General features: G+C 42.3%; 5 protein-coding genes and 1 non-coding gene across 10 annotated transcripts; 2 read left to right on the forward strand and 4 right to left on the reverse strand.

Moving 5' to 3' along the window:
• Positions 1-6,288: 6,288 nt before the first annotated feature.
• PHB2 (prohibitin 2) lies at positions 6,289-12,281 on the reverse strand. Its single transcript, XM_043965779.1, has 10 exons — positions 12,012-12,281; positions 11,563-11,647; positions 11,094-11,173; positions 8,700-8,884; positions 8,179-8,308; positions 7,984-8,087; positions 7,486-7,563; positions 7,321-7,397; positions 6,874-6,879; positions 6,289-6,645 (listed from the first exon to the last, which is right to left on the reverse strand). Exons 1-10 carry the CDS (start codon positions 12,136-12,138, stop codon positions 6,618-6,620), a joined length of 900 nt encoding a protein of 299 aa, XP_043821714.1. The 5' UTR covers positions 12,139-12,281; the 3' UTR covers positions 6,289-6,617.
• On the reverse strand, positions 7,650-7,938 carry LOC122730279. Its single transcript, XR_006353467.1, has one exon. It is a non-coding gene; the product is annotated as a small nucleolar RNA U89 (small nucleolar RNA).
• Positions 12,282-12,423: 142 nt separating the features above from the next.
• On the forward strand, positions 12,424-18,641 carry EMG1 (EMG1 N1-specific pseudouridine methyltransferase). Its single transcript, XM_043965780.1, has 6 exons — positions 12,424-12,749; positions 17,015-17,116; positions 17,222-17,363; positions 17,761-17,819; positions 17,925-18,074; positions 18,381-18,641. Exons 1-6 carry the CDS (start codon positions 12,567-12,569, stop codon positions 18,492-18,494), a joined length of 750 nt encoding a protein of 249 aa, XP_043821715.1. The 5' UTR covers positions 12,424-12,566; the 3' UTR covers positions 18,495-18,641.
• Positions 18,642-18,861: 220 nt separating this feature from the next.
• LPCAT3 (lysophosphatidylcholine acyltransferase 3) lies at positions 18,862-51,664 on the reverse strand. The gene is made up of 13 exons (XM_043965778.1): positions 51,399-51,664; positions 24,922-25,029; positions 24,024-24,130; positions 23,485-23,578; positions 23,246-23,283; positions 22,640-22,818; positions 21,651-21,759; positions 20,707-20,793; positions 20,441-20,607; positions 19,826-19,973; positions 19,585-19,743; positions 19,343-19,471; positions 18,862-19,235 (listed from the first exon to the last, which is right to left on the reverse strand). Exons 1-12 carry the CDS (start codon positions 51,550-51,552, stop codon positions 19,355-19,357), a joined length of 1,467 nt encoding a protein of 488 aa, XP_043821713.1. The 5' UTR covers positions 51,553-51,664; the 3' UTR covers positions 18,862-19,235; positions 19,343-19,354.
• Positions 51,665-68,684: 17,020 nt separating this feature from the next.
• Positions 68,685-86,198, forward strand: C1S (complement C1s). 5 transcript variants are annotated; one of them, XM_043965774.1, is made up of 12 exons: positions 68,685-68,977; positions 70,093-70,216; positions 72,610-72,814; positions 73,011-73,188; positions 73,847-73,972; positions 75,030-75,226; positions 76,512-76,665; positions 78,233-78,348; positions 78,936-79,014; positions 79,461-79,589; positions 81,467-81,541; positions 84,927-86,198. In XM_043965774.1, exons 2-12 carry the CDS (start codon positions 70,176-70,178, stop codon positions 85,724-85,726), a joined length of 2,100 nt encoding a protein of 699 aa, XP_043821709.1. In that variant the 5' UTR covers positions 68,685-68,977; positions 70,093-70,175; the 3' UTR covers positions 85,727-86,198. The 5 variants fall into 5 exon arrangements, with proteins under 5 accessions (XP_043821709.1, XP_043821708.1, XP_043821710.1 ...); XM_043965773.1 differs by having other exon boundaries at positions 70,096-70,216; XM_043965775.1 differs by lacking the exon at positions 68,685-68,977 and having other exon boundaries at positions 70,096-70,216; positions 72,630-72,814.
• A 35,256-nt stretch (positions 86,199-121,454) lies between these two features.
• On the reverse strand, positions 121,455-136,600 carry C1R (complement C1r). The gene is made up of 11 exons (XM_043967855.1): positions 136,465-136,600; positions 135,567-135,795; positions 133,014-133,206; positions 132,513-132,659; positions 132,206-132,402; positions 131,752-131,899; positions 131,543-131,664; positions 125,971-126,049; positions 124,970-125,110; positions 122,653-122,727; positions 121,455-122,334 (listed from the first exon to the last, which is right to left on the reverse strand). Coding segments are annotated over exons 1-11 (2,103 nt in total). The 5' UTR covers positions 136,467-136,600; the 3' UTR covers positions 121,455-121,564.
• Positions 136,601-143,266: the final 6,666 nt, after the last annotated feature.

The following is a 143,266-nucleotide window of genomic DNA, read 5'->3' on the forward strand; positions in this document are numbered from 1 at the left end:
ACTATCCACTATACTTCTTTTGTTTTTTGTTTTTTGTTTTTGTTTTGTTTTGTTTTGTTTTTTGTTGTGGCAATCGGGGTTAAGTAACTTGCCCAGGGTCACACAGCTAGTAAGTATCAAGTGTCTGAGGCTGGGTTTGAACTCAGGTCCTCCTGACTCCAGGGCCAGTGCTCTATCTGCTGTGCCACCTAGCTGCCCCCACTATACGTCTTAATGAAAAGTTCCCATACTTGCCCATCTTAAATATGTAATATTCTACCAGTATTAGAATTCTTCTTTTGGGTTAAGGTAATAATACCAGTAAAAATACAAATACTTCATGAAGGGTGGCATATTCTGCCGTTTTTAATGATTAATACCTTAGTGTTAAGGAATTAGTTTTTTTTGATAGGGGTGGTATAAGGAGCCGTGTTAGGCCCAGGCAATTTTTAGAGTGGGGAAGTCATCATATTACCACTGTTAAAACAGTTGGTGGGGGGGCAGCTAGGTGGCACAGTAGATAGAGCACTGGCCCTGGATTCAGGAGGACCTGAGTTCAAATCCCGATCTCAGACATTTGACACTTACTAGCTGTGTGACCCTGGGCAAGTCACTTAACCCCAACTGCCTCACCTCCCCCCCCCCCCCCCCCCCCCCCCCCGCAAAATCAAAAAAACCAAACTAGTTGGTGGGAAGGCCGTGGAGACCTGATGGTCTTTTTCCTTGTAATCTTTCCTTGTTGGCAGTGAGGAATTCTCTATCTTCTCTTTAACCCATAAACACTCTTTCCCACTTTCCCCACAATATCCCCTGGGGTTGGGATAGACTTTAACTACAACCTCAATTTCCTCCCCCAGGTTACACTGCTCACCCTCCACGTTAGAGCTTTTCTCCTCTTTCCCTAAATGACGATTATCTATAGATAATAGCATGTCACTGTACTATAATTATCCAGCAAGGGGTTAGAATAACTAAGTTGTTCTTCAAGACGTAGTCTACTTCTCCCCATCTGCCCAGGCCCCTCATCAGTTTCTCTTGGGCTTCTTGTGGTATCCTTTCTAAAAGATTGCAGAATCTCCATTGTCCAACTGCAGTAACTCAGTCTGCAGAAGCCCAGACTTCTACTTCCATTGCCAATTGTGCGACTGCTGTTTGGTTCACCCTTTTCTGACTGGTCTTGGAACAAATTTACAGAATAAAATAGAATTGACTCAAAATGTTAACATATATATGATCTATAGTGAGTTAATGAACTCCTACACATTTGGGATTCCTTTTCTCAATTCATGACCATTATCCGCATCCACAGATTAAAATACAATATACTGTGATGAAAAATATTCATAGCTAGTAATTAGTTTATTGTACACAGTGTAACCCAGTTTTGGGTTCTGCCCACAGAATTTTAGCCATAGAGCAGTGGGGAGACAGAGACTTGATATTCTAGATAGGTTGGTCTTAACCAGTGTCCTAAATTCTGTGGTCAGCTCCTGACCCTAATCTTGAGATCAAGGGGGCTGATTGGAATAAGAAAAATAAGCTAATGCAAGTGGGGGAAGCAGAACACCATCACAAGCAAGCAGATAAGAGAAAAAGTCATGGAGAAACAGCAGGGGTTGGGTCACTACAAGTGGCTGTGGTGACCATTCCTTATCTGGGGCAGAGAGAACTATCTAAATGTGAACTTCACCCAAAGCAAAATCTGCATTGTTGATGGAATGTGGCCAAAGAGAGATGATGGTACACTTCCTTTCCCTTCACTCACACCCTCCACATCTTTTCCCTTTCCCTAGTGAGAGAGCTGAAGCAAGAGAGCTGAATGTGTTGTGGATTTATCCACTCTAGACTTGCTTCCCTTTGGGATAAAAGGCCTTTGATCTAAAAGTGTACAAGCATTTCTGAGCTTTTAAATGTGACAAAACTGCTGATCAATATACACTCAACTACTGTATTATTATTTAAGGCTCATATATACAGACGAAGAATCTTATCCCTTGGTTTTTAGAGACAAGATTTGGCTTCAGGCATAATGGAGCTGAACTTTGGGGTTCAACAAAAACAAGCATATCAGGTGGTTCTCATGAATGCCACGAAAGAGAGAGTTATCCCTGCTCCCATCCCTAGGAAAACGCTTCTGGTAAATGTAAGCCTTATAGATTCGGGAGCAAGTGAGTTAAGGTGGCAGCCTCCTTTGTCTCCTTGCAATGGAAGCAAGAGCAGTCAGAGTTTGAAAAGAAAACCACACCCCAGAAGAGCAAGGGAAGTTCTACCCATACCAGGGAGTAGGAAATTACTTCAACTGATAGTTTTCCTGGTTCATTCTTTGTTCTCCAGCCTCACTTGGCTAAAATAGTATAATGTGAAAGGAAATCCATCAAGAATTCCTATATGGAAGGGGGCAGCTAGGTGGCGCAGTGGATAAAGCACTGGCCTTGGATTCAGGAGGACCTGAGTTCAAATCTTACCTGAGACACTTGACACTTACTAGCTGTGTGACCCTGGGCAAGTCACTTAACCCCCATTGCCCCCCCCCCAAAAAAAACAAAAAACCAAAAACAAAAAGAGGGGAGGGCATGATCAAGAAAAGATTGTTCTGACAATGGCTATAGTATGGATTAGAGGAGGAGACATTGGAGGCAGGAAGACCAGTTAGGAGGTTGTTTGAATAGGCTGGGTCAGACTAAAGTTGGTGCTGTTAACAGAAATGGGGAAGAGAAGGGGCGAATTGGTCACTCAGCAAGCATTTACTATAGGCCAAGCACTGACCTAAGCATTGGGGGCACAAAGAAAGACAACAGACAGCCCTTATTCACAGGTCTAATGGTTGGTGGGGGTTGGGTTGAGCTATGAGGTGATGATGAATTCAGTTTTGGACATGTTGAGTTCAAGGTGCTGGAGGTATATCCAGGTTATGTCCAGAAAGCAGTTTGAAGTTCAGGGAGAGACATCAGAGATGTGGACTTGGGTATCATCTGCTTAGAGGGAATAATTGAGTTTTCAGGCTCTCCTGGGGGTCCTCAGGTCAAGGAAAGCCCTGGAGAGAGTCAGGAAGAAGTAGAGGGGAAGGGTAAGAAGAGTGGGGTCATCAGGAAAAGGGCAGATGAGGCAGGAACAGAACAGCAAACTCTTCCACTGGTCACTCAGGGCCAAATATATCGACTTAGTCCTGGTCCTGGCTGCAAGAGTAGGGAATAAAGGAAAACCAGACGCTTGTCCTTTTAAAGTCTTTGGGAAGTGAGCTGGGGGTGGGGCTGGGGGTGGGGGGGCGGGGACAGAGGAAGGGAAGTGGGGGGGGAGGAGAATGAAAGAAAGAAGGGGAGGGAAAGATGGAAACTGGGAAGGGAAAGGGTTAAGGGAGTGGAATTGGGGTGGGGAGAGCCAGCCTATGGCAGGAGGACACACCTGTGTGGCAACCCTTTGCAGGCGTGGCCCAGGTGAGCTAGGCAGCCGGAGGAAGGAGGCAAGGTAGAGGCCCTGTGAACGTAGGGGCACAAATTCTCCTCCGCCATCCCATCCTGACCCCTGATGGGAGGGCAGTCAGGGGTCCCGAGGCAGGTAGGTAAAGGTGGGGCAGGGCAGATGCTGTTAGGCCTGACTGGCTGAAGAGGAAGGGCAAGCTGCCGGCGATTCCAAATGGTGGGTGAGGGGAATGGAGCTTACTGCGGGAATAGGCCTCAGGCCTTGGGGAAGAAGTAGAAACGAGGGAGAAAAGAGATTGTGGGACAGCACTGAGGTTTGTGGATGGTGACTTGGGCCTTTAGCAGTTCAGCATTTTCGGACATCTTGGAGGGTGCTGAGCGGAGTTGGGGGAAGATCCTACTAGAAACTAAACTAGCCCAATGGGGACCTCCAGTACCCCCAATATGTGTTAATTGTGGGGGAAGGCACTTCCTTGGCCTCTTTCCAGCAGGGGTATTTGGAAGGGCTACTTCGTGCCAGCACAGCACTGGGTCAAGGGCCTGCCTCTGTCTCGCTGTCCAGACTTAACCCCTTCTCTTACCCAGGACCGGGGGCCCTTCCTTCATAGTAACCATCCCTTTTCTTGGGCAGGCTGGGACTGGTCCCCCATCTTACCCAGTAGTGTTTGGGTGCTGGTTGGGAGTCTCTAATACTGCCGGGTAATGATGGAGGTCCTTTCCTAATGACGTCCCCAACACCCACTGCCACAGGCCCTAAGCCTCGGACATCAACACCCTCTTTTCCCCAGTCCCATCATGGGCACAGGCTTTTCCTTTTGGTTTCTGATTTGAAGGGAAGACTGGCTGATTATGGAGGGGACACAGTGGGATAGCAGCTCTCCCACCGCCCTCTTGTGATTGGTCAGCTTCCCCTCTGGGGTCTGTGATTGGTTGACCTGTGAATCTGCAACCCACAAATGACCACAACTGTCCAGGCTTCCTGGAGACCCCCAACTAGCCACAGAAAGACTAGAGATCCCTGTTGTGATTGGTCAGCTCTGGCCCTGGATGTGCCCAGCTGGCCAGCTCTGGGGCCATCTTCCAGTGCAGTGTTGGATTGTGTAATCATGTAGCTTCTAACACTGTCTGGTAAAGATGCCCTCCGGGTTGGTTCTCCCTTCGATGACTTTTGACCCTGGTGATCTTCAGGGAGATCTGGGATCCACTGAGAGGTCCCTATTCATGATTTCTGACCTCCCACCATTTAGTAGAGTAATGGGAGATAGAAAGGGGTTGGGGTACTGCTCAAGATCTCAGCTGTGGGGCTGCTTGGACCATCTTTGGAAGAGAGACAAGATGGCTGCCCAGAGGGTAGGGCCGAACTTTGCCTCCATCTTCATTTGGAATTTATGCTGCCCTCCCCTGTATGTACTCTTTGTTGTGGTAAAGAATTAAATGAAAAAAAAAATTAAAAAGACAAGAGGGACCTAGTGGGATTTCGGAGGCAATTGTCAAAGGTTGTGGTCCTCTATGGTATTTAGAAGTTAACTTTGCTATTTCTGGTTTCTCTAGGAATGTCTAGCTTCATTTTTGCAAGCATTTTCTCTCAAGAAATACAGGTACCTGGTCTTTGAAGTGGAGAAGCAACCAGATTCACTGGACATCAACACTGGGGTTGTAGGAGAGGACGTTCCCCAGAAAGCCACAAGAATCTATTTGGCAGGGACCAGGTTGCGTTAACTAAACGAATTGAGACACTGGTATATAAGCAATATAAGACTGTTGGCAAGTTATTAGACTCCCTGGAGGCTTGGACTGGGTATGGGAAGGACCAGGCCAATGAATGCCAATACTATGCTAATGGTAAACATTAATTGAGGACATATCTGTTTGACATGAGGAGGGATGGAGGAATGATCTATCTCTTGGGAATGTGAAATCTTTTGTTCCTGTAGAAAACCCCCATGCTGCAACCAGCTGCAAACCATTCCCTAAGAGCCTTTGAGCTGAGGCAAGTCCTCAACAAAAAGTCCATGGACAATAAAGGCCTGGGCCCAAAGATTCCTTTGTGCACTTTAAGGAGAGGAAGCACACCAACCACTTGGTATAGTGGAGCCCCAAGCTTAGGCAGATGAGCTGGTCTCAACTATTAAATGCCCCATTTTCAATCAAGTTGAGCCCTCTCAAAATCATGTATTGAGTATGTCCTGTGCGACACCGAACCCATTTCTTAGGTGCAGAATGGAGAGGATACTTCTACTGTATAGATACTCTGGGGCTAGTATGAGGGAAATGTTTGCAAATCTTTGATTTGTCCTAAGGAAGGTGGGTACTGCGATCATCCTAGCAGAGGTGCCATCTTCTGTAGTCTAAATTTTTGTGGACTACACATATATTCCACTTAATCCATATAATTCTAACAAAGCCATAAACTTTATCTCCAAATTTCAGATCAGGAAACAGGCTCAGAGAAACTGAGGGGACTGAAATCCCCTTTTGATTCAGTCCGAGAGTCTTTGATAACCAATGGCCTGGCTTTCTCCCCAGTGAACCGTATAGGTTTTAGGTAAGAAGTATGTATTTGACTTCATTGTCCTCATGCCCACAGAAGTAAAACAATATGGGGCAGCCCTCTGTTGGCTGGGCTCAGCAAATCTGCAGCTGCTCCTTAAGAAAGGAGTGGAGTGGCTGTTGGTGGCAATAGCTTCCAAACCAGGATCTCAGGCCTCCCCCCCACGCCCAGCCCCCTTTTACTCTTGGTGCTGCCTTCTGGGGCCCCACCTCACACCACTGAGCCTGAGCTGAACGCTTTGCACCCCCTGCTGGCAAACCAGAAGATGTGCATCTACTTAGGCCTGCTCCCAGAATTCCTGGGTGGTAGGAAGCCAAGAAGATGCAGAATTGCACTGGATTCCACTTAAGTAATAAAAATTTATTGAGAATTCCCGGGATAGCTGCTATCTCCTCCGGGCCTTGGAGGGAAACCAGCTAGAGAGGAAATCACTGAGAAATCACACAGTCCTTATACCCCAGGCCCCCAGCAAAATATGGGGAGGGGGATTAGGGGAAGGAACATCTGTCAGTCTTCATTTATCCAACGAGTTGGGGAGGGGGTGGTGGATGGTGATGGTGGAGGAAAGTCACATGATGGTGGGGTGAGGGAGGTGGACCCATCTGCCGGCTCATCCAAGACTAACCAGGGGGGGTTAGATCAGCTTTCTCGAGGTCAGGAGGAGCTCTCTACTTCTTGCCCTTGATGAGGCTGTCACTGTGAAGAAGGGAGAGTGGTCAGGCCCAGAGGTAACAGTGTATGAGGCAACCCAGTCAGACACCTCACCTGGTGAAAGGCTAAGCTCAGCGTGACTCCCAAACTGGGATGTGGGAGTCTCATGAGAGCCCCGCCATGCACAAGCTTTAGCTGTAGGGCAGTTCTCACTGTATCCCCACCTCCCAGAAGGGCCTTCACCCACAATACCCATTCACAGCCACAACTTACCTTCCCCTGGAGGTAGTATGTAGAGAGGAGGCAGACATACAAGGAGAAAAACATAATTTAACATCCTTTAGGCTCCAATAGTACTATCTTCCACCCCACACCCAGCAGCTCTCCCCTAACAAAACCAAGGACAGCTGATAAGACCTAGGGCTTGACCCTGAAACCAAAGCCCCTGAGTTCTGGGGTCCAACCTCTAAACCTGTCCCGTCCTGCCGTCCCCTTGCCTGGGGGAGTGATGATCTATTATCACTATCTCCTGCCCCCTATACTTTGAAACCCATGATCCTCTCCTTCCAGCCTAAAGCTAAGGCTGCTAGCACAGATCTTCCCCACTGATTGAGACACCAAGGTTGTGGCTCTGCTCAAGGTCATAGAGCTCGCTACGGACTAGACTGGACGGGCTCCCGGGTGGATGGTGCGTGCACACGTATTTCTCGCATTTCTCACCGCGTGAAGCTTTCATCCTGTAAGTTCAGCACGAGGTTGTCAGCAGTGAGATAGATTCGGTTCTGAGATGTGGCGATCTGAAGCCAAGGCAGAGGCATGAGTCGCTTGCCGGGCTCTGGCCTTCGCTGCCCTCCCCTCTTGCCCCTCCCTGCCCCCGACACTTACAGTTTTGGAGATGTTCTGGGCAGCTCGGATCTTCCGAAGCTTGATGTAGCCAGGGTTCTTGCTCAGAGCTTCCCCGAGGTAAATAGGCAGTTAAGGAGCCACAAAGACAGAGAAGCCCGACACCAGTGTCCTTGTACTGCCTCCCATTCCTTCCTCTCTGGGGCTGTCAGATCTAGGGGTTTGCGCTCAGACGCAGCCAGTGCCTCTGCTTTTGCCCTGACCCCACCTGTGGGCCCCTGCTCGGTATAGCTGCCAGGGCTGGAGGCAGCCACTGGGAGCCAAGGGGCCTGAGCAATTCTGTTGGTCTGGTTTTACAGCAGGGGCCCAGGCCTCCGGCACCCCCACCAAGACTCCAGACCCCCATTCCTGCAATCCCTCTGGCCTCCCCCCACCCTCCTGGGAGCCAGGAGCAGTAGGCACGGAGGTCGCATTCGCCTTGGAGTCATCACCCAGCCAGCCAGGGAGGAGGCTGCCACTATCTACCACATGCAGGGATATCATCTTGGCGGCCTCGGCTTCACCCTCTGCTTGGACGATCTTCTGCCGTTGTTCCTGTTTTGCCTTTTCCACCAGAAACTGAGCTCTCTGGGCCTCCTGCTGGGCTGCAGTGACACAGACAAGGGGCATCGTTGGCCCTTTCTCTCCACCCCTGGGCAACACCTCCCCTCTTAGCATCTCTTACCCATTACTCACCCACTTGTTTGGCCTCCACAGCGGCCGTGTACTCTCTGCTGAAGCTCAGCTCTGTGATGGCTACATCGTCCAGGATGAGGCTGAAGTCCTTGGCCCGCTCTGTCAGCTCCCGCCGGATCAACAAGGACACCTGGGGGTAGGGAGGCCAGGGAGCAGGGAAGTAGGGAGAAGAATGAGAATTACTGTTGTAACAACTAAAACCCACCAATTGCTACTCTGCACATCTTGATCAGGGTTTCTGCCTTGGTTCAGACGGATCTTAGGCTCCCCTAGCAGCTGCTAAGTCAGAACAAGCTTGGATCTGGGGCCCCTAATCTTCGGCTGTCTCTCCTGTCATCTCTGGAGTACTACTGCCCCCCAGTCCCAAGGTCTAGTCACTGCTCTCCTGCTCCTTCCCAAGCTGCCTGTGTAAAAATTAAGAACCTGGCTACAACTCTTCCCTAGCAGGAGAGCCCAGGGTAGGGGCTTCATATTCATTAATGCTGGAGATCTCAGGCAAGCAGAAGTGGAAGGGGTCAGACCTGGGCCCGCTGTGTGATGAGCTGTGAGGCGTTAAACTTGGCCACAACACTCTTGAGCACCTCATTCACAATAGAGGGCAACACCCGCTCCTCATAGTCCAACCCCAGACGCTGGTACATGCTGGGCAACTCCAGGGCGTTGGGGCGGGAAAGCACTCGCAGGGAAATGTTCACCATCTGAAGGTCTTGGCAGGAGAACAAGAGAAAGTATTAGGACTCGGGGATTCCTCTCTCATTCAAAGTCTCTGCTCATACCCTCCTCAGTGCCTGACAATGGCGGGGACACGAGGCAGGGAAGTCTATTAGCACTTAGCTTGGTACTTGCCACCAGGTACTTCATAACCACTTACTAGATCAAACTTAGTAGATACTTCATTAAGAGAGGAGCCAGAATCCTTCCTTCCCCTAGATAGGAGACCTGAGAGCTGCAGTAAAGAATGTGCAGACAAGCTCAGCTCTAGCGGCCAATTCCCTAACTAAGGAGGCAGTGTAACCCTTAGTGCCATGAATTCTAAGGCAAGTCTGGAAGGAGGGCCAGGTGATATTTATTCCAGACACTTACTTAGCACCTGAAGCAAGGGGGGGGGGGCAGAAAATAAGATGTGTAAGCAAATGCAAGCAATGCTGTGTAGCACGATGAAGGATCTTAGCAGGCAGAAATGAGGGAGGCCACTCCAAGCCCATGTCGACCTCATAGAAGGTGCATGTTGGCTCGATTAAATGAAATCAATGGAGGGAATGGCTTAAGCAGCTCAAACCAGTAAGCAGGAAGCACCCATTACGAGCAGAGCACTGAGGTAGTTTCAAAATTGAGAAAGAACAGCAAGAGTGAAAGGTTGCATGGAAGAGTAGACAGACCTAGACTCAAGAACTGGTCCCAAATCTCACTTTAGATACTACCTGTAGGACTTTTGTTAAATCTCTCACTTCCTTGTACATGAAATAGGGATAATTTCTTTTGTAAGAAAGCGCTTTGCAAACTTTAAAGCGCTGTACAATGTGAGGGATGATGACTCCCTGAAGGAACTAGTCTTCGAATGATGAGTAGAACTTCAATGAAAAAGGGAAAGGAGGAAACACGGCTGATTTGGAGTCCAGTATAGGTAAAACTACGAAAGTGAGAAATGCCAAAGTATGTTCAGAACACATGGGTCTGGAAAAGGGCTGGACAGATTTAGTGTTACCAGACTCTGAAAGGCACTCAGTGGAATTTATTATTATTTGGCAACAAAAGCTCACGTTTCTATTGTCTTTAAGGTTTGCAAAGCACTTTAGATGTTTTACCCTCAAAACAACCTTGTGAAGCATGGGCCAGTATTACCTTCATTTTATGGATGAGGGAACTGATTGAGGTACACAGGGGTGACTAACTGGCCTAAGGTGACTTAGCTAGTTATTTATCTGAGAAAGCCGTTTAGGGCCAGTACTGTTTCCACAATGCCATGCTACCTTCTCAGAAGGCAGCTGTGATCTTTGAGGAAAAGAACGACATGGCTAGATCTACAAAGGATGGTTATGCTAATAGCAGCTGATTTCCTTCTTTGAAAAGAAAAGCAAAGGCAGGGAGGCTTGTTTGAAAGCCATCAGTCCAGGCAGGCCTAGACTAAAAGACCTCAAGATACTATGAAATGAGAACCTAAGTGAGAAAGAGAGCTTAATTTAATAATTACCTTGATGTGAGGAGTCCTGTAGGTGGTCTGAACTCTGTCTAGAGGTCAGAGAAAAGTGGGCACGTGAAGGGAAGCAGTATAAGATATAGTAGAGTACTGGCCTGGGAATCAGAAGACTCCAAACGTCCTAACATTCGTCTCACTCAGTTTCTTCAAGATGATGGGTTGTACTGGATAATCTCTAAGAGCCTTTATAGTTTTGCTAGTCCGTGTCTCACAATAGGAAGGCAGAGGGGGTATGCCCACCACCCCCCCCTTAGACTTGGGAGTATAAAGTTTATTCTGTGGACAACTAGGAGTCAATGAAAATTTCTGAAAAGTAATGTGATCAGTGCCCTTCAAGGGGGGGAGGGGGGAAGGGAAGAGACAGTGGAAACAGGGAAAGTTAAGCAGTCTACCTCTAAATTTGTGTTATGAAAATAACAATTCAGGGGAAAGATCTATGTCCTAGAAGAACAGAAATACCTCGAGGCATGTTAGTGATTGGCAACAAGTGTGGCTAGAGCAGAGATGAGGCATCAGAGATAACAGCTGAAAGTTGGGTAACTGATGGAGGAGCCTTTGAGTAAGTGCTACATTGTTGACATGTTTTTCCAGAGGCTTCATACCTTCATATGCAAAATGTAGAAATCATCTGTGCTGCTATCTCCTATCCGAGTTATACACTTTACCCTCTTTTGGACCCACCTCCTTCCCCTCCCTGCCTCCGGGTGCTTAGACCCACCTTTGGAGCCTGTGGGAGAAGAGATCTTGCGGGGCCGGGCACGAATGTCATAGATGATGGGGTACTGGAACCAGGGGATCCTGGGGGTGAGGAGGGACGGGAAGAAGCTAGGTCATGGGGCGCTCATGGAGGGTCCTGTCATCCCTCACCCACTGTAGCCACTGGAATCCCATTCATCTTTCCCCTTCAAACTACAGGAAGGAGGTTAAGGAGATGAACACCTCTCCTCTCCAAATCTCTCAGGCCTTTTCAATAACGTCTAATGGTACAATCTTGGAGGACCCCTTGGCAATACCCATAACATAGTGCAGATGCTACAGTAACTGGTGTTCTGTGTGAGGCTTTTCAGGGATGGGGTAGAGGAAGAAGGGGGAGAGAAAACGTGGAATGCTGGGGGTTCTGCCTAGGGCTAGGAATAAAATCCAGGCACCCCACATTTTGTATTTGTATTCCTTTGCCCACAATTTACCTGAAGTGCAGTCCTTCTGCGAGGATAGTGTCCTGCTGCACACCCCCAATTCGGTTAAAGAAGATGGCTCTTTGGCCACCTTCCACTACAAGGGGAAGGAGAAGGTTAAAATACGTCAACGAGAAAAAGCCAAGGAGGGGGGGAGATCGGTGGTGGGGACGGAAGGGAAGAGAAAGCGGGTGTGTGTGGACAGGAGCTGGTGACAGGGGGATCCTGGCCTGGAGAAGAGGAAGACAATGCACGTCCAGGAGGATGGGTCCGGACAAGGATCCGGAGGGAGGCCTGGGGAACAGTAAATATGGGGGTGGGCCATCGAGGAGGTGGGCCCGGCTCGCGGGGCGCCGGGGACTCAAGGACAGGTCAAAGTTCTGGGCCCGCGGGGTCAGGGACGCGGAGGGGGGCGGGGTGAAGCTAGCATCCACGTGGGGGCACCTTCCCGCCGCTCTCACCAGTGAACACGGACTCTCGGACTCCGTAGGCCACGGCCCCGGCCCCGAGCAGCAGCTTCAGCGCCGTGCCCATGCCTCGGGGCCCGGCGGGCAGGCGCCCCGCGAAGTCCTTCAGGTTCTGGGCCATGTCTGCTCCCTGGCGCCGCGGCGGGGAACTAGGCCGGGGATGCCGACCGGTTCTCCCCTTGCCCTTCCGCAGTCCCCGGCCCTGGCCGGCCCTGCCTCTCTCCGGATCTCACACGAGGCTCCGCTACCTGCTCGGCTCCTCCCAGGAGAAAGGGCACCGGAAGAGCGCTCGCTCCTAAACTCTCCCCCTATTTCCGGAGAGGACGTGAACTCCGAGCACCGCCTCCACGTGATCGGAAGTTGCCCCTCCCCCTTCCCGTGGCTCAGTTTTCCGGGGAGGGCGTCTCAGCCGTGGCATCGTTCTCTCGGTTCACGTTCCCTCTTCAAAGATGGTAACCGGAAGTCACAGAGTCCGGGCGGAAGTCGTTGCATCCCGGCGCCCGTTTCTAGAGAAGCATCCTGGGTAAAGTTTGCGCCATTTCCAACCCTATGCCCGGTTGTAAGATGGCGGCGCCCAGTGATGGTTTCCAGACACGTGAACGGCGCAATCGGGAGCCGGAGCGAGAATGGGATGCGGTGGAACCGAAACGGCCCCGCCTCGGAGCGGGGAGCAAAATCGGGGGTCGGAGGCTCGTGGTGGTGCTGGAAGGGGCCAGCCTGGAGACTGTCAAGGTAGCGCGGGAGAGGGGAGCGGACCGGGGCAGAGGTAGAACCTGGGAACCCACTCTCAGAGCGGGGACACTCTGTTCTTTGTGGCGGGAGCGACGGAAAAGGCTGTGATGGGGTGGGGGGGCTCCACCTGCTTGTCTGGCCCACTCCTCCTCAGTTAGGAGGAGTCATGGAGGCCCGCTTCCCTGTCCCTCCCCTCCCCGCCAAGGCCAGTGACTTGGTCACGCTATCTTGGAATTTTTCCGTGGCTCTTCTTTGAGATTTAAGCCATTAGGATAACTCCTGCCGCCCCCGCCCAGCCCCTAGACGCTTTAAAGTTACAGCTTTGCAGTTTTAGGAAGATCTGGCTGGGGGTGGAGGGCGCGATTTGTATTGGCCGAAGGAGTTTCTGTCAATGAAATCACAAGGCCTGCCCCCTCCACCTCCCAAAGTTACAGTGACGGAGAGGGATGACCCTTCCGCTGATCCTTCAGAAAAAGATTTATATTCCTAAAACTGTTCACTCCTCTCTACACTAACACTCAGTTTTCTTCAGCCATCCTTCAGCTCTGACGTCTGTGCTGACTGGTGGTGGAGGGTTCTATCTCCTTTGTACTCTGTAAACGAGGTTTATTTTCTCCATAGACGTCTGACCTCTTGCTGCCTTCTGGTAGCTTCTGATTCTAAACACCACTCTCCTTCCATTTGAAAGTTAATTTGAATCCCTATGCATCCCCTTCCCACTAACCACTGGCCTCTCTTCATAAAATCTGAATAGAGCTTTGGACCAGGTAGTTCCACTACCTAACATGCATACAGTGGGAAAAGTGGATTTGAAGGAACAGGGCTCAATTTCTGGCCCCACCATTTACTATCTATGTGACATTGGGCATGTCGTTCAATTTCTTTTGGGGAATCATTCTCCATCAGTGTTACTACTGAGGTTCTTTCCAACTCAAATTTATGATCTTGGGCAAATTATACCTCATTTTCTTTTATTTTTAAAAATAGAAATTTTGAGAGATTAAATGAGATAATGCATATTAAGGTTTTGAACATTGAAAAAAAGCAATACTATAACTGTTTCTTATTTACCCACCATTTGTACCACTTTCATAAGATTCTTAAAACATGAGCTATCCACTCCTGGCAGAATTCTCTACAAAATTTAGTGAGTTTCACTTTCACCCAAATCACCAAATCTGATGTTTTTTTCTCACTTTTCTTCCTTCTTGACCTATCTGCTTCATTCAATACTATTGAGGAACACTTCTGAGCCTCCCTCTTTGGGTTTTTGGGACACTGCCGTGCTTCTTAGTGTCCTTGGCTAGTTTATTATTCCATGTCACACCCACCTGGCTGTGGGTTTCCTACAGTTATGTGTTCCCTTCTGTTGTCTCTAACTTTCTTTCTTCATCTCAACCACCTCCTATGAATTTAATTATCCTCTTTATTTGCATAACTGATCACAGCTATGGTCTTCAGGCATCAGAAATGAAATCATTTGCCTGGTCATACTCAGAGACTCTGATCTGACATAACAATCTATTAGAATAGCCTTAGAAAACCCACTGTTCTGTCTTTGCCACAATGAAACAGCAGAAGAGAATAGCAAAGGATTCTTTAAAAAAAAGCTATGTTGGAACCAAAAAGATCAAAGAAAGGACCATGATTTGTGGGTAGGTTGGACATAGAAAAGGCAGAACTATTTATTCTACTATGATTCACATACATACTGCCCTTCAACCTTTACTGAACCATTGAACATGACCAATTTAAATTGGATGCCTTAAAGACACCTGAAATTCAGTATCTCTAAAACTGAATTCAGTTTTCTCATCCAAACCTACTTCTCTTCAAAATGTGCCTATTTCTGTTGAAGGCATAATCTTGGTTGTTATACATATCTGGTGCCAAAATCCTTGCCCTTTCTACTTCTACAACATTTCTCCTATCTCATCCCTTCTCACTACTCTCATGGCTATGACCTTAATGCAGGTCTTCATTACCTCTTGCTATAGGTTTCTTTTCTGTCCTGTACATGATTATTTCAATGCAAGTAAAGGAGTTTACACTTATCCCTATTAAATTTAAATTTTTAATAAAAAAAAAAAATTGGGGGGGGCAGGGCAATGGGGGTTAAGTGACTTGCCCAGGGTCACACAGCTAGTAAGTATCAAGTGTCTGAGGCAGAATTTGAACTCAGGTCCTCCTGAATCCAGGGCGGTGCTTTATCCACTGTGCCACCCCATCCCTATTAAATTTTTTTTATTATTAAATTTTGTGGCTCTTGTATGTCATCTGACATATATATTACTCCTAGGATTTTTCTGTCTGCAGATGATTAGTGTGATGCCACCCAAGCCTTAATCCAAGTCATTGATAAGTGTCGAATCTATCTGATCCACCCACAAATCTTGATTTTTCTGGTTCTTTTAAAAAAGGTCCTTTGCTCTTCCATTCTGATGTTTCATTGTGGTGTGGGACAGTGGGCTTCCTAAGGATATTCTAGCAAATTGTAAGTTATATCTATGTTCAGGTTTTTCTGTTGCCTAAAGAGCAGGATAGCTGCATCCAGATGAATCAGCCATAGTTGTGATTAGTATTGGTGGATGGGGCACCCACAGTGATGAAAATACTTGATCTTTTTTCACTTATTGCAAACTTGTCTGTGCAAAGATTTAAGCCTTTTTGGGGTGGGGGGGTATTCTCACCTACCTTTGTCTTTTTTTTTTAAACGTAGGGGCAGCTAGGTGGTGCAGTGGATAAAGCACTGGCCCTGGATTCAGGAGGACCTGAGTTGAACTCAGACACTTGATGCTTATTAGCTGTGTGACCCTGGCTCAACGCTCATTGCCCCCCTCCCCATGTAAATTCAGTATTTCCAGTTTTCTTTATATAGCTCTGCTGTGTGCATTTTTTGTCAAAGTTCCTATTAAAATGTGTTTAGAACTCTCATATTCCAGAGGTATTTCCTTTTTTTGCTTTTTGTTTTTTAGTGAGGCAATTGGGGTTAAGTGACTTGCCCAGAGTCACACAGCTAGTAAGTGTTGTGTCTGAGGCCACATTTGAACTCAGGTCCTCCTGACTCCAGGGCCGGTGCTCTATCCACTGTGCCACCTAGCTGCCCCATCTCTTTTCTTTACAATTTCAGGAAGTTTTTCTTTTTATGTTTTCATCCAGTATTTATACACAAGTGACTCCCTTATGTCTAGCTCATAATCTTTGTACAACATTCTTGACTATTAAAACATTCAAGTGAATATGCCAAAAATCATTTTATCCCTTCCAGCTCTAACACTCTTTTGAGAGACTGCCTAGTTTGTGCCCTCCTTTTATAGATGAGGAAGCCTCAAGGCTGGGATGCACTCTCCATCTTCTGAATCCCAGCTCAGTTCCCTTTTTACTCCACAGTCCAAGTCTGTTACCTCTTCCACATTTCCCATTATCAGCATTCTCTGGGTAATCCAAGTTGGCAACCTTTGATCCTCTGCTTCTCATACTTGTTACTGTGTTGTTTTATTGAATTTTTTTTGTTGCTGGCTCATAACCTTTAGTTTCCCCAACTCCCTTGATGATGTCCCTGTCATAGGATGTGGGAGGGTCCTTAGTGCAAACCCTTTATTGACCGATGAGGAAACTGAGGCCTAAAATGGCAGGCCTAAGGTCATATGTGTACTGGCAGAACCGGGATTTTCCATTGTATCACTTGGCCTCCCTAGAGAAGTCATACATCTGTCACAACATTTAGCCTGCTCCTCTCCAACTGGCCTTTCTGTTCTTTTATCAGCATTTTATGACAAAGCCCTTCAGTGACTTTCATTCCCACTTTTTCCACTCCATCTCCATTTCTCATTACTTGTTACCCTCATGTCCCATCCCATTAACCTTAACCTACTCAACACTTTTAAAAATTTGTGTTAATCTTCACCCCTTTGTTGCAATTATATACATATTATATAATATGTATACAGATAATCATGTCTATTTCAAAACTATTGTCAAGGGGAAAAACAGCAATTGTGCTTTCTACTGGGGGGGGGGGTGTTCCAGTTGTCTCATGGGATGTTTCACTTGACAGGTGCAGTTACTTGATGTCAGATTTCTTGAAGCGCTATTTATTTAGTTTTTCAGTTGTAGGTGTGAGACTACCCCAGTGTACATAGGGCTAAATTTAAATAATTAGATTGAGAACTATCTTTGTACACACACAGTTAAGTGCCTCATCCTTTTTGAAAAATTAAATGAAGACTTTACTGCCTGCCTTTATCATCCTTTTCTTTTTCCAGGTAGGGAAAACCTATGAGCTGCTCAACTGTGACAAACACAAATCTATACTTTTGAAAAATGGACGGGACCCTGGAGAAGTCAGACCTGACATAGCCCACCAGGTAGCTTCGGAGATTGGCCTATACACACTATTCAAGACTTTACATGGAGAATGAATCTGACTGCTTTTCTGTATCCTCACCGCTCTTCATCCCTCTTTTCCCCAGAGCTTGTTGATGCTGATGGACAGCCCCCTGAACCGTGCTGGCTTGCTCCAGGTTTATATCCATACTCAAAAAAATGTTCTGATTGAGGTGAACCCCCAGACTCGGATTCCTCGGACCTTTGACCGCTTCTGTGGCCTCATGGGTGAGAGTTAGCTTATTTGTCCTTCTTGAGAGAATTCAAGAAAAACTGAGCAGGGGTAAAAGAAGAGATAATTTGGGATCTGGTGAAGCTTATAGTGATGGCTAATAGTGGGTATAGTAATCACCACACCTTTCCATGTGAGCAGAAACAAAGTACTTTCTCTTCTAGGCTCTATTTATTCAGTTACAGACTCAGTTGAATGACAGTCGAGAACGGGGCCTTTAAGAGTCTGACTAACACTTGCTGAAAAGAAAGGTGCAGTGGTCTGGCACACATGCTTACACAGGGGGCTCATCTAATTTCCTAGGAACCATTCCTGCTTGGGGGTGGGGTTGGAACTACTAGGATGAGGAAGCAACTCCCTGTTCTGGCTTTGAACTCTCCTTTCTTTCAATAGTTCAGCTCCTGCACAAACTCAGTGTTCGAGCAGCTGATGGCCCCCAGAAGCTGTTGAAGGTAGGGACTTGGTCATTAGTGGTTTAAGGGGAGAAGAGAAGGAAGGGAAGCCTGGGGGGCTGTAGAATTGGTTCTTAGACTGAACTTATTGTCTCTTCTCCTTAGGTGATTAAGAATCCAGTGTCAGACCATTTTCCTGCAGGCTGTATGAAGATTGGCACTTCCTTTTCTGTCCCTGTTGTCAGTGATGTTAAAGAGCTGGCTCCCAGCAGTGACCCTATTGTCTTTGTCGTTGGGGCCTTTGCCCATGGCTCGGTAAGAGATGCTTCTGGGATTGGAGCACAGTATCTGCTCCTCTTGATGTGAAATGTGAAAGAATTGATGCTGTGCTTTTTTTTTGCAATTATAGAATTGGGAACCAAGCTTGGATGCTGCTTTTTAACCCAAGATATTTTGAGCAGTGTTAGAATTGGTTGTCTTTTCTTAGTCAGTAACAGGAGCTAGGGTGCTGTTTTATATTTCTCCTGAAATATTAACTGACTTTGGTTACTCCCTGTGAAGACAGTTTTCTTTTCTGTATAGCAATTCCTCTTCATTGTTCTTTTTTTCCTCTCTCTCTAGATCAATGTGGATTACACAGAGAAGATGGTATCCATCAGCAACTATCCCCTTTCTGCTGCTCTTACCTGTGCCAAACTTACCACAGCCTTTGAGGAAGCATGGGGTATCATTTAACAATGGAAGACATTGCTCCCATACATTAAGACTGTTTATCACATCGTGAAAGCCATGGAACTGACTGCTGGACAGTCCTGCTTACAGGATCTTATTGTACCAAAGGACTTTTAGACTGTTCTTTTCGTATTGGCTTCTCCATATAAATTGTTGTTTTGGTTTTTTTTTTAACCAATCAGGATCATTCAAGGAGAATTCCTACACCTACTTGGCAGTCCCACTCTTTGTCCCCCTAGGATGAATCCATGGGATACTTAGTTCTAGCACCCTAAAGACAACATAGTAGATGGGAGAGGGAAAGGACGTAGAAGAATGTTCTTAGGGGAAAGCTCTTGACTGGGGAAAAAAGGCAGCCAGGAGCACAAGATGAAAAACTGAACAAACAGAAGTGGTTTTATCTGGTACAATTCCAAGGTAGAAAAATGAAGCAGGTAGAACCTGTGTCCCTTCCATTCCACGGGAAAGGTGGTTGTGGTATCGGCACATGTATAATCATAGTAAATCAGCAGAAAAGAAAACACAGATTCCCAGCTGGAAGGGGAGAGATAAGGCAATGTGTGTGGGGGATCCCAAGAGTGAGATGAGTCCCTCCACACTCCCCTAGGGTTCTGTTCCCCTTGGCTGGCAGAGGAGCTGCCATGCCTTCCTAGTCCCTGGTTCTATCTTCTGCATGTTCTCAGGGCAAAGAAGTCCTATGAAAAGGGAGGCAATAGCTCCTGTGCCAGTCCCATTTTAGGCCACCTACAAGAGAAGAGAGAAGGCAGCTTACTAGAATCGTCCCAACAGTCCCCACCACCCAAGCTCCCATCTAGTAATCCATGCCAACATGTAGTCTCTGGGTTACTTACCAGGGAGGCAGATTACTCTGCTTTCTTTAATTTTTCTTTCCTTGGCACCATTATTTTGTGAACATAAGGCAATATGAAGAGGAGGCTCAGGAAGAAGACATGGCCAAGAAAATAGATAGACTTGTATACCTGTGGGGAGATACAGATCACAGAGGTGAAGGGTGTGATACAATCCTTGATGTTTCACATCCTGGTTTTTAGTTATTCTCTCAATCCCAACAGGTATCTGCCTCACAACTTACTTTGATCCATTTGTCCCATGTAAAAAGGCAGAAGGCAGTCATAGAATAACCCATGAAGAGCCAGTGAATGGTCTGCTGCACTAGGTAGAAGACAGGCTTCAGGATAGTGATGGATGCCAGCTTGTTCAAGACGGGGCTTTCTGTGATTAAGCAGGCAGCCTGGAAGGGACAGAAAAGGATGCATGGTCAGCACTTAGCCCTCCCTGCTACTTGCTCTTCAAGTCTAGTTTGTGTGCCCCACCTGTCTCTCCACAATAACGATGAGGAACTCCATCTGGAAGCAGATCAGGTAGCCCGAGTGCAGCCCATGCCACAGGGCCAAGAAAAACAGGGACAGGCCCTGGGATAACACTTTGTTCCCGAGGAACTTCAGCCTCTTGAAGACGTAGCTGGAGACGAAAGGAAATGGATGAGTCTAAAGGCAAAGCAGGACTTTTCTCCCTGTGTACCTTCTGCTCTGTTCTCTCTCACTCCCCAAGAAAAACTGGGCTGGTTCCCAGCTCCTTTGTGCTCCCCATCAATGCTGCTAAGGGAGGTGGTAGCAGCAGAAGGAACTGGGGCGGGGAAAGGGAAGCATGCTGCAGGGGGTAAAATGTGGCCATGTGGCTAGTTCGTGCCTGAGCTGAGGATGAAGCCAGCTCCAACTCCTAGACTAGTAGCCATTTCAGGAAGTCATACTGCCTCTGATCTTACCCTCTAGGGTCATACGTGAGATGTAGCTCAGTTTTCAGGGAAAGCCTAGTAAGGGTCTGAGTTTGCCCAAAAGGAGATGATGGCTGGTGACATGATACACCCCTGCCTCCAAATCTAGGATAACAGAAAAGGAGCTCATGTGCCGATACTTCTAGCTGCTTACCGGGCTACCCAGGCGTTGGTGTTGATGTTGAAGGAGGCGATGGTGCCAGTGAATCGGGGAGTGGTCTCAAACAGCCATACTTTCATGTTGGCACAAGCATCCCATAGTCTATGTCCCTTCTCATCCAATCCATTGAAGCCTAACCCCGTCAGGATGCATACTCCTTCCTGATGGAAGGAAGAATTGAGTCAGGGTACAACTTACAGGTACAGATAGCTTCTAACTTACTCCCAGCTCTGGTCTCCCCTTGCCTGTCCTTTACTCACCGTGACCAGCCAGCAGGTGACGTATTTGTAGAGCACAAACTTGCCCCAAACTAGCATGTATAGGCAGCGGAACCAGAAGGGGCTGTTCTTTGAGGAGAGAGAAGAAAATAAGGACACCTGATTCAGGCAACCCGCCAGGTTAACCCCTAAAGCTTGTCTTCTTGACTGACCTGCTCATCCGCCCCACACTTGGGGATTTTCTCTCTCTTTTTTTTTTTGCTAGTTTCTCAGTTGACATTTCAATATAGTTTTATTCCCTCGTTTCTATCTTCCACTTCTTCCTTAGAAACCCTGGGCATTGGCCTCTAACCAATCTCAGCAATCAGTTGTCAAATAATTATTAGTTCCCTGTGTGTTTCTGAGCACTGATCAGTAAGAAGGAAAAAAGGAGCACACTCAAGTTTTCTAGCTGGTTAGATGGAAGCCAGAAACTGGAACATTTCCTCTGTGCTCTCTGACCTTCACAGAAGCCCTGCATTACACACTGTCAAGGCATAGAAAGATGTTGAGAAGACTTCCCTGTAGCTGAGGGGTTTTGTTTTGTTTTTTTGTGCAGGGTTAAGTGACTTGCCCAGGGTCACACAGCTACTAAGTCTCAAGTGTCTGAGACTGGATTTGAACTCAGGTCCTCCTGAGCCACGTAGCTGTCCCTGGGAAGTAGCTGAGTTTTGAACCATGACCCGGATGTGCACAGAAAGTTCTAAGGCCAACTTAGCCCTGATACAAGCTACTAACTGTCCCAGAATGAGGGAAGGTGCATCAAGCAGGCAGTATAGCGCCCATGAAGGTACCCTGTATCTGCTGGGTCTTCGCTGTTGGTTCAGAAGCAGAATGAAGGCTGGCTAGCTAGTCAGACACCAGGGACACTTAAAGTTTCCCTGTCACATAACAATGACAATGACAAGCAGTGTTAACAGGAGGTGTTACTCAGGGTAACTACTCACTTCATATTCCTGGGAAAGGAGATATTCTTCTGTGATGTAGGGACTGAGCAGGGTATAGGCCACCAGGTAGAAGAGGCCCAAACTCAGACGTTTGAGAGCAGGTAGAATACTGCAGGGGAGAAATAAAGTCAGAGTATCTTTAGCTTTCTAATTTAAAATGTAGAGAGGGGTTATCTAGAGCCTTAACTACCCACTTGGAATGGATAAGATGCTTCCAAAGTGCTCAGTTGGGAGAAAAGATGTTTTCCACACAAGATTTTAGATGGGCATAAGAGGTGAGGAACCTACAGGCATTAGAGGGAGCAGAGCCTTTGAGGTGTGAAAGACCTAGCAGAGTGCTTGGCTGATATATGAGGCATAAAAGATACATCTTCCCAAATGGTTTCTCTTCAGGGACACTACTGATAGCTAAAAGACCCACAGGAGAGGATATAGCTTTAAGGATCACTGAAGACACTCAAATATTAACTAATCAGCCTTAGCAATCCTCACACAAGTGAAAAGATGCAAACACTGGCTTAACTGGTCAAGTTGTCAACAACAAGACTTTTTTTTTTGGGGGGGTAATGAGGGTTAAGTGACTTGTCCAGGGTCACACAGCTAGTAACGGTCAAATCCCCCCCCCCCCCCCGGACATTTCTAATTACACTCAATCCGCTTGTCCAAGGAATGCTTGTTTAAAGAAAAACTATGGGGCATGAGGCATGGACCTTTGTAAGAAGGACAAAATTTAGTTCGTACAAGATCCTGTAGGAAAAAACATTTGCGTTTGATTCAGTAGATCATCACAAGCTGCACAAGCCAAGTGGAACACCTTGGCCCATTTTTGCTGGTGACCTATTTTAACAGTCTAAGGGTTGGGTGATACAGAGCTGTGTTTTCCAGTGCTCTCCAGGCTAGTCATTAGGAAGGTCCCTGTAGCAGAAGTGGCTGCAATCCTAGAAGGGTAAGGTAGACTTCCTGGCCAAGATCTCTGGGGATAGGATTACCTGTTGGGTTTCTTCCCTGGTACATCAGTCATCTGCCCCTGCACCAGCTTCATGTAGTTGTTCATGGAGAACTGGGGCCCCACCAAAAAGCCCCCATAGAAGTAGGAGAAGCCAGCAATTTCCATCAGGGAAGGAACTCTCAAAATGGCATACTTTTGCTGTTCAACAGACAAGGAATTCTGTGCCAAAGGAAAGAATGAGTGTTTCAGGAATAGCTTTGTGACTCTCCCCACAGAACAGTCTGACTGATCTCCATGCTGAGCCCCATTTCTCTAGGATTCCAAAACATTCACTTTAGCAGGGAGAGATGCCAGTGCAAGTCACTTTGTATGTGTGTAAGCATGTGGAGGGGGGGGTGGAGCTTAGCAATAGCTAGCTTTCTTTTCTCTCCCAGATGCCCTGTTGTCAGTGATCTCTGGACTTCTGTCAAGAGTGCAAACAAGATCTGCTGATCCTGGTTCAGGTGCTATCCGGAGTAGGGCAATAACCCAGGCTGTGGAGGATATCCTGCTCCTGGGATTTGGGGTACACGTCTTGGTGATATTAGCCTTTTCCCCTCCCACTGATTGTTTCTTCAGTCTCCCTGTGGAATGTGTATTTACTTACCCAATCTCTCCCTCCATCATAGTAGTCAACAGCCAGACCTGGGCGGAGAGAGAAGGTGGGGTAAAGCGGAGGGGGAGGGGGAAGCACTGAGTGTATAGCTCTGGGACTGAATGTGGGTGGGAACGGCACAATCCTAAGAAGGTAGGGGAGAAAATAGGAGAATCTCGTGGGTTGATAGGGGAGGAGCCTAAAACAGGTATAGGAGATGGACAAAAAGAACGGAAACCACCATCACTTACCAATCAGTTTCAAGGTCAGGACGCAGTGGGGCATCGTCCACTTGATGTCATAAGTGTCGGTGGCTGTGTAAAAGTACCCAGCAAGAAGGTAGGCCTGCCGGAGAGAAGAGTATTCCATTGTCACGACCGCCTTGAATTGATCTGTTCTTTAATAAATAGGAAAAGTGAAGCCCAGAGAAAGGAAGGGGTTTGCTCCAGGTCACCCAGTAAGCCGATGCCTCGTTTTAATCAGAGCCTCAGATCTTTAGCTTCCGCTGTCCACCTTTCCTACTCTCAAAGCAAGAGCAAGAACGTGCGTCTCTCCCAGGGCTTATCTAGCTGATCCAGTTACAGAATTCTAGAATGGGCAGGAAACATAAGGCCTAGCTCCCTGCCTTCAGGGAAATGCAATCCTGGCATCCCCTTTTACATGTGAATACCCACAGGGGTGAAGTGACTTATGCAGGCAGAAAGGAATCCTGGTGTCTCCTTCCTAGTACAATGTGCCACCACACCCTCCTTCCCACAAGACCATCAAGCAAAAAGGGAAGGTTACTCACCATCTGGAAGAGGAAGGTGGTCAAGATGGCAGTAACGGTGCGGCCCATCAGCCGAAGAATGAGGAACTGTAGCACCACACATAGCAGTGAGTGGTAGAGCTGGCTTCCTAAATGGAGGGGAGAGAACATGAATCCTGGCATGATCCTGCAAGTCTCACAGCCCTCCTGAAGATCAGAATCTGAGCAGCTCATTGAGAACACAATCATTGTGATGCTGGAGCCATTACTGCAGTAATGCAGAACGTTATCTTTGATGTCCCTTTGGCCTCGTCGCAAACATTGAGGCTGGACAGAACATTATTTCTGTATGTATTTCTGTATGTAAAGCGCAGCGGCTCAGTGAGGCCATTAGTTACTGAGAATGGAGCACAGCTGGGGATCTATCCTATAGATGAGCAAACTGAGGCATGATGGAAGGTCACATGACCAAACTTGAGTTGCTTCTTTCTGACATTAGCTGTACTGCTCCAGTCGCCAATTTTGCCAATTGGAAAAAAAGGTTTGGGATCAGAGGAACCGGTTTAAGTCCCTGCTGACACAGATGGAATGATCTTTGGTCTCACGTGGTCTCCGAGTGAGAGATTCAGAACTGGCTCAGGTTGAATCTCAGTCACAGGTTTCTTTAGGACCAAAGGGGGATCAAACTTCCATTTCTGTTGATGGGGTAAAGCTGAAGGAAACCACTCAGCATTCTTTTTGGGGAAACATTGGAGGGAAAAAATATGGGGCGGTTAGCCATTTTGAGATAAAAGGAGGAATTCCCTTCTACACAAACCCTCTGCTTCTCCAAATCCACCACAGCCTCCCTAAAATGACTGTTTATACCCCTCTTTCATTCCCTAAAGTCCTGTTACAAGGGAGTATTTTACAAACGTAGCAGTTCTCTCAGGTCACTTACCAAAGTTAAAATAGGCAATTGAGAGGCCTGTAACGATGTGGAAGAGATGGATGAGGTAGCAATCCTTGTAGAAAAGGATATGTCGATAAAACAAGGCAAAGGGGTATCCTGGAAAGAAGAGATGAAAAGATTACCAACCCAGCTACCCAGGGACCATCCCAGACTTTTGCTAGGTAAGCTTCTCTGGCATGTTTTTAGCATAGAAGAAATACATATAAAAATGACATATAATATAATTATAATCATATATGGCATATAAAATATAAATTTATAATTATCATATATAAATAAAATAGAATGATGAGGCCAGAAACAGGACACCAGAAATAAATTCTTTTCTATAAAAAGTTTTAGCAGAGAAGAGTTAATTTAATTTTTAAAAATGAAAAACTGCCCAAATTTTCTTTGCTTCCTTGTTGGTTTTCTTTTGTTCTGTGCTGTGTACTTTTTACTTAATTTTCCCCCCTAAAGAAGACAATAATTGTGGATAAATATATATAGATATATAGATACCTATAAACATACACATATACGTAAGACCTACTATGCTTATTTCTACCTGTCATCTGCTTATCTGAAGGTGGACAGCATCTTCCTTCATAAATCCAAGTCTTTCCAGGTTTTTTTAGATCAACCAGTTCATCATTTCCTACACCACAGCAATATTCCTACCCAATGACATTCTATCTAAGAGATTGTTTATGAACGTTTTCCCCCTAATTTTCTGCATTCCTTCTATTCTTGGTAACTTAGGTTTTATTTATACAAGAAAATTTTTATTTCAAATAATCAAAATTATCCATTTTAGATTTTAATAATGCTCTCACCTTATACTTAAAGGTCTGATAATGCAAGAAGAGCTCATTTCAGAGTGTTATCAATTTGGGCCTTGAGAAAGGTTTCATGTATATTCACTTGAGTATATAAAGGTTGCTTCTTTAACTAATTTTTCCCCCTAAATGGTATAATCCCCAAATACGTACTATATGCTTTATCCTACATTATTACATCCTACCTTCAGCAGCGTTTCATGTATCACAGTACTATAAGTCATACTAATTATATGTGAAAAACCCCATATCCTGGCACTGATGATTATACATATAATAGAAACAAAAATTTTTTTGTTTTTCTTCTTTTTTTTCCCCATAAAAGTATTTTATTATTTTCCAGTTACATGTAGATTTGGTTTGCAACATTTGCTTTTATAAGATTTCTAGTTTCAATTTTTTCTTCCTCCCCCCTTCCCAAGACAACAAGCAATCCGATATAGGCTATATACGTACAATCACACCATATATGGCAAACCAGAAGAGACTAGATAAATATAAAATAGTGGCAGGGCAGTGAAGAGAAAACAGCATGCCAACCCTATAAAATAGACATCATCAGGCCATCCATGCCAAGCTGAGCCTAAGCAGCAGTGCACATCAGCTTAGGCACACTGACTGGAAGTATGTTTATCCCATAGGTACAGCACAGGGTGTAGTAACATAAGATAAACTGACCTATGTAAATTATATATACATGTAAATATGTGTCTATAGACACATGTGTATATATATAGACATATCAATAAATTTAAAAATTAAAAATTAAATGTGTGATCCATGTTGGAAGCTTTAACTCATTCTGCCCTGTGAGAGAAAAACTTAGTAAAGACGTAACCTTAAGATATCCAAGCGGAGATACATGAAGTTAGATCTATCTGGGTCAAATCACAGGCACACTGGGGAGGTAAGCAATGGGAAGATTATAGGCACTGAGGTTTATATCAAGATACCACATCATTAAAAGGTGGCACAGGACTCTATGATGGTCTTTAGAATGCTGCTTTCAGCAGCTATTTCACAGGCTCCTTAAGGACTTCGAGCTTTCTACAAAGTCCTACTTATGTGATGACTCACTGCGGCACAAGAGTGCCCTAGCTTCTCAAAGGTTATGCAAACAGACTGCATGCTCTGGCATGTTCTACCCAGGCTGGAAAGGTTTCAAATAGGATTTCAGTAACAGGCTGTGTCTACCTTCTAAGGGCCAGCCTGGCTGGGGATGAAGTAGCTTATTATCAGGTTGGTGTATCATTAGGTGATAAATTCCCCTTTAGTATGACAACCAATGAAACAAAAACAAGAGATGACTGTGGTCCTGGACAGTCATCTGAGAGTGCTAAGAACTGCCTAGTTTTTGGACTGTCTACAAATGTTACCTTAGATGTCTTTTTTTTGGGGTGGGGTGGGGTGGTAGCAACGAAGGTTAAGTGACTTGCCAAGGGTCACACAGCTAGTAAGTGTCAAGTGTCTGAGGCTGGATTTGAACTCAGGTCCTTCTGAGTGTTTTATCCACTGCACCACCTAGTTGCCCTCCTTAGATGTCTTTAAAAGTGAGGTTCTACTCCAGTGATCACATGGTGGATATACTTCTAAACTGATTCACATCTACAAAATGGACCGGTGTCCCGCTGATCTTCCTCATGGTCAGTCAGCTGTATTAATGCATACAAAGGTAATCAGAAACACCATTTCATTGGAGACTTGGTCGTCATCCTGTAATGCAGTTAGTCATAAGAAGCATTTGTAAAGAGACCACGAGAAAAATAACTGAGGCTTATGTACAGTTGCAGAGGATGAGGAGGTAGAGAAATTCCATGAAGAACCAAGATCTTCCAAGTTAAATTAACATATACTTAAGTTTTTTATAGTGGTCACTTCCTAATATAAACCATCTTCCCAATTTTGAATCTCTCGTTACAAAAAGTGACAATTAAGAAAAACTACTCAGCAAAGCAACTGTATCTGTGTCGACAACATTCCACACCCCTAATTCTTCACTTCCCTATTGAAAGGGAAGTAAACATACTTGAATACTCAGTGACTTCAATGCACATACGGGCATGTGGACAGAGGCTTATAGATAAGAAAGAATTCTTACACCTAGATAGCAAACACTTTTTTGTTCAGAAAAGAGTGGGAAGGTAATCAGTACAGAATCATAAGAAATACTGAGTAATATCACACACACAAACCCCAACAACAACCTGATTATTTCTTGACAGACAGGAAATAACTAGTTATTGATAGAGGAGTAAAGAAAAAAGTTGACTAAAACAAAAGACAGACATCAAGACACTAATTGTAGGTGACTGTAAAGTTCCCTGTCAACTTGACAAACTCAATAGTCCCTTAATATCCTAATGGGTTGTGTCACATGGTTGGTTAACATCTAGCTGGCCCTAACGTACTTCTTTTTTCTACCCTGGCCATTTTCCTGCCATCTGGCCTACCTGCTGCTGTAACACTCTGGACCACTAGACCACACCATCTTCCCTACCTGCTGTACCATCTTGTCTAAATCTGTACTATAATAAACTCAATACCTTTACTGGAGTGGAATTTCAATCAGCTCCCACACAGATCTACTCATCACTGTTTTGGGTTTTTTTTTGGGGGGGGGCGGGGAGGGGAAATGAGGGTTAAGTGACTTGCCTAGGGTCACATAGCTACTAAGTGTCAAGTGTCTGAGGCTGGATTTGAACTCAGATCCTCCTGAATCCAGGGCCAGTGCTCTATCCACTGCGCCACCTAGCTGCCCCTCATCACTGCTTTAACTTCCCAAACCAAAATACCCTAGCAACTACTGCCTTGTGTATGTTGTCTACACTATTAGAATATAAACTTGAGCACAGGAATCTTTTTTAGTATTTGCATCCTTAGTATTTACCACAGTGTGTAAGTGATTAATAGTGCTCATTCATTCATTTATCCACTTGAAAGATAAACAAAAGGTGAACAAATTATTGGGAAAAATTGGATTTGATAAACCTATTAAGACTGCTGAATGAGATTCTTTTTTTTTTTTTAAAGTGAGGCAATTGGGGTTAAGTGACTTGCCCAGGGTCACACAGCTAGTAAGTGTTAAGTGTCTGAGGCCGGATTTGAACTCAGGTCCTCCTGAATCCAGGGCCGGTGCTCTATCCACTGCGCCACCTAGCTGCCCCCTGAATGAGATTCTTAAAGAAAATACCATTTTCAGGCTTTGATGGGATTTATAAAAAATTGATCACGTGGGGCAGCTAGGTGGCGCAGTGGATAGAGCACCGGCCCTGGAGTCAGGAGGACCTGAGTTCAAATTTGACCTCAGACACTTGACACTTACTAGCTGTGTGACCATGGGCAAGTCACTTAACCCCAATTGCCTCACCAAAAAAACCCCAAAAAACAAAAACAAAAATTGATCACGTACTAAAGACAAAAGCAAACAAATCCAGAAAGACAGAATCATAAACAGACCACAATACATTAAAAATTGTAATCAGTAAAGGAAATATGAACAAAAGATGAAATCCTAAAAAAAACCGCACCCTAAATAAAGATTAAGTCAAAGGCTGAATCAAATAATAAAAACAGATTTTTAAAAATGGAAAACAGACTGATAATTCCCAAATAAGTTCAACTGAAGAGATTTGGTGTGGACAACTGATTGGCATAGCCACTAAGCTGAAGAGATTTGCCAACCGTAGTCTCTCCCCTACTTTAAAGATTAGAAAGTTCTTTGTTGTTCATGGACAGGCTGCTCTTATGACACAATTCATTTGGAAGCAAAAGTTGAAAAACTTCATGGGAAACAAAGAAAAAGATAGCACTGAAAGAGATGTAGCATTATTAGATCTCAAGCTATATTATAACACAGCAATCAAAACTATTTGGTACTGGTTAAAAAACAGAAAAGCTGATAGTTCAGTAAGACTAGGTTAGTCATCTACAAGAAACTGAACACAGTGGTCATGTTTCTTTTTCTTTTTGCAGGGCAATGAGGGTTAAGTGACTTGCCCAGGGTCACACAGCTAGTAAGTGTCAAGTGTCTGAGGCTGGATTTGAACTCAGGTCCTTCTGAATTCAGGGCCGGTGCTTTCTTTATCCACTGTGCCACCTAACTGCCCCGCAGTGGTCATGTTTCATAATCCCAAAGACACCAAGTTCTGAGCTAAGGACTTCCTAATGACAAAAATTTACCAGAACAAGAAAGTAGTTGAGCAGAAATTAGAATTAGATCAACATTTTATGCTATATACCAACAATAAGCCCCAAATAGATAATATATGGCCTAAATCTGAAAGGTCATGGAAATAATTTTTTTAAAATAGTGTCACGATCTCTCTGCTGGTATTTCATTTTATTTTTTGTCTCAATGTTCATTAGTGATTTGGGTTTATAGTGTGTTCGCTCCATTTTATCCTAGTTTGGGAATTAGTGTTAGTGTGTCTCACAGAGTGCTTTCTTTCTCCACTTGTGGAAAGTTCAGTAGCATAGGGATTCTTTTGTTAAATGTTTTATAGCATTTACTGACAAATCAGCCTAGCAGTTACAAGGTTGCCCATGCCAACTATTGCAATAAAGAAAAGGAAGTTAAAAGCACCTGCCCTGGATTCAGGAGGACCTGAGTTCAAATCTGACCTCAGACACTTGATACTTACTAGCTGTGTGGTCCTGGGCAAGTCACTTAACCCTCACTGCCCCTCCTCCCCCCAAGTGAATGAAAAGGAAAACCAATGTAATAATCTAGTTTTTCATAAACTCAAGAACACAAAATACTGAGGAAAGAACACTTGATTCAAAAAGAAAAACTGGCTAGCAGTCTGGTGGAAAATAGCTCTAGACCAGAAATTTATACCATGTACCACAATCAATTCCAAATGAATTATCAAACTAAATATTTTAAAAGTTCCATTATTAAAAAGGGCAGGGGCAGCTAGGCGGCACAGTGGATAGAGCACTGGCCCTGGAGTCAGGAGGACCTGAGTTCAAATCTGACCTCAGACACTTAACACTAGCTGTGTGACCCTGGGCAAGTCACTTGACCCCAATTGCCTTGCCAAAAAAAAAAAAAAAAGTTAGAGGTTATACCTTTCATAACTGTGGATAGGGAATGAATTTGAAACTAGCTACAACAGAGATTATAAGAATAGATCAAATATTGTTTTTTGTTTTTTTTTCTGGTGGGGCAATGAAGGTTAAATGACTTGCCCTGGGTCACACAGCTAGTAAGTATCAAGTGTGAGGCCAGATGTGAACTCAGGTACTCCTGAATCTAGGGCTGGTGCTTTATCCACTGTACCACCTAGTTGCCCCTCAAATATCAAACTTTTAGTTGTTTAATGCATAGTATACACTTTCTTATTTTTACTGTATATATATTTAGCACAAAAGCTTTTTTAAAACAACTGAAAGTTTGATACTGACAATATAATTCTCAGGGCTCTGGAAAACAGCTTCAGGGCAAATGATAAAGCCTAGAGGACTTTTAAGATATTAGTAACAGGGGGCAGCTAGGTGGCACAGTGAATAAAGCACCAGCCCTGGATTCAGGAAGACCTGAGTTCAAATTTGACCTCAGATACTTGACACTTACTAGCTGTGTGACCCTGGGCAAGCCACTTAACCCTCATTGCCCGCCCCCCCCCCCCACAAAAATTAGTAATAGGGTAGAGAGTAAAACCTGATGATACTCCATTTTACTGGAAGGAGGGCTTCATGATTCCCAGATTATCCAAGTGGTGTGAAAAGGAATATTGCTCTTCCAGGCCACCTACCCTAAGGGAGAGGTGATAGAAAAGCAAAAAGGAAGTATGACACATACTTATCCACAATTTTCTTTAAAAGTGCTCAAATTTGCTAATAAACACAAGTTAAAACAACTTTGAGGTGTCACCACACCCATCAAAATGCCAAAAATGGAAAAATTCAATGTTTTAGATCATAGGGACTCAAGAAAACCAGCCCACTAATACATTTGCTACTGGTGGATTTGTGAACTACTCCAAGCACTCTGGAAGATTAGGAATTATGCAATAAAAATGACAAAACTGTTCAAACCCTTGACACAGCAATCCTACTACTGGGTTATATTCTCAAGGAGAGTTAATAACACATCTGATTGTAAAAAAAAATTGGAATCTGTGTGGAAAAATATTGGGTAATTGTTATGGGGAAAATGGTATAAGGGTTTGGGTTAGGGGTAGGGGTTCTTAGGAATTCCTCTTTAAAGAATTACACCCTCTTGCACACAAAAGCAGTTAGAATAAGATGGTAGTTTATTTAGGGGCAAGGGAAGGGAAGGGGGGGGGAAGGGAAACCATGAAAGAAATCCTTGGACTTCTCATGGGGAGAGAGGTATGGAACAAAGCACATGGCTCTGAGGTACCAATCTCCTCGAGCAAGAGGCTGGCAGGTTTGGATTATGATATATATAAATTAATTATTGCTACATAAGGAATAAAGATATTAACAATTTGAAGAAATGGAGGGGGGGACTGTTATGAAGTGTAACAATTAGAGTGATGCCACCTGCTGGAGAGTTACTGTAAGAAAGCTCCGTTATGAGAAGGCGTCCGAGGGCAGCCCATGGACAGTTCCTTGGCATCAGGAAGTGACGTTTGCTTGTGGGTACTGTCTATCAAAGCTATCAGCCAATTAGCTTGGAGCTGTGTGTGCACATGTGGATGGGATGTTCCCAGTTTCACAGGAGGCTTCTGGGAGGAAGAAGTAAGCGTGGACCCTTTGTGTTCCTGACCTCACCATGGCAGTTCGGATGATGGGGTCTCTTAGAAATAGTTAGATTTTTACCTTTCTTATCATCAGATCCTAATGCTCTTTAATAAATACTTAAATACTCTTGCTAGAGCTTCTAATTTGATGGTGACCACTCATTTGATATTTTAGACAGTATAGCTAGAATTTTAGCACGTTACAGAAGACAGTGCCTGGCACATAGTAAGTACTGACTGATAAAAATAATGCAATAGAGAGCCAACAGAAACAAACAACCCCCCCCCCTCCAATATACACAATTACCAAAACTATATAAAAGAAGGCAACTTTAAATGAACACAAAACTCAGTACTAACACTGAAGCTTTTTCCTCTTCTAGCTTGTATGGGATGTACAAATCTTTTTTGAAAATTTTAAACAAATGAAAAACTAAGGTCTGAGGTTGGATGTACTTTATAAATACCTACAATCACTCTAACATGTCTGTAATTATTTGGGGGAAATCTTACAATATGAGATTTCAATTGGGAGTATGTTGGGGATTTTTATGAGTAGTCTAAACAAAATTCATCATTAACTTTAAACAAATAAAATCATTATCATAGCCTCTGGTTGAACAGGTGGTATAGTGTACAATTTAAGCTCTATTCCTCCTCACTCTCTCTAAATGCCCCCCCCCCAAACTGATATACTATTTTGACAGGCTTCTCAACCCCCAAACTCCTCTACAAAGTACAATGCGGAAACACGGGGAAACCACCTAACAGCAAAATCATCATTGATACTACATCCCTTTCCATTTTTGTAGGTTCATTGTTCCTAATGGAAAAGGATATGTACTTTGTGATGGTCTGCTATTCACACTGCCTGTTTTATTGGGTATGAGTCTGTTGCCTTTTAACATCGCTTTATTTCAACTGCTGTAGTAATTATGTTTGTTGTTTTCTTGGCTCGGTTTTCTTCATTCTGTTATCACTTCAAATAAGCCCTCTCGTTTTTTTTCAGATAGGAATTCTTCATATCTGTCATTCCTTTTGGAGCACTTCTGTTTCATTGCATATGACAAACAAGCATAAAACCACAAATGATTGTAGATAACAGCAGTAGGGGACTTCTGTAGAGATTGCCAACAAGCCTGGCTCTTCTCAAAAACAGCAACAAAAAAGCCATGAAGAAGCAAAAACCCTCAAAAGAAAATTATTTTTAGAAAAATCCACTCAAATATGAGAAGTAGAACTGAAACATAATAAAAAATATAAGGCTCAAAAAGCAAAGGCAGAAATGATGAGACCTCCCTGTCCCACAAACATAAAAATAGAAGCACCAGACACAAAACCTGAACTGCCTTGAGACAAAAGAGAATGGACAATGAAATTATTAATAGGATATTAATTGTTCCAAAGGGTAAGTGGAGATGAATAAGCAGTTCCTCAAAAGAACTGCAAACTATTAACACCATATGAAAGATTGCTCCAAATAATTTTTTAATTCAATTTTATTTTCAGTTCTGAATTCTCTCCCTTCCACCTCCCCTTTCTTCCCTCACTAAGAAAGGAAATTAAAAACTCATTACTGATGTGTATAGTATAGTTAAGCAAAATAAAATTCCTGCACTAACCATGACAAAACCAAACATACATTCCTCAATTTGCACTGAGTCCACGTTTCATCAGGAGTGCTCTGAAATTGGGGTTGATCATTGCATCGATCAAAGTTTCTACATTTTTTAGAGTTGTTTGCCTTTATATTATAGTTGTTATTGTCTAAATTGGTCTCCTAGTTCTGTTCACTTCACCTTGCATTAGTTCATATAAGTCTTCCCAGGTTCCTCTGAAACCATCCCCTTAAACAATTTTTTACAGCACTATTTCAGCATTCCATCACTTTCATATAGCACAACCTGTTCAGTGATTCCCCAATAAATGGGTATTCCCTTTTCTTCTTCTATGTGAGCATAATGGAATATTTGAATCACCATTTGAAATAGCAAAATGGATGGTTTCAGAGAAAACTAGGAAGACCTCTAATGAAATGATGCAGAATGAAGTGAGCACAACAAAAACAACTTTAAAAGACCTGAAAACTGATCAGTGCAATAACCAGTCATGATTCCAGGACTGAAGCTGAAGCATATTCCCTACTTCCTAACAAAGAGCTGCAGATCGTGGATGGAGATAGATATTTTTTGGACATGGATAATGCAGGACTTTGCTCTACTTATCTATTACAAAGACTTCTTTTTTTGTTTGTTTGTTTTTTGTTTTTGGGGTTTTTTTTTGTTTTTTTTTAGTGAGGCAATTGGGGTTAAGTGACTTGCCCAGGGTCACACAGCTAGTAAGTGTTAAGTGTCTGAGGCCAGACCCGAACTCAGGTCCTCCTGACTCCAGGGCCAGTGCTCTATCCACTGCGCCACCTAGCTGCCCCTCTTTTTTTTTTTTTTAATTCACTTAGGCGGAGAGAGGGAGAAGGAAAACAAATCTCTCATTTTGGGGTAACTACCAAATCCAACAACTCTATGCCGTGGACAAGATTCTTTTGTTCTCAGCAGAAGCAGCAAATTCTCTAGTAAGTGGTCCCTCCCTCCTCAGAATTTTTAGAGTATGCAGTGTTTTTCCCTTTAAAAAGAATTCACACACTCAACTCTGTATTACAGTTATTTGACTGGTCGTTCACAGTATAGCCTTGTCCAGATGGAAAGGTCCTCTCTTCTCATTCATTTTCATACCCTTTTAAGGACTCATCCCTTTTAGTACTTTGCACATAGGCCTCAACAAGTTTGCTGACCACCTAGTTGGTCCTTGAAATCAGATTCTATCCAACATTATTAGAAATACTAACATCTTTAGCATTTCTTAGTAATTTAAATAGACGAGAACTGCCTAGTAGGTTTCTGCCACGTTCCTCTCCCCTCCCCGCCTCAAGTCAGCAAAAGAGAAAGCAGAGAAAAAAATTCCTTCCACATTCTATACATTCTTCTTTTCTAAGGACACTGCCACCCAGATAACTACTTAAATAAATGGAAAAGCCACACACACAAAATATAACCAACCTAAAAGACATAGGTGGGTAACTTACAAGCAATGTATGAAGACTTATGGGAACTATTTCCCCCCCCCCATATATCTTTTAAAAGTGGTTTACTGGGACATCTAGGTGGCACAGTGGATAGAGCACTGGCCCTGGAGTCAGGAGTACCTGAGTTCAAATCCAGCCTCAGACACTTAACACTTACTAGCTGTGTGACCCTGGGCAAGTCACTTAACCCCAACTGCCTCACTAAAAACAAAACAAAAAACTGGTTTATTTCCCCTTCGATTTCACCAGCATGCACTAATCACTTTCCCCAAAACAGGTCTTCAACAAGACCTTATGTAATCTACCTCAAGCTTCTGTGGCTACTCATGACAGCACCAGGGTGACACGGAGGAAGCTGCAAAATGAGACACTTGGAGTAGATGATCTTTAAGTCTCCTCCTAACTCAGAAATCCTATGATTTGACAGAAGCAGCACAGCATAGGCGAGGGCTAGACTTGGAGTCCAGAAATCCTGAGCTCCAATCCTGCTCTACTACTACTACCACCAGTACTAGTACTACTACTACTATCAGTATGAGCATAAGCAAGTCACTGAATCGCTAAAAACCTCCATTTTCTTACCTGCAAAGTGAAGATAACACCACCCATCTATACTCTCGACCTCTCAGTTTCATTATAAGGCTGAGATGAGCTATGGAGCATATCACTAACCCAAAAGGGATATGCATCCCATCCCTATCTTTCCAGGCTCATCCATCATTCTCCTTCCCTTTGTAGTCTAACCATACTATAGGGTGGGCCAAAAGTCACAAAGGGGTCTGATGTTTTAATAACTTCTTGAAAATTATTATTTTCTTTATTTCCTATATATGTATATATGTGTATACAATGTGATGTATTATAAATTAAAAACAAAAAATCCCCAAGGAATTACTTAATAATGAAATCATTCCTCAAAATTTGTTACAGCATAAAATCTAAACTTCTGGGTCCTTACTACATTTTATTTCCTATGATCCTTGTAGGTTTACATGCTTTATCTTACTCACTAGATTGTTAAACTCCCTGAGGATAAGGACTATGTTCATTTTTTTACTCTTGTAGCCTCCCACAGTGCCTTAAAATTAGTAGGCAAGTCAATTCAACAATTAAAGTCCTAGTATGTACAATGCACTGTTAGGAGCTACAAACCCAAAGATGAGAAATTAAATGTATGCAGATAAATAAATGCATGGCAATTTCAGGAAAGAAGGAACAGTTGTTAAACTAAGGTTGGTTTCCATCCTACGGGGTGGTAGGTACCTGATCTGAGTCTTAAAAGGAAGCAAGAGATACTAAGTTAAGGTGAACACTTTACACCAAGAACAGGATCAATGGTAAAAAGGCATGGAGACAGGGACTTCAATGGCCAGTTGGGTGAGACTATAGTATGCCTGAAGGGGAGAAATGGGAAATAAGTCTGAAAAATAGAGGCAGGAGCTAAATCTTGGAGGGTTTAAAATGCCAGGTTGAATACTTTCTTCCAGAATGTACAGAAAAGATGAACAAAGCCACTGTGCAAAGACATGCAAAATGTTTTATTATTTAAAATTTTTTTGGATCACATATAAATTTAAAACCTTGCATAAACAAAATCAATGTAAATGCCTTTAATGGCTGAAAGGATATGCAGTTTTCTAAATAGCAAACTATCAACAACCGTATGAAAATGTGCCAAATCACTATAAATAAGAAAAAGGCATATTGTAACGATTGGAATGATGCCACCTGCTGGAGACTTATTGTAGAAAAGCTCCGCCATGAGGTGAACATCTCTGAGGGCAAGAACATGAATCTTTTCTTTGGAGTCAGAAGTGACATTTGCTGATGGGAGGAAGAAGGGGGAGCCTGGCACTCTGACTCGCTCTCTTTCCTGTGGACTCTGGTGGAAAGCGGAGCTAGGAATGCTCTCTCCCTTTAAAGATAGATGAATGTAGGCCTTTCTCTCTCTCTTTACCAAATTCTTATTCTCCTTAATAAATGCTTAAAAGCCTAACTCTTGCTAAAGCTTATAATTTATTGGCGACCATTCATTAGATATTTTAGACAGAATAGCTAGAATTTTAGCCTTTAACAATATTCAACCAACTTGAGGTTTTATCTCATGGCCAGGAAATTTACAGAAGTGAGGTGTCAGTGTTGGAATAGTGGCGATGGGAAGACAGGAGCGCTAATACACTGTCTCAAAAATATGAATTGGTTTGGCCATTCTGGATGGAGACCAATTTGGAATGGTGCAAGAGACATGACTAAACTGTTCCTACCCTCTAATCCAGACAATTCAAGGGCACATAATTCAAGGAAGTCAAAGATAAAAAGAAAGGTCCCATAGGTCTAAGTATCATAGCAACATGTTTTTGTGGTAGCAAAGAAATGGAAACTTGTTGCCCATTTACTGGGGAATGGCTGAGTACTGGGAGGCAGCCTGCTAACAGTGGGAAGAGTGCAATGGCTCTGGGGTTTGAATCCTATTTCTTTTCTTTTTTTTTTTTAGTAAGGCAATTGAGGTTAAGTGACTTGCCCAGGGTCACACAGCTAGTAAGTGTCAAGTGTCTGAGGCCGGATTTGAACTCAGGTCCTCCTGAATCCAGGGCTGGTGCTCTATCCACTGTGCCATCTAACTGCCCCTGAATCCTATTTCTAATGTGTGTTGCTTGTGAGACCTCATATGAATCCCTTAACCTCCCTGGACTTCATAGATGATGGACTAGATGGTTCTGAGATAACTTCCAGCTGTTGGTCTATGATCTTATGAGGGTAATAGATTATAATGAAGCAGAAAAATAAATATGGTGAATTCAGCAAAACAGGAGTTGCATGAATTGATGTAGAATTAATAAGAACCAAGAAGGATGTATGCAGTAATTACATCAATGTAATTATAAAAAGGACACTAAAAGGAAGCTAATCTCTGAATCACTGAAAAAGAGAACAAATGATGGGACCTAGTGCTCATCTGTCACCCAAGAAGTGTAGGCTACAAAGGCAGGATGTGGCATTCCTTGTTAGAAATAGTCTATGGATTGTCTGTTTTTGCTTTATGGTTCTGCTTTTCAGAGCACGGACAGTTATATGTGGTATGGAAATTACTGCAGTGTAAAAAACAAAAGGCATCAACAAAACTAATTTTTTTTTAAATGCCAGGCTAAGTTTGTATTTTATTTCAGAACTTAGGCTCTTGCCCTTTTTTGGTGTCATGGGCACCAAGTCTGGCAAGAATTGTGTTCTTGAAAACAATTTGGAATGATGCGAAAGAAGGTTTTCTCTCTTCTCAGAATGTTTCTTAAATGCATAAAAACATAGGATTACAAAAGAAATGAACTGTATTGAAATAAAGAGGGAATTTATTCCCATCCATGTTCACAGCCCCCCCCCCGAAATCCATGGACCCCAGGTTAAAAACCCCTGTTGTGGGGGCAGCTAGATGGCGCAGTAGTTAAAGCACCAGCCCTGAATTCAGGAGTATCTGAGTTCAAATCCGGCCTCAGACACTTGACACTTACTAGCTGTGTGACCCTGGGCAAGTCACTTAACCCCCACTGCCTGCAAAAAAAAAAAAAAAAAAACTAAACCAAAACAAAACAAAAGTGCAGTGGTGAATGGAATTGTGAATCAATTAGGGATATATATAAAAACAAAACAAAACAAAACAAAAACCCTGTTGTGGAGGAAATTGGGGAGTGCCCACAAGTTTTTTTGAACAAGGGAGTGACACAGTCAGATCTATTTCTTAGGAATATTAATTTGGTAGTTGTGTGTAGGATGGATTTGAAAAGACAGACTGGAAGTGGGGAAACTAATTATAGGTCACTGAAAAAACTATTACAATAAGTCCAGCTGAGAAATGACTGAGGTGATTTAGGGTGGCGGCTACAAGCAGAAAGAAAGGGGACAGATTATTAGAGATATCGTGGAGGTAGAATTGCTAAGGATTGGCAACTGACTGGATATTAGTGGAGGGACTATGAGGGAGAGGAAATCATTAGAACAACTGAAGTTGTAAACCTGATGGATTAGAAGGACAGTGGTACAGAAAGAAGAAATGTTTGAAGCCGGGCAGGGGGAGAATTTAGGGTAGAAGAAAACAAATTCCATTTTGGACATGATGAGTTGGAGATACCAATAGGACATCTGGATGGATGTCTAGTGGGCACTTAAGAGTTTGTGGAATTGGTTTCTTCCCTCGTACACACATCTACCCTTGGCTTATCCAAATTTTATCTCCAATTCTTCTGGGAAGCCTTCATTGGTCATACCACCTGAAACCGATTCTGTCATTTTTGTCTTTGTATCACCAAGGTACCGTTCTCCTTGTACATAGCAAGCACTTAATAAATGTTTGTTCACTGAACTTCTAAAGTGCTGCTAACTTCTTACAAAATTGTTGTTTTCCAAATGTGTATCTTGGGGCAGCTAGGTGGCACAGTGGATAAAGCACCGGCCTTGGATTCAGGAGGACCTGAGTTCAAATCTGACCTCAGACACTTGACACTTACTAGCTGTGTGACCCTGGGCCAGTCACTTAACCCCCACTGCCCCGCCCAAAAAACTGCAGTTGGCTTTTGAAGCTAAGATACACATTTTTTTGTTTGTTTTGCGGGGTAATGAGGGTTAAGTGAGTGGCCCAGGGTCACACAGCTAGTAAGTGTCAAGTGTCTGAGGCCGGATTTGAACTCAGGTCCTCCTGAATCCAAGGCCAGTGCTTTATCCACTGTACCACCTAGCTGCCCCTGCAAGCTTTCTAGTATACCGTAAGATCAAAGCACAAAACCTTGTGCTATAAGTTCAATAGATAATTACTGATGGATTGATATAAATGCAGACTGTGGAGAATGGGATGACTTAGAACAGACATGTTTTTTAAAAAAGAAGCAAATAAAAAAAAAAAAAAGAGTCCCTCCTGGTCAAAAACTCAATGAGACAGTTTACATTACATTTGTCTGTCTCCCATAGTAAATTTGCGCGTGCAGGCGCACTCACACACACATACGGAGTGGGCTGAGATGCTGTAAACCTGAAAGCACCAGATAAATGTTAGCTATGATATTCTTCTCATATCTCCAGAGACCACATGGTCTAGACTAGATTTAAAAAAAAAAAAGATGGGTCCATCCTCCTTCTTTTCATTGCAGAGACCAGAAGTAGAATGCTACATGGATCATCAAACTTTGGTGATGTGTTGGTTTTGCTGAACTGCGCCCCCCATTTTCTTTTTTGGGGGGGTGAGGCAATTAGGGTTAAGTAACTTGCCCAGGGTCACACAGCTAGTAAATGCCAAGTGTCTGAGGCTGGATTTGAACTCAGGTACTCCTGAATCCAGGGCCTGTGCTCTATCCACTGTGCCACCTAGCTGCCCCTCGCCCCCATTTTCTTTTTTTGCAGGGCAGTGGGGTTTAAGTGACTTGCCCAAGGTCACACAGCTAGTAAGTGTCAAGTGTCTGAGGCTGGATTTGAACTCAGGAACTCCTGAATCCAGGGCCGGTGCTTTATCCACTGTGCCACCTAGCCGCCCCCCCCCCCCCCGACATTTTCTTTTAAAGAAAATCTTTTTATTGAGTTTGTTTTTACGTTGTCTAAACTCTCCTCAGAGAACCATCCCTTAAAACAAAAGATTGTTTTTTTTAAAGAACAAAGAAAAGGAGGAAGAGGGGAAAAAAGACAGTACAACTGATCAATACCTTCCCTCTCTTTTTAAAAATCTTTAATATATGAGATTACTGGATGGGTGGAGGTAAAGGGATAGATTCAGAAATGAACGTGACAAAAAATACAATAACATTAACAAAAATAAAAATTCTAAAATTCTGGGCCCCCGTATGTCTGTAGTTTACCCTAGCATTCAAATAACCTTGTTCCAGATTTTTCTGGATCCTGTCCCACCAAGTATGCTCCCAGCCATGCGAAGGCATTTACATTTACAGGAGGAGAACAGGATAGGGACGTGCCCAAGTCACAAGAACATAGATTTAGAGCTGGAAAGGATGATCAAGGCTGAGGCCATCTAGTTGGATCCCTTCATTTTGCAGATGAGGAACATAAGAACCAGAAAGGTTGAATGATGTGCCCAAGCTGATGTAGGTCACTGGGAAAGGTGACATTTGAACCCGAGCCCTCTTACTCTAGCTCATTCACCAGGCTGCCTCTTGGGTTTCTGAGTTTACAATTCTTTTATGTGCAGAAATCTGTATCCAAATGGCCATAAATGGTTTGTACTACTCCCCTATATATGACATACATGAAAATAAAGAGCTTTCTCCACCAGGATATCGATACCTCCACCTTCCACAATCTGGAAGGGACTAGGCTGTCCAGAGATTTAAATGCCAAACAGGAGTCTATATTGGATCCTTAGGACAGCTGAGAGCCACCGGAACAGGCTGAGCTGGGGAGGATGGGGAGGGGAGATCAGAGCAGCAATTTAGGAATATCGTTTTTCGCAAGTGTGTGGAGGATGAATTGGAGTGGGGAAAGAGACTGCATGCGCAGACCAAATAGGAATCTATTAAATTTAATTTTTATTTAATTTTTTTTTTTTGGTGAGGCAATTGGGGTTACGTGACTTGCCCAGGGTCACACAGCTAGTAAGTGTTAAGTGTCTGAGGCCGGATTTGAACTCAGGTACTCCTGACTCTAGGGCCGGTGCGCTATCCACTGCGCACCTAGATGCCCCTGGAATCTATTAAATTTAGATACACAATAAAACCAACTCTGTTAATTCCTTTATTTGTTTCTATGAAGAAACATCAATGTTAGACTTCCCTTTAGCTGCAGTTTTCTTTTGGTGACTGGTTTCATTTGTAGTGAGAATTTCAAGACTGATATGGCCCAGTTGCTCCAGTAGTATAACCACTTGTTCACTGGTCAAGGATCTTACATGGTGCAGTGGATAAAGCATCAGCCCTGGATTCAGGAGGACCCAAGTTCAAATCCAGCCTCAGACACTTGACACATACTAGCTGTGTGACCCTGGGCAGTAACCCCCATTGCCCTGCCAAAAACAAAACAAAAACAAACAATCCCCCCACAAAAAAACAAAACAAAACAAAAAAGAGTACTAATACCTAGGCTAAATTTTATGGATGGCCTAAGCACTGCTTGTCTCTCAGTGCCCTCTTTCTTCCATTCTGCCAGTATCACTGCAAAACCAAAGGGAAGCAAAAGATCAAGGGCCATTTTGTATTTTTCATTGTTTCATGATGGTCAAAGAACTCATTATCAAGTGGGCGACCTCCTCACAAGCCTCTCCTCCATACCTGGCCATCCTGGCCTTGGAAAGCAGACCGTCTGGTGCCAGAATTATAGTCTTTCCAAATGATCCTGCTGACATAGCCTTTGAGAAATCAGACTCCCCTCCATGTCATGTGGAAGCATTAGAATACTTTGTCAAGTAAAGGGGTATTTTTTTCCAACCCACTTTCTGATTTCTTTTGAGGGACTTTTTTTAGTATAAGGCTGCTCCATGAAATGACTTTAAGATTTTAAAAGTTCTGTTGCTCAGGATTTTATAACATGCAGGGGTAGAGAGAAAAAGGAGTGGCTGGAGAAACACAATGCTTAAACAGGAAGCTTCGGAGACTGATGAAATTTGTGGCTGTGAATGTTCAGGAAAGATTAAAAAATGTAGAAGTTAACACCCGGCAGCAGAACCTGCTCAGGCGCTTGCTATACAACAAGTCCAGAAATCCCATTTATTTACTGAATGTTTAACTACTGTCAGGCGGGCCTAGCCCTTTTTTAAAAAATTGTTTAAAAAACCCTTCAGGTACCATATAACAATCCCCTCATTTATTAAGCACTTACCATGTACAAGATGTTTTGGATACAAAGAAAATACTGTACTCATGGAACTTATGAGGAAGATGGTGTGTGTGTGTGTGACACAGTGAAGAGAGGAACAGGGGACAGGGATAAGTAGAAAATATAATCAATCAATAGTCACTTATTAAGTGCCAATTATGTACTAGGAACAAAATGGTAAAATCAAGAGACCCAACCCTCAAGGAGCTTACATTCTGTTTGTGGGAAACACAGGTGTGTATATATACACAAAACAGATACAATGGGATTTTTTTAGGGGGAGGGTGTCATATCTCATGGCTACTAAGTGGATTCTTCTGACTCCCAGCTCATGTTCTTTCCATTATACTCTGCTGCCTCTCCACGTGCCATTTCCTTGGATCTTCTAGGTCTAGTGTGACAGTCAGTTGGCCGGCTAAAGGCTTTTCAGGCCACTGACACCCCCCCCCCACACTCCAATGGGATAAGTACTGAGGCAGAAAAAGCAGGCAGGGGAACAGCCAGTGTTCCTGTTGCTTCCAAGGGAAATTCAAGTGGAGGGGCTGGAGGGCACGGGCAGTTCATGAAGCAGCAACAAGCAAGGAAGGCAGCTTCGGGAGGAGAAAGAACAGGGGAAAAACCTAGAAAGGGAACCTGGAGACACATACTCCAGAGGCAAGGCTGGGTCAAGGTCAGGGTCTTAGGGACTTCATGGCATTTGTCTAGAAGGGATAATGAGTGTGGGGATGGTCCAGAGACCTAGCAAGGCCTGAGCAGGGAAGGACACAGACCTGGCAATGCAGCCAAGGCAGCAGAAGCCAAATCGAGTTGGTGCAAGAGCAGCTGAAAAGACCTCTATAAGATGGGGGTTGTGGACATGAGATCCCAGCAGCAGATTAAGTATGATAATACAAGATAAAGTAGTAAAGGAGACCTAGGAAAAGTACACTATAAAAATCTGAGAAGGGCAAGAGCACTTTCTGCTGGGATGTGTGGTGACAAATCAGAAAAGGCTAGCACTTGAGCTGAGCCTAGAAAGAAGATAAGGCCTTTGACAGTTGGGAGGGAAAGCCCGCAGGTGATGGCATACTACCAAGTTTGGGATGGTTGGGGCATAGGATGTATAAATAGGAATAATGTGAAATGAAGCTGTGAGGTGAAGCTAGAGGCAGATTGTTGTGATCCTTTTGTGGCAAATAAAGGAGTTGGTGATTTGTCTGGGGGAAGCAGGGAGGTGATGTGGCCATATCTGAGTTTTAACAAGATTATTTTGGTTCACTTTGTGAAGGATGAATTGCAGGAATGTCTGAACAAAGGGTGGCATACTAGCATGGTTGATTATTGTATCATAGGAAATGAAGAATATGAAGAATTCAACTGAGGAGGAGTAAAAAAAAAAAAAGCAGAACCCAAAGAATAAGATACAGGATAACTATGATAACCTAAGTGAAGGCAACACAAAAAAACCCCCCACAAACCCCACTCCAAACAGAATTCAAGTCAAATACAATGATGGGGGTGCAGCTAGGTGGTGTAGTGGATAAAGTACCAGCTTTGGAATCAGGAGGACCCAAATTCAAATCCAGCCTCAGACACTTGACACTTACTAGCTGTGTGACCCTGAGCAAGTCACTTAATCCTCATTGCCCTGCCAAAAACAAAACAAAAACCAAAGCAAATACAATGATGGATATCGATCAGATGACTGATGTTGGTACATGCCATCTTCCTTTCAGAAGACAGGTGAAAGACCATTAAAGTAGAATGTTGGATGAAGGAGTAGACTGTCAAATCATAGTAGTAGTTATTTATGCTTAACAGTTGTTTTTTGTTATGAGGGAAGGTGCTAGGGTGGGAATACCTACTGGGGAGTGAAATGTATAAAAATTATAAAGAATGAATAGTTAAAGAGAATGGGGGCAGCTAGGTGGTGCCGTGGATAAAACACAGGCCCTGGATTCAGGAGTACCTGAGTTCAAATCCGGCCTCAGCCACTTGACACTTACTAGCTGTGTGACCTTGGGCAAGTCACTTAACCCCCATTGCCCCACCAAAAAAAAAAAAGAGAGAATGATTTGCAAAGGGGAGAGACTGGCATCTAGCAGCTATTGTAAGAGTCCGGACTAAAGGTGATAGAAGTGGGGTAAAGAAAGCAGATATTAGAGAACACTGATCTGTAGTGGAGCCAGTCCTCGTGAATTAATTACTTCCCTCTAGTAGCATTCAGCTATTCAGGGAAGGCAGACTGGACAGGTTGAACATAGGGTGGAAGATTAAGCAGGGCTTGAAGCAGAAGGACAAAAGGACAAAGGGTAGAGACCAATGTGTGTTAACTGCTTCTGGAAGCTAGACTCTGAAGGAAAGAAAGGGAAGTTAAGGCAGGAAAATGGTGAAAAATGGAGACTGGCAGTCAAGCTGAGGATTAAGAGAAGGGTTAGGAAGGAATTACTAATAGGAGGTATGGAAAAATCAGGAATTTGACATTTTTATGGAAGGTGTGAGGGGTCAAGAACTTGCCAACAGACCTGGCTAGCCTAAAGGTATTTCTTCTTCCATGTCTGGCTTATGTAGAGAGGAGACAGAGGTCATGGGAATTAGCATTGGAAGGCCAGGATTTCTGAAGGCTCTTCAACTTGACAACTGAGGCCATTAAGATTCAAGGTAGCGGGGGCAGCTAGGTGGCGCACTGGATAGAGCACCGGCCCTGGATTCAGGAGGACCCGAGTTCAAATCCGGCAAAGTGACCCTGGGCAAGTCACTTAACCCCAATTGCCTCACTAAAAAAAAAAAAAAAAAGATTCAAGGTAGCAAGGCCTGGAGTAAACCAAGTACTGTATGGATCTCTTCCTAAGGAGCCTAACAGGACCTCAAGCCAAAGGAAATTGCAAGTCTGCTGGGCACTAGAGGGCTTCCTTTGATCTTAAAGGTCACTAATTTGTGTGACCCCTCAGCAAAGCCAGAAGTTCTAAATGCTCTCTGATCTATTTCTCAGATAAGTTATCAGTGCCAAAGCACAGCTCCAGGCCAAGAGGGCTGGAGGAGGGCCCTGTGCTAGAGCAGGAGACCATCTGCTCTATCAGGGCTGGAGCCCAGATTCAGAAACCCGGAGGTCTCCATGTGCTAATTCCACAATGACAAAAGAACAGAAAGATTAAGAGGCAATATTCTAGAAAGCATTTATCTCTATATACCCTCCTGATAAGAGTCCAGATAGCAACCTGGTTTGGTGAGTGAATCTCCACCTTTTCAGAGCACCGGCCCCTCCTTCAAAGAGCTCTGAAAAGAACATCTATGTGACTGTACATACAGGCTCAAATCTGTCTGCCTCATGGTATGTGGTCATGGGCAAGTAAAACACTCAGACGCTCAGTTACCTTATATGTAGAATGGGCATGAAAACAGTTGTACTACTCACCTCCTGGGGCTTTTAGGAGGGAAAGGCCCTGCAGACCTTAAGGGGGCTATGGAAATGAGAGTTTTTATTTCTGCCGCCTGGATGCATCAAGTAGAAAACTGGCCTCAGAGTCCAGAGGACCTGGGTTCAAATCCAGCCTCTGCTACATATTGGCTGGAGTTAACTCTCCAGAATGCTGTTTGCAGGGCAGTGACCTACCTTTGGCCCTGATAGAAGGACCTTCCTATCAAAATGAAACCACAGGTCTTAACCCTGCCCCACCCTCCCTCAACCCCTCCTGTAGAGGGGCATTAAAGGTTTGTACCAGTTTGATTAGGCACAAGGAAATGGAGACAAGGAAATGGAGTCGTACAGTTTGGGAGTCAGACTCCAGGGCCTCCAGTGTTCAGGTCCAAAGTTCTTTCCCCTTCACCCCACAGTATCTTAACACACATGATGAACTGAAAATCAATTCACACGGAGAACTGTGACATCTCAGAGATAAACAGGGTCATCCTCTATCAGTGGTTCTCAAGCTTTTTGGCCTCAGGATCCCTTTACACTCTCAAAAATTATTGAGCCCCCCCCCCCCAACACACAAAACCCACTTTGGTTTATGCGGGTCATATCCATCGATATTTACCACAGAAAGGAAAACATCTCAGCATTAATTATTGTGAAAATAGTTCTGGGGGCAGCTAGGTGGCGCAGTGGATAGAGCACCGGCCCTGGAGTCAGGAGGACCTGAGTTCAAATCTGGCCTCAGACACTTAACACTTACTAGCTGTATGACCCTGGGCAAGTCACTTAACCCCAATTGCTTCACTTAAAAAAAAAATAGTTCTGAGCTCACAGACCCCCAGAAAGGCTTTCCTAGGGGTTCACACTTGAGGAATGCCGATTTAGACCTCTGCTCTACACCAGGCAGGCATTAAGTAGCAGGGCACAGTTTGCCTTGGTGCTCTTCTCCCTCCTTTCCTGAACTTTCCACACACTCTTCATCCCAAAAGTACCCAAGTGTCTTACAACTGTACAAAGCCCCATAAACTGCGGCCCCTTCCCCTGGATCGCCCACCACTGGGCTTCCTGTTGTGCCATTGGGTTGGAACTAGTCTATCCTGACTTCTTCACAGAGAATGACATTCCACCTATTCACTCTCCCTGCTTTCAAAGAAATAGTAATTAGATGTTAGGAAGATGGAAATAATATAAAAATAATCCACACAGTAAGATGTGACTAACTGGTAAGCCTAATATTAATACCATAAAAGGGTTTGTTTTTTTTAAAAAGAGGTGCTCTGAACCCAAATGAATCTCTATGTAGTAGAAGGTGGTGTTGGTCTCACCTTCTGACTTGGGGTGGTGGTTAAGGGTTACCAAAAAGTTGTACACAATAGGGTTTTCAGTTTTTTTCTTTGATACTGTATGAAAGGAAAAAAAGGGAAAAAAACTTAGCACCATACTTCTAAAAGTTTGCCGACTGCTAGTCTACATAGTGAAAGCAAACAAAGTGTTTTCCGGTGCCTAGGGTAAAGGAAGGGCATCAGCACTTAGATCTGTGACTTTTCATGTGCTTAGCTGTCTTTATGCGTTTTCTTTCCCACAAATAAAGAGGTATGTTTCTACACCATAATTTTAATTGTATCCTGAAATGGCTACTTCTTTACACAAAACAGTTTTATGTGGTATTAGTCTATGTGTTACCACAACTGGGCCTCTAACACAAAACCGTGATATTGAGGACAAGGGCGTATGCATGATTAAGGTAACACAAGAACTTGGAACATTCTGGGGTAAAACATGATGAATAACACTTTGGTGATAGAGTGAAAGGACAGGGCAGAAGTGATAGAACATCAAAGGTAAGAACTGACCCACCAAACAGGAAGGAGCATTAAAGTGATGGGAAAAAAATCCATAAAGAAAATGGCAAATATCTGTAGTAAAGGAAAACAGTGAGAACCTGAGTTATATACTCATTTTTAATCAAGGTCACTTGAAAATGAATTCATGAAACACCTACCATTTACATTTTGAAAAATATGCTGCTTTGTGAGTGTTACCTATCAGTAACACACCATTTCTTATTAGATCAAGTCCAAACTCCTCAAACTGGCATTAAAAGCTGTACCTTATCAGGCCTTATCTCCAACTCCACTCCTCACCAGCCCTCGTTCCAATCAGTTGCCGGCCCTCTCCTCATTCCTCTCAGCCAAACAAAATCTTAACTGTTCTTCAAAGTCCAGCTTAAGATCCACCTTTTTAAGAAGTTCATTCAAACCTCACCTCCCTTCTCAGAATTTCTCAAGCAGAGACTTATACCACACAATTTGAACTGAATTGCACATAAATATCGCCCCACTAAAGAGACTATAAGCTTGTTCAGGACAGAAACTCTTATTTTGTACTCCTCTCAGCCTCTAGCAGTCTTCCACTGAACGTGCTACTCTGACACCTCATTGTGGCATGGAAGTTCTCCAAAAAGGATGTCAGCAGAGACCAAGCTGTAGCTGTTTCTTCCAAGCTACAAAGGCTATTGACCTAGCAACTGAGGCCCAGCCCTAGCTAAGTTAAATTCCCAGATAGCTGACCATTGGCTGATGATTTCTATTTTGGCTACTGAAATTCAAAGGTTGTCTACAATCTGCTTCTATGGAAAGCATCTACACAAAAACACAGATCTTCTAAAGTATGCATCTAGCACAGTAGGAGGCAGCTATATGGCTCAGTAAAGAGCACTGGGCCTGGAGTCAGCAGGACCTGAGTTCAAATCCAGCCTCAAACACTTACTACCTGTATGATCCTGGGAAAAAGCACTTTAATCTCTTTAGTCTTGATCCACTAGAGAAGGAAATGGTAAACCACTCCAGTTTATATTGCCAAGAAAATCCCATGGACAGTATTGGGGTGATATGGTCCACAGAGTGGGATTAAACTAACACATCTAGCACAGTGACCAGTGAACAGGGTGTTCAATAATACTAACAAATAGCATGGTACAATAAAAACGGTGTTGGACTTGGGTCAAAAGACATAGATTTGAATTTATCTAGGCAAGTCAATAACCCCATACTCTAGGTCTGTTTTATCCTCTGTAATATGAAGGGCTAGAATTAGATGACTTTTAAGGCCCGGTTCATCTCTACATCCTAAGCTAGTATTATGTAAAAAAGTTCTTTCAACAAACAGCCTCAATTATTGAAACAAAATGCTTAAGGCCAGAGATTGATGTGAATTATGTGATAAGAATGTTTTGTAATCAGTAGAAGGACCTGATATTCAAGGTGAAAGGCAGTTAGTTATAACATAGCTTGTATGTTTTCAACATAACTGTCCACACAGCAAATAATAATAATAATAAATCTGTGAATAACCTTTAAGGTTATCGAGTCCTTTCCCCTCAATACCAGCAAGTTCTATGGTGTCAGGTAGGAGGGATATATAAAAATAGAGGGAGCATAAAAAATAATGGCCACTTTCCCAGACTTATTTCATGTGACATCCTTGCATGTACTACACACACACATGCCTGACTGGTCTGATACTTGCTGTTCCTCTTATATCGAGATTCCATGTTCTGTCCCCAGGCTTTAGCAAAGGCAGTTCCCCTTTCTTGGCACCATCTGCTAATGAGAATTCCTAGCTTCAAGGTCCACTAGCCCAGGTGCCCTCTCTTCAGCAAAGGCTATTCTGATTACTTCAGCTGTTAAGGCTTTCTCTCTTGAAATGACTGTGGGTCTCCTTATCTGGGTACATATTGTATCCCTCTTGCCGAGGTAGAATATAGATCGAAGCGGCAGGGGGCAAGGTTTCTTTCTGGTGGCTTTCTGTCTTTTACCTCTCTGAACCAGCAGCTAGCAAGTCAACAGACTTTTATGAAGGGCCTACTACGTTCCTGTCACCGAGGATACAAAAAGAGGCAAAAGAGAGTCCCTGCCTTCAAGGAACTAACAATCTAATAGAGGAGACAACATGCAAACAGATCTACACAAAGCAAGCTCCATATAGTAGGAGGGAAGGCACTGGAATTAAGAGAGGAAGCCTTCCTGGAGGAGGTGGGGTTTCAATTGGGACTTAGCCAGGGAGGTCACGCCTTGCAGACTGTGGGCGCCTAGTCTGTTGAACTGGGCAGAACAGGAAGAGCCGACCACCACAATAGAAGTGAGATCGGAGGATACTGAACATACACGCATAGAGAGGATGGGAGCAGGGCATCGAGGTCTACAAGACGTGGGACCGGGAGGATCTTGGGCTAGCTACGCCATCGGGACCGGGCTTGGACACACATGTAGAGAGTCACAACCCCAGACAGGGTTAAGGCGAGGGTGTAAGGAGGTTAGTTAGGAACAGATGCTGCAGGGAACAGGTGAGTTAGGGCAGGGCGTGGAGGCAGGGCGTGGGAGAGGACGAAGGGGGAAGGAGAGGAAGAGAAGAAAGGGGTGCAGGGGTCAAGGGGCACCGGCGCCAAGCCAACCTAAAAGTATGTTGGGGGGGGTCATGCCTCGGAAGTGGCTGGTGTGAATTTCGGGGAGGGGGGAAAGATGGGGAGGGGGGGGAAGATGGGGAGGGGGGGCCGTCATGTGTCCCACCGGACAATGTCCCAGAGGAAGGACAGGGAGGGCGAAGAAGGGGAAGGCGTGTCTCTGTTCGTCAGGTCAATCCTGCCTGAGGGAGGGGAGACCCCTTACCTAGGAAGATGGAGATGATGAGCCGCAACGCCTGCTCCGAGGCACCAAGGGACGACGACAACTTCCCAAGCCAGTGTTCCTCGACCCCAGCGCGCAGGACCCCGGCCACTAGCTTGGCTGCGGTCTCTGCGTCCTGATCAGCTGCCGTCGCCATCTTAACTCCGGGCGCCCCCGTGGGACGCCCCCCACCCCACTCCGCGCGCCACGCTTGTGGGCAAGGCGCAACAGCTTCACCTCAACTCCTGCCTGAAGCCCGCCCACAGCGTGGACATTGGCTGTCAGCCCGCCCAGCCGGAAGGCATGGAGGTTCTTATTGGTCTATACGAGGAAAGGGGCGGGGCTTGGTGAAGCTCGGGGGAAGAGGGCGGTGTTTGGTGCTTGTAAGGCAAAGGTGACTCCAACCAGACGGTCAACGCGGTAGGCCAGGGGGAAAAGGGCGGGGCTTAGAAGCGGGAACTAGAATTTCCATTGGAGGATTCCTAAACCGGCTGAGAAGTGATTTTACGATTCTGTTCCAACTGGTTCGAGGAGGAGTCCCAAGAAAAGGGCGGGACAGGCCGGCTCATTCTCTGTCCTCCAATTGGCTGAAATCCGAGCAGGCGAGAGTCGGAGAAGGGAGGGGACAACGATTCCTGGGAAAGAAGGTTACTCTGGGTCGTTTGAGTGAGGGGGTTACTGGGGCACATGAGTCAAGAGGGCGGAAAAAGCGCTCTTTGCTATCGTGCTTGCGCCGCCTAAAGGGTACCCTGTGCTTTACTCTCCTTTGAAATGCCTATCCTGAAAAAAAGAACGCTCCCAGAAATAATTTTACATTTGGAAATGCCCGCCTCCGCCCGCCCCCCCAACCCTGCCCAACACTCCCCACCCCCCCCCCACCCCCAGCCTCGTGCGGGTCTGGAAGGAGCGTGATGTCGTAGATAGGGTTCTGGACGTGGAGCCAGTAAGACCTTGCCTCCAAACCTGCCTGGACACTTGCCAGCTGGCTGCGACCCCGGGCAATGGGCAAGGGTTTATTAAAGCGCCTGCTGCGTGCCAGGCACCGTGCTAAGCGCTGCGGATACCAAGAAAGGCGAACAAACCCCTAGCGTCAAGGAGCTTACAGTTTAATGGCGGCAACACCGTGCAAACAGCTGTGATATAAGTAGTGCCGTTATAGGCAAGATAGATGGGGGATCGTTTCTGAGGGGCATTCCGTTAGCGTTAAGGAGGAGTCAGGAAAAGCTTCTTGCTGGAGGTGGAATTTTAGCTAGGATTTGTAGGGGGCCAGGAGAGCCGGGAGGTAGAGACGAGGAAGGAGGAGGTTGAGGGTTGCGGGGGTGAGGGGAGTGAATGAAAATGCCAGGCAGGTGGGAGATCGAGTGTCTTATTCAAGCAACAACAAGGAGTTCGGTGTCACTGAATTAAAGAGTAGTATGTGGAGGGGGGAGTAAGCTGTGAGAAGACTGGCAGGTCAGTCAGCCACTCTGTGCCTCAGTTTGGAATTTGGAATACGAGGTAGTTGGACATCACGGCCTCTAATTCTGCCCCCACCCCTTTAAAGCTCTAAATCTATGATTTTTGAATAGTATAGAAGGGAATTCTTACCTAGCCGGAACTTTGAAATCCTTTCCAACTCAGATTCTGTGATCCCATTTAACCTGCCTTAAACTTACCTACGTGACTTATATTATGGTCACACCGTGTCCCTCAGAAGGAGTTAGTGTTACATTGCTATTGCCCCAAGGGAATCCGTGGGAGAGGCAGTAAATCAGGTGATAAGCATTTATTAAGCACCTAGTATGCTCCAGGTGCTGTGCTAACCACTGGGGATACCAAGAAAGGCAAAAATATTGTCCCTGCCCTCAGGAGCTTACAATCTAATGGGGGAGGTGGCGTGCAAGGCACTTAGAACAAACATCGGAACATTTGAACAGACTTGGAATAAACAACATCAATAGAGGGCAGGTACTGGCATTAAGGGGGATCAGGAAATACTTCACATAGAAGATGAAATTTCATTTAGGACTTAAAGGAAGCCAGGGAAGTCCAGAGGTTGAGATGAAGAGAAAGACTATTATTATTATTATTATTATTATTATTATTATTATTATTATTATTATTATTACAGGCATGGGGGACAACCACTGAAAATGCCAAATGTTTTACTCTAGGAATAGCAAAGAGGTGGTTGTCACTGGATTGCTGAGTATGCAGCTGGATGGGGGTGGGAAGAACGTGGGAATAAGGTGCAAAATGACTGGAAGGGTTAGGAGGGGACCAGGTTGTGAGAGGCTTTGAATGCTATACAGAACAGAGGATTTTATATTTGGACCTGGAGTTTATCAAACAAGAAGAATGATATGGTCAGACTTGTGCTTTAGTGTTATGGGAATATTATGGGCCCCGGTTACCCCAGAAGTTGTCTGGGGAGGTCAAGGAACTTTATCCTTGAAACCCCAGGAGTTTGCCCTAGAGATCAAGGAACCTTCTTGAAACTAAACCAAAGGACAGACACACCTAGAGAGATATGCAGCACCGGATCTGGACTGAAATAACTCCAGGACCACCACCCTTCATTCCAGTCTCTGTCACCCCCTCGATGAGATAATCCTCTTAGACATGGCTGCACCAGGAGGAGACAGAGCAACTGCCCACCCGAGACTGCTTCCACCCCACCACCAGACTACTCCCAACCCACCACCCTTACTTGGGTGGTCACGACATTTTGGCCCTATAAAAGGGTGCTCCTCAGTCTAGTGGAGGAGGAAAGAATTTTATACTTTCCTCCCAGCCATTTTCTCTTGTATCCAATAAAACTGTTCTTTTATTCCTAATTAGAACATATGCAAGACTGTAATTCTTTACAGAGGAATTGTAAGGATCCACATGCTTTCCCCATAACATTAGGAAGATCACTTTGACAGCTGAGTAAAGGATGGACTGGAATGGGGAGAGACACGGGTCGGTGTTGGACCTACCTTTTAAAAAAATTACATATTGTAGAGGTTCGGTTACTCCGTACTGAATCCTCTTTTTCTGTTCATCTTTGCATAAGAAAGTTCATGTTGCTATTTGTCAAGTTCAGAGTAAAAGAGAAATTCAAAAGAAAAGGAAATGATTGTGCCTTGAGAAATGATGGAGGGGATTGCTTTAAGAGAAACCTTGGAAGAGTTATATGAACTGATGCAGAGTAAAATGAGAAGAATCAGGAGAACAATTTGTAGCATAACATAGAAAGACTCAAGTACTGTGATCAACCCAACCACCCATCACAATACCAAGGGGTTGATGATAATACATGTTAATCATCTCCTGACCCAGAGGTGATGGGCTGAAGACAAACAGAAACATTTTGGATGTGGTCAGGATGGGAATTGGTTTTGCTTATTTATTCTGGTTTGTTACTAGAGTTTTCTTTTTCTTTTCTTTTCTTTTTTTTTTTAATTAGGCAACCAGGCCTTCACAAAATTTCCCAGTTATCTTTACTCCTCACAGCTTCCCACATCTCCATTGCCTTTCTATCTTCCCTTTATGTGTTGTCTTCTGGAATGTAAAAGCCCCTTTACAATAGGACTTGTTTTGCTTGTATCGCCAGTGCTTAATATAGTGCCTGATACATAGTAAGCACTTAATAAATACTTGTTCTATCTGTGTATCTGTGTGTCTGCCTGTCTATCATCTGTCTTTCCATCTCCATCTGTCTATTCATCCATATATATCTATCTTTCCATCTCTCCATCTATCTATCCATCTCTCCATCCATCCATCATCTATCTTTCCTTCCATCTATCCATCCATATCTATCTATCTACCTACCTATCTCTCTTTCCATCTCTCCCTCTATCATCTATCTATCTGTCTGTCTGCCTGCCTATCCATATCTATCTATCTATCTGTCTGTCTATCCATATCTATCTATCATTCCATCTCCATCTGTCTATTCATCCATATCTATCATTCTATCTCTCCATCCATCCATCCATCATCTTTCTTTCCATCTATACATCCATATCTATCTATCTACCTACCTATCTCTTTCCATCTCTCATTTATCTCTCCATCCACTTACCTATCTATCTCTCTATCCATCATCTGTCTATCTATCCATCTATCTATCTATCATTCCATCTCCATCTGTCTGTTCATCCATATCTATCTTTCCATCTCTCCATCTATCTCTCCATCCATCCATCATCTATCTTGCCTTCCATCTATCCATCCATATCTATCTATCTATCTATCTATCTATCTATCTATCTATCTATCTATCTTTCTATCTATCTATCATTCCATCTCCATCTCCATCTGTCTATTCATCCATATCTATCTATCCATCTCTCCATCCATTCATCCATCTATCATCTATCTTTCCTTCCATCTATCCATCTATCCATCCATATCTATCTACCTATCTCTCTTTCCATCATCTATCTATCTATCTATCTATCTATCTATCTATCTATCTATCTATCTATCTATCTATCTATCTATCATCTGTGTTACAGGAGATAAATAGCTGTCTTATATATGATACCTATTTTGATCCTCTATTGGGAGATCCTAGACATGAGCCATTCCTAAGCTTTGTTTTGAGAGATTTCCCCTGGTGTTCTACTACAGAGCCAGAGAGTTAGAGAAAAGTCAGATTTTCCTCTTTGAAGTCAGGCTGCCCCTAGCATGAATCTCAGCTCTGTGTGAGTTCAGAGGAGGAGTCAGTTCTCTGGGATCCAAGCCTCCCAGGCCATGGGTGACATCACTTATTGGTGTAACCCAGAGCAACCAAGGTTCATTGTGTTCATTATGATTTATATAAGTGCATAAATTGTATTAATTTTTTCCTTTGGATAGTTTTAATTAAAATTAGCTGCTGAATTGCCTCAACTCTTCATTTTACTTTATTTATACAATAAGAGAGCCTAGATTTCACCCCAGTTCACCCAAAGACCAGATTCTCTATAAACCTTCAACTAGAAATGTGAGCTATTTTTATGTCCAATAAGCTTAAATTTGTGTGTGTGTGTTTTATATTCAGTTCAGAATTCTCTCCCTCTACCATTCCCTTCCCTGGGCCCATTGAGAAGACAAGAAAGACAAAACCCATTATAAATATGTATAATCATGTAAAACAAATTCCTGCAAATACTGTGTAAAAAAAATTCAAAGAAAGAAAAGAAAATATGATTCAATTTGTACTCTGAGTTGTGGCATCTAGGTGGCAAGGTGGATGGAGCATTGACCCTGGAGTCAGGAGGACCTGAGTTCAAATTTAGCCTCAGACACTTGACACTTACTAGCTGTGTGACCCTGGACAAGTCACTTAACCCCAGTTTCCTTGCCAAAAAAAGAATTGTACTCTGAGTTCATCAGCTCTCTATCTGGAGGTGGATACTTATTACAAGTTCTTTGGAACCGTGGTTGGTTATGTTGGTCAGAGTTAATAAGTCTTTCAAAGTTCATTATCTTTATAATGTTAGGGGCTAAAATTCTAGCTAAACTGTGTAAAATATCTAATGAGTGGTCGCCAATAAATTATAAGCTTTAGCAAGAGTTAGACTTTTAAGCATTTATTAAGGAGAATAAGAATTTGGTAAAGAGAGAAAGGCCTAGATTCCTATCTATTAAAGGGAGAGCACATTTCTTGCTCCCCTCTCCACCAGCGTCCTCAGGAAAAAGCGTGAGAGCGCCAGTCTCTTCCTTCCTCCTCCCACTAGCCTGCGTCACTTCCTCACGCCAAAGAAAAGACTCCTGGTCTTGCCCTCAGAGACCTTCGCTTCACGGGCGGAACTCTTCTACAGTAAGTCTCTAGCAGGTGGCGTCATTCCAATCGTTACAATAATATTGTTGTTATTCTATAAATTGTTCTTCTGGTTCTGCCTACTCCACTTTGCTTCAGTTCATACAAGTCTTTCATTTTATTTATTTATTTAATTATTATTAATTTTTTTTTTTAACGTGGCAATGAGGGTTAAGTGACTTGCCCAGGGTCACACAGCTAGTAAGTGTCAAGTGTCTGAGGTCAAATTTGAACTCAGGTCCTCCTGAATCCAGGGCCGGTGCTCTATCCACTGTGCCACCTAGCTGCCTTCATACAAGTCTTTCTAGGTTCTTCTGAAACCATCCCCTTCCACATTTCTTACAGCACAATGGTATTCCAGTATTCTGCTAGTGCAGCTGTGTGGCACAATAGATAGAGCACTGGTCCTGGAGTCAGGAGGACATGAGTTCAAATCTTGCCTTAGACACTTACTAGCTATGTGACATCTGGGCAAGCCACAACTTCAATTGCCTTAAACATCCAGGGTCATCTCCAGTTGTCCTGATGTGTATCTTGCCACTGGGCCCTGGTGGCTCTGGAGGAGAGAGTGAGGCTGGTGACTTTTTTACACAGCCCTTCCTGACTTAAATCCAGTTCATTGCAGGTCACGACATCATCTCCTGAAGTCATGGTCCTCTTTGAGAATGAAGGACAAACAACAAGTATTTCATCAAATTTATATGCCATAACTTGTTTAATAGGCATCCCTTCAGCATCCGATTCTTTGCCACCACAAACAGCTGCTATAAATATTTTGTTACATAAAGGTTTTCTTTCTCTTTCTTTGATCTCTCTGGGGTCCAGACCTAGTAGTGGTGTTGCTGGATCACAGGGTATGTTCAGTTTTATAGCTCTATGGGCATAGTTCCAAATTGCTTTCCAGAGTGGTTGAACTAGTTCAAAGTTCCACCAACAGTGCACCTGTGTATAGCATACCTGTTTTCTCACATCTCCTCCAGCATCTTACTATATATCTATCTCTATCTCTCTATCTCTATCTCTACCTATCTATAGAGATAGAGATAGATATATAGATAGAGATGGAGATATAGATATAGATATCATAGGGCTTTCATGCCAGAAGCCTTGGCCTGACTTCTTGCTGAAGCAGGGCTAATAGGCTAACAGCTTATAGTGGCAGAAGGAAAAGAGAATGTCTGCTCTCAGTCTGATGATAGGAATGAGAACAGGTGAGGGTAGCAGGAAAAGGATCCTCATCTTTCAGACATGAGTAGATAGCTCTGAAGAGGGATGAGAACCCTGAAAAAATATGGCCATAATTGCCCTTTTTCTTCCTCTTGACTAAAATTAATCTGCATGATCCGAAACCTCTTCTCTCTCTATCACAGGCACCAGAATGAGGTCTTTGTTAACACATAACCAGCAACTCAACTTTCCTTAAAGACAGAAAGATTCTAACCTGGGTTATTGGTAAATATCCTCTCTCTTGGTATATAATTGAATTGGACCATGTGAAGGAAAACTGTTATGGACTGGACTTGAATGTGTGTTAGCAGAAGCCCCTGACTGTCAATAATTGAATGTGCAATTATCATATAAGTTTCCTGTTGACTTCTGGTGTGGGGATGAAAAGTCTTTTAATTGACTGCTGACCTGGAATTGAGTGTGCATTACTAAAGGCACAAAGAGATGAAGATTCTCTTTTCTCTGTCAGTTTTTGAGTATGGAGAAAGAAGAATTACTCTGGGTTTCTGGATGGGGGAAGCCCCTTTGACCCACTTGTTCTGCCTAGTTCCCATGTAGCTGTGAACATACGGAGCTGCTGTTTTTTCCTTCTCTGTCGCATTTCTTTTTTTTTCTGATCTTAAGTGAATGATTATCTAGAGATAGAGCAAAGCAGATTATGGTATTGTGTGCCTCAAAATGTTGGAAGATACCACAGGTCCAGCAAAGATAGAAGTTACAGAGCTTGTCATTGGTATACTTACTACCCGATTCTGGTCATACAGCACAACCCTGAATAAACTTGTTTGATACAGCAAATTGTGGAGGAGGTAGACGGTGAGTTTGGGGAAAACCTCTTCTCCCCCAAAACAAGTCATTGTAAAGGTCTAAAGTACAGAGCTACTGGGGAGTGTAAACAGAGACAAATCCTCAGGCTAAAAGGAAAGGCCTTTCTGATTTCTATCTTGGAGACTTCCACAGCCTTAGAGACCAGGATATCTGATAAGATCAACTACAGAGAAAACATTCGGAATAGACCAGAGCTTTGGCAATTCCTAAAACCCCAAGGTTAATACATTTTCCTCCCAGATTACTTGCTGTCTTGTCTCTATTTCTCAACCTTCCAAAAATGGAAAGTGGCTGAGGAGCCTCACCTGATTGACTGTTTCTGTTGTTGTTTTGTTTTGGGGTTTTTTGTTTGTTTTTTTGCAGGGCAATGGGGGTTAAGTGACTTGCCCAGGGCCCCACAGCTAGTATGTGTCAAGTGTCTGAGGCCGGATTTGAACTCAGGACTTCCTGAATCCAGGGCAGGTGCTTTCTCCACTGTGCCACCTAGCTGCGCCCCCTCCATTGACTGTTTTTGCTGTATGTAATGTCAGCCCTAAGGCTGTGTAAAACTATTATCTATATCATCTATCTCTATCGTGATCTCTCTGTTTATATATGTATATGTATGTATGCATATGTATATATAAATATATTATATATGATTATATAATGCATATTGTGTATATTTATACATAGGGATATATTTGTGTGTATGTGTGTATATACACACACACATATACATATATCCCTGTGTGTATATATATGTACATGTACACACATCTGTGTGTATGTGTGTATGTATATATATCTGTATGGCTCCAGCCTCGGGTAGTATTGACATAGTTTTTTGGTCACCCAAGGATGTAAAAAGGCCTGCTCTATTAGTATCGGTCCCTGGTTTTTCTGGAAGGGGCCCCAAGTTGACTTTTTGTGTAATTCTGGGGTAGAAGAAGTCATTTATTGTAGTTTCTCATTGTATTTTTTGATCATTATTCAGTCAAGTGCAAATTTCAAGACGTGTTTATCATTTCTTTTCCAAATCTTTCTTGTAAAGCAGAGGTGATAAAGTCAAGGGACCCATAGTCACAAAACTCAGGCGTGCTACCCAAACCAAATTAAAATGTAATTGGGAAATATTTAACAAAATAAATAAAAATATGATACAATATAGATGATATAAATTTGTGGTTTCCTAAGTCAATGTGTGGCCCACAAGCATCCATTTCTATTTGAGTTTGACATTACTGCTCTAGAACTGTCATTTCATTTATGTCATTTAAGAACTTTTGTTTTTTTATTTCTTCTAGGAATTCTAGCTGATCTTTTGATTAAGTTTTTTTTCTTTCCTTTTTTAAGTTTTTGCTTATAGATCTAGAGGTATTCTTTTGGCTTTGTGCTTTGTGCTTTGTGCATGTCTGGCTCCATAATAGCTCTTTATTGTTGTTGTCTCTTATTGTTAATTCATTTCTCCAGCTTTAGTTCCTGAATTGGGACTTTGTGTGAGTCTCATGTTCTGCACACTTGTGGAGGGAATGTTTGGAATTTTGATATGTCTTGATCTATTTTTTCTGGGCTCTCACTATTTGTTTTCTCTGAGTACTGAGTACCATGTTTTTTGAGGAACCCAGTGTTAGCCGGGGAGCTGCAAACTTTCAGTAGCCCTGAGCAGTCTGATCTGTCGACTTGCTGCCTCTTTGGTCTGAGCTCTGTAGGCTTCCTACTGATTTGGGACTGAATAATACAATGAGGCTTGTGCCTCATTGGACATCCACTAGACTGCTACTGACCCCAGTGTCTGTCAACTAGGAGGAAAGATCTACAGATTCAGAGTGACAGAAGTATAGGCTTACCTTAGTTGGTACTCAGCAACAGACCTCAGCCCAGATTTATGGTCTGAATCCTTGATCCTGTTATTGAATTAGGGTGGCAGAACTGTAGGCTTACTCCTCACCCACAGCCCTTACCCTCTTGATTTAGCTTCAGGCCCCAGCCTAAGTTTGTAGGCTGCATCCAAAATCCTGCTCTAGAGTTAGACAATGGTACTGTACTATAGGCTTCCCCCTGGTCCGGAGTCTCAGCTCTGGTAACTCATTTGTCATTCCCACCCTACATCAAGAGTGCATCTATGGCCCTGATCCTGAGTAAGAGTAACATAGCCCCTTGCTCACTCCTGTGTAATTTAAAATTCTAAATGTAGGTTCTAATCTGTCCCCCCAGTTTTTGGGGGAAACTGACTAAAATCACTGATAAATGAGTTTAGGGTTTTTAAGGGTTTATTGAAAGATAGTAAAAGAAAGATTGAGAACAGATTTCCTATAACCTGGCAATCCTAACTTTCCTAAACTCCCACTTCTGAAGTCCTCTGCCACCACTCCAATCTCTCGCACCAAAAGAGGCCGAGCTCTCTCCCCAGCATCTGCTTCATCCTTCCTGTTCCCCTCCCAGAAATGGGAGGTTCTTCAAGCTGATTGGCTAGTGTAATTCAAATTCACTGGTTCACTGGACCCGAAGGTGGTCTTAAGTACCCTTAAGTACCAGCCAGATATGCTTACAATCTAGTTAATTGGAAGTAAACCAGTAATCCAGTCAGCAGTCAGTTGCCTTATCCAATTCAATCAGTTTAAACCAGTTTCCAGGTGGGCCCCAGAGTATCTGCTAAATCTCATCTATCACATTCCATTATCTTGACACATTCCCCTTCCTGTTCTGCTGTACACAGCAGATATACACAACTCCAGGCCCCAGCTGGGTGGAGGAATGAATGAATACAACACTGTGGCTAGAGTGTAGAAGACCTGAGTTTAAATCCAGCCTCAGGCACTTACTAGCTATGAGACCCTGAGCAAGTCACTTGACCACTGTCTGCCTCATTTTCCTCAACTGTAAAATGGGGATAATAATAATAATAATACTCATCTTGCAGGTTTGTGAGGATCAAACGAGATAATAATTGTAAAGTCCTTAGCACAGTGCCTGGCATATAGTTGGTTGGTTGTTGTCCTTCATTCTCAAAGAGGGTCAAAATGACATCACTACATTGGAGTCAAGGTATAGTGTGTCTGACTGTGGCTGATTAGACCAATATAAGCTCAGAAGGCACCACCACAGGTCGAGGCCCAAGGAGGCCATATAAGCATTTGGAATGGGAGTGTCTAAATTTGCCCCTCATGTTTCTTTTTTTTTAAATCATTTTTTTGTGTGGGGGAGGGGCAATGAGGGTTAAGTGACTTGCCCAGGGTCACACAGCCAGTAAGTGTCAAGTGTCTGAATCCGGCTTTGAACTCAGTTCCTCCTGAATCCAGGGCTAGTGCTTTATCCACTGCACCACCTAGCTGCCCGCCCCCCCCAATGTTTCTTTTGAGCTACTTCAATTCCGATTCACTCAGAGTACAGCACCTTCTATGATGTGTGCATAGCATGCTGGGAGGTCCTTTGCCACTGTCTCCCAAGTCTCCCAATCAATTCCAAAATTCTTCAGGGATACCTGGAGGGTGTGTCTTTGTATGGCTTCTTCTGGCCACCATGTAAGCACCTGCCTTGCATGAGTTCTCCATAAAATAGTGTTTTGAGCAAACATACATTTGGCATTCGAACAACACGGCCACCACATTGGAGTTGTGCTCTCTGCAGTAGAGTTTGAATGCTTGGCAGTTCAGCTTGAAAAAGGACATTATTGTCTAGTACCTTATCTTGCCAAGTAATCTTCAGAATCTTCCTAAGACAATTCAAATGGAAGCAATTCAATTTCCTGGCTGGTGCTCTGTATTGTCCAAGGTTCCACTGGCAGAACAACTATGTAGACCTTCAGATTGATAGGCAGCCTAATACCTCTTCTCTCTCACGATTTTCTTTGGAGTCTCCCAAACACTGATCTAGTTCTGGCAATGCATGCATCAACCTCATCATCTATGTGTACATCCCTGGAAAGCATAATGCCAAGTGAGCTTATTCACAGTATTCAAAACTTCTCCATTTGCTGTAACCAAATATGGATGATGTGGTGCTGGCTAGTGAAGAATCTGTGCTTTCTTGGTGTTAATTGTCAGGCCAAAATTAGTACAAGCGACAGAGAACTTTTTTTTCTTTATTTTTTTCTTTCTTTCAAGCAGCAGAGAATTAATCCATACTTTATTGCCTCTCAGCCTCAGAGGCTACATCAAGTGCACAATCATCTCTGAACAAAAAAATCATGCACCAACACCACCTCCACTTCAGTGGCAACATTTAGGAAAACATTGTAGCCTTTTCAAGTTAAATAATTTATCATCAGTGTGGTAGTTGGCCTGGATGCCGTTTTTTGACCTTGTTGAAGGTGTCTAATAACACTGCTGAAAACATCATGCTAAAAAAGCGTGGGGACAAGCACACAGGCCTGATTTGCTCCGTTGGTAACTTAGAAAGTTTGAGAACATCATCCATTATCCAGAACCCAGGCAAGCATGCCTGACATAAAATATTGATGAATTTCTCCAGGCAACCAAATTTTGAAATAATTTTCCATAAACCCTCACAACTGACAGTATCAGAGGCTTTGGTCAGATTCATGAATGTCATTTATAGACCTCTGTTCTGCCTTTGGAATTTCTCCTGGAGTTGTGGGGCAGCAAACACCATATCGACTATTCCTTGGCCCTTTCTGAACCCACACTGGCTCTCAGGTAAAAGACCAACTTCCAGGGGAAGGATCAGACAATTAAGCAGGACTCTGGCAAGAATCTTGTCAGCAGGAGCAACTAGGCGGCACAGTGGTTAGACCACTGGCCCTGGATTCAGGAGGACCTGAGTTCAAATTCGGCCTCAGACACTTGACACTTACTAGCTGTGGGACCCTGGGCAAGTCACTTTAACCATCATTGCCCTGCAAAAAACAAACAAACAAAAAAAGAATCTTGTCAGCAGTGACTAAGAGAGAGACTCCCCTGTGATTGTCACAGGACAATCTATTTCCTTTACCTCTATGGAGATAGACAATGGAGGCATCCTTGAACTCTTGGGGGATAACTTCCTCTTACCATATTACTCAGAAAATTTCAGTCAGTTTCTGTATGAGCAGTGGACCCCCCTGTCTTATAAATCTCAGCTGAAATAGAATCAGCACAAGGCACTTTGTCACATGAGAGGAGCCTAATGGAATTCAAAACCTCTTCTTCAGGTGGAAATCCAGCTAGAGAGGGATGGACTTCAACCTGAGGTATACAATGGCTTCAGCATCGATTAATGATGACCCGTTGAGTACACAATGGAAGTATTCAGCCCATCTCTCCAGTATCTTTGCCAGCACGGTGTACTTGAGATGGTCTTTGACCCATAAACATCCTTCAGGGCATTATGAAAGTGCTTTAGATTGTTACTATCAGGGTAAAACAATTTGATCCTCCTTCTTACTAAGCCAAGAATCCTTCATCTCTCTAAGCTTTGTTTGCACTTTACTTTTGGTGGAGTTAAATGTTGCCTTCTGGATGAACTACCCTGCTGGTAAACTGTGTAGAATTCTTGTTTTTCATTTAGCAGCATATGAATTTCCCCATCATTTTCATCAAACCAGTCTTGATGTTTATGAGTGTTCTGGCCCAGATGAATAAATGCAGTGCTGCACACCAAATTTCTGAAAGCTGCCCACTCTTCTGCTCCACTGTTGTCAACTTTGTGTTGGCTTAGCTTTCCCTCCAAGTTAGCAAGAACTGTTCCCATTCAAAGAAGCACTTCAGTCTGTTGATATTAAGTCTTCTGGTGGTTGTCTTGCCTTGGGGTTATGGTTTTTGTTGAATGTGAATATTTAACTTGGAGAGAATAAGTCTATGATCAGTCCAGAACTTTGCAGACCTTTCAGTCTCTTCTCCTTACAATCACATAGTCTATTAAATGCTGTTTGCTGTGAGGGTGAATCGACAAAGTTTTATTGAGTTTAGGTAAACAGGAGACAGTGTTAGTGAGGATAAAGTCATGAGACACACAATCCTCACTAGGAAGTGACTATTTCTGTTGCTGTTCCTGACTCCATTCCTCACAAGGAGTCCCTGCCATGTTTGGTAGTCTGTGCCTACTCTAGTGTTAAAGTTACCCAGAATTACAAGCTTGTAATCACATTGATGATGAGGGTCTGTAGGTCTTCATAAAATTTTTCTTTTACTTCATCAGGGTTTTTCGTGTTGGAAGCATGTACACTAATGATAGTGGCATAGTGCTTTCCTGCAAGTGGCAATTGCTTTTATTTTTTCCAGGGCAATGAGGGTTAAGTGACTTGCCCAGGGTCACACAGCTAGTAAGAGTCAAGTGTCCGAGCCTGGATTTGAACTCAGGTCCTCCTGAATTCAGGGCCAGTGCTTTATCCACTGCGCCACCTAGCTGCCCCTTTCATGGCCATTTGGAACAAATTGTTCTCATTTATAAGACTTCTGGATTTCTCCCTGTGCCAACCAGGACTTGAAAAAATGACCTACTGTACTTCTTTCTTGTTTTTTTCATTACCACTTAGGTGCTTTTCCTTGATTTTTGTTGGATTGTTTGTAGAGAGAGAAGTGCTGCCTCCTCTTTCTCTGCCATCTCTGTCAGAATCTGCCTTTATCTTTTGATGGAAAGTATAATGGTGGTGATGAGTTATCATTTTATGGTTTCAGAGCCTGTTAATGCACACTTAGTTGTCTTTTGTGTCTTGAGCATTTCTCTTGGGGTGGAAGAAATAACTATCCTATCCTCGATATCTCTTTTATACATTGGTTATCTTTTCCTGAGAATGGACTCTGTCGATACCTTTTGGAAAACCTTAGATATGATCCCTTTCTGTTTTGTTTTCAGATATTTTTTTCCCATTGTAGAGCTCTGGGGTGAGGAATAATGGTCCAGAGAGTATGAGAAAAGTCCAGCTTTGCCTGTAGGGTCAGATTGTCTCTATGATGAATCTCAGGTTTATATAAATTCAGATTCGGGGCCCTATTTCTGGGAGTAGACCTATTGGGTCATGGATGACATCTCCCATTGATATAACTAACAACAACCAGGATTAATTGTGATTGTTGTCATTTATATAAGTGTTTACGATGGTGTCAAGTTTCATGAGGCAGCTAGTGGCTCAGAGTGCTGGGCCTGGAATCCGGAAGACGAAATTAAAATCCAGCCTCATGCACATACTAGCTGTATGACCTTGGGCAAGTCATTTATTCTCCATTTTCCTCAGTTTCCTCAACTGTAAAGTGGGAATAATAACAGCACCTATCTGGGTGGGTTGTTGTGAGAATCAAATGTGATATTTATAAAGTACTTGGCACAGTGCCCCGCAGATAGTAGGCGATATGTAAATACTTATTCCTTTCCCTTCCTCTTCTTTCATGCTAGATGAAGCCCTGACCTGAATTCTTTTTTTTTTTTTACATTAACAAAGGTTCTCATTAAATCTTATTTGAATTTCAAGGGTACAGACAAGAAGCAAGTTTCACAGTTATACAGAGGAATGGGCATCGGTACAGTTACTGGGTTGGATGGCTGTAATTAGGTTGTGGACATGTTCCAGAGTGCCAAGAGCTAGCTAGTTTGCCAGTCTTCTTCAATAACCATTCAGATGCTATCTTTTATATTCCTCCTACTTGGAACATTACCGCTATGTCCATGTGTACAAGATATTGAAACCTTAAAATGCTAGAGAAATCAGGTAGGACAGCACAAAGTTTTTCTGACATTTAAAGACTGCTAAGTAAGGATCAGTCAAAAAATGGCTGCTTTGCTGTTTCCTGCCAACGTTTATTTATCTGTAGGTAAATTTAACTTTTGAAAGAGTTTTAGGGTCTGGCAGCTCAAAAAAAACCCCAAACAACATGAATACATACTACTTTTGCCATTAATATAAGCACCAGCATTTCTTGGCTCCTGGCTAGTTTGCTCAGACACTCTGAAATTGTCTTACTTTACAAGTCAACTGCTTGATTTTTTTGTTTGTTTGTTTTGTTTTTCTGGGCAATGAGGGTTAAGTGACTTGCCCAGGGTCACACAGCTAGTGTCAAGTGTCTGCGGCAGGATTTGAACTCAGGACCTCTGAATCCAGGGCCAGTGCTTTATCCACTATGCTATCTAGCTGCTCCAACTGCTTGATTTTAGATAGTGTCCATCTACAGTTAGTTTTCAAGACCACCTTGCTGAGCCCCAAACACTATATATACATACATACATACATACATATACACACACACACACACACACATATATATATATATGTACATGTAGTTTGTGGTATAATCCCAGAATCTGCACTCTTAATAAATTGTCTGTTAAATCCTTGGGAGGAAAGCCTCTGAATTTTTTTAGCTCACTGTTCCCACTTGAACCTACACTTGAGTAATGATCTAGTCAGATTCCCAAACTGGAAAAATCGGTCCAAATGAAGTGTTTAAAACAGCTTACAAGTAATAACAGTGAATTCATTTGAAGAGAACCATCTGTACACATTTTGCCCAAAAAAGGCTGACCCTTTGGTACAGATAAATCTAGGAAAACAGGACAATTAGAAGCATATAATATTGGTGGCTTACTTACATAAGTTGTAGGACAAGTGAGCTACTTATTATTGTAGCTACAAAGAGTAATATAAAATAATCACTTAAGTTAATATGGATGCTAACTCCCCAAATTTGATGCCTACAAGCCAAAGAATCAAAAAAAAATTTTTAAGCAAAACTAAGAAAAAACAAATATCCCTCCTGTTATCTTTAAGATCATACTAATACATGTATTAATAAATTCCTAGACAAAACCTTAGAAAATAAGGAAGTTATTTTGGTTAGGTGGTACTCAGCACATACCTCTAGTTTCAACTTATAATATCTCCATTTGAACAAACCTTTTGATTACATTAAAGTTGCACCTTCAATAGGGCTGTATGTGGATAGTGATACTGTCTGACCTGAATTCTTGCTGGAATGTGGCAAATACATAGGTGCCCTTCAAACCTGGAGGTAAAGAGAGAAACAGTGTGTTCCCATTCTGATGAAAAGAATGAGTCCAGATGAAAGAAGGGGAAGGCTCTAAATCTTCTGACGTGTTTAGACAGCTCTGATAGGGAGGAAGAGCTCTGCAAAATAGAGCCATAGGGTCCCTTTTTTCTTTCTCTTGAATATTTTTTCTGCATGATTTGCCCATCACAAGCATCAGAATGAGGTCTGTGTTAACCCTGATACCCAGCAACCCATCTTGCTTTAATTAAAGTAAAGAGAAATTCTGAGCAAAGTTTTCAGTAAATATCATTTCTCTTAGTATATAACTGAATTGGACCATGGAAGAGAAAACTATTTATTATGGGCTGGGCTTGACTCCTATTCCCCTCCTTTTCCCACAAACCACCTGATTTCCCCAAAACTACATGCAATTGCATTTTGTAACACCCCCTTTGGCAGGAGGAGAGGATTGCAAAATAACAAAATTCCCCCCTCCTTTTAAAAAAAAATCTCTGTCCTCCATGCAGGCCTCAATAAAGGAACTTTGACCAAGGATGAAGCAGGCAGTGCCTGATCCAAAAGCAGAGGGAGCTCTAGGACCAAGACTGAATCCTCTTCCTGCTTCATGGAAGCCCCTCCTCATGTAGCTCAGAGAATCTGAGAAACATACACATTGAGGGGGAATAGTAGAAACAGGACACGGAAGGACAGAGAGGCTGGCTGAGAGAAAGAAGTCAAGGGAGAACTAAGCTCCCTGGTTGCCTTTTGTACTTGTCTGCACGTGCCTCCCAGGATGCCTACTTGCAGAAGTAAGGGAAACTGATCCACTCTTCCCCCATCAGCTCCAGAAGGTAAAAACCTAAAAACCAAGTGATATGAACTCTAATATGAAGAATACCTCCAATATGATAGGTTTGGTCAAGGGTATAGTCTTTAAGCAAAGAAGCCTTCTCATTCTTGGGACATTTTTCTTGGGTCGACCCCACCCCTATTCCATCCCTCAGTGACCCTCGTTGACAGGATGATAAGCATTTTGAACAAACTATGAAAAGTGTTACTTTAAGATAGAGGGAAAAGACTAAAAAAATTAAAACAAAAAATGAGAGAGAGCCCTGTTCTCATTCCTTCTTCCATAATTTCTTTTGGTTACTTTGCCATTTTTTCTTCTCTATCTATCCAGCTCTGTTTCCATCTAAGATATGGGTGACAAGGTTTTTGGTTTTTGGTTTTTTGTTTACTGCTATCTTCCCACTCAACTGCCTTTCACCAACAGATTAGCAGGGTGTGCTGTGGTAAATTTTAAGGTTCACTTTATTTCGATCCTGAAGAAATCAACAGTGATACATACCATTAAAATTCAATTATTATAGTGAAGATTGATGGTCTAATGTGAGAAAGTGAATTGAGGAATCAAAAGTCCAGGGAGAACATACTCCAGATGCCTTGTGATAAAGAGACATTTTCTTTTCAACTTGATTAGGGGGTATTATGTGCCGTGAATGCATAAAGGATGAGGGAAGTCATAAAACTTGAGGCAGAGCAATAGAAAAACCAAAGAATCCGGAGGAAAGATAAATTAATTAACAGAAGTTGCATAGGAGAAAGATATTTCAGTCTTAGCAGTCAGGCTGGGAGAAGGGAGAAACAAAAGGTTTAGAACAAAGCTTCTTAAACTGTGGGTCATGACTCCATACAGGGTCACTCAACTGAATATGGGAGCCACAAAAAATTTGGCAACAGTAAAAGGTTATGTATCCCTATTTTATATACCTCTTTACCTGGGGTCACATAAAAATTTCTTGGGTGAAAAGGGGTCATGAATAGAAAAAGTTTAAGAAGCCCTGACCAACCTAGAAAGTTAAAAACTGGAAAGAAAGATGGGTAAAACATGGGTGGCACTGCTTGGTAGAACCTGAATCTTGGTACAAAAGTATCATTGCACTCCAGGTGACTTTCACTCCTAAAGCAGGTTTGCTCAGACAAATACAGTGAAACCTGTCACTTGTCTGAGTTCTACAGTCCAGAGGTGGAGAGAGCCAGAGCTGAGATATGTCCGGCTTCTCAGGATCTATCAAATCAACAGGCATATGGTGAGTGGTCAAGAAGTTCTAGAGACATTTTCCCCACCACTTGTGTCCTTGTTTCCTCTGGAAGCTTGTCCCTTTGATCATTCTCTCTAACATTCTGTTTCTGTCTGTCTTCCTCCATCTTTCTCTTTCCATCCTTCCTCTTCCCTTCCCTGTTTTCTCTTCCCTTCTCTCTCTATCTCCTCTTTCTCTTGCTCGTCTCTTCCTCCTCTCTTTAGCTCGCTTCATCTCTTCAGTTTCTTCATATCTTCTCCTTCCCTGGGATTTATAAACATTCCCAGGATCCCTCTAACAGTTCAGTTCAATAAGCATGTGTTATTATTACTTCTTGCCAAACACTGTACTAAATTCTGGCGATAGCAATGATTATTCCCTACTCTCAGGGAGTTTATATTTTACAGATTCTGTTATAACTGCAGTGGAGAAAAATCTGGATTTGGAGTAAGATGCCAGATTTAAATCCCTGGTCTGTCATTACTACTTACATGGCTTTGGGCAAGTTAACCTCTTTGGGTCTCAGTTTTCCTCAACTATAAAATGTAAATGACCTTTTTTTTTTTTGGTGAGGCAATTGGGGTTAAGTGACTTGCCCAAGGTCACACAGCTACTAAGTGTTAAGTGTCTGAGGCTGGCTTTGAACGCAGGTCCTCCTGACTCCAGGGTCAGTGCTCTATCCACTGGGCAACCTAGCTGCCCCTGTAAACGACTTTTAAGTTTCCTTTCCAGTTCTCAATCTACTATGGTGTGATCTGAAAAGGCTGTGTCAGTAGCTAGCCCATTGTAGATAGATGCCCATTCACCATCCTCTGGCTTTGCAGTCTGTAACTCTCTTCTCTATCACTACTGTATATGTGTTGTCTTCCTAATTCGAATGTCAGCTCCTGTGGGTCAAGAGCTTTTGTATTTGTATCCCTAGCACCACACCTTCCTGAGTTCAAATCTAGTCTTAGACACTCATTAGCTGTGTGACCCCGGACAAGTCACTTAACCCCATTTGCTTTAGTTTCCTCACCTGTAAAATGAGCTGGAGAAGGAAATGGCAAACCACTCCAGTATCTTTGCCAAGAAAACCCTGAATGAGGTCACAAAGAGTCAGACATGACTGAAATGACTGAACAACAAATACCATGTAGCGCTTGGCACTTAATAAGTGCTATAGGTACTTTTCATTTAATTTGGACTTTTTATTTTTGTAAGGGGGGCGGGCTGGATTTGTGGCTTAATTGATCTTGGAGGTAAGGAAACTCTACTGATGCTAAGTGGTGTTTGTTATGAAATTTATAATCTCAGAGGTGCAGCTAGGTTGGCACAGTGGATAGAGCACTGGCCCTGGAGTCAAGAGGACCTGATTTCAAATTCTACTTCAGACACTTATTAGCTGTGTGACCCTGGGCAAGTCACTTAACCCCAATTGCCTCCCTAACCCCAAATTTATAATATTAGAGAGTTTCCTGAGTACACTGAATGGTTAGATGACTTAGAGGCAGGACTTGATCTCGCTTCATGCCAGCTCCTAGGCTGTCCCTCTATTCTTTATGCCACACTAACTTTAGGTGACCTTGTTCTTCAACAATATGCAGTGCACCTGATGGTATTCCTCTTATTCACCATGGCCTTCCCTCTCTCACAGGCTCACAGGACTATAAATAGACAGCTGTAAAAGAGTGCCACAACCATCTAGACCCTAGCTTCTTAGATTGCGGGTCGTGACCCCACATGGGGTCCTGTGACTGAATGTGGGGGGTGCAAAAATGTGGCAACGGTAAAAGGTTATGTTTGCCTATTTTCTATACCTCTATCCCTGGGGTCGCGTAAAAATATCTCAGGTGAAAAGGAGTCGTGAGTGGAGAAAGTTCAAGAAGTCCTGGCCTAGTTCATCCCACTCTTTTTATATTACCTGGGGTCCATGTTCTGTTTTTCCAGTTAAGTGTAAGATCTTGGAGGGCAAAAACTATTTCTACTGCCTTGTTTGTGGTGACCACTTAAATGTTTGTTGAATTGAATATAGGGTCTGAATTTCACTCTTTTCATCCCCTTGAGAGAGCCCAATCTTGCCACAAGTCAATAGAAACACTGAAAGATTTGACATCTCAGGAGTCTTGACTAAGACCTATTTTCTCCTTTCTTTTTCTTTCTTTTTTGTTTTGTTTTTGTAGGACAATGAGGGTTAAGTGACTTGCCTAGGGTCACACAGCTAGTAAGTGTCAAGTGTCTGAGGACGGATTTGAACTCAGGTTCTCCTGAATCCAGGGATGGTGCTTTATCTCCTTTCTAACATAAAACTAGCTCTCCTTATTTTTTCCCCTGTTCCCTGTGACATTACTTACTTCCTAGTTAACAAGTGCCATAGTGCCAACCCCTGGGCATATAGGTCACCCCTCTGTGCCTTTTTCTAGGTGTGTTGTCTTTTTTGCAGTCCTGGCATGGGCTGAGGAGACCTCCATGTATGGGGAAATTTTGTCCCCTAACTACCCCCAGGCATACCCCAATAACGCAAAGGAGACCTGGAACATCACAGTTCCTGATGGGTATGGCATCCATCTCTACTTCACTCATCTGGACATGGAATTGTCAGCCAACTGCGAGTATGATTCAGTGAAGGTATTGTATAGGTACAGAAGGACCTGAGACCAAGGGCTTGGAGCAGGGAAGTAGAGGGAGGAATTGTAAAATGGAGGGCCGTTGTAGGAAAGGAAATCTGGTTCCTTCTTTCCCTTTATTTCAAGTCCCTCTATTTCAGAACATTTGCTATTCCTTGATTCCCTAGTTCTGTACCTCTTTCAAATTCTCTTCCTAGATCATGGCAGGAGACCTTGTGGAGGGGGTACTCTGCGGGCAGAAGAAGAGCAAGAACCCCCGTTCTCCAATAGTGAAAGAGTACCACGTCCCATATAACAGCCTCCAAGTGGTCTTTGAGTCAGACTTCTCAAATGAAGAGCGTTTCACAGGATTTGCTGCTTACTATGTTGCTGTGGGTATGGCCAAATATTTCTCCATCAAGTGTCTTGTTTTAATGTTCCAACTTTAGTGTCTGAGTTAGGGATGTGCTCATAACAAGTTCATTAGCCCGGATTTTATTCATAATTTTTATAAAGGACAGTCATTAGTTAGTTCCACCTCAATTACTCTGTTATTTGAAAACCTTGACTTAGCTTGGGTTTCTGCTCTGAGACATGAGCTTGACATTCAAACATTTGTGTAAAATTCTAATGTAGTTTCATATAAGGCACTTGCCATTGAGGCATTTAAAAATTTTCATTAAAGAAAATAAATTATTATTTTATCACACTAATAAATTTGCTATTTGTGCTTTCCTACTACAGACTTTAATAGGGTATCATCTTCAGTGTAAGATGCTTCTTCCCGAGAGATATTTGAGACATCCTAAACTCATTCATCCCTGTGCTACGTTACTTCCTAGCCCTGGGAAACTTGGTAGTATGAATTAAGATGAGACAGTAGTATGCAGACTAAGGAGCCCATGACAACATCAAAGAGCTTGTAAAGTAGTTCTGCAAAGACGTAAAAGCGGTATCCCTTCCTACTATGCAGGGTTAGACCCTAACTTCAATCTCGTAGGTTTTAGTTATAGATCTCCATTCCCAACTCCCATCCTCTCCTTCCTGTTTTCAGATATAAATGAGTGCACAGACTTTGAAGATGCCCCTTGTAGTCATTTCTGTAACAACTTCATTGGTGGTTACTTCTGCTCCTGCCCACCAGAGTATTTCCTCCATGATGACATGAAGAATTGTGGAGGTGAGCCATCCATCCATCCATCCATCCATCTATCCATCCATCCATCTATCCATCCATCCATCTATCCATCCATCCATCTATCCATCCATCCATCCATCCATCTATCCATCCATCCATCCATCTATCCATCCATCCATCCATCCATCCATCTATCTATCCATCCATCTATCCATCCATCCATCCATCCACCCATCCATCCATCCATCCATCCATCCATCTATCCATCCATCCATCCATCCATCCATCCGTCCGTCCATCCATCCATCATTCAACCATGATAGTCACCTGGGATGCAGGGTTACCTGGAGCATGAGTGAGAAAGTTTGTTTGCACCACCAGCTAAACTCTCATAGTTAACCTAGATTTTGATGAAGATATATTCTAGTTTCTAAGCACTTGTAGGTAAGAAATACCCTAGGGTAAACAAGGCCAAGGAAGAAGGTTAGAATATTAGCTAAGGGGTAACATTAAAACATGGGGTGGGGGCGGCTAGGTGGCGCAGTGGATAAAGCACCAGCCCTGGATTCAGGAGGACCTGAGTTCAAATCTGGCCTCAGACACTTGACACTTACTAGCTGTGTGACCCCGGGCAAGTCACTTAACCCCTATTGCCCGGCAAAAAAAAAAAAAATTATAAAACATGGGGTGGTTCAGGCCCTCAAAAGATTCTATCTACCCTTATCATAGGCAGATTAGTAGGGATCTCATTATGGTTTGGCATAGGATTGTGACTAACTGATGATGTGCCTTCAGGAAATGAATGGATCTGGATCCTAATTAGGAGCATGGATTTATTTTTTTATTTTTTTTAGTGAGGCAATTGGGGTTAAGTGACTTGCCCAGGGTCACACAGCTAGTAAGTGTTAAGTGTCTGAGGCCGGATTTGAACTCAGGTACTCCTGACTCCAGGGCCGGTGCTCTATCCACTGTGCCACCTAGCTGCCCCTATGGATTTATTTTGAATGAAAGGTGATCAACTAATAAGAGTAAGATTATTAGAAGATGACAAGATTTCCTTTCATTCTGTTGATTTTCTCATTCCTTCTCTCTTTTGAAGTGAATTGCAGTGGGAACATGTTTACTGATCTAACTGGGGAGATTACCAGCCCTAACTATCCCAATTTGTATCCTGAGAACTCCCACTGTGACTACCGGGTCTTTTTGGAAAAAGGCTTCCAAGTGGTAGTGACCATTAAGAGAGAAGATTTTGATGTGGAAGCTGGAGATGCAGGAGACTGTCCAGACAGCTTGCTTGTGCGTGGTGATGACTTTGTTTCTTTCCCATGCAGTATTTCCCCCTTGAAAACAGATCTTTCCTTCCTTTGGATTCTCTCTTGCATCTTTTTCTTTTATTCTTTACCTCTTTTACATTATAGCAAGTATATTCCCAGCTTGAAAAAAAACCCAGCCAGGCCAGCTCCATGTCCTCCTTATGACTTTGGTGGGTATCCTGATAGGATTTGGGGAATCTCTTCTCTATTGTCATTGGCTCAGTTCTCCCAATTGTGATGTCCTCCTCCCATTCTTAAGTGCCCATGGCTATGGCCCCAGTTCCATTTAAATACTTTATATCAGACAGCTTTTTGAAGGGGATATTAATTTAAAAGACAAAAGCACAAATAAGTATATTCCCCACAGGGACATACTCTCTCCCATACTACCTTGATGTCTGGGGAGAGTGGGCTCACCCATCTCATAGTTAGTTCAGTAGATATGATGAATATTAATTCACCATTCCCACCAAGTTCCCATCTGGATGAAGCACTGCTGCTAGACTAGTCTTCATCTTAGCTCCTGCTAAGTTAGGTCCTAAAAGTCACACTTGAAGGTCACATCTTGCTCTGTGGGGTACTGATGCTGGACTTGCTACAAAACTTGGATGTCCAGATGCCTGGATACTCCCTTACATGACCTCTCACAAAACTGGACTCCCCAATTCCCTCATCTCAAACAGAGAAGTAGATATGTTAAAGCAAAAGACTGAACCCCTTTTCATGGGGTCATAGCTAGGCCTGTGGTGGCTGGGTGGGAAGGCCTTAAAGCCTCTCTCCTTACAGCAGTTTCTCTGGACAATCAGCAAAGGACTCAAAATAAGGGAGAACATCTGAAAAGAGAGTAGCCCAAGAAAAAAATGTGTCTGAGTCTCTGTTCCCTGGTGTCTTTGGAGTACTTCCAAATTGCATCTACCTAATCGAACAATCAGTTCAATGTTTATTAGGGGCCTACTATGTGCCAGGCACTGCACTAAGCACTGGAGACATAAAAAGAAGCAAAAGACAATCCAAAGTCTTCTTCCACCCACGTGGTTAGCGGAACAGAACTAGTTACGGAATGCCTATACATGCTTAAGTCTTTCCAAGGGACTTCCACTATGAACCATCACATGTCTCCCAGGAACAGGCTCCCCAGCCTCTTCTGCATGGCAAGGAGCATAGATTCTGTTCCATCATGTTTCCTTTTTTTTATGCCTTATTCTCTGCCTCTTTTCCTTCTTTCCTTTCTTTCTTTTGACTTATTCCCATTTATTTTTTCCTCCCAGTTCACTGCAGGAGGTCAGCAGTTTGGGCCCTACTGTGGTAATGGATTCCCCGGGCAGCAAATAATTGAAACCAAGGACAACGTTCTTGATATTGTCTTCCGGACTGACGAAACAGGGCAGAAAAAGGGCTGGAAGCTTCGTTACTACGGAGATCGTGAGTAGCCATGGAAGCTGTTCCTATATGTGCTTGCATCTAAGTATCATTCCTATGCCAGATACCAAAGGAAATAGACATATAGACGTATAGACTGATATATAGAGAGAAGTGTATAGACACATCATTACATGGGATTCGAAAAGGATAGAAAGCCTGAAATGGATTGAAGAGTGACTTCCAAAAAGTAGAGTATTTCTCTCATATCCTCAAAACTTGTTTAATTCCTGTGGGACTTCCAAACTCCTATAGTGATCCTGGAAATACTTCAGCATCCAGGAGTCCTCTTCCTGAATCTACCTCCCTATAAGCTCATACCTTTTGTTAGTATCCTGGATGAGGGATCCTCTGAGGAGCCTTTGGGCAGTGATGCTAGACTCTCTTAGACATTCACTTTGACACATCAAGTACCAGAACAGAGGAGTGGTGGGTACATCAGAGAAAGTGGATGATAGGAGGATGTAACAGTAGAATTTTACAGAAGAACATAGAAACTAAAATTATGTTTCACAGTTGGAAGAACTAAGGCAGGATGGCAGGCATCTACATGTTTGTGGAATAGAATTGAACCGTTGGATTAGATTGCTTTGTTAGCTAAGATGACAGAAGGATGGATCGTACGGACTGATTAATTAATTAATTAATTGATATGATTAATTAATGGCATGGAAAGATGGGTTAATGAATTGATGTTTGGCTATTAGGTAGATGATAAGGTGATATTGAGAGAGGCAAACTGGAGCCAAAAGACCAGGGTCCCAGTCCTGCCCAAATCACTTTAATAAACTGTGTGTCCATTGGCAAATCACTTAACCTCTATGGGCCTCCGTTTCATCAGCCATAACATGGGAAATATAATAGAACACTACATTTGGAGGTGATGAGTTATGAAAAAAGTACTCCGTAGTTGTGGGCTATGGCTTCCTTCAATTGCTATAGAAGTATGTTTTTATTAAATAAAGCAAATAGACCAGAGAAACATGTCCTTTTTTTTTAAATTAATAAAGTATTTTATTTTTTTCCATTACATGTAAAGATAGTTCTCAACTTTTGTTTATACAAGCTTTACAATTTCAGATTTTTCTCCCTCCCTCCCCTCCCTCCCCCCCTCCCCTAGACAGCAGGTAATCTGATATAGGTTATATATATATATATATATATATATATATATATATGTATATATATATATATATACACATAATAACATTAATCCTATTTCTGCATTAGTCATGTTATAAGAGAAAAAATCAGAGCAATGATGAAAAACCTCAAAATAGAAAAAAAACAACAGCATCAAAACCAAAAGAAATAGTATGGTTCAATCAGCATCTATACTCCGCAGTTCTTTTTTTTTTTTCTTGGATTTGGAGATCCTCTTCCATCACAGGTTCCCTGGAACTCTTCTGTGCCATTGCATTGGTGAGAAGAATACAGTCCATCACAGTAGATCAACACTCAATGTTGATGATACTGTGTACAAGAAACATGTCCTTTTAAAGACAGGTGATTTTCAAACTTTTTGCTCATTGATGTTTTCTTTTCTGTGGCCACCATTTTCCTTCTGAAGCAATGCCATGCCCTCAAGAATTCACAGCCAACTCTGTTCAGGATCCTGTAAAGGCCAAATATGTGTTTAAGGATACTGTGAAGATCACTTGTCTGGAAGGGTTTGAAGTTGTGGAGGTAAGTTGCCTTCAGGGGCCTGTCTCATGTCCCCTTTCCTCCATTCAAAGCAATCACTACCAAGACTTTTCCAAGTGTTTAGCTTCCATGACTGTTTCTAAAGAAGGCAGAGACATGTTTTCTACAACCAGGGCAGCCCAGGCATGCTTTCTTTGAGTATTTAACTGTTCCTTGTGAGAAACTGAGTCCCCCCCTTCCCCCCCCCACACACACACTTCTGCTGCTCCTTTGTTTGGCATTCCCTTCACTGACTGCAAATGAAAATCAATTGTAAAGATTTAGCTCTGGGCTGCTTTGCTTCTCTCCTTGTTAAAATGGGTGACGCAGGGGGCAGTTAGGTGGTGCAGTAGATAGAGCACTGGCCCTGGATTCAGGAGTACCTGAGTTCAAATCTAGCCTCAGACACTTAACACTTACTACCTGTGTGACCCTGGGCAAGTCACTTAACCCCAATTGCCTCACAAAAATAAAATAAAATAAAATAAAAAGGGTGATAGTTCCTCATTGAACACCAGGATGGGTCTCCCTCTCATACTCTGACTTCCCCACATCCCTCCCAGTTAATGGTGCTTCTTATTATTCTTTAGGGAAGAGTCAGCTCAACATCCTTCATTTCTACTTGTCAAAGTAATGGGCAGTGGAGTAATTCCAACCTAAAATGCAAACGTAGGTAACAAAGTGGGATAGTCTCCAAAACGGGATTGAGGGTATAAAACTATTTTCCCTCAGATTATAAGAGGAATTGGACTGGGTTTTAGGCATCTAGACACAGAGGCTTTATTGGCCCTAGCACAGAATAGACCCTAGGCCAGGTGACACACAAAAGGGTAATGGGATTATTGTGAATACTTATTTCTTCCACCCTGGCACATCAGCACCTTACCAGTGAGAGAGACATCTAATGGGCTAATGGTTATTGGTGATGCAAGGTTTTATTCTTCAGTGGGGGTAGCATAAAGAAAACCAGATAGGATGTCCATACGATAGGAGAATAGGGAAGGGTCATCTCAGAGCCTCAGAAAGCAGTACAGTCTGTGGGATGGAGGGTTAGAGTTGGTGTCATAACTATTGCTGGGTACCCTGAAAACACCTTTCCTGACTTTCCCTTGTAGCGGTGGACTGTGGCTCACCTGAACCCATTAAAAACGGGAAAGTGGACGATACAGGAGATACCTCATTTGGGGCTGTGATTCAGTATACCTGCAATGAGCCATATTATTACATGAAGACCGAAGGGACTGGTAAGTTTTTCCTTTGGGCGGAGAAGCAGTAAAAACGAAGACGTTAAAAGATAGGCTTTTCTTGGAGTTGAAAGGGCAAAGGGGAGGCACAGGGATATAGTGGATGAGTCTCCAGGCTGGGGATCAAGAAGACAGGAGTTCAAATCAAACCTCAGATAGTTGCTAGGTGTGTGACCCAGGGCAATTTATTTAACCTCTCTGCCTCAGTTTCTTTTTTTTTTTTTTTCAGGGCAATGAGGAAGTTTCTTTATCTGTAAAATGAGGGATGAGTTTAGTGGTTCCTTCCAGCTAAAAATCTGAGATCTTCCAGCCCTATGAGTTCTTGACTATGTGCTATTTTCTTCACTGTCTTAGAATATAATACTCATATAGGAACAGTCAGTTGGTCAAGTCAAAATAGATATTGATTAAGTGGCTACTATTTGCCAGGCTGTGTGCTAAACACTAGGGATACAAAAAGAGGCAAAAATGTTGCCTGCCTGCAAAGTGTTTACAATCTAACGGAGGAGACAAACAACTTTGTGCAGACAATAGAAATTGAAGGTAATCAATAGAGGGGAGGCATTAGCAGTAAGGGGCATCAGAAAATGCTTCACATAGAAGATGATATTTCAGTTGGGACTTGCAGAAAACAATCAGATATGGGTTATACATGTATGATTATGTAAAACATTATCAATTTGTCATTCATTTAATCAAGCAAACTTGATTAAAAGAAAAAAAATGAAAGTGAAGAATAGCAAGCTTCAGTCTGTTCCATCAATATCAATTCTTTCTTTGGAGGTGGATAGTGTGTGTTACATCAATAGTCCTTTGGGATTGTCTTGGATCATTGTATGGTTGAGAATCGTCAAGTCATTCACAGTTTTTCATCAAACAATATTGCTGTCTCTGTGTAGAATGTCCTCTTGGTTCTGCTCACTTCACAATATATTTCATACACGTCTTTCCGGGCCTTTCTGAAGTCATCCTGCTTGTCATTTCTTATAGCACAATAATATTCAATCACCACCATATACCACAGTTTGTTTAGCCATTCCCCAATTGAGGGGCATTCCTTTGATTTCCAATTCTAAACCGCAGGGAAGTCTTTTTGAGGAGTTTAGGTGGAGCAGCTAGGTCACACAGTGGATAGAGCACTAGAGTCAGGAGGACTTGAGTTCAAATCCAGTCTCAGACACTTACTAGCTGTGTGACCCTGGGCAAGTCACTTAACCCCCATTGCCTGAAAAAAAAAATTGTGTGTGTGTGGAGGGGGGATTTAGGCACAAAAGGAAAAGGAACTGTGGTCCTTCAGATCAATTCAGATTCTCTATAGAAGTATAGAATCTTAGACTTCTCAGGGAACTTAGAGTTTTCTAGTCCAGCTTCCTACCTGGAATAGGAATCTGGTTTTTATAATATTCTTGCTATAGTTATTCATACTCTGAATGAGTTATTTGATCTAAAACCCAAGGATTTATAGACAAATGCCTACAACTACAAACCACGCTTACTCTGATTGAAGAGCCCGTTTTGTAGGACAGTCTGGTCTTTGTAGTTCTTTATGTAAGGTAACAAGAGACACAAAAAACCATCTGACAACATTTTCTTCTCTTACATCAAGTATGCTCACCGTGCCTCCCCTTCTTCTTTCCCTCCCCTCTGATCTACAGCCTGCTGTGTGAATACTGACTGGTATGTCAGAGAAAAATCTCCAACCACTTTCCTGTCCTGAGCCCAGAAAATGCAGAAAGTTGAATGTCTAGACCCTCCCCTTGTGGGTCCACATGCTTGTGCTCTAGTCCTTGTCTTTATAATGCCTACTTGTAAGGAGCCTGGAGTTCTAATGAAGGGATTCAATTCTGAAGGGTCTCTGCCTTCTTTATTCATTTCAGGGGAATATCATTGTGCTGCCGATGGGACTTGGATGAACAAGGCTCTGGGCGTGGAGCTGCCTCAATGTGCAGCAGGTAATAGGGGTTTGGTTATGGGGAATAACTGTGGCAAAAAGTAAGATGGTAGGTGGAGGGAGGGTGGAAGAATTGAACCCTAGCACAGCTATTTAAAGAAGCTGCAAAGTGTCTCATGGCTCTAGGGATTCTGCCTGTTGGTGCTACAGTGAATCAGCTCCTGGGAGAAAGCCTTAGAAACTTTGGGACCACCAGAGTCTGACCAGGTGACATGTTGGCTGTGCTAAGGTGTGAGAATTCTGGGCCTTCTGGGAACTGGGTCAGAGTAAATGGTCCTTTGGAGGTTACAGTGTTGTATGCAGTGGAAAGTGTGCTGGATTTGAAGTCAGAGAGTGGAAGGCAAGCGTAGAGAATTAACATTTATAAAGCACCTACTATGGGCCAGGCATTGTGCTAAAAGCTTTTTACAAATATTATCTCATCTGATCCTCACAAGAATCCTGCAAGGTAGGTGCTATTATGATCTCCATTTCACAACTGAAGAACCTGAGGCAAAATAGAGGTTAAGTGGACTTGGGTTCTAATCCTAACCCTGATGTTTGGGGCAGCTAGATGGCGCAGTGCATAGGACACTAGCCCTGAGGTTGGAAGGATCTGAACTCAAATCTCACCTTAGACACTTACTAGCTGTGTGATTGCCTTAAACATCTCCAATCATCCTGATGTATATCTTGCTACTGGACCCAGATGGTTCTGGAGGAGAGAGTGAGGGTGGTGACCTTGCACAGCCTCCTTCACTTTAATCCAATTCACTGCAAGTCATGACGTCATCTCCTGATGTCATGATCCTCTTTGAGAATGAAGGACAAACAACAACAACAACAACAACCTCTGATGTTTATTCTATCTTGTGTGACATTGAATAAGTTCAACTCACTTCTCTGGTCTCAGTTTCCTTGCCTGTACAAAGAAGGGGTTGGACCATCTATGGCCTCCATGATCCTTCCCAGGTCTAAATCTATGATGTCACTTAGTAAGGGTGAGTGTGGGAATCAAAATCAAAATTAGAGTTGATATTATACGTTTGTTAAGACTATCTAGGCAAGGGTTTTGTATCATGGACCCCTTTGGCAGTCTGGGTAAGCCAAAATTTACATTTTGTTATAAAGCCAAATGGGAAAGCATTTTTAAATGCACAAAATCAAATACTTACAAATACAAGGGAAATTATTTTGGAATACAATTATTTTGGAATAGAGATAGAATTTTTCTCTTATCCAAGTTTATAGCTGGTAGGCTAAGAACCCCTGGATAAAGACTTAGAGCTAGCAACTGAAATGTAAAGGAAGCCATAATGAGATTAGTGGACAGACTAATTTTTCCACAGAAAATCTAGGTGTAGGCATACATGATGGGATTATTTAAGAATGGAAATCTGGGGGCAGCTAGGTGGAGCAGTGGGGGCAGCTAGGTGGCACAGTGGATAGAGCACCAGTCCTGGAGTCAGGAGTACCTGAGTTCAGATCCGGCCTCAGATGCTTAACGCTTACTAGCTGTGTGACCCTGGGCAAGTCACTTAACCCCAATTGCCTCACTAAAAAAAAAAAAAAAAAGAATGGAAATCTGGGCTATAAGTCTTACTGATGCCTCTTGGATCTTCCTTAGCATTAGAGACCTGCTGTGCCTAAACCTCAATTATTTATATCCTCCTTTCTCTGACTCCATAGCTACTAATATCTACTTTCTTATATGGACTCATATGCATTTTCTCTGACTGTGTGTCCACTTCTAATTTTAATTTAATTTATTTTTTTTTGGTGGGGCAATGAGGGTTAAGTGACTTGCCCAGGGTCACACAGCTAGTTAGTGTCAAGTGTCTGAGGCTGAATTTGAACTCAGGTACTCCTGACTCCAGAGCTAGTACTCTATCCACTGAGCCACCTAGCTGCCCCTCCTGTGTGTCCACTTCTAGTACTCAGTTCCCCTTTTCCCTTCTATCCTGTCTCTACATACTCAAAACCACAAAGATATATTATCTAGGTTTATTTGAAAGGAAAAGGAAATATACAAATCCATGTACAATTCAGCAGGGTCAGGTAATTAGTAGTATGTGTAAAATCAATATACATAGACTCAGATGGAGTAGTAACCATGTTTTCCAGCCCAATTTCAATTAACATTGTCCCCAAGGAATAGTATGGTCCATGAGCTTCCTTAGACCAGAAGCTCTATACCACAGCTATGGACTCCCTTTGTGGCCCCAAACTAGAATTTCATCTATATTCTCAAAATAAAGATTTCTCATTCCCCCAGCCAATTTTGGGATTTACCTACCTTGACTCTATGGATCATGCTCATTTGTTTAATCTTCTCTTCTTAAATTTTTCATCCCTTATTTAACTGATTAAATTTTTTTTTTTTTTTTAGTGAGGCAATTAGGGTTAAGTGACTTGCCCAGGGTCACACAGCTAGTAAGTGTTAAGTGTCTGAGGCCGGATTTGAACTCAGGTACTCCTGACTCCAGGGCCGGTGCTCTATCCACTGCGCCACCTAGCTGCCCCTATTTAACTGATTTTTAAAAACATCATTTCCCAGTACTGCCTCCTTCCCCTAGAAACCTTCTCTTATAACAAAATACCACGTAGTTAAGCAGGACAAACCAACATGTTGTGCACAAGGGATAATGTGTGAGAGTCCACCACCCATCTGCCAAGAGAAGGAAGGTCTATTTCATCTTTGCTTAATTCTTCCAATCCTAGACTCACTTTCACTCAATCAGGAAGCCTCTTAATTATTGTTGAGTTGGGTTATCAGTGTTTTTATCTGTGTTACATGTTACTTAGTTAGCTACCTGTACTTTTTTCATGTCTCAGAGTGGAGATGGGGCTAGAAATAACTATCATAAATTTGTTTCCTATCAGAACAATTCAACCTGACAATCAAGCTACCTACCCCGAACTCCAGAACACACATGCCCTTTCTTTACAGAAAGGAACTGGGATAAAGGACAGATGAATCCAGCTAGGCTAGGCAGGAAAGGGCTTACATGGAGGTCATTAGCTGAAATCAAATGGGGCTCCTGACTGTATTTCCAAGCAACAAATAGGAAATGGAGCAACCAGTGGGTATGGGAAGGGAAGAGATAAGCCAGTTCCTCTCTCTTCATCACATCATCTAGGCTGACCCATAGTTTTGGCAGTAGAGCCAAGCTACAGTCAAGACTGACCAGGAGCCAGCTCCTTTCTCTTTGCCCATTTGTCAGTGGTGGTAATTCATAGTACTTTCAGTTTGTGTGAAACCCAGTCTACCTGAGGAAACAGATAAAATGTAGTGTCCAAAGAGTCTTCAGTATAGTTTGGTAATAGGATGAGAGTGGTTGGGCATCAGTTTGAGGCCAATATCTTTTTTAAAGTCCTCTGCTAACTTATCTTTCTTTGTTCCCTAGTCTGTGGAGTTCCCAGTCAACCATTTATGGAAACCCAGAGGATTTTTGGGGGCAAAAAGGCAGATATTGGCAGTTTCCCATGGCAGGTATTCTTTCAGAATCCAAGAGCTGGTGGAGCCCTCATCGATGAACATTGGGTGTTAACTGCTGCCCATGTGTTAGAGGGGAACTCCAACCCTGTCATGTACATGGGGACTACCTTGGTTAATCCTTCAGCTTTGGAGAATGCCCAGATGCTCGTTGCTGATGGTGTCTTTGTCCATCCGAGATGGACGACTGTTGGTGAGGGAGAAACAAGGAAGAACTTTGACAACGACATTGCACTGGTTCGCCTAAGAGACCCGGTGAAGTTGGGACCTAATGTTTCTCCCATATGCCTGCCAGGCAGTTCACAGGAGTATGACCTCACATATAAGACCCTGGGACTGATCTCAGGCTGGGGTCAAACAAATAGACGTATAAATGTTATTGAACTTAGAGGGGCAAAGTTACCTGTGGTCCCCCTGGAAAAGTGTCGATCAGTAAAGACTAATGACCCCACAATAGATACCAGTACCTACAGTTTTACCGATAACATGGTCTGTGCTGGAGGAGAGAAGGGGAGTGACAGTTGTAAAGGGGACAGTGGCGGGGCTTTTGCTGTACAGGTCCCTAACGAAGCGAATACCAAATTCTATGTGGCTGGTCTGGTGTCATGGGGACCCAAATGTGGTACTTATGGGATCTACACTAAAGTAAAGAATTACATTTCCTGGATTGAGAAGACCATGCAGGAAAATAGGGTCTCTGATCAAGATTAGTCCATTCTTCTATTACCCGCCTCTCTGGATTGTCATAGCCACACTGCTTTCTTCCCTGCCCAGTATTTCATTGTGACTGGGAGCGACCGAACTGGTGGGGGTGGGGGTGGAATGTATTGTTGGGTCTGAAATATCCTTCAGAATGTATTCCTCTGTTGTAATGGCACCTGGTGGGTGATACTCAACTCTATATTCTATTATGACTACTTTTACCTTTGGAGACCTCTTCCTATTAGCTCATGTCATTCCTTTTACTCTTGCCCAATTCTGCCACAATGAGGAACGGCCCAGAAAGAACTCTCTTGCCCCTAGTCCTGAGGCATGCCAGTTCTTACGGCTCTGACGGTAACAGTGACTGATGGAGACACTATTTACCTCCCTTTACCACCTCTTCCCTCCACTCAATGTTATATTTAACGAATCATTCTTAACATCCAGTAATCAGCCACAATAAAGTGCAATTCCATCTCAACTTGGTGTTCCCTCGTTCTTTCACAAGGACTCAGAATCAGGGTCATGGAACCACAGTGGATGTGAAAGAGAGGGGTAATGATTGACAGGAAGTCAGGAATGCCCTTATTTATTCTTGCAGGAATTTAATCAGCCACTCAATCATATTGTTCCTTGAGATCACACTTTACAGAGTATTGTACTAGAGATAAGGGAAGAAGGGGGAGGTAAAAGAATATCCCCTACCTTGACTCTATAGATCATGCTCATTTCTTTAATCTTCTCTTCTTAATTTTTCATCCCTTATTTAGCTGATTTTTAAAAACATAATTTCCCAGTACTGCCTCCTTCCCCTAGAAACCTTCTCTTATAAGAAAAAACTACATAGTTAAGCATGACAAACCAACAAGATGTCCACAAGGGATAATGTGTAACTCATTCCATACTGAGAGTCCACTACCCATCTGCCAAGAGAAGAAAGGTCTATTTCATCATTGCTTAATTCTTCCAATCCTAGACTCATTTTTCACCCAATCAGAAAGCATTTTAATTACTATTGGGTGGGGTTATTAGTGTTTTATTTGTGTTACATGTTACTTAGCTAGCTACCTGCACTTTTTTCATGCCTCAGAGTAGAGATAGGGCTAGAAATAACTATCATAAAGTTGTTTCCTATCAGAACAATTCAACCTGAAAATCAGATAGCTCTGGGAACCTACCTCTAAATTCCAGAACAAACACCCCCTTTCTTTACAGTGACTAAGTGCTTTCTTATATAGAAGTGTTTTATAGGAGAATATATATATATATATATATATATATATATATATACATATATAGTGTGTGTGTGTGTGTGTGTGTGCATGTGTGTGAAGCAATTGGGGTTAAGTGACTTGCCCAGGGTCACACAGTAAGTGTTAAGTGTCTGAGGCTGGATTTGAACTCAGGTACTTCTGACTCCAGGGCGGGTGCTCTATCCAGGAGAATATATATTTATAATCACATAGTTGACCAAAAGGTGGAGATAATTATGACATTTTTTAAAATTGAGAGACATAATTTCTGGGTAATTTGATAATTTTATTGTAAATAAAGCCAGCACATTATTAATAGAAGGATGATCATTTGGCCATCTCCTCTTAGACCAAAGACTCCTCATGGTGGTGGGCTCAGTTTACGTGTCCTTGTAAGAGTAGGTGTTCCTTAGGGAGGCAATCGACTCTGTTGGTTAACAATTAATGAGAAGATGAATATTACAATGAAAGGGTGGGCTATATTACAATGAGGGTCTTGAAGTAGTGAATTGGATCACCCAAATCTTGGTCAAAGAGACTTATCAATTTCCATATCATCTGTGTGACAAAAGAGAGGATCCACATGTTCCCAGAATTATTTGCGCAAACAATGAGCAGAAATGCACCCATTAGCCTAACCTTAGAATTCCTTCTACTGTCTGATTAGACCCTGACCTAGGTAAATTTGCAAGAGAGATCCCCCATACTGGTTGGTTTCTGGATGATGAAGTAGAGAAGGGGAAAAACCTTGGTTCTAATACAATAATTAGTTATTAATACCAGAGAGGAATAAACATTTCTCACAGAATGTTGACCATAATAAGGTATTTGATTTGTTAGAGCAAAATGCCATCTTAAAGCCTCCCCTCCAAAGGGTATCCCATACATATATCAAAGATTCCTTGAAAGATGATAACAATAAAAGTAATTTTATTCATTAACTCTTTGATGATTAATATCAATTTTAGCATTGTTTAATGGCTAAAAGTCATGGAATACCCCAGTGTCTGAAGAATTAATGTTGAGGATCACTCAAGGGCAACAGGGAGGTGAATTGTGGGCATGAGTAGGTGACAATACATTACCAATGAAGAAGATTGTAAGAAAATGGCAAGTGATCAGAAAAGTAGGTGGTGCAATTGAGTGGTGGGAGCAAGCCTGCAAGCTGCAAGGACTGTGTAGAGAAGTAGGGGAGGGTTTCCAGTTCACCCAGTGGATCTCCTATGGAGAATTTATGGGAGGATAGGAACCAAAGTCATACAGGATGAGCAGTCAAGGATGGGTTGCCATCAGAGAGAGGATCCACATCATTGAGATCACAGTTGCATTTAAGTATTAAATTACAAAACTGACACCCCCCCAAAAAAAGGAAATTGCTCAAGAAAGTAAAATTGCTCAATTTCATAATAAAAATATGAATCAGAAAAATGACTTCCCATAGTTCCCTCAATCTCAAGCAGGTCATGCAGACTATCTACTCCAGATACTTTTTCTTCCTGAAATACCATTAAAAAACAAACAAACCAGGGGCAGCTAGGTGGTGCAGTGGATAAAGCACCGGCCCTGAATTCAGGAGGACCTGAGTTCAAATTCGACCTCAGACACTTGACACTTACTAGCTGCGTGACCCTGGGCAAGTCATTTAACCCTCATTGCCCCGCCAAAAAACCCAAAAAACTTTCTTACTTCTTTATGCTCCATCAGATCAGCTGTAGTCTGACCTCGATCTGCACACACCACGCAACGTGAATTCACTCTCCTTTTTCATACCTCCACTTCTAGCATTCAGCATATCCATGATGCCCCTTAAAAGTGACTACCATCTCACCCCATCTGTCAATGAATGAATGTATGTCCCAATGAGCTTCCAATAAAACATTCAAAATACTTTTTGAAAACCCAGGTTTACATTTTTTTAAAAATGAAAGTATTAGGGGCGGCAGTGGATAAAGCACTGGCCCTGGATTCAGGAGTACCTGAGTTCAAATCTGGCCTCAGACACTTGACACTTACTAGCTGTGTGACCCTGGGCAAGTCACTTAACCCTCATTGCCCCGCAAAAAAAAAAAAAAAAGAAAGAAAGAAAGAATTTTATTATTTTCCAGTTACATGTAGAGATAGTTTTCAACATTTGTTTTTATAATATTTCCAATTTCAAATTTTTCTCCATCCCTCCCCTCCAGGTTTACATTTTAACAGAGAAATTGTGAACCCTGATTTGGGATCACCCTGCATGTTCCCTTTTCATACCTTGGTCAGACATACCCTTCCTTGATGTGTGCTTAGATTATCTTCCTATTATATTTTCAGACATGGGAAAGTAGGCATATGTCAGTAATTGTGAGTATTCTTTTGGTCAGTTTTTTGGAGGGTAATCATAATGCCTAAGGCTTTTTTTTCTTTTTTTTCTAAATTTTTCTTTTAAAAAAGTTTTAATAATTCCTTTTTCTTGATTGGGAGGTGGGGGAGGTGTGGAGAGACTTGAGGCAGGCAGACCTATCAGTGGGCTATGCAATGGTCCAGACATGAGGTGATGAGGGTCTGCATTAGAGTGGTAACAGTGTCAGAGGAAAGGGATCATATCTGAGAGATGTTCAGAGTTGAAATTGATGGGCCTTGGCAATAGCTTAGATATGGGGAGGGGGTGTGTGAGAGATAGTGAGGAATACCAGATGATTCCTAGGTTGTGAGCCTGAGGGACTGGGAAGATGGTGTTGCCTTCTATAATAACAGGAAGACAGGAGTGCAAGTGGGTTTAAGGGGAAAGTTCTGATGAAGAGGTACTCTGAGTCCCCTGCCCCACTTTGATAGCTTCTTGTAGCCAGAAAGGCTTTGTTTTTAAAACCAGTCAGACTGGGGGGCAGCTGGGAGGCGCAGTGGATAAAGCACTGGCCTTGGATTCAGGAGGACCTGAGTTCAAGTCCAGCCTCAGAGACTTGACACTTAACTAGCTGTGCAACCCTGAGCAAGTCACTTAACCCTCATTGCCCTGCAAAAACAAAAACCAACCAAACAAAAAAACCAGACTGAGTCGTTCTCTTTCAAACTTTCCTTCTTTCCTATGCCCTCCTTCCTGCTACTGTACAGATGGTAAAGAGCACAGTTCACCCACAGTGTGGTTGCCTGTGAAAGGGGAAGGACTTCCTTTGCTTGCTCTTCCTCTTTCTCCTTGGTTCCACAGCCTCTCTTGGCCTGGGGTTTCTGTTGTGTGTTGTTTTTTCTTAGTTTCGGGTGCTAGCAGTTATCCCCTACTGCATCGAGGAGTTTGAGCCATGGTGACCTCACAACCAGAATTCCAGGTAGGGTGTTGTAACCAGCCAACCTGGTCAGGAAGCCCTGAGAAGCTAGGGTGCCCTGTACTGGAGCCTGAAGGGGATCTTGGTATTGGAACTGGGACTTTGTACTCTATAGGAACTGAGCCAAGATATAAACCTCATGCCTTTCCCTTCCCCAGAGATAGGAGTAATGGTGCAAAGGAGTAGGAAGATTAAGCCTCCCATGTTGGGAGTAAGTTTATATACTTATGATTATATCTTTGAAATAAATGTTACCTTGTAAAAGCTAATCCAATGGTTAGTGGTTGAATTGAACTGGGGTGTAGGAGACACTTGGGGAGGAACACTATTATTGGGGGTGAATCCACTTACAGAGTCTAGATACCCAAAGGGCTATAAAACCATGCATGCTCTTTGATCCAGCAATACCACTACAAGGTTTGTATCCTAAAGAGATCAAAGAAAAAGGAAAAGGACCTATATGTACAAAAATATTTATAGCAGCTCTTTATGTGGTGGCAAAGAATTGAAAATTGAGGAAATGCACATCAATCAGGAAATGGCTAAACAAGTTGTGATATATGATTGTGATGGAATACTACTATGGTATAAGAAATGATGAGCAGAATAGTTTCAGAAAAACCTGTGCAGACTTTTATGAACTGATGCAAAGTGAAATTAGCAGAACCAGGAGAGCAATTTATAGAGTAACAACAATATTGTAAACATAATCAACTGTGAATGACTTAGCTATTCATTATACAATGATCCAATACAATCCTGAAGCATTTGTGATGACCAAGAATTGTTGGAGTCTAAATGTAGTTGAAGCATAAGTTTTTCACTTTCTTTAATTTTCTTTTCTCTCTCTCTCTCTCTCTTTTTCTTTCTCTCTCCAATATGGCTAATCTGTAAACATGTTTTGCATGATTTCACATGTATAATTGATATCACATTTCTTGCCTTCACAATGGCTGGGAGAGGAGTGTGAGGAAGGGAGACAATTCAGAATTCAAAAAAAATTTTTTAAATGAATGTTAAAAATAAGTAACAAATTTTTTAAAAACCATAAAGTTAATGTTCTTTCCATTTACTGTTTCTCAATTCAGAATTTGCCCATGGCTTGGAATTCTTTGAATGGTTCATGGTACTATGAATTCCTCATATTATTTCTTGTGGTGTAATAGAAAATCAGTGTGGGATCCTTGAAGTGGAAGGATCTAACAAGTCTTCTCTCTTGACACATGACTGGCAGTGAGATCCTGTGCAAACCACTTCACTTATCAGTGCCCCAAACAACTAAGAGTAATTTAGAGTCACTGCTGATGCTCATTGTTAGAGGCTTCCTTACACCAGTGCAACCACAGGTCTGGAGGGAAAAAATGGAGCAATAATCATATAGTTTTCTGCTTTGTTTCTCTTAACTATATCTCTACATTTGTCTTGTCTGAGATCACAATTGCTACTCCTCTTTTGTATTCAGCTAAGGCATGATACATTCTAAAGTAATCTCATATTTTAATTTTGCTTGGATTTTGATGTTTTAAGTGTGTTTCTTGTAAAAACCCAAACCCAAACCCCAAATTGTTGAGTTTTGCTTTCTCATACATTCTGCTACCATCCTCTGTTTTAATGGCAAATATATCTCATTCAAATTCATAGAGATAGTTTTTGTTCTTTTTTTCTTTCTTGAGATTTGGTTATATTTCTTGCCTCCACCTTCTTCAGAAGAAAAAAAGAAAGTAAGAAATGAAATAAGTAGAATAAATCTGTAGTTTCTCCATGGGGAGGGTATCCCCCTTCTCTCATGCTATACCCAAATCTTTGGGTCTTGCCAGTTCCCTTTGTTTGGGACAAACTGCCTCAGTTTACCCAAAGAACTCGAGGAGACCACCAAGTCAAGCAGAGACAGATTTATTACATTCTCACAAGAACGGACGACTCAATAACTGAGATTGAGCCACAATAATAGACTCATACTTTGGATTTTTATAGGAATTTGGGGGGGGAAGCCCCCACTTGGACTAGGATGAGCTCACAATCTGACATATAATCCTTTCTCACCAGGGTGCATGCTTAGCTTGTGATCAATGTATGTAGACATGTATATGTGTTCCAGGAACAAGGGGGAAAAAGGGGAGGGGGTAATGAGTCTGAGGAATGTCAAAGAAAAGAGGAGGCAGAAATCATTCCCCTATCTGATTGCAATTAATCCATGGCAGGGACTGGGGATCTGACATGTGAGGGGCGGGGAGGGGGGGGGGGGAAGATGGTTACCAGACTGACTAGCTGGAGACACGATTTTTATTACAGGCCATAAACTAAGATGTAGCTGACAAGTAAGCAGGGGCTAAATGGTGCTAATTGGTAGAACTGACAAGCAATAAAACTTACTGGGGGTCTGGGTATCTTCTAGACCTTATCCTCAGAGTTTAATCTGACTCAAATCCATAATCATCCTATACAGAACTGACCCAAGTCCATTATCTCATACACCTTTCTTTCGTAATCACCCTTAAACAGCTGTAGTTTGTTTTACTTAAGACTATCCCCCTTTCAGAGTCCCAGCCTGCCTCTCCTCTCTGTTTCCAACCTACTCTCCTGCTAACTTTATTATATTTCTTCCATCATTATTTCATTTTATAAATAGTACTTTATTTTTTCCAATTACATGTAAAGATAATTTGCAACATTCGTTTTTATAAGATTTCGAGTTCCATATTTTTCTCCCTCTCTCTTTCCCCCTCCCCACTCCCCAAGATGGCAAGCAATCCAATATAGGCTGTATATATCCAGCATAATTTTAAAAAGTCTTCCCTTGCCTAGACCAGATAAGAATAAGGTTTACATTACTTTCATTAGCCAGTACCTTCGTGTTTAAATAATTTTTTCCTTTGGGGCCCAAGTACAAGAAAAATAAGTCCCTTTCTGCCCCCACTCCCTCCCTCATATTTTTCTTTTCCCCCTTCTCTTTTGTTTTTCAAACATCCAAGCATGAGTTTCTTGATCCAAATCTTTTCATTGATGCTTAAAGATAGTGGAACCTTGAAGGGGTGGTAGTCCCTTTTACCTCATTCAGGTTGTAGTTATTTGATAAAGTATTTATACTATTAAAAAAAAAAAGATGGAAAGATATAGACCCATTGATGATACAATTTGATTTGTAACTTTTAAAATTGCCAAGGCTCAAAGAATAGTCATTAATAGTTCAATGTCAATTTGGAAGGTAGATCGACAGTGGAAAGACCCAGAGATCTGTGCTTGGTTGTCACAGGGTAATAGGGGGTGGGGGTCCTTAGGTATTTCTCTTTAAAGAATCACAAGTCTCGCACACAGTCCAATTAAAATAAAGATGATCTTTTATTTGGGCCCTTAGAGAAAGTGACCAAGTGAGGAGATGACTTGGAGACAGCTTTCTCTCCAAATGGAAGAAAGGCTGAAGACAATGGGGTGATCATCTGACAATGGAAAGTTCCCTTTGGGGGTGGGGAAAGCTTGAATGAGGGGTGAGATGTTTCTTTTGGAATGATAGTCCTGACCTCTTGGAGTTATCTCTGTCTCCTAGCTCTGGTAGTAGCCACGGCCAACTGACTTTTCTGTTATAAAATTCAACCTCCCCCCTACTTCTTAGGTGTAGTCCTGATAACTACTTGGCCAGTTTAGACTTTAATAGTCCCTTAATTCCTTGATATATCCCAACCACCATGTCATTTGTCTTGTGTGATTTTTATCTATGAATTGTGTAAAGCACACTAGTGCAACCTGCATCAGAATAAAAGGTAATTGGGAAATATTTAACAAAATAAATAAAATACAATAAAACATAAATAACATTACATTTTAAAACTAGGTTAATAGGCAGTAATGGGGATCCTTATCCTTATGTGGCTACTGGTTTTTAACCTTAATTTTCTAAAAAAATTATTTCATTTTTAATTTATGGAATAAAACAAGCATTTCCATAACATAGTACAATAAAAAAGATGATTGCACATGAAACTGTCAGTCTACTATGTACAATTTGCTATTCTTTTCAAATACACAGCAAAATTATGTACATTTCTTTTTTTTCCTTCCCTCCCTTATCCCTCCCCCCCATGGCTACCATTAGACACAAATAGTTGTATGTGTGTGTGTATAAAATTATTCTCTACATCTATTTATCAGCTATTTCTCTGGATGCAGATAGCATCTTTCTTCATATGTCTTTTATAATTAATTCGGGTATTTATAATAGATAAAACAACTGATTCAATCAGTCATTCTTTTTTTTGTTTGTTTTTTTTTGTTTTGCAGGGCAATGGGGGTTAAGTGACTTGCCCAAGGTCACACAGCTAGTAAGTGTCAAGTGTCTGAGGCCAGATTTGAACTCAGGTACTCCTGAATCCAGGGCCAGTGCTTTATCCACTGCACCACCTAGCCGCCCCTCAATCAATTATTCCTAAAACAATACTGAGCAGAACCAAGAGAACCTTGTATACAGTGGCTACAGTTTGACAAAGGAATGGAAGGCTTGTAAATCGATTTTGTAGATGACACAAGGCTTGGAGGAGGAGCTAACAGTGGATGGCAGAGTTAAAGTTCAAAAATGTCTTGAAAGATTAAAATATTGGGCTAAATCTAATCACATGAAATTTAATGAGTATAAATGCTTACTTGAGATTAAAATCAACTACACAAGTGCAAGATTGTTGAGACATAGATTGCAATTTGGAAAAAGATCTTTGGGGAATAATAGGCTGCAAACTCAGTATTCAATCTGGTGATGAGAAAGCCACCAAAAAGAGAGCCAAAGGGGCAGCTAGGTGGCGCAGTGGATAGAGCACTGGCCCTGGAGTCAGGAGTACCTGAGTTCAAATCCGGCCTCAGACACTTAACACTTACTAGCTGTGTGACCCTGGGCAAGTCACTTAACCCCAATTGTCTCGCTTAAAAAAAAAAAAGTGGAATGGGTTGCCTTGGTAGGTAATGTTCTTCATTGAACATCTTCGGTAAGAAGCTGGATGACTACTTTTCAGGTATGCTATGGTGGAAATTTCTTTGGCATACAGATTGCTCTAGTTAGCCACAGAAGGATTTTCCCACTCTAAAATTTCATAATTTTGAAGTATTTGCTGGCTGAGGTAGTTTTTAGGCTATTTCAGCATCCTTGTGGCAATTGATTTATATGAGCAAAAATCCCTTAGGAAATAATAGCAACCTGTTATATCTGTTCTTTTATTCATTTCTCATTTTTACTAATCCAATAGCAAGTTTAAATAGGTTCGATTAGGCCTCAAGTATGTTTCAAACGTTTGCTTTCTATTCTTTCTTTTATATAGTATCCTCTTCTCAAAGAAGAGCCCCTCCCAGAATCATCATTGGAGGTTCAAGCTACTCTGTATCTATATCCACTCAAAATGATAATGCAGGGCAGCTAGATGGTGCAGTGGATAGAGCACTGGCCCTGGATTCAGGAGGACCTGAGTTCAAATCCAGCCTCAGACACTTAACACTTACTAGCTGTGTGACCCTGGGCAAGTCACTTAACCCCAATTGCCTTACTAAAAACAAAACAAAACAATGATAATGCACAAACCCCTAGTGATGTTTTTACTTTTCCTATAGTCAGACAGAGAACACAACTTCGTTGTTGTTGGTCAGTTGTTTTCAGTCATGTCCAATGCTTTGTGACCCCATTTGGGGTTTTCTTGGGAAAGATACTGGAGTAGTGTTATGGGGAAAATGGGGTATGGGTTTGAGTTACGGGTTGGGGTTCTTAGGAATTCCTCTTTAAAGAATTACACTCTCTTGCACACAAAAGCAGTTAGAATAAGGTGGTAGTTTATTCAGGGGCAAGGGAAGGGAAGGGGAGGGGAGGGGGAGGGAAGGGAAGGGAAGGGAAGGGAAGGGAAGGGAAGGGAAGGGAAGGGAAGGGAAGGGAAGGGAAGGGAAGGGGAGGGGAGGGGAGGGGAGGGGGAGGGGGAGGGGGAGGGAAGGGGGAGGGAAGGGGGAGGGGAGGGAAGGGGAGGGGAGGGGAGGGGAGGGGAGGGAAGGGAAGGGAAGGGAAAGCAAGAGAAATCCTTTCTCTTGGGGAGAAAGGCACAAAGCACGTGACTCAGAGGTACCGATCTCTCCCGGAGCAGGAGACCGGCAGGTACTTTTATAGAGGACTGATGGGGGGAGGGGGTGACCATTTGACTGTGGAAAGTTCCTTTAGTGAGGGAGGACCATCCCCCACAGGTGGTGGCTAGAGGAATTGGGTAAGGGGTGGCTGCCGATCTCTTTCTTCAGGATACAAAGGCAGCAGCCACACCCAAATTTATCTCCCCCCCCCCCCCCCCCCCCCGGGGTTAGGGAGACCATAATGACGGGTGGAGGTCCCTGTAATGGTGGGAAATGGGGTACGGGTTGGGGTAGGGGTTCTTGGGAATTCCTCTTTAAAGAATTACACCCTCTTGCACACAAAACTTAGTTAGAATAAGGTGATAGTTTATTTAGGAGCAAGGGAAGGGATGGGTGGGGGGAGGGAAACCATGAAAGAAATCCTTGGACTTTTCATGGGGAGATTGGCATAAAGCACATGGCTCAGAGGTACCAAATCTCCTCGAACAGGAGACTGGAAGGTACTTTTATAGAGGACTGATGGGGGTGGACCATCTGCCCGTGAAAAGTTCCTTTAGTGAGAGAGGACCATCCCCCACTGGTAGTGACTAAAGGAATTGGGTGAGGGGTGGCTACAGATCCCTCTTCAGAAAGCAAAGGCTGCAGCCACACCCAAACTTATCTCCCCAGGGTAAGGGAGACCAGAATGAAGGGTAGGAATCCCAAGCTAGCTCAGTCCGATTTGGTTCAGTTTATTTCTCTAGGTGTTATCTGTCCTCTGGTTTAGTTTCTCAAGGAGAAATTTCCTTGAGGTGCCCCAGAGAACTTCTGGGGAACTTTGGGCCCACAACAGTAGTTTGCCAGATGAGGAAACTGAGACAAACAGGGTTAAGTGACTTGCCCAGGGTCACGCAGCTAGTAAGTATCTTAGGCCAGATTGGAATTGAAGAAGATGAATCTGACTCAAAGCCTGGTGCCCTATCTACTATGCTACCCAGCTGTCTTAAGGACACAACTAGTTTAAATAAAAGGAATAGAATGGGAATGTATTGTTATAAGCTTTGCAATATAACATTGCCCGAGGGAACACACTACCACAAATATACATACCATCAGTGGGTCCATTAGTCAGTCAATTGGTGTAAAGGGTTATTGACTGAGGAACAGCAGTGGGAACATTGGGGCCCACATGTGCAGAAGTTGTGTGGAAGGGAAATTAACTCAATTTTTGATGTTTCAATACCACCAATGACTTCTAGTAATGTCAATGCACTTCTCTCAGGGGGCATTCTTCCTGCTTGGTCCTTCCTTGAACTCTACTGGTCTTGTGGGGATGGATGGTCCTGTAGTCTCCACTGTGCTAGAAGTGGGGGTTGATTCTAAGTGTTGCTGTGGATACTAGTATGTACTAGCTACCAGGCTTATCTCCTCAGGGCCACCCTAGCCAAGTCAGCTTTTGTATGCTAAAATGAAATAGCTCTAACCTCTCCCAGTTCTAGGCAGGTTTACAGTTACTCTTTAAAAACAGTCACCCCACCCAACTAACAAGAACAAGGTAGAATTCCTCCAGGCTAAGATTATTACTTATTTCCTTTTCAACCTGGTCTGGGTGGAGATTAAAGTCTCCGGCACAGATAACTATCCAATTTAGGGTTAGACAATCTAAATACTTTCAAGATCCTCTAAAGCTTAGTAATACAAATGTATCTGAGCTAGAACAAAAAGCAAGCTAAAGAGGCTAAGTCAATGTTATTCACCCACCTTGCCTGCATTCTGGTTTTAATTATGATTATCCATCAGCTGCAAAGCCTTGGCGTTTGGTACTGAATTCTGAGCCCTGGAAAGCTTTTTGATCTTCCCACATCCAGTTTGATATTGATTGCAATTTTGTTTTGTGTACAAATAATTGCTTTGGAAATAACTCCTATATCAGTAAGCAGATATTTTTTGTTTGTTAAATTAATTTCATTTAAAAAAATAATGCTACTTGGAGCTCACCTACCATACATAGAACCTCCTAACTTTTCTTCAAGAAAGTGTTTATGATCTATGGCTTCTGTATAGTATAGAAGTCTTTTACTTTTTTGTGTATCACTTTGAACCATGTTTCTGTTAACCTGGAAATTTAGGAAACAATCAATATAGGAGAAATAAGGTCTTTAATTGGAGCAGAGGAACTATAGCAAAGCTTGGAAGCTAGGAATACCCAAAGAAGGGAACAGAGGACAGGGTTTTTAATGGGGGTAACGGAACAAAACAGAACAAAAGGGAACCAAAAGATTGCTCCAGAGTGACACATAGCTAATTAATGTAAATGAACCTTTGACAAAAAAAAAAAATAATAGAACAGCTCCTAATTTAAGTATAGGCGTTACAGACTGAATAGAAGCTACTTAATGCAGGTGGACACTTTTTACATAATAACATAACGTCCTGGGAGTAAGCTGGGGAACATTGGGAGGGGATAAGTTGCTTGGGGGAAGGTCCATAAGTCCATCTAGAGTCTGGAAATGACAAAGACAGTCAGCCCCAGACAATTCACCTGCCTGGGAAAGAGGAGACTGGGTGGGGAATCAGTTCTCAGTAAATTTTGTAGTTCTCATTTCAAACCTATTTTTCACCATTCTCCCCAATGCTTATCTTTTCACTAAAGTCACCAAATATTAAAGTGTATGTTTTTTCCTTTTTTAAATTCAATTTTACTTCATTTCCAGTTCCAAATTTTCTCCCCTCCTTTTTCTTCCACCCCTATCCATTGAGAAGTCAAGAAAAGCAAAAGCAATTACAAATATGTATAGTAAAGCAAAGCAAGTTCCCACATTAGTCATGTTGAAGAAGAAGGAGAAGGAGGAGGAGGAGAAGGAGGAGAAGAAAAGGAAGGAAGGAAGGAAGGAAGGGTCATGGGGTGCAGAGCACCCCAGAAGTTCTCTGGGGCACACCGAGGAATCTTGTCCTTGAGAGGCTAAACCAGAGGACAGATACACCTAGAGAGATAAACGAAACCAAATCGGACTGAGCTAGCTTCGGATTCCCACCCTTCAATCTGGTCTCCTTTACCCCGGGGGAGATAAATTTGGGTGTGGCTGCGGCCTTTGTGTCCTGAAGAGAGATCCTTAGCCACCCCTCTCGCAATTCCTCCAGTCGTTGCCAGTTCTCTAAAGGAACTTTCCACTGGCAGATGATCCACGCCCATTAGTCCTCTATAAAAGTACCTGCCAGTCTCCTGCTCGAGGAGATTGGTATCTCTGAGCCATGGGCTTTGTGCCTATCTCCCCTTGAGAAGTTCAAGGATTTCTTTCATGGTTTCCCTCGCCCCCCACTTCCCTTGCCCCTAAATAAACTATCACCTTATTCTAACTACTTTTGTGTGCAAGAGGGTATAATTCTTTAAAGAGGAATTCCTAAGAACCCCAATCTGTACCCCATTTTCCTCCATATCAGAAGGAAGGAAAAGTATGGAAGGAAGGAAGAAAAAGGGTGGATAGAAAGAAGGAAGAAAGAAAAAGAAAGGAAGGAAGTGTTGGAGGACTTGTGACCTGGACCAGAGGTCTAGGTCACTCAAAGAATTGGAGGCTCATCACAATATAAAATAAAAAGTGATTTATTAGGAGAGAGGAATGGCTGGGAGACAGAATCACCATGGAAAACTCTCACTGGGTAAGAGAAGACCTGCTCTTTTTGTATGTTTACAAAATAAAGAAAAGGAAGGAAATTACAAAGCAACTAGGAGGGAAATACAAACCTGGGAAGAGCCAAAACACTGAGAGGGGATTTTGAATAGTGGGGGATCGGTAAGATAGGCAGCACCCCTCCACATCTTGCATGTCATCTTGCAGACCTTGGTATTGCTTATCAGTATACCAGGGTCCTGCTCAGCCATACTGCCTTCCTGAAGGCAGAGCTGTTTCTCCCTGGGAAAGTTTAAGGATTCCTTGGGAGTTGGAGTCCCTCATCCTACAACAGAAGGAAGGAAGGAAGGAAAGAAAGAAAGAAATGTCAGAGGCGGGAGGTGGTTCTTAGGTACTTCTCAGTAAAGAATTATACTCTTGCACATAGTCCAATCAGAATTAAAGTAATTAAAGTTGACCAGGAGGAAAGTAAGAGTTAGAAAGAATTTCCTGGAAAGACAGAGGAAAAGCAAAGTTTTTTATAAAGGATTTGGGGGTGGGGGAGACTTGGAACCAGAAAGTTAGTTTTGGGGTGGGGATACTGAAACAGTTGGTATTACATTTCCTGAGCTCTGGGGTCAAAGGTTACAGGCCTTGGGACAGGGATAATCCTGTCCTCTGGGATCATCTCTGTCTCCTGGCTCTGTCCAGATAAAGCTTTGAGGCCCTGCTGCATCTTTGATTTTGTTTCTTACAGGAAAAACCCCTTCTGATTGATTTTAGGCCCATGTCAGAAGAGAGGAAGAAAAAAAGAAAGGAAAATGTGTTTCAATCTGCACTGAGTTACTTCTCTTTTTAAAAAATTTTATTTAAATTTTTTTTTCCAATTACATGTAAAGATATTTTTTTGAGTTCCAAATTTTTCATATACCACAATGTGTTTAGCCATTCCCCAATTGATGGGTATCTCCTCAATTTCCAATTCTTTGCCACCATAAAAAGAGCAGCTATAAATATTTTTGTACATGTGAGTCCTTTTCCCATTTTTATGATCTCTTTGGGATATAGACCTTGTAGTGGTATTTCTGGGTCAAAGGGTAGGCACAGTTTTATAACCTTTTGGGCATGGTTCTAATTCTTTGCCACCATGAAAAAAGCTGCTATAAATATTTTTTGTGCATATGGTTCTTTTCCCTCTTTCTTTGGTCTCTTTCATTTGTAGACCTAATAGTTAGGTGACACAGAGTGAATAGAATGCTGGGCTTGGAGTCAGGAAGACCTGAGTTCAAATTTAGCCTTAGATGCTTAATGAGTTATGTGATGTTGGGTAAGTTACTTAATTGCTCTTTGTTTCCTCAATTGTAAAATGGGTATAATAGTAGCACCTACCTCAAAAGGTTGTTTAAAGTGCTGAGCACAGAGCCCTGGTGCTATTATTATTATTACTATTATTAGAGGTATCACTGGGTTAGAGGGTATGGACAGTTTACCTGATTTAGGGCATGGTTCCAAATTGTATTAGAAGTGCATGTTTGGGGGGCCACTAGGTGGCGCTGCAGTGGATTAAGTGCTGGCCCTGGATTCAGGAGAACCTGAGTTTGAATCCAGCCTCAGACACTTGACACTTACTAGCTGTGTGACTCTGGGCAAGTCACTTAACCCTCATTGCCCCATCCAAAAAAAAAATGCATGTTGATATGCTTTAATTCGAAGGGTCTACTTGAGTTCTTCCTTGCATTTCTCTTATCTTTTCCTCTTCTGCAATAGATGCTGGTGCATAACGTGCCATTATTTTCATAGTGATCTTCTAGCAAATGTTTATAATGATGAACAAATGTTTCTTGGACCAGTTCCATCAAATGTTTTATTTACCCCTCTAAGCAGAAGCTGTGAACCATCCTTCCATTTAGCTGCAGAGTTCTTTCGTCTTACGATGCCATTTATAGTAGGAATACCAGGATGGACAAGATTCGACTCCTACAGCAGTATGTCCACTTGGCTACCAGACAAGGATCTGACATATAAGCTCAATAGCAGCATCAGTGTTTGTAAATCGTCTTTGAAATATATAATTCTTAGTACCTTCAGTCTTCTTTTCTGCCACTCTCCACTGCTGCTGCATCAATGGAAGGGAGTTGGCCAGAACTAAGGGACATTTTGTATTTCTCTTGGCTTCATAAATTGTGATGGTCAAAGAATTTGTTACCAACTGACCAGCCTATTGATGATAGACTTTTCCATACTCAGACTGCTTCTTTTTCGTTTTTGCTGGGCAATGAGGGTTAAGTGACTTGCCCAAGGTCATACAGCTATTAAGTGTCAAGTGTCTGAGGCCAGATTTGAATTCAGGTCCTCCTGAATCCAGGGCTGGTGCTTTATCCACTATGCCACCTAGCTGCCCCCAGGCTGCTTCTTTATAAAGCAGACCTAGAGTAATATTGCTTGAATTGCCTTTCCAACATGACAGAGCTCTCTAGAACTTGTGTTTTATTGGCTTAGCCTTTGAGAACCAGTGTTGCCTCCATGTCAAGGTGAGGTATCAAAGTAGGACTCTGTGAAGAGTCAAAAAAATAACCTCTTAAACATTCAGTTTTATTTACATCCTTTCAAATTCTTTTTTTTGTTGTTGTTGTTTACTTTAATATACAGTCATGCCTTAACATTACCAGTTTTCACATTTATAGTTTCAGTTTTTCACAGATTGTCCAATGATAACTAAAGGAATTTTTGGAGATTTGTGGCATACTTCAGCAAATCACACACAACTTATATATGTAAAGAAAATTTTAAAAAATTTAGTATGTCTTAAGTGCAGAAATACTATATATTATTAATATATTTTATCATTTACTACCATAAGCATACATGCTGTGAGAATTGGAATTGCACCCCCTACTGGAGAGATACTGTAGGGAAGCTCCGCCATGAGGAGAAGGCATGTGATTTACAAGTCATGCGGCTTTGGAGTCCAGAAACTGGTAGGCTTGCATCTGTAGAGCGGCCTGTTAGTTCTGTCAATCAAAGCTACCAGCCAATTAGCTTGGAGCTGTGTGTGGGTGGACTGCCCTGTTTTCTGTTGGAGAGGAGGCTTCTGGGAGGAGGAAGGGGTGAGCGGGCTTTTTCTTTGGCCCAGGACCTTGGTTTGAGTGGCTAAAATTCTAGCTAAACTGTCTAAAAATCTATTGAGTGGTTGCCATAAATTATAAGCTTTAGCAAGAGTTTGGACTTTTAAGTATTTATTAAGTGATGTAGGAGGCAAAAAGGGGTTAATAGAAAAGCCTAAGACCCAACCTTTAATTCAGATATAAGCTCTAAAAGGGAGTCAGACCTCAGTTAATGGATAACTTATGTTAGGTTCTCATACCCATAGTGATCAACATCCATAACGGACCAGAACAGGTCAGGTCAAAATAACAATAAAGGAAAAAGACAACCTATAGAAATTCTAATGAAAAATGATTCTATTTTGAAATTAGCCATGGGAATCAGAAAGAGACATGCGCAGAAAAGGCCAAATTTGTCCCCAGATTCACCTTATGACATGTAAACCCCAAAACACACCTCCACTGAAAAAGGTACCCGCCTTGGGGGTTGGCTTAGGACCCCCAGGAACTACAAATTAGGATAAGCCCTCCCTTGTAACACCCCTAGGTGGAGAATATTATAATGAGTAGGACAGGCCCTCCCTTGTACCTCCCCAAGGTGGAGATTATTATAATGGACTGATAATCAATTTATCCATACTATAAATATAACTATCTTTTCTTTCACTATTCGAGAGATACCTTTCCAATATTCTGGTTCTCTCCCTGTGGTCACCCACAGCATTGCAATAAAACTTGGGAAATTGAGTCACTGAGTCTTGTAATTCTTTTGGGACAACTCACAATCAATTGGACCCCAAATTTCCATCCCACATCAAATCCTCATATAGCATGAATTTCAAGCCCTTCACCATCCTCTATGCCCTACTCTGATGGCTCTCTTCCTTGTCAATGTCCTTGAAATGAACACAATATTCCAGGTGTGATCTGACCAGGCCAAGTATAAAGAGACCATGACTTCTTTATTCCTGGAAGCTTTGGCTCTCTTTTTGGTGGCTTTCTCATCACCAGATTGAATACTGAGTTTGCAGCCTATTATTCCCCAAAGATCTTTTTCCAAATTGCAATCTATGTCTCAACAATCTTGCACTTGTGTAGTTGATTTTAATCTCAAGTAAGCATTTATACTCATTAAATTTCATGTGATTAGATTTAGCCCAATATTTTAATCTTTCAAGACATTTTTTAACTTTAACTCTGCCATCCACTGTTAGCTCCTCCTCCAAGCCTTGTGTCATCTACAAAATCGATTTACAAGCCTTCCATTCCTTTGTCAAACTGTAGCCACTGTATACAAGGTTCTCTTGGTTCTGCTCAGTATTGTTTTAGGAATAATTGATTGAGGGGCGGCTAGGTGGTGCAGTGGATAAAGCACTGGCCCTGGATTCAGGAGTACCTGAGTTCAAATCTGGCCTCAGACACTTGACACTTACTAGCTGTGTGACCTTGGGCAAGTCACTTAACCCCCATTGCCCTGCAAAACAAAAACAAACAAACAAAAAAAAGAATGACTGATTGAATCAGTTGTTTTATCTATTATAAATACCCGAATTAGTTATAAAAGACATATGAAGAAAGATGCTATCTGCATCCAGAGAAATAGCTGATAAATAGATGTAGAGAATAATTTTATACACACACACATACAACTATTTGTGTCTAATGGTAGCCATGGGGGGGAGGGATAAGGGAGGGAAGGAAAAAAAAGAAATGTATATAATTTTGCTGTGTATTTGAAAAGAATAGCAAATTGTACATAGTAGACTGACAGTTTCATGTGCAATCATCTTTTTTATTGTAAGCCCTCCCTTGTACCTTCCCAAGGTGGAGATTATTATAATCTCCTTTTCCATTTGGCTTTTCAAACTGTTGACTTTTTTCTCATGACTCTCCTGCATCGCTCTCATTTCTCTTTCCATTCCTTCCTCTCTTTCTCTACATCTTCGTTCTATCTCTCCTACTTTCTCTTCAAAGTCCCTTTTGAGAGCTTCCATGGCCTGAGACCATTTCATATTTTTCTTGGAAGCTTTGGATGTTGGAGCTTTGACCCTATTATAATCTTCTTCTTCTGAGGATGTATTGTGGTCTACCTTTCCCCCAAAGAAGTTTTTGATGGTCTTCTGCTTTCTCTGCCTACTCATCCTGGCTTACTATTTCTTGGCTTTTTACTCCTTCTTAAAGTGTAGCGCTGCTTCCAGGACATACTGTTTGTGCTACAGCGTGGCCCAGGGGGTGATTGGGCTTCTTCTCAGCCTGCCTGGCTTGTGAGTAATCACAGCCGCTTTCTCTTTGACCCAGAAACAGAAGTCTGATTGAACTCTGATTCTCTATGGTCGGAAGCTTGGCGTGCTTTTACCCCTCCTCCACTGGGCCACCACCACTCGATTCAGCCCACTGGTTCAGACCCAGGGTACTTTGCCCCAACTCCAGTAGATACTGCCTCCACTTCACCCTGGCCTACCGCTGAACCCTCTTACCAGTCCATGATCGGAGCCTCAGAAGCTGCTGGTGCTGAAGACTCTGACATGCACTGGAAGCAGTGTCCTTGGCTGGGTCCGGACAGCGCACTGAGCTGTTCAGCCTGATCAGTAGGTGATAAGAATTGCCCTCTTTTGCGGAGAAATAGTCTCACTCTGTTCTTATGTGCATTAGGCTGTTCTGGGTTTTGATTTTTACCGCATTATTTGGGCGTGAATGGATGGGTTTATCTGGAGCTTGTGGGAGTCACAGTCTCTTCTCTGCCATCTTGGCTCCGCCTCCTGTGCTTTTCTTTGAACAAGGAAATCCTCCATAAAGCAATTGCCGCAACTGCAGACTCTGCAATAGTGTGCCAGAAAATGTGAAAATATTTTTATTAACTAGGCCTAATTTGGGGGCTAAAGCTGACTGGGGTGACTAATCTGGGACTTTTGACTATTTGGCTATCTGACTGTCTATTAATTTAATGTGGGTGGTTTATAAAGTTCCACCACACTGCTCTACTCCCAAATTGATAAGCAAAATATTAAGAAGCCTCTTAACGAAATAATCAAAGCAGAGTTTATTTATGAGATACTATTTAAAATTAAGCATACAGGGAAATAAAATGTACAACCTGACTGCATTGTGGTGTCTCTTTCTACTACATCTCTTTGGAACTTCTTGAATACAACAAGGGCCTTAGCTGCAAGAGGCCTTAGGGCACTCAGGTCCTTTATTCTAACTCTGAGCCCCTTTCACTTTGTAAATCCCCTTGCTTCTAACTTTCCTCTCCTTACTGCCACTGCTGAATCCTTGTGTTTTTCTCTCACTGACCTTCTGTCTGTCTGCTCCGTCAGTCTGTTCTCTGCCGCCTTTGCCGCCCCTCTAATCTTGTCCACCGGCCTTTCCTCCTTGCTCCTAGTCCTGCGTTACTGTTCGTTTCGTCCCCCCTTTGCCTTCTCATCAGCCACCCCCCCTCTGAGTCTAACTCCCAGGTCTATATATACCTTTTCTTCTCTCCACTCAAATCTTAGGACTTTTTGCACCCACACACCAAGCTAATCCACCAGCCAGGGCTGCAGCTGGGGCTGGGGGGATGTTCGAGCATCCCGAGCCTCAGCACAGGCTATCCTGGATCTTTCAGATAGCTCCGCTCAGGCTGGAGGGAGCTGGGGGCTTTTTCCCCCCCGCAGCTGTCTGACCTGGGGTCTTGTACAGCTCATGGGGCTTTTTGACTCAGCTGAAGCTGAGGAGGAGGGGCACCAGCACCTCCCACACAGAAGAGACCCTGAGGGCCCAAGGCTTTCTAATCTCAGCCTAAAGGTAGGGTCCCCAAATCAAAATAAATTTCCACAATACTAATCTCTCTCACGTAGAGATCTTGCATAGAAAATGCAACATTTTTTTTAATGGGTGAAGTGTATTGTTTTACTTGTTTTTTGTATTAAATAAATGTGATCAGAATTATTAAAAATAAAAGCTTGGGGTGGGGCCTAGAGTTATTCATGGTTTTTCAAGGGGCATGGGGGGGGGACTCCTGTATTCCTAACCTCATAAATGTCAAGCGATGACTGTATTCACATACACAGTTACCAACAGTGAGTGCATACTATTTTGAGTTCTAGTTTTTTCAATGACCATAATTTCACTTATACATATCTATATGTAACTCCCCCACTGGACTCATTCTCTTTACTTGGACTCACACTTGCTAGTTGGGTCCCCAGAGTGGCAGCTGTTACCTGGAGTTCTAGGGGTAACCCTGTGGTTGGTTATTCTCTTAACACTCTCTCACAAGGTCCCCCCCCCCCCCCCGCCCCCGCGTTCTTTCCCAGTGACAATCAGCCTATAGACTTATTAACTCACAGAAGAGGCTATTACTCAATGATGTAGCAAAATGCCAACCTCTACCACACCTTCTCCAAGCCTGGGGCACACTCTCCCACAAATATGCATACATCTGTTGGGAGGGAGGATGGGGTGGCAGCTAGATGGTGCAGTGGTTAAAGCACTGGCCCTGGATTCAGGAGTACCTGAGTTCAAATGCAACCTCAGACACTTGACACTTAATAGCTGTGGGACCCTGGGCAAGTCACTTAACCCCCTTTGCCTGCCAAAAAAAAAAAAAAAAAGAGTAAGGAAGGGAGGATGGGCACAAACTTATAATACAGTGGTAGTTAAGGAGGACATATGGCTAAAGCAACTCAAAACTCCTAAACTATTTTTGTTATTGTTTTTGAGTCATTTCAGTCATGTCTGGCTCTTTGTGACCCCTTTTGCAAAGAGTTATCTTGGCAAAGATACTGGAGCAGTTTGCCATTTCCTTCTCCATCTCATTTTACAGATGAGGATACTGTGGCAAACAGGGTTAAGTGACTTGCCCAGGGTCACACAGCTAGTAAATGTCTGAGATTGAATTTAAACTCATGAAAAGGAGTCTTCTTCACTCCTTGCCCAGCACTCTGTCTTAGACTATAGGTCCTCAATATCTCTTTTATCTTTTCTATCTCTATAGAGTCCTTGGTATGGGTAATAGATGAGTTGTATTTGCGCTTAACTAGGCTGACATGGCATCTTTGTTAGCCTGACCCTATCTGATGCTGGGTTCCACTAGTAGTTGGGTAGGCTGCTAGGGTGGCTCTTCACTGAGCAAGGTGTCACTGTTAGATTGGTGGATCTTTTATACCTCCTGGACTCTTTTCAGCTAGGTGTTACTATGTTGTTGTATTTTTTAGCTAAGAATAGACAGTAGTTTTTTCCCCTCAGCTGGATCACTACTCATTAAAGAAAAAAAATAGGCTGCAATTGTACAGTCGATTATTTTCTGGTATGTGTTCCCTCATAAGTTAGTTCTGCAAACTTCACATTCCTTTAGTGTTGAGATACTGATACTTGCTATATTGACACTGCTGTTAATGTGAGAAATATTGAGTTTACGCCAACAGATTGCTAGTGATTAGTTGAGAAATGTTTGTATATGTATATTTGTGTGAATATATACATGTATGTATGCATGCATGCATGTGAGTGTATGTATGTATTGCATTTAAACAGACCTAGACTGTGTGCCTTTTTGTGAGAGCAATATGCCCTGCACAGGGCTAAGCACCTCAGTGCCTAGAAACCCAAAGTTTCTCACTTTCTTTGTTATTTTTATGAGCCTTTATTTGTCTCATTGGGTGAGTTTGTAATTCCATTTGGAATTCCCTGTTGTGGTAGGGATCTGCTGGGGGAAATTTGGAGTGCCTTTTGAGGAAACTTGTCTAGTTCTCTAGGCTACAGGGACCCCTAGAAAATGTTGGTGTGCCCTGTGAAGGATCTTGTTGCTGTTCTTCCTTCCTTTCTGAAGAGGACCAAAGACACCACGAGGGTGATGATTTGTATTTGAATTGGATATGAGTGGGGCAGAGCTGTATAAAGTCTTCAGCCTCACTCTCTTCTCCAGAGTCCCCTGTGAAAAAAGGGACACTTGAAAGATTGTGTCCAGATCCCAATCAGATGACTATACACATAGAGGAAGTTATGAAATAATTTTCACCATGACTTGGCAATTCTCAGCAATACAATGATCTAAGACAATTCCAAAGGATTTATGATGAAAAATGCTATCTCCAGAGAGAACTGATGGAGTCTGAACGCAGATCAAATCATATCTTTTGCTTTTTAATTTTCTTTCTTTTTCTTTTTTTTTTGGTCTGCATTTTCTTTCACAACATGACTAATATGGAAATATGTTTTGCATGACTGTACATGTATAACCTCTATCAAGTTGCTCACTTTCTCAATGAAGGGGGAAGGAAAGGAGGGAAGGAAAAAATTTAGAATTCAAAATTTTAAAAAATTAATGTTAAAAATTGTTTTTACATGTAATTGGAAAAAATTAAATATTTTAAAAAAAGAAAGAAAGTGTTTTCACCCAGGAGAGTTTCCCCATCTGCAAGTGAAGAGGTTATGCCCATAGCTTCTCCAACATCAATTTTGCTAAATCTGATTGGTGTGATATAGAACCTCAGAGCTGCTTAACTTTTGCATTTCTCTAATTATTAATGATTTGGATAATGGGGGGGGGCAGGGCAATGAGGGTTAAGTGACTTGCCCAGGGTCACACAGCTAGTAAGTATCAAGTGTCTGAGACTGGATTTGAACTCAGGTCCTCCTGAATTCAGGGTCAGTGCTTTATCCACTGTACCACCTAGCTGCCCTGGATGATTTTTTAATGTGGCTATAGATAGGTTAAATGTCTTTTCTTGGGAACTGCCTGTTTATGTACTTTTAATATATCAATTAGATAAAGACTCTTACTCTTGTATAGTCATCCCTTCCACATTAAGGAGGTTAGGGGCATGATGTCCTTGAGATCTGAAAAATCCACCTAAAATTTTTGGGCCCTCCTTTCATCCTAGAAAAGAAATCTAAATTATTAAGGTATTAAAAGATAAAATATGTTGATTTTATGCAATAATATACATATATTTTATGCATTTCTGAGTTCCTAAACTTTTTTCTATGTCATCCCCTGACCTTTGTGTGTCATCTGTGGCTTCTGCTAAACTCCCCCCAAATTCCCATTTAATTTCTTATGGCAACGTTGCCACAATATAGCAAACTATGATGGAAAAGTCAGGACGTGGAAAGTAAAACTGTAGATTTGAATCAATTCCTTATATGTCTTGGAAATAAGACCTTTATTAGAGAAACTTGCTGCAAAGGTTTTTTCCCCTAGTTAACTGTTTTCCTTCTAATCTTAGCTACAAGGGATTTTCTGTACAAACCCTTTTTACAATTTTTATATTTCCCTTATTCTATTATATTTTTCTTCTCTTTGTTCCCTGCCCCCTCTTTACAAGGAAAAGGAGTGTGATCAGTATCAATGTTTGATAGAAATAACTTCTACTCCCCTACCCTTCTTCTCTCACTCAGATCAAATCAAAAGTTCTTATCCTCATGTTCAATGCTCCAAGGACTACTGGACTGAAGGGTGGGCACTAGATAAGCTCCAGACACTCCACATTGCTGGCTTCACTTAGAGCTCTATAGGCTCTGAGTCCCTGGGACTCAGAGTCCTCTGGGAGATCTTGTGCCGCTAGTATTGGCTCAGGACTAGGTCTGTGTTAACTTGTGGGTAGGAGCAACTAGAGGGTGTCATAGTGTACAGAGTGCTGGGCCTGGAGTCAGCAGACCTGAGTTCAAATCTAGCTTCAGACATTTACTAACTGTGTGATCCTGGACAAATCACTTAACCCTGTCTGCCTTAGTTTCCTCAACTGTCAAATGAGTTGAAGAAAGAAATGCAAACTACGCTAATATCTTTGCCAAGAAAACCCCAAATGGGGTCATAAAGAGTCAACATGACTGAAACAACTGAACAACAACAATGACAAAAGTTCTGGGCATCCCTGCTCTGCTGGCTTAACTCAGGGCTCTAGGCACTAAGTCAGTCCATGATCTCAGCTCATCCCTACTACACAGTTTCTCTGGCATAGGTTACTTGCCTATGATTTGAATTTGTCATCTTGGGGAAAGATGATGACCCATTATGATTTCTCCTTTGATTTCCCAATCATTACTCAGTCTTGCATTCTTCTAGAGCAGTTGTGGGGGTAGGAGTGCACTGTATTGCTTCCTCCTACTCTTGTTTTCTTGGTCTATTGACACTGCAGTGATTTCTCAATCTTTGGAATAGATTCAGAGAAGTTTGACTTTGATGGTTGTCTTGTGCCTGAGGAATGGAAAGACTAGTTGAGGGAAAAGCTCAGTGGGAGATCAAAAAGTTTCCTTACTGCAAGATTAGGACTTGAGGAGCAGCTCATAGAATATAACTTACTACCTCCTAATATTTTTGAGATTAGTCATGTAAGATTCCCCTGTCTGTGATGGAAGATCTCAGAAATCATCTGAAGGATCTGCAGGTCAATAGAATAATCAGAGTCCAAGAGTCAGTACATCTGCATCTATAGTAGTCCTCACTTAAATCCAATTCACTAGCAAGTCAATACATCACTCTCATGGTGTCATTGGTCCTGTTGCAGAATGAAGGACTACCACCACTACTACCACCACCACCACCACCAACAACAACAACAACCACTACCACCACCTATAGCAGTGATATGAAAGAAGCCCAGGAAGATCTGGATATGTGAAAATTGAATAAGGACTTGGAACAAGAGAATTCAAATGAACCAGTACCCTATGCCAAGAGTTCAAGATGCCCTGGGCTGCTTGCTAGGCAGACATTAGTTCTGAGTTTTGAATTTATGTCATGGATACTGACAGATTGAAGTGTCTTCCCTCAGTCCATTATTTCCTATTTATCCTACATATAACTAATATATCTGTTTGCACGTTGTCTCCCTCGTTAGATTGTAATCTTCCTGAGGACCAGGACTATCTTTTGCCTCTTTTGTAACCCCAGTGCTTCCCACAGTGACTGGCACATAGTAGGTGCCTAATAAATGTCAATTTATTGAGATTCTGTTGGCAGAAAAAGACATAGAAAAAATAGCATTCATCTGCCCAGATTTTTTTTTTAAAACCACTTTGAGTACATGACCCAAGATTAATCTCAGGCATTTTCTAGCCACTTTTCTTTGACCTAAAAAAACTCTGAATGTAAATATTAAGGGAAAAAAGGATTTCTATACACAGTAGCACACAAAAATTCTATATAAAGCTATAAATCTCCATTTTGTGCCATTTCCTTTCCTTTTTTTTTTTCAGGGCAATGAGGGTTAAGTGACTTGCCCAGGATCACACAGCTAGCAAGTGTCAAGTGTCTGATGCCAGATTTGAGCTCAGGTCCTCCTGAATCCAGGGCTGGTGCTTTATCCACTGTGCCACCTAGCTACACCCCACCCTTTTTTTTTAAAGGTCATAATATATTCTACAGGTCACTTCTAAAACTGTCCTGCTTGTCTATGTTTCCTTTTTAATTTCCTTATATTCTTTTCTGCACATTAAAAAATATTACCATGACCCTCTTTTTTGGAGGGTCATCATTATCGCTACCCATCCCCCAAATTCTCCTCCTTCAATAAAAGCTGAGAGAAAGAAAAAAAAAAACTACTTTTGTAACAAATAAGCATAGTTAGCTCAAATCAATCTGAAGAGTGACCATGTCAAAAAATATGTCTTTGAGGAGCAGCTAGGTGGCACAGTGGATAAAACACCAGCCCTGGATTCAGGAGGACCTGAGTTCAAATCCGACTTCAGAAGTTTGACACTTACTAGCTGTGTGACCCTGGGCAAATCATGTAATCCTCATTGCCCTGCAAAAAACCCCAAAATGTCTTTGCACCTTGTGTCCATCACCTTTCTGTCAGGATGTAGCTAAAATGCTTCTTTATAGGCTCTTAGGAGATATGATAGGTCATTGCATTGATCACTGATTTTAAATCTTTCAAAATTGTTTTTCTTTACAATGTTTGTGTCCTTTTATAAATTGTTCTGGTTCTGCTCATTTCATTCTTCATAAATTTCTACTACCCAGGATTCTCTGAAATAATGTCTTTCATTATTTCTTATGATGTAATAATATTCCATTTCATTCTTCCATATGTCACAATTTGTTCAACTGTCTAGAATCCATCTAAGGCATCCACTTAGATCCTAGTTCTTTTCTTTTCCTTCTCACTTCCCCCTCCATTTATTGCCCTCTTCAGGTTCAGGAAGTTTGTTTTGCCTGGGACTATTCCTGATATTATTCTTCCTCTTACCTACCCTTTCATATTCTCTCCAATGACATCATGGACTGATGTCCTGACTTGCTTCCTGACTTGCTGGGGAATTGGATTTAAGCGAGGTAGAGTTTCAAAAAGTCATCAGGGGCAGCTAGGTGGTGCAGTGGATAGAGCACCTGCCCTGGAGTCAGGAGTACCTGAGTTCAAATCTGGCCTCAGACACTTAACACTTACTAGCTGTGTGACCCTGGGCAAGTCACTTAACCCCAATTGCCTCACTAAAAAAAAAAAAAAGTCATCAGCCCTACCCTCTCTTCCAGAGTCATTGAATTCCAGTGGCAAGACAAAAATCAAGATGACTGGTGATGGCCTGGGATGCAGTGGATGACCCTGGCATCTTTGATCTGTAAACCAGCTGTATCAAACTCAAATACAAAGAGCTCCCTGCAAGCTCATATTGACTTAGAAAACCACAAATTAACATTATCCATGTTATATTATATTTGTATTTATTTTATTATTAAAATTACATTTTGGGACAGCTAGGTGGTGCTGTGGATGGAGCACCAGCCCTGGATTCAGGAGTACCTGAGTTCAAATTCGGCTTCAGACACTTGACACTTATTAGCTGTGTGACCCTGGGCAAGTCACCTAACCTCAATTGCCAAGCCCCTTCCCCCCCCAAAAAAAAAAAATTACATTTTAATCTGGTTCTGGAAGCACTTGGGAGTTTTTCTGCCAGCCAGTATGTAAGCCTATTACTTTTGTCTTCTAGAATATTTCATTTCAAGATCTTATCTTGTTTATGAAGATTCTTGCCACCAAAGTCCTTGGCATTGTCAAGTAGTTCAACATCAGAAACCAATGTGATTTTATCACAGGAAATGTGTGTATTTTTTGGGGGGTGGGGTAGGGCAATGAGGGTTAAGTGACTTGCCCAGGGTCACAGAGCTAGTAAGTATCAAGTGTCTGAGGCCAGATTTGAACTCAGGTCCTCCTGAATCCAGGGTTAGTGCTTTATCCACACCTAGCTGCCCCCCTTATCAGTGGAAATGACATTAAAAATGTTGCATAACCCTCTGCTTTGCTACTTCTCTAAGGGCCAGGGGTCTTTTCCATGTAACTTGTAGCTGAAACCTTCCATAAGTGTTTTCTCCTGCATTAGAATGTGAGCTCCTAGGGGCGGCTAGGTGGCGCAGTGGATAGAGCCCTGGCCCTGGAGTCAGGAGTACCTGAGTTCAAATCCAGCCTCAGACACTCAACACTTACTAGCTGTGTGACCCTGGGCAAGTCACTTAACCCCAATTGCCTCACTAAAAAAAAAAAAAAAAAAAAAAAAGAATGTGAGCTCCTTGAAATCAAGGATTGTCTCACTTTTCAGTTGTGTTTGACTCTCTGTGACTCCATTTGGGGTTCTCTTGGCAAAGATATTGGAGTGGTTTGCCTTAAGTGACTTGGCCAGGGTCACCTAGCTATTAACTATCTGAGGCCAGATTTGAACTCAGGAATATGAGTCTTCCTAACTCCAGGCTCTATCCATTTTGACATCTAGCTGCCCCTTCTCTTTGAGTACCTTGCACTTAGTACAATGCTTTGCATAGTTTGTTCATTCATTATCCATTTATAGTAAGTACTTTCTGGATGCTTGCTGTATTTTTTCCTCTGAATTTTGGCTATGACATTCCTGGGACTTTTCCTTCTGAGGTTCCTTTAAGTAAGTGGCTGGTAGATTCTTTCTAACTTTACTTTGACCTCTGGTTCTAATAGAACGTAGGCAGTTTTCCATTTGTGATTTCTTGAAATATATAATGTCCCATTTCCCCCCTTTTTAAACATGGTTTTCAGTACAGTGATTCTTAAATTATCTCTCTTTGAACTGTTTTCCAGGTTAGCTGTTTTAATATCATATATCTGACATTTTCTTCTATTTTTTTCAATCTCTTTTTAGTTTTTAGTTTTTTTCTCAATATTTCTTGCTATTTCATGGAGTTATTTACTTCCATTCTGTCTATTCTAGTTTTCTTCAAGTCCACTTATTGAGTAAAGTTTGCCACATTTAGTTCTAAGATATTTATACTCTTTTCCGATTCTTTCAGAATTTTTGTTTTCCTTTTTTCCTTTTGCTTCATTTCTTTAGGTATTTATGTAGTCCTTCCAGAAAATTCATTTTTCTCCCTTTGAGTGTCTGCTTATAGTTGTGTTTTTTTGTTTTTTGGTTTTTTTTGGTGAGGCAATTGGGGTTAAGTGACTTGCCCCAGGGTCACACTGCTAGTAAGTGTTAAGGGTCTGAGGCCCGGTTTGAACTCAGGTCCTCCTGAATCCAGGGCCAGTGCTCTATCCACTGCACCACCTAGCTGCCCCTCCTTATAGTTGTTTAAGAGTAACTTACTCCTTCTTTTTGGAGATCTCTATGCAATGGGGGACTGGGCAACGAGCCCAACATGAGAGAGTACAGAATGTTCAGCCAATGCAATCCCCACATGGACTTTAGAGCACGTATGGACAAATTTGCTTTTGGTCTGCTAATCATGAGATAAAGTGCAAGTATTCTGATTGGCTGTGGAGTCAGAAATGGGGTGCATTCAAAAGACATTGGTCATCTAGACTTGACTCTGCTTTGCTTTGTTCTATCTCCTTTATTCTAAGCAGCTGTGCCAGAATAGAAACAGTATACACCTCTGGATGAATACAGTTCTTAGGCCCTCCCTATCCGAGGCCAATAGAAAGCCCCTTCTTTGTCTCTTTGCTTTTGTTAGTTTCTGTTTTAGGTGAAACTGGAGAACTTGTGAAATTGTGAGCTTCCAAAGATTATGAAGCTGAGCCATCAGAGTCTGAGATTCAGGTTTGCCAGAGACAGATGGGGAGGGCCAAAGCCCTGAATGATATGCCTGGCCCCAAGTGATATACCTGGCCCAGGTCAGCAGTAGCCCAGGAGCAACCTCATCCATCTATTCATTGATCATGTCATATTTGGAAGTGAACTTGGTGGGATAAACATAGACTGCCTTAAGTGTGAACTCACTCTCTGCAGGGTCAGAGATGATATACAGAAATGTGTCCTCAGGTTTTGGGGAAAATTCAGTACTTGCCATATCTTCATAAATATTCCTTTTTGTTTGTTTGTTTGTTTGTTTTTGTTTTTTAGTGAGGCAATTGGGGTTAAGTGACTTGCCCAGGGTCACACAGCTAGTAAGTGTGTGTTAAGTGTCTGAGGCCAGATTTGAACTCAGGTACTCCTGACTCCAGGGCCAGTGCTCTATCCACTGCGCCACCTAGCTGCCCCAAATATTCCTTTTTTAATACAACTAATCAATCTTAATTGGTTAAATGGAACTTTGGTTTTCATTATTGACAGCTGACAGTGGCTGTAGCAACACACAGGAATAAGGGCTTGAGTACAACTGTTAACTTGGAACTTCCATCATTGCATTAAAGCAATTCTCTTTGTTTCATTCTTTTTTTTTTTGTCCTTAGATAATTGGCAGCCAGAACAGATGCTTGATGAAGGAGAGCAAAAAGTAATACAATAAAGAGAGTGGACAACTTGCAAGCTTGGACATAGCAAAAAGAAACCATGTCTCAAATAGTAGCTTTAAGTAATATAGAAACTTTAATTAGCATGTACAAGGAATACATTTTCATTGACAGAATGGAGTATTACCATAGCTGGTGGGGTACTTGGTCCCTTTTACTTCCTTTCCCATCTTCTATCCCCTCTCATATTCTCTGAGAGGTGATGAGAAGGAAATAGTTAGATTGTTAAATGGGGAATATATGGCTTTCAATGACAAAGTTTTAGTTAAGGAAAAAAAGCCAAAAGGGGCTTTGACAACTCAGGCACCTCATGGTAACAGACCAACAGTTTGTATCCCATTAGCTCTTGGCAATTTCTGAGTCAGACCAGGTCCACTTACAAGTATCTGTGTCTCTTACTGCCTCAGCTCCTCTACCCTCCACTGCCCAATGTCCTCTGCCTATGACTGCTGGGAGAGTTATAGAAATCTGCCATTCCTTTTTCCTGCTTAGTCAGACAAAATGGAGGCTGTACTGGTTTGGCAGCACGGATTGGATCCTCTCTTGAAGTTTGTCAATCTCTACGGTCACCAAGAACTTGAAAAAATTCTAGCTGGGAATGCCATGCTTTCTGTTCTTTGACTCAGCCCCTGGAAAGGAAGTTTTATTAGGAATATATCTCATATTGAGGTGTGTGAGCTATAATTTTAGGACTGTGGATTCAGATACTTGAACTTGGGTTAGAACCCAGCTGCAACATGAACCCACTCAAGGGCAACGGACTTGAGAGTGCGAGTTGAGAAGTAGTCCAATATTGATGCAGAACTATAGGACAATAGTATTTCCTTACATTCATTCATAGATCATGCTTGTTTGGTCTCCAGTTATTGCGCTCTTAGGTTATTTATAGTGTTTTGCTTTTATAAATAATGCTACTGGGAATTGTGTTGTTATACACATAGGTCCTTTTCTATTAGCCACTTGTAGCATAATTTAAATTATGGGAGTGCTGGATCAAAAGCTAGTCCTATTTGAGTGGGTGGGGAGATAGCAGTTCCTTTTGGTCTAGAGCTGTGATTGTATTAGTGATGGCAATTCCCAAAGAGGAAACTATTATGTAGATTGAAAGTGTCCCACAATTAGATAGAAGCCTGGGGTCCTGACAACTGAAGTAATTCTCCCAGGATCGACGCGTTGATCCTAGTCAATATCTATCAGTGGCAGACCTTGAACCTATTATGCAACACTGGCTCTTTATTTCATTAATGTATCGCTATTTGTTTACTGATTCTTCTATTGTTGGATATTTAGGTTGTTTCCAGTTTGGGAACAATTATAAACAATGCTGCTGTGTCCATAGAGATGGAAAACAAGCTGGACCCAGAGGTGAAAAAAGAGAGCGGGTTGAATTGTCTTTGAGGAAATTGGAGAAGGGAAGGGAATAAACATTTATATAATACTTATTGTGTACCAGGCACTGCGCTAAGCACTTTTTTTTGGGGGGGGGGTTTAGTGAGGCAATTGGGGTTAAGTGACTTGCCCAGGGTCACACAGCTAGTAAGTGTTAAGTGTCTGAGGCCGGATTTGAACTCAGGTACTCCTGACTCCAAGGCCAGTGCTCTATCTACTGCGCCATCTAGCTGCCCCTGTGCTAAGCACTTTTTACCCATTTGATCCTTATAATAACCCTGACTTAGGTGCTATTATCCCCATTTTAGAGTTGAGGAAACTGAGGCAAACAGAGCATAAGTGACTTGTTCAGAGTCACGGAGCTGGTGAGAAGCTTAGACTAGATCCAGACTTCCAGCTCCTGGAACAACTTCCATTACTCATCAGCTGCCTCTGCAGTGAAAAATGCATAATAACAAAGGCCCATTTTTTCAACACAGACATTATAGAGGTGCTGTAGTATGTCAGTGAGACCTGGAGCACCACGGACTCTGAAGAACTAAAGAGGAGCATAGAGAGAAGACAATGGAAGGTCCAAATGGTGTGGGTGACCAGGCTGCAACATGTAACTAAGAAGGAATTCTGAGGAACAGGAGTAATGGAAATCATGGAAGACTTGGATAACAGAAAGGAAAAATGGGAGTGATAGTCCCTGGAATCAGGAAGACCTGAGTTCAGATTTGGACTCAGATACTTACTTAGCCATGTGGCCCTGGGTAATTTATTTAATCTCTGTTTGCCTCCTTTTCCTCATCTGTAAAATGGGGATAATAATGGCACCCACCTCCTAGGACTGTTGTGAGGCTCAAATGAGATAATATATTTTTCTCTCTTTTTTTTGAGGGGCAATGAGGGTTAAGTAACTTGCCCAGGGTCACACAGCTAGTAAGTGTCAAGTGTCTGAGGCTGGATTTGAACTCAGGTCCTCCTGAATCAAGGGCCAGTGCTTTATCTACTGCTCTACCTAGTTGCCCCGAGATAATATTTTTAAAATGCTTAGCTTAGTATCTGGCACATAGTAAGTACTATATAAATGTTAGCCATTATTATTTTTGTGGGAAGAGTGAAGTATGAAAAGTAGATGGCCTGGTACCTTCCCGTTGTTGGAAGAAGTCAAGGAAGAACTCCAGATCATTGGGTGTGAAGCTTGTGGTAAACTTTTGAGAGAACAGGGACAAGTCTCACAGTATGTACATACATAGATAGGTTGCAATCTGTGTTAATGGGAGGAACTTCCAAATTGGCAAGATCATAGAACCTTTTGATTATTTGAGTAGAGCTGCCATGAATATCCTTGAACAAATAACTCTTTTTGACTTCAATAGCACTTTCTTGGTAAAGCTTTGGAGTTTGATGATAACATATGTGGATGAGGTGAATCTAACATTTTTTTTACTAAATTATTCTCTAAACTCTATGGCTCTGAAATATATCCTTTGATCTTACTACTTCTGAGAAGGACTACTGCTTCTAGTAGTAATTAACAGGAGTGCCTACTATTTACTACTTTTGGAAATATTTCTTGAGTGGTTTCTTTAAAAAAAATTGTGGCTATCTTTCTTTGAATTTATCAGATAATCTGATAACTCTTAAATTGTCTCTCAGACTTCTGGGATATTTGCTTCTTTGCTTGCAAAACATGTTAAGCCTTTGTCTAGTTGAGCTGTCTTTCCATCTTTTTTTTGGAGATGTTCTTCTGCTTCTGATAATTGGCCTTCCAGCCCAATAATTTTGTTTCCCATTGATTCAATGCCTTTATTAAAAAAACAAGCAACAACAAACTTCCCCACCATTTTTTCACATTATTGATCTCTGTGATTGGTTTATCTTGTTTCAGTTTTAGTAATGATCTGTACCTCATTTCTTTTCTTAATGCCAGATTTTTCTTCATTTTCTTTATGGTATATTTTATAAAATTATTATTATCTTGTGCTATTTCCAGCTGCAACTGGTATTGAAATTAATTGGTTGCTGTTTTTTGTGGTGGCTTCTCTTTGGGATATTTTAATTCATGGTATTTACTGAGCTAGAGGGCATAGTGGATAGAATGCTAGGTCTGGAGTCAGTAAGACTCAAGTTCAAATCTAGCTTTAGATTCTTACTAGCTATGTGACCCTGGAAAGATCACTTAAGTTTTCAGTTGCAAAAGAGGTACTGACTTGCATTGGTAGAGGGAGTCTCCCTGTAACAATGAAATAACAGGCCTGGTGATTATCCCCATCCCTATCCATAGTATGTTTTTTTTTTAAAGTCCTTCTTACATTATTCATTAAGCTAATATTTAACATGGTGTAATGGAGAGGGATTTGGATTTACGCTGGATTGGATTCTGAGGCCCTCAATTTGAAACCCCATTTTGCTACATACTACCTATGTGACCCTAGGCAAATCTCTTAACCTTTCTGGCCTAAGTTTCCTCCTCTGTAAAATAAGGGTTTTTGTTGTTGTTGCTGAGTTGTGTCCAATTCTCCATGACCCCATTTGGCATTTTCTTGGCAAAGAAAATGATTTGCCATTTCCTTCTCCAGCTCATTTTACAGATGCGGAAACTGAGGCAATCAAGGTTAAGTGACTTGTCCAGGGTCACACAGCTAGTATGTGTCTCAAGCCACATTTAATCTCCAGACCTAGTGCTCTATCCACTGCACCACCTAGCTGCCCCCAAAAAGGTTAGATAGTAATATAAACTAGACAAGATAGTGATGAGCTATTAGTACAAACACTTTAAAGTTTAGAAAAACCACCTAAATAAATCATCTCATTTGTTCCTCACAAAGAACCTGAGAGGTAGGCATTTTGTTAACCTGTAGCTCCAACCCTTTATGGGACAAGATGAAAAGAGGACATGGCTAGAATATGGGATGAAGGGCTAACAGTTTAATACCCAAATATCTTATGCATTATAGGAAAAGAAATGGACATCATTTCCCAAAGGGCAATGCCTCTCACTTCACAGTGCTTGAAACCATTTATTCCTTGTCACAATTTTTTTTTGGGGGGGATCAGCCCTAACTCAAGGCTTTCGGCTGTAGAATAGCAGGGAAGCCTATTCTCATTTCCATCTCTTTGTCAAACTGACTATTCAGTGTCCCAACTCAGGGCAAAACTCAGGTTCCCAACATGCCCAGGATGACCATAAACTTCTTCCTACCACTGTAGACTTAACTGTTGGATGCTGAAAGGTGGAACAGAGAAGAGAAAAATGGAAGCCATGGCACCTTGTTCCAGAACACTTTGAACCATCTGAAATGACTGAAAAGTGGGAGGTAGATGGAGAAATGGTAGAGAAAAGAACTAATTTCACAAACTGAATTTCTGCATCAGTGACTTTTAATGTGGGTGCCACTGGGTAGGTAAGTAATCACAACCTGTCAGAGTGAAGCTTTCTCCCTTTTGCTGGGGACTTGGATATTCCTTTGGTCCTAGCTCTCTTTTTCTATTATTCCCTTAATCCAATCCGTGTACTTGAGCACTTTGGTGTAGAAACCGTATCCTTTGCCACACCCAATGCCCCAGGAGACAATGCCTGCAGCTACCCAACGATTTCCAGTTTCATCCTTCACAGCAAAGACTCCTCCACTGTCTCCTTGACAAGCATCTTTCTTTGTGGTCTTGTCCCCAGCACAAAACATGTTGTCAGAAAATACCTGTTCACTCTTTTTTTCACTGAGCCATCTCCTGCAGTTCTCTCTTGCAACCATGGGCAAACTCACAAATTTCAGATCATCGTGTATTATTTGGTCCTCTGTCCCAAAGCCACTGACATAGCCCATCAATCCTTTTTCATAGAAGGTTTCACTATCTGGCAGACAAATGGGAAGGAGGTTGAGACCTAGGGGGACGCTGTTCTCCAGTTCTAGAAGAGCAATGTCATTGTCAAAGTTGTTTAAATCATTTGGATCATAGTCTGGGTGGACAAAGACACTGCGGATGGGGAGGACCCCCATTTTCATGATTTCTTCCAAATTTGTATGGCCCAAGAACACATCTATAGATGTATTCTGCACTGAAGGGGTGTCCTTAGGGTAGATAGTGTGGGCAGCTGTAAGGATCCATCTATCGCCTAGTAGTGCCCCACCTCCACGCCCATAGATGTTGGTGAAGGCCTGCCAGGGGAAATTGCCCAAACGAGCATTTTTCCCTGCAATGATGCGTTGATTTTCAACTACAGGATTAAGTGGCTTTCCACACACTGGAAAGAAAGGGAGAAAGAGAAGGCCAAATCATTTCATGTTCATTATACCTCTTCTTCCTCATTCCCCGATGTCCTGAGAACTTGGGACAAATACCAAGAAGAACAACAACATATTCCACCCAACCTTCATCCTATCACAGTTAGCCTCTTGACCCTTTTCCTGTTTTCTCTTCTGACTCTTCCTCTCCCTCTGGCTCCTGGTTCCTTTCTGCCTTTTTACTCCCATATAAGGACTTTGTGGGAGGGCGGTGGGCTAGGTATTCTTGGGAATTGCTCATACTGCAGTAAACCTAATCCCAAAAGGTCTTTGCTCACCAGGTAAACAGTGAGGAATCTTCTTGTTTCCATGTTTATCTTTCCAGGTGCCTTGGGCCGAGCAGGTATATGTCTCTAAAGAGAAAAAAAGAAGGTATGACTAAGCTGTTAGGTAAGGGGTCAAAAAATTAATTTGGTGAAAGGCAAAAGAAGAGTTTAGGAACTGAAGTCAGAGTCAATAAAGACAATAGCAGGAATAAGAGAAAGAGGATTGATCCAAAGTCCCTATGCCAATTATCCTTCAGAACCAAGGAGTAAATTGTTTTCAGTCACATCCCACTTTTTGTGACCCCATTTGGAGTTTTCTTGGCAAAGATATTGGAGTAGTCTGCCATTTCTTTCTCCATCTCATTTTACGGATGAAGAAATTGAGGCAGACGGGGCTAGGTGACTTGCCTGGGGTCACAGAACTACTAAGTATCTGAAGCTGGATTTGAACTCATGAACATGAGACTTCCTGATTCCAAGCCCAGTGCCCCTATCCACTGTGCCACCTAGCTGCCCTTAAGGAGTAAATACAAATGTACTGAATTTACTCATTAACTCAACAAATACAGCTTATATGTTGATAGCGCTCAAGGACAGAAGCCATTATTTAAATTAACCAATCATTAGTCTGAACAGAAATGTCAGTTTAGCTACTATTTTGCTTTTTGATTGTTGAGGGATGGCTCACTCCCAGACTTTAGAAATCTCTCTCTCTCTCTCTCTCTCTCTCTCTCTCTCTCTCTCCCTCCATATATATGTGAATATATACACATATATACATACAAACATACATATATGCATATATATGTAGCTGTGGTAATTTGTACTTATGGGTATTTTCTTTGCAATTATTATTACTTTTCTTGTGTCTCTAGAGGTCTTTGTCTTCCCTATTAAAATGTAAACTATTCTTCCCTTTCTCTTGTATCTCTGGAGAGGCAGCATAAGGAAGTAGACATTGAAGTGGACTTTGAGTCAGAAGATGTGTTTTTGAGTTCTAGTACTTAATAGTTATGTACTGGGCAGCTAGGTGGCGCAGTGGATAAAGCACCAGCCCTGGAGTCAGGAGTACCTGAGTTCAAATCTGGCCTCAGACACTTAACACTTACTAGCTGTGTGACCCTGGGCAAGTCACTTAACCCCAATTGCCTCACTAAAAAAAAAAAAATAGTTGTGCACTGATAAATTGTTTCACTTCTCTTGGTCTCAGAGTCCTCATTTTTAAAATGGGATGATACTTTTTTCTTTTTCTTTTTCTTTTTTTTTGGTGAGGCAATTGGGGTTAAGTGACTTGCCCAGGGTCACACAGCTAGTGTCTGAGGCCAGATTTGAACTCAGGTCCTCCTGAATCCAAGGCCGGTGCTCTATCCACTTTGCCAGGGATGATACTTTTTGAAAGAACTACCTCATAGGCTGTTATGAGGAAATCACTTTGCAAAATGTTAGATGTTATATGAATATGAAAATTATTACCTTGGACAGAGCTTTGCATAGTGCAGAATGGTTGACAATTAGTGATGACATATATGAAAGTTTAAATATGTGCAAATGGACTGAATAGTGTTCATCAATTTAGCATTCAATATTTATTAAGTGCTTACTATGTGACTGGCTCTTTGCTAGATGTAGAACAGTGAGAATCCAGTCTGATTTAAGGAAGAACTTCCTGACTGTCAAGGTGTAGCAACCAAATGCTTGAACAGGCAATAGAGAGAGGCTAGAGTATGTCCTTCTTGGGAGACCCTTGGATAGAGGACCATTTATTTTGAAAGGCTCACTTTTTGTTGGGTGAGAATCTAGGCCCACATAGATGACTATTAGTTAAGACCATGACCATCTTTGGAAGGAGGGCATGTAGGCACCAAGGGTATATCATGTGACCCCCTACACAGAATATATTTATATGAGTATAACTGGTGAAAATGATGAATGAGAGCAACTCTTAAGAGGAAAAAGGCAACCTGAAAAGTATCTGTGGAAAGGAGAAGGACTAATATAATTTCATCTTGGTGATTGTGGATGGGATAGTCTCTCTTTAGCATCAGCTTTCTTCTCTCTGGTGACTCCTTAAATTGTGCCCAGTAGCCAGGCATGGGTTCCCCCAAATCCAAGAGTCCTGATATTGCTTCAGTTCACCAAAATTTAGGAATGTTTTTGATTATGACCTTATTTTTCATTGACTCATTATGGGAGAAGATTCATCTTTGTTGAAGAGAAAGACCCAAATAGTAAAGTGAAGAGACACTTTTTGTTCTGGGATGATAGAAGAGAGAAGGAATAATCCCCATTGCCCCAGCTTTCTACTAGTCCTTACCTGATGAGGACTTACCATTTTTCTCCTTATTTGCCATCTGGTAAAATGGCTCCTGGCAAGTGTAAAGGATTTCAGCCTGGTAGGTATTTTTCCCCTCCTTAGTAAGGTATTCGAAGTTCCCATTGGGTAGGCGTTGGGGAGCTCCACAGTTCACAACTATAGGAAAGAACAGAGTGGAGTAGGGGGTAGCCTTGTGCAATCTGACCCCAAATTTCCTTACCAGATATATGTTCCATTTCATGCACTCTGCTGTTCATCCCAGCTGACTTGCTTGTTCCTCATTCTTAACACTTCATTTTCCATCTCTATGCCTTGGTACAGGTTGATCCCAATGCTCAGAATGCATTCCTTCCTCATCTCTTTCACATCTCAAGCTCAATTCAAGCATTTTCTATTTGAAAGGAAGACCCTTTCCCCATCTTCCTCAGCTGCTAGTTACCACTATTATTTTCTATTTGTTTTGTATATATTTTTATTTTTATACACGTATGTATACCTATACCTATACTTACATATACATATAAACAACATAAGACATTACACATACACACACACATACATGAGTGATTTCTCTCAATAGAATGTAAGCTCCTTGAGAGCAGGTACTATTGTATTTTTTTCCTTGTATCCTTATTACCTAGTACAGTGCCTAGCACCATTTAAGTCCTAAATAAAGAATTGGTTGGATAGTCTCATTATGAGAGGAAAAAACTTTCTGCTCAAACAATAGATTATTGAATGAGGGTTTTGGGGGAAAATAGTCCAGAGGGATATCCTAGGGGAGGTTCACTTTTTGTGGCAGGGAGAATGAAAGAAACTTCCTGGAGGGGTCAACCAAGTTTTTCCACTACTGGTAAGCAATGCTTTAGAAACCATATAGGCTTCCCCACTTCAGACTATAACTCTCAATGGACTGATGGCAGGGCCAAGGGGTGAGATCTCTTGGCAAGGGGCTTAGCCTGACACCCTCCTATCTTCCCCTTTTGGGGATGGTGAACCTCTTAGCTGTCACTTACTCTTGCAGTAGGGCATAGGGCGGTGCCATGTCCCATCATCCTGGCAGACTGAGGTGAAGGACTTCAGTTTCTGGTTCCCCTGGTTTGAGGAAGAAAAAGAAGAGCATTCAATGATAGTAAAAGTGGCTCTTGGGAGAAATCAGTGAAGTGATTATTTTTCCTGTTCCTGTTCCTGTTCCTGCTGTTCTTCTGCACTAATGTTCTCAGGCCTTCTCAATCCTAGCAATTTACTGCTCCCTCCCCTCTTTGAAGATATCTCTGGCCTCATTTACTAGACACAAAATGAGGAAGAAATTTTGCCCCAGTCATAAAGCAATCTGGTTCCAACCCACCTTTCTAGCCTTTTCTCAGGCTCTTCCTCTTCCTGGTACTAACCCGCCCCCCCCCCCCCCCACACACACACACACTCCCTACCCCTCCACTCCCATCCTTGGCCTGCTTTTCCTTCTTTTTGTGTTTTTGCTCATAGGATCCTCACACGTGGAATAGACCGCCTCTCCCTCATTTCCTGTGTGAAAAAGAAACTGAGAAGCCTCTCTGGGGAAAGAAACCAACTTTATTAAGAGAAACAAAGGTGGGATCTACGGTCTGCCCAGTATGGTCAGAGTCCCTGAGATACAGAATTTACAGTTATTTATAGGTCTCTTCATTCATGTATGGTGCAACAATGTCCTCTGGAAGCTGATTGATGCAAGATTACATTTTATAGGTCACTATGTCCTAACTTTGTGACGTCCTGACTTTTTACTTTCCATGATGCCTCAATAAGCCCTTTACAGGACTTTCTTACTTTATCATCTTAACATAAAGATTAATTGTTGTTGTTATTGTTGGTCCTTTATTCTCAAAGAGGACCATGACATCAGGAGGTGATGTTATAACTTGCACTAAATTGAATTTAAGTGAGGGAGGGCTGTGCAAGGTCACCAATCTCACTCTCCTCCAGAGCCATCTGGGTCTAGTGACAAGACAGGATGACAGGAGATGGCCCTGGATGTTTAAGGAAATTGGGGTTAAGTGACTTGCTCAGGGTCACATAGCTAGTAAGTGTCTGAGGTGAAATTTGAATTCAGGTCCTTCCAACTTCAGAGCCAGTGTTCTAGCCACTGGGTCACCTAGCTCCCCTATAAAGATTAATATATAGATATGATTATTATGATCACATATTTAAGGTATATACTTAATAATTATTTAGTTATACTTCTAAAGTTAACTAACAGGAATCTCCTTGGGAGTATTTCATAGTTTGGTTACACACAGGTTGTTTTTTTTTTAACCTGGGACTATGGTTTTTTTTTTACTATAAACTATACAGTTATTTCTTTTCCTAATGATTATAGCTGATAAAAGATTAGCAAGGCAATATAGATCAAAGCACTCAATTATTTATCTTTTTCCTTTTACCTGTTAAAGTTGTTTTTTTTTAAACTTTATTTTGTGGGGCAATGGGGGTTATGTGACTTGCCCAAGGTCACACAGCTAGTAAGTGTCAAGTGTCTGAGGCTGGATTTGAACTCAGGTCCTGCTGAATGCAGGGCCGGTGCTTTATCCACTGTGCCACCTAGCTGCCCCTACCTGTTAAAGTTTATCTTTTTTTTTTTTTCCTTCAAGGCCCAATTCAGGTACTATCTTCTCCTTTCTAACCCCTTCCTTCCTAAATTTCTTATAAATAATCACTTATCTGAGACTGGAGTAAAGGAAGAGAGAGATAGTAGAGGAAGATGGGAGTAGGGGTCACCTATGTAACCTATTTTCAGAAGACTTTACCTGACTCTTCTTTGCCTCTGTCATATTGCCCCTTTTATCACACCTATTTGCGCATCTGTCAAAACTCCGATTATTAGACTGAAATGTCTTTCAAGCCTGTCAAGCACACATCATGCTGAACTGAATGGAACTGAAAATGCTGCTGTCCCACTAGTGCCCTTATTGTCCCACTAAGTGTTAACAAAATCTCCCTCCTGTCCAAAACACAATTAGTGATGTGGTACTGGAACACAGGAGGCGGCCTAGAGCTACATACAGAGATCTGGGAACCATCGACACAGAGATGATCATTTGAACCTATGGGAACTGGTGAGATCAGCAACTGAGGGAGTAAAATAGTAATGAGAAGACACCTAAGCACAGGAGTACAGCAATGGTGAGTGAGGATGATTTAGCTGAAGATCTAATGAAGCAAAGACAGAAATTGTGGTTTGGGAGGTAGGAGGAGAATGAGGAGAGAACAGTATTATGAAAATCCAGAGAACAAGTGTCCAGGAGGAGGTGATCAAGAGTGTTAAATCTTGCACAGAGAGATGAGAATTTAGAAAAGGCCCTTACATTTAAATATTAGGAAATCCTTGGTAACTTTGGAGAGAGCAGTTTCAGATCAATGATGAAATCAGAAACCAGATTCAAGAGTGATTAGAAGAGGGACACCTGGGTGGTGAAGTGAATAGATAACCAGTCTTGAAGTCAGGTCAGACTCAAGTTCAAATCCAAGTCCAGATACTTATTTGCTGCGTGACCCTGGGCAAGTCACTTAACCTTCGTTGCCTGAAAAAAAAGTGTTTAGAAGAGAGTGAAAGGACAAGAAGTAGATGCACCAAGTCTAGGAGTTTTTTGTTTTTCAATTGAGAAGAGATATAATATGCTAGTGGAGATTGTCAAAGCAAGTAAAAGTTTTTTAATGGGATTGGGGGACATGGGTGTGTTTTTAGGCAGCAGGGAAGGAGCCAGTATATAGGAAGAGGATGAAGGTAAGAGAGGAAGAGTAGGGTTGATAGTAGGATAAACTGTCGGACAATATCAGAAGGGATGGGATTACAGGTTGTAATGCACATGAGGGAAGTCAAGAACCAGGGGAATCAGGAATCAGGGGGAAAGTACAGTAGATATTTTTGGGGTGAAAATCAGTGAAGGGGGAAAAGAGAAAGGGTACTGTTCTTGGAGTATTCTGAAGTTCACCTGAGCAAGAGGAAATAAATGAGGAATCTGGGAAACAGATCACATGACTAGAATAGAGGCATAATATCATATGCAGATGCAAGATCCTCTTCTCTGCGCGTAGTCATTACAGGTCTAGATCATTCGCTTCCCCCACTGAAATCTCTAGTATGATCCAGAGAAAATGGCATTCTTTTTTTTTTTTTTTTGGCAGGGCAATGGGGGTTAAGTGACTTGCCCAAGGTCACACAGCTAGTAAGTGTCAAGTGTCTGAGGTCGGATTTGAACTCAGGAACTCCTGAATCCAGGGCCGGTGCTTCATCCACTACGCCCCCCAGCCACCCCCTGGCATTCTTTCATAATACTCGTCCTTGTCAATTTAAACAGAAATATCCTTATAATGAGGAAGAGCAATCTATCTAGCTCTGTTTATGATAATTATGTACTCAACAATAACTCAAACTTATACAGGATTCCCAAAAGTCTTAGTGAAGTTTTAAGATATTAAGGTTCAAATTTATTTATTAAATTAAATTAATTTATTCAAATTAAATTAGAATTTATTTATTAATTAAATTCATTTAAGCTATTAAAGCTTAAAATTGCTTTAATAGCATAAAATAGCATGAAGACTTTTGGGACATCCTGTATATTGCTTTAAGGTTTCCAAGCACTTCCCTCACAGACAAGCATATGAGGCAGTTAACACAAGTACATGTAGTATTATTTCCATTTTATAGTTAAGGAAACTTAGGTTAAGAGTTTAGTGACTTGTCCAGGATTGTACAGTCAGGAAGTGCTTTGTTGTTGTTGTTCAGTTGTTTCAGGGACCCTATTTGGGGTTTTCTTGGCAAAGATACTAAAGTAGTTTACCCTTTCCTTCTCCAGTTCATTTTACAGATAAGGAAACTGAGGCAAACAGGGTTAAGTGACTTTCCCAGGGTCACACAACTACTAAGTGTCTAAGGTCAGATTTGAACTCAGATTTTCTTGATTCTAGGCCCCAGAACTCTACGTACTGCCCCACTAGCTGCCCTTAGTATGTGATGATAATAATAGTTAATAATTTACATAGTACCTACTATGTGCCAAGCACTGGACTAAGTGCTTTACATTTATTCTCTCATTTGGTCCTCACAACAATCCTGAGAGGTGAGTGCCACAGCTTCACTTTACAGATGAGGAAACTGAGGCAGAAAGAGGCATTGGAAAAGACTTAGAATGTTTTCTAGTCCAACCCTACCTTAAATCCTGACTCTTGTCTACAACATCCCCCAATCGCGTTCATTGATGAATGCTAGAATGCCAACCTCTAAGGGGAATCTCAAATGCCCCGTGGTCATTTATGTTGTTGGTTTTTTTTTTTTTTTGCGGGGCAATGGGGGTTAAGTGAGTTGCCCAGGGTCACACAGCTAGTAAGTGTCAAGTGTCTGAGGCCGGATTTGAACTCAGATACTCCTGAATCCAGGGCTGGTGCTCTATCCACTGCGCCACCTAGCCTCCCCCATGGTCATTTATGGACATTCTAATTGTTAGGAAGTTTCTCCTTAACCTGAGCCCCAAATTGTCTCCCTGTAGCTTCTACCCTCTGATCCTAGTTCTGTCTCTGGAGTCAAGCAGTACAAGTCTATTTCTCTGTAATAGCCCTTCAAATATTTGAAGACAGTACCTCCTTAAATCACACAGCAGCTAGGTGGTGTGGTGGTTAGAGCACTAGGCTGGGAGACAGGAAACTGTGAGTTCAAATTCAGCTTCAGACACTTACTATCTTTGTGACCCTGGACTAGTCACTTTGCCTCAGTTTCCTCAACTATAAAACGGAGCTAATAATAATACCTTCTTTTGTGGGACTATAAAGCACTTAGTACAATGCTTGGCATATAGTAAGTTAGCTGTTATTATTATTAAAATGTTTTTTCCCTTTCCCCCATAAGTCTTTTCTAGGCTAAATATCTTAAGTTCCATGAACTTATCCTTATTGGACATGGTTTCTAGTCCTTTTGCCATCCTGGTTGCCTACCTCTGCATTTGCATTTGTCCTTGTTCTTTCTAAGATATGGTGCCCAGAACTGATCTGACCAGGGAAGACTGGAAGGAGACTATTAACTTTCTCCTTCTGGACACTATTTCTATTAATTTGCTATTTTAAAAAACCCCTTAATTTGCTATTAATTCACCATGCATCTGTTTTGTGAGTGTGTGTGTGTGTTTGTTGTTGGTTTTTGCAGGCAATGGGGGTTAAGTGACTTGCCCAGGGTCACACAGCTAGTAAGCGTCAAGTGTCTGAGGCCAGATTTGAACTCAGGTCCTCCTGAATTGAGGGCCGGTGCTTTATCCATTGTGCCACCTAGCTGCCCCTGTGAATCTGTTAATACCCCCTCCTGCAAGTAGCAAATTAGCATTCTGATTTGTTAATCACTCTCCTGTGAGTTTGCTTAGTAAGAAGCACTCTCTCAAAGCTTGGGTTATCCCTGGATTCATTGACGAAATCATATTTTTTTTCCAGAGAAGCAGACCCTGGAGTTGAGGGGGACCCCTTCCTGCCAACCTCCCTTTGAAGCGAGGCCTTGCCTGAAAGGGATTTTATCCTAATTAAGTCATGGGATGAGATCCAGTTCTCTCCCATGCCCTGGGCTCTCACCTCTGTGAGCTCGTAGCCAGTTTTGCAGCTAACAATGAGGTAATCACGGAACTGGTACTGCTGTTGCAGGTTATTGATAATAGTGAACTCGTCCAGGGACTTGGGCTGGAGGCACTTCATAACTGTTGAGGAACAAAGGAGATAAGTGTGAATCTCCAGGCCTGGGGAGGCCTCTCTGGGCTTGGGCATTGGGGTGTGGTGCTCTTTACCTTCTGTAGTGTAGTGGATTTTCCAGCCCCGACTGTCTCCTGACTCATCTGTGAAGAAGAGCACATCCACCGCATTGCTGCTGGTGTTGATGATACCAGGGCTGCGTGTACCACAGTACTCCCCAACTGGCTTCCCATTGGTGTAGACCTGGTGGTGTGTAAGATGGGGGAAGAACAGGGGGTCAATGTTCCAACTTATCAGCACACATATACATGTACTTGCAATGCTGAGCCATCTGAGATTGAGTAGATATTTTTGACTGGTGTACAGGTAGGGTCACCTGTACTTTGGATATTTGTGTGTGTGTGTGTGTGTGTGGGTTTTTTGGCGGGGGGGGGGGGGGGGGGGGAAGAGTCAACGTGGTCTGACGTTCTGAGAATTTGACTGGGGGAGGTTTTATCACCCTGTAGCCACCTTGCTGCAGACAGGGAAGTGAGAGAGAAGCTGCTGTACCTGGAGCTGGTCATAGGGGCAGTGAACTTGCTGATGGTCATCAATTTCAAAAGGCTCTAAAAACTCGAGGTTGATAGTTAGGCCCCGATCCACACGAATGCTGTAGTTGCAGCGCATGTCAGAGGGGTACGCCTTGGGGTACTCGAGGCTGGAGATGTACCCTGATGCCTCTGTGAATAGCTCACTGCTGCACTCCGCTGCAATGACAAGGCCCGGCAGAGGTCACAAAGAGGCTCTTGGCCTACTCTTAGTCACTCCACCCTCCATAACCTAGAAGCTTCCTGATTTCCCACAACCCGCTTCTTACCACGGCAAGAGTGTTCATCATCCTGGAGCTCATAACCAGGGCGGCAGGAGCAGAAGTAACTGCCTAGAGTATTGTGGCACAAGTGTTCACACCGAAGCCCTGAGTTCTCCTCAATGGCACTGTCCTGGGCACTACATTCATCCATGTCTGGAAAGGAGAGCAGCAAAGAAAGGTTTGAGGGCTTTCCTTGTGGGACCGAAGGAGGAATCTTCCTAAGAATAGATCTGGGTTCCTGATCTTGGCAATGGAGCTTTCTGATGGTGGGATGGGACCTTTGGGTAATACCTCTTGGTAACACACTAGGGTTCTTTGCTCTTCTCTGGGGGCTGCTTTCACAGGTGGGTTAGGGGAAGGAACCGAGGTAGACTTAAGTATTCTAATTTATGACAGGTTCCCGAAACCCCTTCTCCAGCCTCAGTTACCATGCATGCCCTTTAGTCCAGGAAGAATAACCCCCTAGTGTCATGGTTCATATTAAAGTCCAGTGGTGGCAATACTCACCCACGGCTTGATAGTAAGCCAAGAAACCTTTGTAGAAAATGGTGGTCCCATTCTCCTCATTGGAGAAGTCAGTATGAAACGTTAGCCACATCTGGTTCCCCTGGGACACAAACTCCTTCTGGACAGGAGGGTTGCCCCTTTTGGATTCCAGTTGCCCACAAAATCGACCCAAGTCTTTCTTGTCAGCTGAGACCTAACAGAAGAAAAATGGAGGAGAGTATTCCCGACCAGATGGCAAGTCAGTGAGGGTCACTCCCTTTCTGTCCTGCCAGAAGGGTCCACTTGATTAATTTACTAGATTGTCATCCCTGTCCCTCACCACATTCTGGTTGTTATGAAAAAAAGTTAACAACTCTTCCTTTTCAGCTCTAAATCTGATCCCATGAACTCTAGGGACCAAGAATGACTTCAAATTCAACCTTCATTGACTTTTCTCTTTATGACCAAGTAGCCATATATTTCTCTATCATGTCTTTACACAATACCAACCTATTTTAGGAGCTCCTGCTGGGAACCTCTCCCAATCCTCCTCCCCCCCCCATTATTTTAATGCCACCAACTCTTTTTCTTCCCGGATCTCATTTTCCCTATATTTTGGTCCCTTTATTCCTCACTTCTCTACCAGACAGTGTACTCCTGGCATTTTCTAGAACACTTATGGACTTGCCACCCCAAGGCTGCCCACTGTACCTCACACAAAGCTAATTCCAAGGCTGCCACTTCTGGTCACTTACCCTGATGATGCAGAGTCAGAGTGATGTTTCTCATCTCCTCCAGTAGGCTAACATGAGTTGTGTGTGGCAAACATCTGTCTCTCAAAGCCCACTTACCCAACTTCCTCAATCTCTTTTCTGAAGGTCTCTCTAAAAACTTAGGAAGGGAACATTTTCAAGCCCTGTTCCTTATGTCAACTACAACTCAGATGTCCCTTTAAACTAGACTAAGGGACAGAAAACAAAGAACCAAAATCAGTAAAGAAATATTTAGAATTGTTTTATCTTTGGGGGACCTTGTGGGATCTCCTGAAAATGTGATCTCTTGGAATCTCACAGACTCTATCTCATTTGGAAACAGAAGGGAAAGGCACAGAGATGAGGGGATAATTTGCTAAAAGGCCACCTGTGGTCAGGGACATTTACAGAGTGAACCATATAGATCTCTCTATGTCCCTCTAGAGAGAGGAGGAAGGTGTGGTGATTAATTCGTGTGGCAGATAGGGAAAATCAAGTTCAAGTTCCCCTTAGCCAGCTAGTACAAAATATAGGACAAAAATGTTATTTTAAGTCCACAGGGCCAGAGATTTAGAGCTGACAAAGACCTTAGGGGTCACTTAATTCGACTCTCTCATTGTACATATAAGGAAACTGAACCCTAGAGAGGTGAAATGTTTGTGTAACAGTCAAGATGTGGACTGTTTGACTGCAATCTGGACTGGCAATGTGGACTGTTTGACTGCAAATCTAGCTCTCTTTTCTGAAGGTCTTTGGTACCCTCTCCATGGGATAAAGCTTCTACATAGTTTATCCTTGGCATCAAGTAATTAATTGAGTAACTCATACTTTTTGGGGGGAGTGGTGGTGGAGATAATCAGGGTTAAGTGACTTGCCCAGGGTTACATAGCTAATACTTGTGTGAGGCCAGATTTGAACTCAGGTCCTCCTGACTCCAGTATTTTTCACTGGACAGTGCTCCAGGAAAGAAAGGGGGAAATAAAGGGTCCATGGACAGGATCCTAGGCACTTTACCATCCACATACCTGACACTTTGGTCCTATCTGTACTCTGATCTTCTCACTCGGAGGTGTCAAGCTCTAGCCAAATGCTGCCTGTAGTGTGGTCTGAACTAAATTAAAATGTAATTGGGAAATATTTAACAAAATAAATAAAAATATGATAGAATAATTTGTTGTTGCTGATCAGTTGTGTCTGACTCTTTGTTACCCCATTTGGAGTTGTCTTGGCAAAGATACTGGAGTGTTTTGCTGTTTCCTTCTCCAACTCATTTCACAGATAAGGAAACAACTGAGGCAAACAAGATGAAGTGACATGCCCAGGGTCACACAGCTAACAAGCGTCTGAGGCCAGATTAGAACTCAGGTCTCCCTGATTTCAGACCCTGCACTCTATCCACTGCACCACCTAGCTGCCCCCTGACTCACAATCAAAAAAAATATATCATTTGATGTCTTTTGTCATTACATAATTCATTTATGGAGGATAAAAAAAAGCCCTCCCTTTTGGAAAACCTTACCTTTTGGAAAGAATACTAGATAGTGATTGTTTCTGACAGTATATGTGACATTTTTCACTAGTAGCAACCTACCTCCCTGTCTTGGACTTGACTGGAGAGCAGACTGAGGATTTTGCACAATGCCTAGCATTCCATGAGGACTCAGCAAATGTTGAGTGACTATTAAGAGGACAGATCTTCCTACTCTAATTCCCAATCAGAGTTGGGGTGAGGGTTGGTGGAGGATCGTTGGCTCCTGAAGGCCACACAATTCTTTCTTTTGTGCTCTCCTGCCCTTCTCCATTCCCTTCCCCAAGTCAGTACCTTGACATAGTCATAGAAACATCCTTCAGAAGGTTCCAAGTCAAACTGCCAGAAGATAAGTTTCACAGAGTAGCCCTTGGGCACCACGATCTCTCTGGTGTCATCGTAGTTGTTGGGGTATGGCTTGGGGTACATAGGGGATGTTACTTCTCCATAGAGCTCATGAACGATGGGTATGGAGCCTCCTAACTTACAGAGTAGGAGGCATCCCAAAAGATGCCGGAGTGACCTGTTCATGTAATAAGAAAGCACAGGGCTGGAGATGTGGAATCAGAGGGATGGTGCTCTGGGATGAAGTTCCCCATGGGGCTGGGGAGGGTGGAGAAGAAGATTATCATTTTAGTCAGTACTTCTCTTGCTAACCCATCCTAGACTGCACCACAGTCCAATGATCCTGAGGTCATTGCCCTCCTCCCTGTCTAGTTTCTGTTTTCCTCCCTTGCACTCTTCCCCTCCTCCATGCAGGGCAGGAATTTCGTTTTCCCGGAACAGGGGTGAATCAGAAACTAAATGATATTGGTTTGGAGAGGGAGGGAGGGAATTGGGGGTGGGAGATGGGTGGGTCTACATTTCCAAGTCAAATCCCTCAGAGAGTGGCTTCTTCTGGTTCTTGCAAAGGCCTCTGGGAGAGAGGGTAAGCTCCGCATGGATGATGCCACCACCTAGGAAACCTGGGTGCCCCATCTTTCTACCACTCTGCTCCCCACCCTCTCACTATCTTCTGCCACCAGACGTGGGGCAGAAGAGAAATGGGATCATTTGTCCTGGCAGTCCCCAGGGACCGCCGAGATTAGGAATTTTCTCATTTTGTGGATGAGGGCAAGGAGAAAGCCTTCACCACCTCCTCCTTGTCAGGTCACTGCACCCCTTCCCCCTCCCCCATATCAGTTTCACTCACATTCTCTAAGCCTGCGCAGGGGTCCGTGACTCTCCCCACAGCTGCTTCATGCACTCTGGAATGAGGAAAATCAGGGGCGGGGAGGATGGGGGAGACATGAAGGGGAGGGAAGGAGGAGGGCATATGTGAGGAGGAGGGAGAGAGCCATTTCAGGGAAAGTTTAGGGGAATTGGCTATTTGCATAAACAAAAAGCGGAATTTTGAAGGTTGCTTTTTTTTTTTTTTTTTTGGTTTGGTTTTTAAAATCCCCGTTGGTGCTGCCCCCTGCCGTCCTGTATAGAGAAAGGCTTCACAGCGGTCTATGGAAGAAAGACCTTTCCTCTGGATGGATCCATAGATTTGGATCTGGAAGGGGCCTTAGACATTGTCCACTTCAACTCCCCCTTTTTACAAAATAGGAAACTAAGGACCGCAAAAGTTATGTAACTTAACCAAGATCACACTGGTAGTAAGTAGGATTCGAACCCATATCATCCGACTCTTCTCGAAGGTTCATAGTTAAAGTGGAGCATTGTTTGATCCTCTATTATCTTGATTCTATAAAATCTTGAAAATTATTCAAGCCGATTTTCATGTTTTAAGGCTTTGCTTAAATGATACAATTATTTTTCTTTTCTTTTCTTTTTTCTGGTGAGGCAATTGGGGTTGAGTGACTTGCCCAGGGTCACACAGCTAGTAAGTGTTAAGTGTCCGAGTTCAAATTTGAACTCGGGTCCTCCTGACTCCAGGGCTGGTACTCTATCCACTGCTCTACCTAGCTGCCCCGATACAATTATTTGTAATTAGCTATTCATTGCAAAGTTAGTTCAAAGTTAGTAGATGGCGGGGGCAGCTAGGTGGCGCAGTGGATAAAGCACCGGCCCTGGATCCAGAAGTTCCTGAGTTCAAATCCGGCCTCAGACACTTGACACTTACTGGCTGTGTGACCTTGGGCAAGTCACTTAACCCCCATTGCCCCGCAAAAAACAAAAACAAAAAAAAAAGTTAGTAGATGGTTCTAACCAAGATAATTAAAAATGCTTTCTCCTTTGTTTTTTTTCTATCTGATAAAAGATGTAAGTTCATGGGTTGAATTCTATTTTCCAGTAACTCATGCCTAGAAAGAACATTACATTTATCCTTTTATTAAACAGAATATCTTTAAACTGAATGACTTACATTTTCAACTTGAGATTCATGCTTTCTAGTACCAATTTAAATTTTTTCCAAAGTTCTTATTGCACATTTGGTTATTTTTTCTGATTTTTGAATGCTCATTGATCTTGACTGCAATACAGTTGAAAGTAATGAAAATTCTTCAAGAATGCAATCATTAAAGCAGGATCTTGCAAGAAATTAATCACTTTGCCAAACCAACATTAGGAGAATGAGAAAAATGTTTATACAATGGAGGATATGTGCACTATACAGCAATGGCAGTTCATAAACTACATGCCCTCCATCTTAGACCAGGTAATCAAGCAATTACATAATTTCAATTTCAAGTTCTTTGATTTATTTTCTAGTTTGCTTTGAATTTTATTGGGTTGGTGATAAATGAGATAGATTTTATCCAGAAATTTAAAAATGATTAACTTGTTTTATTTCAGATGTTGAATCATCAAGTGATAATTACAATTGATGACATAAATAGTGCCAAATGATATTATAGAAAAATTCCCAGCTTCTCCAGATTTTCTTTCCATCACTGTATTGGCACCATCAGAACAAAATGCAATTAAATTCACTTTCAAATATTTAGTATTAAAGCCAGAATCATTTAAAGTAGACAACAATATGTTGAAAATATACTCTGAGGCAATTCTTTAAAATCAGCAGATAATATTAGCAGTGCAGGAAATTATTAAACTATGCAACCAGATCAATAAGACTCCTGAAAACTTAACCCTAGATCTACACCTGCTCCAGTACATCACTGGCCCAGGGTTAGGATATGATGGGGCCAGTCAAGGTGGGCAGGGAAGGTGAGCTGTGAGGGTCACAGAGTCTGGAACACCAGAGGGAAGTGGAGAATGGAGTTTGGCTGAACTAGGGATATAGGTTTTCAAAAAATTAATGACCTTTGGAGATGATGACAGATCTGGTATTATTGATTTTGAAATTGCCTGAAAAGTTGGTTTAAGGAACTTTTTTCTGGATATACTCTGGACCATTCAGGCCTCTGATTTACATTCTGGAGGAGAGGGGCTTATGGGAAGGGGATGGAATCAATTATGTTCTTCTTAGGGTCCTTAGGATCCAGGATGACAATTAATTAATGATAAATATTTTTGAGCATCTGTTGTGTGATTTGTACTGGACTCTGGTATAGTGAAGAGGCCTTTCCTTCCCCCTCTAGTTGTTAGTGCCACCATCATCCAAGAAATGATGTTATATTAGTTTTGTTGTAACTCCTTATGTAGTGGTCACCCTGGAAGTTACATGAACACTAATTTTGGTTTAACGCCTCTCCCAGAGGTGTCACTGAATTGGAGGAAGATTGCTAGCTAGAGTCTATGAAGGCAGGACAGGGAAGCCTCAGGTCCTTGGGGTTTCCTGTACCTTGAAGAGACAGGAGCTTTACTCCATGAGCCCCTTTTGTACCAGGACTCCCTTGCTTGTAGGAACACACAAACAGGGAGCAAAATTAATGACTGGCAGCAGTTGATGGCCTGGTTGTTACGGGCAGAGTTCATCAGAAATGAGATGGGGAACAGAGTTTGAGTGTAGAACAGATGCAAGTGAGTTGAGGGTAGATCGGACCAGTTGTAGCAAACTCAAATAGGAACAGTTTCTTAGGTGTTGTATATTGACTTAGAAAACTACAAATGAACATAATATATGCTATATTATGGGCCAGGTGTCACAATGGATAGAATGCAGGGTCTGAAATCAGGGAGACCTGAGTTCTAATCTGGCTTCAGACACTTGTTAGCTGTGTGACCCTGGGCAAGTCACTTCATCTTGTTTGCCTCAGTTGTTTCCTTATCTGTGAAATGAGTTGGAGAAGGAAACAGCAAAACACTCAAGTATCTTTGCCAAGACAACTCCAAATGGGGTAACGAAGAGTCAGACACAACTGATCAGCAGCAACAAATTATTCTATCATATTTTTGTTTATTTTGTTAAACATTTCCCAATTACTTTTTTTGTGTGTGTGTGAGGCAGTTGGGGTTAAGTGACTTGCCCAGAGTCACACAGCTAGGTAACTGTCAATGTTCTGAGGCTGGATTTGAACTCAGGTGCTCCTGACTCCAGAGCCAGTGCTCTATCCACTGCGCCACCTAGCTGCCCCCCCCATTACATTTTAATTTAGTTCAGACCACACTACAGCAGCATTTGGCTAGAGCTTGACACCTCCAAGTGAGAAGATCAGAGTATAGATAGGACCAAAGTGTCAGGCATGTGGATGGTAAAGTGCCTAGGATCCTGTCCATGGACCCTTTATTTCCCCCTTTCTTTCCTGGAGCACTATCCAGTGAAAAATGTTGATCCCTTTTGTACAACCATTGTCCAATTGGTCTTTCCAACCATTTCACTTCTCATTCCCCCTCTGGGCAGAAATAGGAGAGGAGTGAAACTAGAGCAGGTGGAAATGGGAAACTTTGTGAATTTCTGATGCTTATCTGTGTGCCTCTGCTATTTAGAATTATCATTAAAGTACACAGCCACTGACAGTGATTCCTGTCCAACTCTACCAGTGTTTGATTAGAAACACAGAGAAAGGAATCTAGGAAACAAGATATTCCCCAATTCATAATGGGGGCGTGGGGTGGTGTGTGTGTGTGTGTGTGTGTGTGTGTGTGAGATACTTTGAGAGATTCTTCAGTTTTAGTAATATTCCATGGCATACCCTTGATTGCTTTTTCAGAGTTTAATAAACATTTTTATTTAAAGTTTTGAGTTCCAAATTCTATCCCTTCCTCCCTCCTTCCCCTCACTGAGTCAGTAAGTGATCAGATATAGGTTATACATGTGCAATTATGTAAAACATTGTCATATTAGTAATTTTGTATAAGAAGACTCAAATAAAAGAAAAAAAGAAAAAAGAAAGTGAAAAATAGCATGCTTCAATCTGTGTTCAATCAATATCAGCTTTTTCTTTGGAGGTGAATAGTATGCTTTATCATTTGTTCTTTGGGATTATCTTGGATCATTGTATTGTTGAGAATAGTTAAGTCATTCACAGTTCTTAATCAAACAATATTGCTGTCATTGTGTACGGCTTTCTTCTGGTTCTGCTCACTTCACTATATATCAGTTCATATAAGTCTTTCCAGGCTTTACTGAAATAATCCTGCTTGTAATTTCTTATAGCAAAATAATTTTCCATCATAATCGTATACCACAGCTTGTTCAGCCATTCCCCAATTGATGGGTATCTTTTTGATTTCCAATTCTTAGCCACCACAAAAAGAACTATTATAAATATTTTTGTACAAATAGGTCTTTATTTTTGTGGATGTCTTTGGGATATAAACTTAGCAATGGTATTGCTGGACCAAAGGGTATGCACAGTTTTATAGCCCTTTGGGCATAGTTCCAAATTGCTCTCTAGAATAGCTAGACCTTTTCACAATCCTACCAACAGTGGATTAGCATCCCAGTTTTCCCATATCCCCTTCGATATCTAACATTTTCATTTTTTGTTATATTAGCCACTCTGATAGGTGTGAGGTGGTACCTCAGAGTTATTTTAATTTGCACTTCTCTGATCAGTAGTGCTTTAGAGCATTTTTTTCATATAAGTATAGATAGCTTTGATTTCTTTGTCTGAAAACTGCCTGTTCATATCTTTTGGCCATTTATCAATTAGGGAATGACTTGTATTTTTATAAATTTGATGCAGTTCTCTATATATTCGAGAAATAAAGCCTTTATGAGAGATACTTATAAAATTATTTCCCAGTTTTCTGCTTTCCTTATAGTTTTGGTCGCATTGATTTTGTTTGTGCAAATGCTTTTTAATTTTATACAATCAAAATTATCTATTTTACATTATGTAATGCTCTCTCTATATTTTTTGGTCCTAAATTCCTCCCCTGTCCATAAATCTGACAGATTTAATTTTCTTAATTTTCTCTTAATTTTTTTATGGTATCATTTCTGTGTAAATTGTGTACCCATTTTGTACCCTTATTTTAGAATGTGATGTGAGATATTGATCTATACCTAGTTTTTGCCATACTATTTTCTAGTTTTTCCAGCAGTTTTGGTCAAATAATGAGGTTTTGTTCCAAAAGCTCAGATCTTTGGGCTTATCATATACTAGATTACTATAATCATTTACTATAGTGAAACTCATATCTCTTCCGTTCCACTGATCCACCACTATATTTCTTAGCCAATACCAGATTGTTTTGATAATTATTGCTTTATAATACAGTTTGAGATCTGGTACTGCTAGACTACCTTCTTTTGAAATTTTTTTCATTGATTCCCTTGCTATCCTTGAGCCTCTGTTCTTCCAGATGAACTTTGTTATTATTTTTTCTAGATCTATAAAATAATTTTTGATAGTTTGATTGGTATGGCACTAAATAAATAGGTCAATTTAGGTAGGATTGCCATTTTTATTATATTGGTTTAGCTTACCCACAAGCAATTAATATATATATTTTTTTGGTTTGTTTTTGCAGGCAATGGGGGTTAAGTGACTTGCCCAGAGTCACACAGCTAGTAAGTGTCAAGTGTCTGAGGCCGGATTTGAACTCAGGTCCTCCTGAATCCAGGGCGAGTGCTTTAACCACTACGCCATCTAGCTGCCCCCAATATTTTTCTAATTGTTTAGATTTGACTTTATTTGTGTCTGAAGCTGACTGAGGACTTTTTGAGGATACTAACAGTTTTGGCTACACTCCCAATCAAAAAAAAAAAAAACCCAAAACATGGTTAGCCAACCAGAACAATTTATAGAACATCCATGCATTCTCCACAGTGTCTCCACAGTGTCTTGACCCGTCATTTCCCAAAGACATCTCCTAAGCATCTTCCATATGGAGAGACTCCATCTCAGCAAACTGATAGGGTTCTGTGGATGCACACCTAAAAAAATAATGAACAACAAAAAAATAAATACAGAAGACCAAATATTTGCTTTCGTGATAACCAGGAACACATAAAGTTTACATGATTTTTATCTTTAATTTGATAATGAGTTCACCTAAACTGACTGACACAGACCACATCTTTTTCATCTTCCTGTCTTAGAAAATGAGAAGTAGCTTTCCGGGAATTTAAGAACATACAATTTTCAATTACAGCATTGCTGTTAACTCATGAAGCCCATTCTTGTTCAATGAACAAAATCATGAGGGACTTGGGGTGTTATTGGGACAATGCACTTGGTATTTTTTGTTTGTTTTGTTTTTGTTCCAGGTCCTCATTTTTAAAAGGCCATAGATCCTACACACTGGCGGACTCCATACTGCTAGGTGTTGGTCCCTTTCTGCCCAAGGCTGCATGTGTGCTATTGCTCTCCTGCTCTTGAGAGTAGGGAAGACCCTTTAGCGGGCAGGGGACCATCCATATCCTCATGGGTGTCAGAGCTTAGTGCTTGCTCCCATCTGAAATAGGACTGTGTTTTCCATGTTCAAGAAGCAGGGGTAGGGGGTGAGAGGAAGTGGTCTTTGCCTAAAGTTTACCCACTAGCATTTTTTTACATAACTATTTCTAGACCCTAGTTCTTTTTCAGTGTCTCCCAGTGAGGCTTCTGGCCCCTTTTCCCCACCCCCCTCACTTTAGACATGGTTGAGGATTATTTCTCATTCTTCCTGATGGAAGATATTTAATAAAACTCTATGGGGACTCTAAAAAAAAAAAA

The sequence above is a fragment of the Dromiciops gliroides genome, chromosome 5, assembly GCF_019393635.1.
Source record: "Dromiciops gliroides isolate mDroGli1 chromosome 5, mDroGli1.pri, whole genome shotgun sequence".
Taxonomy (NCBI): domain Eukaryota; kingdom Metazoa; phylum Chordata; class Mammalia; order Microbiotheria; family Microbiotheriidae; genus Dromiciops; species Dromiciops gliroides.

What these genes read in the sequence shown, in the direction of transcription:
- PHB2 (XM_043965779.1), bottom strand. Translation starts at nt 12,138, where the DNA reads ATGGCCCAGAACCTGAAGGACTTCGCGGGGCGCCTGCCCGCCGGGCCC. An exon ending in GCAGAAGGACTGCACTTCAG is followed by an intron (nt 11,174 to 11,562) that starts GTAAATTGTGGG and finishes CCTCACCCCCAG; the next exon opens with GATCCCCTGGTTCCAGTACC. An exon ending in TGTGGAGGCCAAACAAGTGG is followed by an intron (nt 8,088 to 8,178) that starts GTGAGTAATGGG and finishes GTGTCACTGCAG; the next exon opens with CCCAGCAGGAGGCCCAGAGA.
- EMG1 (XM_043965780.1), top strand. Translation starts at nt 12,567, where the DNA reads ATGCCCGGTTGTAAGATGGCGGCGCCCAGTGATGGTTTCCAGACACGT. An exon ending in CCAGCCTGGAGACTGTCAAG is followed by an intron (nt 12,750 to 17,014) that starts GTAGCGCGGGAG and finishes TTCTTTTTCCAG; the next exon opens with GTAGGGAAAACCTATGAGCT. An exon ending in GCCCCCAGAAGCTGTTGAAG is followed by an intron (nt 17,820 to 17,924) that starts GTAGGGACTTGG and finishes TCTTCTCCTTAG; the next exon opens with GTGATTAAGAATCCAGTGTC.
- LPCAT3 (XM_043965778.1), bottom strand. Translation starts at nt 51,552, where the DNA reads ATGGCGACGGCAGCTGATCAGGACGCAGAGACCGCAGCCAAGCTAGTG. An exon ending in CATCATCTCCATCTTCCTAG is followed by an intron (nt 25,030 to 51,398) that starts GTAAGGGGTCTC and finishes TCTTCTTTCCAG; the next exon opens with GATACCCCTTTGCCTTGTTT. An exon ending in AATTGCCTATTTTAACTTTG is followed by an intron (nt 24,131 to 24,921) that starts GTAAGTGACCTG and finishes CCCTCCATTTAG; the next exon opens with GAAGCCAGCTCTACCACTCA.
- C1S (XM_043965774.1), top strand. Translation starts at nt 70,176, where the DNA reads ATGTCCGGCTTCTCAGGATCTATCAAATCAACAGGCATATG. An exon ending in ATCAAATCAACAGGCATATG is followed by an intron (nt 70,217 to 72,609) that starts GTGAGTGGTCAA and finishes GCCTTTTTCTAG; the next exon opens with GTGTGTTGTCTTTTTTGCAG. An exon ending in GCTTCGTTACTACGGAGATC is followed by an intron (nt 76,666 to 78,232) that starts GTGAGTAGCCAT and finishes TTCCTTCTGAAG; the next exon opens with CAATGCCATGCCCTCAAGAA.
- C1R (XM_043967855.1), bottom strand. An exon ending in AATCCACTACACTACAGAAG is followed by an intron (nt 131,665 to 131,751) that starts GTAAAGAGCACC and finishes GTTCCTCAACAG; the next exon opens with TTATGAAGTGCCTCCAGCCC. An exon ending in GGCAAATAAGGAGAAAAATG is followed by an intron (nt 122,728 to 124,969) that starts GTAAGTCCTCAT and finishes TTTTCTCTTTAG; the next exon opens with AGACATATACCTGCTCGGCC.